A 116,918-nucleotide genomic window follows, 5' to 3' on the forward strand; every position below is an offset into this window, starting at 1 on the left:
AGAAAAGTTTCCTGTGAATTGGTGTAGTTAGTTTGTGCTTCATGCAGGTCAGTGGAAGCTTTTGTCAGAGGCATCAATGTTTGTTTTAAAACCTGTTGTTCAACTCACCTCTCCAACATTTTACAGACTGACTTGATTACTTTGGGGTGAAGATTAAAAAATACAATGCTGGTAGCTGTCCTCACAGTGTACCACCTTAAGGCATGGGTGTCTGGGAAATGAACACCCTTTGCCCTTGCAATAACTGGTAGTGTCTGTTCTAAATACATGACCTAACCTCCGATCAGGAAAACCTAGTGCATACCACAGCCAAGGGCTTTAGTGCAAGTGTTTCTCTGTGGCTTCCCAGCTGGCATTCTTCCATTGCTTTTCACACTTACCCCTCAATGATATACATGTCAGCTTGGCTCCTATTCGGACTGGGGAGAAATCAGACTGGCAATAGATTGTCAAAGCACTCTGTGGAGAGGCTGGAATAAATCGCACCTATGTCTACCACATACCAGTGCTGGCAACGCTTCTCAACTTGTGAAAGGAGCGTTTGCTTAGAGGGATTTTTGTCACTGTTTTTGGCTGAAAATCTAATTTTAGGAGGGCAGTGGAGAAGACTCTCAAAACCTAAATGGGTTTTGTGGTTGAACTCTCCTGTTTAGACAGCTAGACTTTTCTGGTGTGAATGTAGCGTCGTCATTCTATTGCTAGAAGACCAAACTGATCAGACTCTCTTCATAGGCGAAGGTGAATGAAATACAAAAATTAAAAAGATGTGAAACTTCTAATGCCTGTTTTGTTACAGGAGAAACGAGACGACGGTGCTGACAGCATCTCAGACTTAACGAATTTGTGGTCAAGGCTACGGTTTTGGCATAGAGGTCACAGTGTTCACAGGATTTGAATCAAGTCTGTGATGAGCCTTCCTCAACGCACCTCACAGTGGTGGCTTCTGTCCCGGGGGGTGGGCCTGGCTCCTCCCTGGAGGTGTTGCGATGTGGTTGCGGTGCCGCCTAGTTTTGGCATGTCCACTCCTCTGCGGAGGGAAGTGCATGCCAAACCTGAGTGTGCGCTGCCTGCTGACAATGCCAAGAGCAGAGAGCTGGGACCAGTCCCGTAGGACAGGAGCCACCACTGTGAGGTGAGTCTGAGGTATGCCTATTCTCAACACCCCTTTTCCCTCTGCTGTGAAACGCACTAAAAACCGCCCTGCTGAAATCCCAGCCTATGCGTTATTGATGGAAAACAACATCTTGTCTCCTTGCTGGATGCTTAGAGAAACTTCAACTAGGCTAATTCCTGATCAAGCTCTTCAGGACAAGAAGAGCATTCAGCTGGCATGTTGGCTCAGTCAGTCTGTCAGACTTGAGCCGAAGCGTTACTGAGTTGGCACAGCTGCTCCAGCTAGATGCATTGAAATGGGCAACCCGGTCATGCTCTTTCTGCACTAACAGCAGTGATGGAGCATGGAGAGCTCTGAAGGGCCTGGAGGTACCGTTTGTAACCTCCCTGGAGACTTGTGTGGCAGCACAAAAGCTTCATTTTAGTAACCTCAAGAGCTCTGTTCAGTCATCCAAGAGCTCAGTTTTGGACAGAACCTTCCTTTCTGGAAGAGCCGAAGTAGGTCCTAAGAGAAGAGGCCCTGTTAGTTCACAAGGCGGCAACAGGCCTTCAAAAGTCCTGCTCTGAAAGGTTCAGACGTCTACAAAAAAGCAGTGGGGTGTTAAAACGGGAGCCTTCCTCTCTCCAGGCCAGCCGGAATAAGTGCATAGTCGCTTCCCCAAGGAGCAGGCACGTGTGCGGTGTTACTAGAATTAACAGTGGTACCAAGAACATACCTATTTTTGTCGTCGTCTTGCTGGTCTAGTTCGTGAGCACTACAGTATCAAGCCTACTTTGTAAGAAATGGAGAGCATGACCCTATGTTCTCAGCTGTGTTTATCGACTTACCTGAATCAGCTTTCGATAAGTATAAGGAGTGGGACAGTAAATCCTATGGAGTAGACAGGTTTTCAGTCCACTCTAAACGCTCATTACAAGGCCTTGGTCTCTGTCATTTTTAACCACCTCTTGTATGGCACCGATTTTTGTGTGTTCGTTTTGGTACCTTGAGCGATAAGCTGGATTTCCGTGCATGAAATTATGTCCTTGAGATTCCTACTATGTTGGCTGTTCTACCTCTGCTTGTAGAAGGTGCAGGGCCTTGAATGAAGAGTGGTTGTCCTGAAGAGAGGCAGCTGTGTCTGCCTGATACTTGTATTGGCTCAGAAAAAGTTGCTACCTATGTCTGCCTTGTGTGAGTACCAGAATAAACAGCCAGCAGTCCCTGTTGTGCTTCAGGTGGGGTGGTCTGGGAGGGGTCACAACTGCAGTATTGAATTGGAAAGAAATAGCTGGCCCTTGATGGTTTCCACTAACTAGTCCAGGAAGAGGAATGTTACAATATCCCGGCATTTGTTTCCTCCCCACCTTTCAAAGAGAGCCAGAAATGTTCAAGATAAAGACCTGATATTTTTGTTGCTTCTCCCTCCCTGCCTGCTGCTGCCCGTGGCTGAGAATACGAGCAATTTGCCTAATGACTTCTTGCTATAGCATTTACAGCTTATGCCTGTGTCTTTCTCAGCGTGGCTGGTAACTGAGAAATTACCATTGCAGCCTCTCTGGGAAACTTATTTGCATGTTCTCTCGTTAAGGCTGGCTACATAATAATGGATTTAATAATGGACTTTTTGATATGCTTAATCAGAAATGGTTGACGAAATGGCATGCTCTGGTGTTTCTTTAATGTAAATAGGCTTTGGGAGGAGGCTTTAAATGACCTGCATTGGGGAAGCAACAGTGCATCATCGCAGTATAAATAGGTGGCTGCAAACCCCTTTTTCCACCCTTCTTTCCAGTCTTGGCTTAAGCACGGTAGGTATTGTGTGATGAATAGAAATTCAATACTTAGTTGCCTTGGCAGGTAGTAAAGGTAAAATATTTTGTCCTTCCTCCAGTCTCCCAGTCTTCAGTTTGAGGAACTTGTTTGAATAAAGTCATTTAAAAAAAAAAAAAAGCCTTAAACCCGGGATCATTTCATCCAAGACTGAAAGGCAGTGCTATGTACAAGCAATGTAACAGCTGCCCATCTGAGAACTGGTGAGTTTTCTACTAGGACAGTTCTGTCCCTGCATAAACAGAGTTCTCTAGAACAAGTTTAAAAAAAAAAAAAAAAAGCAAACATAATTCTGGGCTGCATTAACGGGAGTGTTGTGAGCAAGACCCGAGAAGTCATTCTTCCGCTCTGCTCTGCGCTAATTAAGCCTCAGTTGGAGGAGTGTGTCTAGCTCTGGGCACCACATTTCAAGAAAGATGAGGAGAAATTGGAGTAGGTTCAGAGAAGAGCAACCAAAATTATTAAAGGTCTAGAAAACATGAAAGACCTGAAAACTGGGCTTGTTCGGTTTGGAAAAAAGACTGAGGGGGGACATGATAGCAATTTTCAAGTACCTAAAAGGATGTTACAAGGAGGAGGGAGGAAAAATGGTTCTCCTTGGCCTCTGAGGATAGGACAAGCAGCAATGGGCTTAAACTGCCGCAAGGGAGGTTTAGGTTGGACATTAGGAAAAACTTTGTCAGGGTGGTTACACACTGGAGCAAATTGCCTGGGGGGTTGTGGAATCTCCATCACTAGAGATATTCAAGAGCAGGTTAGACAGGCATTTATCAGGGATGATCTAGACCAGGGGTTCCCAATCTGGGGTACACGTACCCCCAGGGGTTATGAGAAGCTTGTCAAGGGGATACGGGGAATATTTGGTAAATAACTAGATTATCCTAATAGAAATATTCCAAAAGTAGTAGTGTTAGTGGAAAAAAGTGGATTCTAGAGTCTAGAATTTATTTCCTTTCATACTGAATAGGCGGTACAGGAAGGCTTACTAAAAGTCAAGGTGGTACGGGGACTGAAAAAGGTTGGCAACCCCTCATCTAGACCATGCTTGGTCCTGCCGTGAGGGCAGGGGACTGGACTTGATGACCTCTCAAGGTCCCTTCCAGTTCTAGTGTTCTATGAAGTAAGTAGCATGCCTCAATGCAAGGAACCATATCTCCACCCACCCACTCACTTGAGTAGAGCAGCACAAAAGAAATACCAGAGGTGCTAGTAAATCACTTCTAAAATGCTGTTTTTAGGGTCCAACCTATTGGCAAGAAAAAGGTGACCAAAATGCCAGCTGGACGCAAGTTGGTGCTATTTGAAAAAGCAATGCCATTTTGATATAGTTATGGATCTCGGGTACCCCCACCTATCTTCAGGAGAGTAAAAAGCTGCTCCTTCAGTAAGGGACCTACTAACTCACCTTGTCGTAACTCCTGCTAGGCTCAGTCTGTGTAGTGTTAAAAGATGAAACTATATTCCTGATCTCCAACTGTTCCAAAAGTGCATACCAGCAAAAAAAAGGTGTGGAGATCTGGCTAATTTGCTCTTCTTATACAGATAGAACCAACCATTGGGGATTGCAGTGTGGACGGGGGCTCAGAGGGAGATGGAGAGAGCATCTCTCTCTCCTACCCCCCTCAAAACTAGTGTGACAATACAATGATCCTACCTCTAAATATCTGTAGGATAGCACTTCCCAACTGTTAGCATTGGCTGTAAAATCACATTTTGTGTACTAAAAATCCACAGAAAGCAAATTTCAGAAAACGTTTATTTTGGTTGGTTTTTTTTGTTTTTAATTGGAATTGGCATGAATGTATGGTTCAATAAATATATATATTTTATATACACTTACAACGGAAGTCTTACATTCCATCTTCAAACTGCTGAAATAGAACTTTTTCTTAAATTTTGTTTTTACAAGCCAAAAAAATAAACTGCCATTGCTTCTGTGTTCATGCAAATTGTACTCGTATAAGTTACAGATTTGTTTCCATGATGTAAAAATGTTACTCTTAAGGAAGCATGCTTTGCTGTCTGTGCCCCATATAGCAAAACACGTCCTTAAATAGAGCATTAAGGCCATACCAATTGTATAGATATATACAAATAAATAAATTCACATAGAAAAGACAGGGAAGGTGGATAGGGGAGAACAAAAACTTACGAAAGTATGTGTTTGGGGGGTAGGTTCTGTCTAAACTACTTTGCACTTCTTGGAAAATGCACTCCCTTTCATTGAGTCAATAGTTTTTACAGTCCATATTTTCTGTTTCTCTGGCCTGGTTTTGCTCTGGGGAAGAGTAGTGTGAAAATGAGTTTCTGCTCTTGCTGCATGTTTCCTACCTGACTTCCCACTGTTGGACAGCTGGGTTGTGACCATGTTGCTGCTACAGCTGAGAGGATGGCTTCCAAGGACGGAATGATGTGAGCATGTGGCGCTGCTACGTTCTATTGCAGCAGGATGTTCAAGAACAAACCTGAACTTCCTTTCTAGCGCTGGGAGTAATTGGAGAACAGTTGGTGGCTGCCCAGTTTTCTTTTCCTGCTTATCAGATGTCTTCACTCCAGGGAAGGTTGCTGCTGTGATCGATCTTCCTGAGTTTGATTTAGTGGGTCTAGTAAAGACTCGCTAAATTAGACTTGGAGGGCATCCCTGTTGGCAGCCAGTGCTCCTGCAAGGAATAAGGGAAGCTGGTGGGAGGGTTTGCTCCTGTCGTTCTCCCACTGTGGGGAAATTGGAAACAAGGTACATCGACTCCAGCTGTGTTACTTGTCTTAATTCAACCTTCCCTTCAATGTAAATCCATAGCTGGGAAGATTGAAAATTCTTCCTCTAAACTCTGTCCCCAAATACCTTGCAAGAGACTGACTCTATTTTCTCACCCATGTTGCATCAGCACAGATAGCAGCCCAAATCTTGCCAGGTTGAATGCAAACAACTCTTGTATTTTTCTTTTTTTATTATAAAAAAAAAAGTGGTTTGAATTAAATTGAGACTTATCTGATTAAAATCCCTATACTTAAAATCAATCATTTTTCTGTTTTACAGTAACACCCAAGTCCATTAGAAGGGAAGAGGTTTTAAAAATCTTAGGTACTTTGTCTCTGCTATTGCTTGTTTCAATGCTCCACTCATTAACAATGAAAGCAAATGACTTGACTTCCTCATAGATTCTAGTTTCCTTTCCCTTTTCTAGTAGCACGGTGTTGTCCCAAGCTGAAGAAGCTCACAAAAGTGTTAGGTGAATGTTTACAAGCTGGCTAGAATAATCTGCCACAAAGCTTAAAAAAAGAGAATATAAAGAAGATGGAGGAAGACCAAATGAGGAAGCAGCACCTCTGCTGTGGTGTATAAACAGTACTAAGATCTACTACGGAGCATTGAGAGGCCAAATAAGCTTTTAAAACGAAGATTGCCTTTTCATGCGACTTACAGGAGCGAGAGACAGAAAATATGAGTGCATAGCATTATTTCTAACTTTTCAGGGAGGCATTTTTCACAGGCACAAAATCTTTAAATACCAGTACATCAAACATTAACATACAGTTGATGTTTTTGGGGAGCTCGGAACTGTCCTATTCCAAAGATATTCTAAGCCACCAGCACTCTGTATTGAGCAATTCACTTCTCTACTGTATTCGTTCCTACTGTGTGTGGCTTCTCCCCTCCAGAATAAAACCACACGTACCTTATTTGTGCTAAATACAAATCCTAAGTAATTTGGAGAGTTTTTGTGCCGAAAGATAGGCCTATTCTTTGAGTTCATGTGTGTTTAGTTAGAGGGGAGAAGTCTCTGCTAGTTTGATTTGTTTGGCCACTTGTGTAATACGCTTTGCAATACTCCCGCTTGAACACGTGAAATGTGATACCTTGTGGTAGAAAGTGAGGAGACAAGCAACTGCCCAGGAGATGTCACCCTCCACAACAATACTGTTCCTCTGTCTGGAGGTTGTTTGGTCTAAGGTGGAGGACTACAAGCAGCTGCTAAGACAGGTACCACCCGTTTCTCCGGTGTCAGGAGTCAGTCTACTTCCAGCACAGTACTGGTTGACGGTAGGTAGATGATGCGCTGTGGTGGAACAGAACCTGTGCCCTTTGTGCATGTTCGTCCTTCCAGGGCCGGGGCCCTTTGCTTTGTCCTTTCAAGCTCTCTCACTTTGCCTGGGTGTTGCTGCATTTCAACCCCACGTGTTGACTGTATTTCACAAGTGCCTGCAAATTCAGTTCCACCGTGAGGCCCGCTTATGTTTTGCCCAGTGAGTTCATGAACGAGGGGAGTTCTAGCCCCGGTGGGAGAGGTCAGGAATATCACAACCAGGCCCAGTACCTGCCCACAGCTGGGCTGTGTGTTGGTGTGTGTTCACAGCTGTATTCAGTTTCACAGAACAGGAGGCTCCCGGCTTGGACACGCTGCACTGACAAGCCGGGAATGCACGTGAATAAAGCCATTTGGCCTTCCCCTTTGGGCCCTCTGCCAACGTTTTCGGCCTGCTCCAAGTTCCCACAACTGGCCGGCGGTTCATGTCTTACCACTTGTGCATCAGTTCCGGTGGTGCTGGCCTGCAATGAGGCTGGTAGAGGCTTCAGCAAGCAGAAGGACGGTGCTGCCTCTAGATACACCTTGCTCCTCGTTCATCCCTGTTACCCTCCTGCCCTGAAATTGCTCCCAAGGCCTGAAATTGAGGATGTTTCCAAACCTGATGGGCTCCCTGATTAACCTGCCTTCAATTCAGCTAGTTGGGAGTTGAGATTTACTAGGCAGTGACTTAGCTGGGGCCGGTACCCGGCTGGATCTCAGTGGGAGAAAGCCAGGAGATTCCTCTTCCACTGGCCCTAATACCTGCCATGGCTTGGGCGTGGCAGCTTCTAGAAGCAAGACCAGCCTGCTAGGGGTAGAGGGCAACAACGTTTTCAGTAGGTGACACTTTCAAATTATTTTTCTAGTACAGACTCATTGAGGCGCTTGTCAGCCTGAGGGGTGTCCTCGTTAACCTGCCTGCTATCTCCTATGGCATCCCTGGAGCTGAACAGTAGTGGAGCTGCCTGGCTCCAGCAGAGGGCACTGAGTCTCAAGGTGCATGTTCTGGGTTGTTTGTGTTTTCCATCCAAAACTGGGGCGGATTCCCTGTTCTGGTCATTCCCCCTGGAGCACCTGGCAGGAGAGCAGGGCTAGAAGGTAGAAGGACCTTTGGTTTGACCCAGCATGGCTGTTCTTATATATAATATTGGAGATTTCCTATCTCCTAGAACTGGAAGGGACCTTGAAAGGTTGTTGAATCCAGTCCCCTGCCCTCACAGCAGGACCAAGTACCACCCCTGACAAATTTTTGCCCCAAATCCCTAAATGGCCTCCGCAAGGATTGAACTCTCAACCCTGGGTTTAGCAATCCAATGCTCAAACCACTGAGCTATCCCCCCCCCTTATGTTTTTGCAAGTCCCCCCCCCCCCCCCGAAGTCAGCAGCTCAAACTCCGCTCTGGTTTAAACGGGCCCAGCTCCGGCCCTGGGAACGAGCTCAGGTGTGCTTCAACCAGGGCAGCATTTGGCACACGGGGAGTTAAGCAGCCTGGGCGGGGGGATGTGAAGAGCTTTCCCAGGACTGGCAAGGACTCCGTTACTCCGTGCCCTGCTGAGGTCAGTGTGGGGGGATTTGAAAAAGAAAGTTAACCTGCTTCCTCGTAGACAAGAAACCCCGCGCTGCCTGATGCTACTACTCCTGCAGTGGCAGAAGCCGAATGAAAATGAGGAAGGGTCCTGCAATGATATGTAGCGGGAAGGGAAGGGGTTAGCAGCTTTACTGGTTTTTCCTTTGGCTCCAGGCCCGGAGGCGCTGAAGAATTGGATTCCCCAGGCACAGCTGTGGAACCTCTACGCCGCAGGCTGGTTGCCCATCTTCCCCACCACGTACAGGGGGAGATGTTCATCCCTGCCCATATCTCTCCAGCAGTCATGTTGACAGGCTTGCTTTCCTGCTCTATGCCTATTGCCTTTCATCAGTGCATGCATGCGGTGCAAGAGGGGGGGTCTGAGATGCTGCCCTGGGTCTCAAAGCTTTCTCTTCCCTTCTGCTCGCATTTCCTGCTTCACCGTCCTGCAGCCTCTCCGGTAAGGGAAGAACGAAGCCCTATCGTCCGTCTCCCCCCGGGAGACCACGCCAGTGTTTCAGTCCTGGGCTTGGTTGGTTGTGGCCATAGCAGACTGGTTTAGGGCTAGTGCATCTTCCTGCTGCTCCTTTCTGCCCGTCCCTGTCCGCTGCCGTGGCAGGGAATTGAGACAGAGGCATCCTCCAGTCCACCCTGCCATGCAGAGTTGACTGCAGGGCGCTGGTCCAGCAGGAATGATCAATAACAACACACCCACGTCTGGTGAGGGCTGGCTGCCAAATGCAGGATCAGCCTCCACCCCCAGGGCTGATCCTTTGGTGGTTCTCTTCCCCCTCCCCCCCATTGCAGGTACGCCAGGAGGGATGGGTCCTTTTAAAATGATTTAAGTGCATAGGTGGGAGAGGGAGGGGTCCAATGCATCCCCCTTGCCAAACCCTCTGCTCTTGCATAGCTTTCGGGCAGTGAGGCTCTGCTTGCGTGATAATGGATGTAGCATGATGCCGGCCTCTGTGTATTAGTCCAATGTAACCCCAGGAACTCGATGGCATTAGAGAAATGCACAACGGGTGCAAAAGAGATCAGAACCAGCTCTCCCCCGCATACGGTGGCAGGGTCTGTCTTCACTGCAGAATCAAGTGCCGCTTTTACTGGGGCAGGGCCCTTATTCCGGTTCCAGGCCGCACAAAAAAATCAGGGAAAAGTTCCGAGGGTGCGGAGCAAAGTTTTCAGCCCATAGAACATTTTATATATGACTGCATTCTACCTGCCAATTTGGGGCACAGGAGTACCAACGACGGCTCTCAGGGACCTATGAAATGTGTGGAGAGGAGAACCAAATTTTTTTTGGGGGGGGGTGAACTGCCCCCTTTTCCCTATAGTAAATGATGCCCTTAGCTAAAATCACACACCCGAGGTTGGTGCTTTCAGCCCCACCAAGCTGGCTCTTCTGTGGTGGGTGGCTAAAGTCTGAGAGCTACTTGCCTCCGGCCTGGTAACTTGCCCACTTTGCAGTGAGGTTGCAGGCTAAGCCACTCATGGGCTGATAGTCCTCCACTGTCTTCCCACAATCCCCCTGTCCCCATGCGCACAGGTTCAGAGGAGGAGCTGTGTTAGTCTGTAGCTGCAAAACAATGAGAAGTCCTGTGGCACCTAACCGATGTATTTGCCTAAGGCCGGAATAAAGGTTTAAATCGGTTAACCCACTACAAAGGCACTTTCCCCATCTCTTGATAGTCACATCCGCCTGTCAGGTCCTGTGAACGAGCTACATCCACCCTGGCTTGATTAGCCTCATTAACACTCGTCCTACACTTGATAAGTTACTTCTTTCTGTTATTGTACTTTATATATATATATATAGACACACACACACATACACACACCCCTGCCTCTGTAATTTCCGCTCCAATTCATCTGATGAAGCGGGTTTTACACACGAAAACTTCCACCCTAATAAATGGGTTAGTCTCTAAGGTGACACAGAACTCTGTGTTGTTTTTACAGACAGGCTTGTTTGCCCCCACATCACGGAGAGAGACACACAGGTGTCAAGAAACGAGAACGAAACTGCACTGAGAGAACAAAAAGCTCTCTGCCACTGTGGACGTTTCGCACACTAAGGCTACGTCTACACTGGCATGATTTTCCGGAAATGCTTTTAACGGAAAAGTTTTCCGTTAAAAGCATTTTCGGAAAAGAGCGTCTAGATTGGCAGAACGCTTTTCCGCAAAAGCACTTTTTGTGGAAAGCGTCCGTGCCAATCTAGACGCGCTTTTGTGCAAAAAAGCCCCGATCGCCATTTTCGTGATCGGGGCTTTTTTTGCGGAAAAGAAATCTGAGCTGCCTACACTGGCCCTTTTGCGCAAAAGTCTTTCGGAAAAAGACTTTTGCCCGAACGGGAGCAGCACAGTATTTCCGCAAAAGCACTGACAATCTTACATGAGATCGTCAGTGCTTTTGCGGAAATTCAAGCGGCCAGTGTAGACAGCTGGCAAGTTTTTCCGCAAAAGCAGCTGATTTTGCGGAAAAACTTGCCAGTCTAGACACAGCCACAAGGCCAAAGTTCTGTCTTTACTTGCACTATGGTGCCCGAGCAGCCCATTATGGGCTCCCCTCCCAGCTCCAGAAACAACTACAAATGTTCCTTAACGAAAAAGGGGGGGGGAGTTTAAATACTTCGATACACCAGGCGGGGTTGATAGATTTAGTCAGCGTTAGCGTTCCAGATGATATTCATAGTCCAAATGCACTGGTGTATTTTGGGAGCCTCGTGTAGCACACATCTCCTTTTACCTTGCTAGATCTCCCCCATTGCTAGATGACCCCTGGTCACAACCAACAGACCCCATGTAGGCAACAGAGGATATTTGTGATGTACCGACCCACAGTGTGGAGGTAAGGAACAAGCCGAGGAGAAATGCACAAGCACTGGCTGTGATCATGGCAAAAGCCTATGCTAGGTGAGCTGTTTGGTGATTTTGGGACCGTACGCAAAGGACCCAATCAACCCCCCCCCCCACCCTATGCCCTGCCAGATGACATTACCATGACAAATGAAAGAAGTCACTCTTAAAGTCGGAAGACTCAAACGCACGTGTGTGTATACAATACACATGGGTGCACATGCTGATAGGCTACGTCTAGACTGGCATGATTTTCCGGAAATGCTTTTAACGGAAAAGTTTTCCGTTAAAAGCATTTTCGGAAAAGAGCGTCTAGATTGGCACGGATGCTTTTCCGCAAAAGCACTTTTTGTAGAAAAGCGTCCGTGGCCAATCTAGACGCGCTTTTGTGCAAAAAAGCCCCGACCGCCATTTTCGTGGTCGGGGCTTTTTTGCACAAAACAAATCTCAGCTGTCTACGCTGGCCCTTTTGCCCGAACGGGAGCAGCACAGTATTTCCGCAAGAAGCACTGATTTCTTACAGTAGGAAGTCAGTGCTTTTGCGGAAATTCAAGCGGCCAGTGTAGACAGCTGGCAAGTTTTTCCGGAAAAGTGGCTGATTTTCCTGAAAAACTGGACAGTCTAGACACAGCCATAGTGTAACTACACATGAATGGCAAATGGTCAGCCCAGTGTGGTTTTTTCCAGGGCTGAGCCAAAGTCCCCGGGAGCCAGTTTTACAACGGAAATGCCAACAGCCCTGACCTCCGTCCTGTCCTACCCATTCCAGTGGGTGGTCGGATTGAAAGCCCCAAGGGAGTTGCGCTCTTTGCAAGAGGAGAGCAACCAGCACCAGGCACTTCACAGACCCAGAGGCGCAGAGCGTGTGTGAAGGGGCACTTGAGAATGTTCCCTCTCATCTTTTCCATCCATGGATTGATTTTTTCCCACCCACGTGCAGAATAATTTTATGTGCACCGACACGTGCGAATGTGCACCACCCGCGGCAACAAAAAAAACTGTGCTGATCAGCTGGGTAGTGTTGGAATCTCTCGTGAGCACAAGCACACAGCTTACAGGAAACACGGGTGCTTGGGCATAGATGTGTCTCCTCCAGCCCGTCACACGCTTCAATCGGAGGCATCATAGCAATGCACATTCAGGAAGAAATCTTTCCTCGACCAATTAGAGGGAACGTGTTCCTCAACCTTGCAGCTAAAGGAAGCCCATTTAGTTCAGAGTCCCTGGGCAGGTGTTATGGAGGTGAAATATTAGGGTGGTATAAATGAATGGCTAATTATCAGAGGGAGCCAGGGGGCCAGACATTGAAGGAGAGAGAAGTTTGGCCTTACAGGTCTCTCGGCAGGCAAGGCCCAGGATCAGATTCAAGCTCCTTCCCCACTGTGCTTGACCCGAACCCACTGCAACGCCACCTGAGTGCAGGAGCTTTTTACCCAGCATGCCTTCTGGGCTGGCCCTTTAAATTGGGCAGAGCCAGGCAGCTGCAGGCCTAAGGAGGTGGTTTTCAGAGCCTGCTGTAGCTTGCTGCTGCTCTTCTAGCTGCTGGTCGGCCGCACCGAAGGGGAGAGAAATAGCAGCAGGAGAAATGAAATTCCTCTGCAGGTTTCCTGATGCCAAGGTATTTTCTAACTGGGAGTAGGGTTGCCAGGTGTCCGGTTTTGAATCGGACAGTCAAGTTGAGCTTTTTGCTTGGGAAGCACATTGAGAAAATAGAACTGTCCGGTGTTTTCTAACTAAGACGTCATGTAGATTGTGGTGTCATGCCAAGAGTGTCCGGTATGTTTGTTGAAACCATCTGGCGGCCCTACCTGGGAGGGGGCCCTCCCTGGACCTGCTGGGGAGATGGGCGACTCGGTCCGTCTCTGCCAGGGGTGGGGAAATGGGAAGGGGGGGGCTCGGTGTTTTGGGAGGGGGAAATGGGAAGGGGTGCTGGGCGTTTCAGGGGGAGGAATGGGAAGGGGGGGCTGGGTGTTTCGGGGGGGAAAAGGGGGCTGGGCGTTTCGGGTGAGGAATGGGAAGGGGGGCTGGGCGTTTCAGGTCGGGAATGGGAAGGGGGGCTGGGCATTTTGAGGGGAATGGGGAAGGGGGGGCTGGGCGTTTTGGGGGGAATGGGGAAGGGGGGGCTGGGCGTTTTCAGTGGCTGAGTAGATTTGAACAGTGGAAAGTGAACTGATGCCCTGGCCGGGGGCTCTTCCTCATGGCATGGGCGTGGCCGTAATGGAGATGGTTTGGGGGTGTGTGTGCAGCTGCTTCCCAGGGGGTCACTCAGGCCAAGCTGCCGTGTAACCCTGCAGGGTCAGTCAGGGCACATCCAGGGGCCACTGGGGAGGGGGAATCTGGGGAGCTACCGTCCATGTGACCCCCCCCTGCAGCCTGTGGAAGGGCCGGGGCACCCCCCTTCTGCCCTAGGCCCTGCCTCTCCCTGCCCCCTCCCTCCCTGCCCTTGCTCCATCTGCACCCCCCTAGTTCCCCCAACCTCTGCGGCCCAGAGGACTAGCAGGACCAGGCTGGCAGTGGAGATCTGGCCCCCCACAGTCCCCAGCAGCGGCGGGGGAAACAAAGTGACATGGTCCCAGCTCGCTCTGCTCCCCCCCCCCGGGTGAGCGCAGGGGTCAGCCCTGCTGTCCTCCCCGATGTGCTGGGAGTGGAGCGAGCTGGGGCCACTTTGCTCTGCTTCCCCCGCCGCAGCTGGCCAATGTGGGGGGCCAGCCCCCTGCTGCAGTCATTTTTGGTGGGGCTTTATCTTTTTGGCTGACTTTGGGCCCTGGTTGAGCTGAGAGAAATTTTAGATTGGAGGGAGGGTGGGGGAACGAGAATATGGGAAAATTGCAGCTGTGATACAGCCCTTTGCAGCCCCCGCCAGGAATAAGTTGCAGCCTCCTGGAATGGATGAGTGTGAGAAAATGAGATGCATAAAACTGAGCAATGAAGGTGATACTGATCATTAGTGAAAGGGGAGGAAAGAGAGAGAGGTAATGGCCTTGCTTGGGATTAGGGGAAGCCTTAATGATTCTAAAATTATTGCATGCTAATTTCCTCTTTGGCGCTAATCTTAATGCCCTCAAGAATGATCAAGCACCTTAATTATCTCTTTAGCTAATGAAGTGGCTCTATAAAAAAAATCTATTCAGAAAGAAGAGCAGCGTTAGAGCTTCTTTCCGCCAACAAGATTCCTCTCAGCGACTGTTTAATGCTCCCTGTAGGGCACAAGAGTCGAATCCATCTCCTAGTGAACTGCGTGGGTGTTCTGCAGTGGGCTGTAATGGGAGTAGGACTGGGCCCTCAAAACCAAAGGGCTTGCTTTCCTAAAGGCCCCATGGAAACACAAAACTCCCAACGAACTAGGAGTGCTTTCGGAAGTGGCTCTGTGGCCGTTAACCGGCGTTTCCTGGGAATAGGTGCTATTCTGCAGATGGACAGATCGTATCCCATCGTTGCCTGCTGCGGGGGTTTTTTGCACTTTCCTCTGAAGCCTTTGGCCCTGGCTGCTGGCAGGTTCAGCATACGGCGCTCGATAGACCACTGGGCTGATCCTCGTGGGTCAATCCTGACATTTTAGTCAAGCCGATTCAGGAATGGCAGAAATACAATTTTATAAAATGAGGAAAAAGTCAGGTTTTTAACCTGATGAATTCTTTTCTCCTAACCGTTCTTTTTAAAAAATTTAATGTTGAAGCCCTTGACATTTTTGCCACCAATTTTAAGACCGTGCAGGCTCCTGGGGGCTCTAAAGAAGACACAGCACAATGATCATTCGGATTTGAATCACCCTGGTTTTATTTTGAAATTGACAAAGCTTACGCAGCACCGGCCGCAGCCTTGCTCTGTGTGGAGGGACAGGGGCGTTTGAAAGGTAAATTGCTTTCTTTCTGCTGGCAGAAGAACTTTTAAAGTTCTCCGTGGACTCAGGCTTCAATCCTGCCGGGAGCTGGACATGCTGGCCCCGATTCAGCAAAGCATTCGAACACTTAAAGCATAGGAGTCCTGCCATTGAGCTCAATGGATCTGCATCTGGCAGGATTAAGCGCTTTGACTGAATCACTCAGCATCTTACAGCAGCAACCCCCAGGGCTGTGGGGTCAAGCCCCGAAACTGACTTTGATTGTGAATGACCACTTAAAAAAAAACTAGTAAGGGCAAATGGAAGTCTGTATTACCACCACTATCTTGTATTACTAGTATTTTTGCCCTTCCATGGTCATATTTACACGTGAGACATTCCTGATCATATGATTATACTGTTTTGGCCACATGTTGGGAAGCATCAATAGGTAACAAGAAGGAGTAAAAAATTTCAGGTGCGCTTTAGTGATTTAGTGGTTTAAGTTCCATTTTCAAAAGGGATTCAGGTGCCTAAGTCTTATCTGGGAATTTTACCCCATTCGCTATTTGTTTTCCTTGCCATTAAATGTTGTGATTTGCCCTTAAAAACACCTTCTGTGCCTATTTTCCATAAAGGGCTAACTGCTACAGAGATGATATAATTAAGTTATGGCAGGAGCCAACAGTGCGGATCGAAAAACCGGTAGGTTGTTGCTAATAAATATTTATTGCTGGCAATAATAAAGCTGTATGCTTTGGAGAGCACGCAGATTGTAAATGTAGTTTTCTTTTAGTTTATATGGGATAATAAGGAGAAACGTCCTGTGAAACCTTCCGTGGTTGCCAGTGTTTAGATGCTACAAAGATGAGTACTGTAGAAAAGAAACTAAGGGGTTTTCTCTATGGGGGACGTGGCTTGCAGAAATATATTCAGTGGTATGATTATATTGCTGTATTTCTGCTGGTCCGTTTCTTGTGTTTCATGCCCTTAGACTAAGATATCACCTAAATATTAACTGGCTATTTGACTGTAGTGCTACAGCATTGGGTTGCCAAACTCCCCCACTTTGGCTCTGGCCCTACAAGGTGCTCCATGCGAGCGGATCTATATGGGTCAGTCTTTCCTGTAAACTGACCACTTGGGTGGTCACTCAGGTGTCAGGTAATTAGTAGAGCACCCTCAACTGCCTGCAGCTGGTAGCATGTGTTGCTACTGGTGGTGCACACCTGCACTGGCCTTGGTGCGTGTAACAAAATGTATTCTGCACATAGATGGAAACAATCAGTGGGAACATTGACATGGAGACCTGTTGCAGTTGGTGAGGCTCCATGCAGGTGCGGCCATCTGCCTGCCTGCAGGATGTTTCGGGATCGGGACACACGTCTCCTATTCTCTTGCTACATTCCCAACTAGACCAGACGGGAGATGGCACCTATTTGGCCACGGGGGTTCAGCTCTGGATCAGAACTTCCCAAAAATTTCAGGCTTGTTTGAGCTCAGGGCCCCTCTCGAAGCTGGATCATGATGCAATTGTTCAGAAATCTGTTTGCCTGACTCTTCTCAGACCTGGGTGCCCTCTTTCCCCCAACCCCAATCATGCCCTGTGCAGGGGATGAAGTGAAAAAAAGCAAAGTGGGATGTAACGAAAGGTGTAGCAAAGTAGGCTCAGGATTCCTTAGTGTTGGTTAATCATCTTGGCCACTACTCATAACAGCTCAGCTGTCCCAACAGGTCAGGAGAAAGAAATCTGCCTGTGGGAGGCTAATACATCCCCGCTGCTGTAGTTCCCTTGAAACCAGTAGAGAGTTGCAGCTACCTAGCCCAGACGAGGGATGTGACTGGAATTTGGAAGGGGCAGGTATAAATCATTATTTCATGGCCAGGATCCGTTTCCCCCAAGTCCCTCGAAGGGAGGAAGTGGAGACAGGGCGGGAGTGAGCTCCAGAGCCTGCCCTGGTGTCAGACAGGTAGGAAATTCCCTCAATCGGCTCCTTCGCTTCAGGTCCGCTCCTGACAAGCTGTGGAGAGCGATTCCCCCACACAGACTATTGGCCTCGCAGCGGGGTCAGTCATTCCACAAGCGCACAAACAGCAGGCTGGATCCCCAGCCAAGACTCAGAGTCATCTTCCGCGTCAACCATCGGCTCTGCCTGACGGCTTTGTAATTCAGTGGCGTCTCCCTTCCTGGGAACGCTCCGTTACCCGGCAACAGAAGAACGAAATCCTCCCCGGACAAGGGAGGAGACTGGAAGGGGGCTGCGCTGTGGGTCTGTCGCTCCCCCCGCCCGCCCCAGAAGGGACACCGCGGTCCTGAAGCGAAGTTAGAAAGTACTGCCTTTGGCCCGGGTCTGTGCAACGGAGGCTCCCTTTTCGGCCTTCTCCTGCTTTTCAATAAAGTGCATTTAGTGCTGGTGAAAGGGGCCGGCCTGGCGGACAGGTGTCTGTCCACAGAACGGGCAGCCTGGGGCAGCTTTTCCCCACTGTTGTCCCTCTCTTCCCCCTGCCAACAAGCGCCTGGCCTATGGCCAGCGAAGCGTTGTCTCTGTCGTTGACTCTCTGCTCTAAAGCTGGCAGCCGTGACGGGGTGAACAGAGGCCACCCTTCCCTTTCACCTCTCTGCCCTCAGATGGCCGGCTGCGACTGACCTGGGTCCGAGCGGAGCTGGCGTCCGAGGAGGCAGGCTCTCTATTCCAGCCCCCGTCTAACAGACCTGAATGAGAGGAGTGGGCGTTTTGCTCGGAGGGGCCTTGTACCGCATGGAGGAGACACAAGCCCTGAGAGCCAATGCCTGCCTCCGTCGTGCATCGAGGCGGCTCCGTCCTGCCCCAGTTCAGTTGTGCCCAGCGGCTGAAAGGCAAATCCTGAGCGTGCGCGTCGGACGTTTCCCGAGGTGCCTTGGCTGGGGTTCCCTTCGGGCAGCGTCCCGGTCTGCATGACGCGAGGCAGAACCAGGCCGTGTGCTTCCGTGCCAACCGATTGTCGCTTCCTTTGCTGCGTCTCTCGGCCCCGTCTCACTAAAGTGCGCAAAAAATTACCACCACAAAATCCAGCCATGACCAATCGGTGGCCTGGCTCCTAGATCAAAGAAAGCCCTGAAGAAGCGGGGAAGACAGCACCTCGTAGAACCCTGTCTTTGAGATGCCAGCAACGGAGCGGTATAAGATGCCTGACCTCATGCCTGAAGGGTCACCCCTCTGCCCTTCCCCGCCTCCCACAAGTGCCCTCCTCTTCTCATGTAAACGTTAATGTGCCCTTCTCCTCGTCTGCTTGGCTTCCTCGGGGCAGGGACTGGCTCCTCCCACCAGCTGCCAAACGAGAGAGGGAAAAGAAGGCGAACCGCCAAAGCGAAATGCAGCACTAAAAAAAAGTTACAAAAATAGAGCGGGGCCATCACCCCGGCTTCAATAGTATCACCGCTATGCAATGCCAGAAAATAACGACCATACTCTCTGTACAGCGACCACATTACTCCCACCCCCCACCCCAGCCTTACCGATATACGTCGATTGCACTTATTTCTCTATTTTCTTCCTCCCTGCCAGGTGTGCAGCATGAGAGTGCATTGCTGCTCTTGTAAAGCTCGACCGAGACACAATTGCTCTTCGTGTTTCCCGATATCCCCCCACTCCCGTTCCAAACAAATAGGGCACAAAAGAGTTGAAACACAAGTGCTGCATTCCTAGTGCCATGGGCCATATCATGCCTCTTGAGATCGGTCCTTTTAGTTTGCCTAAAAGGGCAGTGTTTACGCACGCCTCATGTTTTCAGATTTCTCATTGGCCAGCCTCGGAAAGGGATGGGAACTCCGTTGGCTTGAACGAAGAGACACAACATATTTGCGTTTCAAATCCTTGGCCAATAGGATGACCCACAACCTCTTAAAGTGGCCCCAATCCACCCTGACTTGAATACACAGGGACCAAACCTAGAGAAGCATGAATAACTTTTGTATGTATGGAGGGGGGGGGGGATTTTTTTTTGCGTGCTTGGCTGGACACTGGTATGGCCTTTTTTATAGCAAAAGTCAGATTTAAGCATAATTGCAATCTCTTCTGCACATGGAATCACGAATCATTCCAGTGCCTTTAGAATTTAAGCTGTTAATAGGCTAAAAAAAGTTGTTGTTTTTTTTTTTGCATTATAATTAAGCATGAATATATATTTAATATATTACACTGCTTGGACTGCTGCAGTAGCAATCCGCCCCTTCCTATGCTGTAAAACACCGAGCTCCCTGCAATCCCCCAATTCAAGTTTTGGAAAACTTCCTTCCCCCGCCCCTGGTAATCCTCAGTTTGTATATTTAAAAGTCCCTCCCCCGCCCCCTGTTTATTTTAAAGTAGATATTGCCACATTCTTAAATTCATGCATCGCTGCATTGCTATTGCACATGTGTATCGAGGATCGCTTTCTCCCCTCTCCTCCCGTGTGGCTTTCCTCGCCGCACAGCCCCGCTCACTTATTGTGCACGTCTTCCCTGCGGACAATCTTGTAGATAATCCAGTAGAAAATGTTGAAGATGAGGAAAGCCATGGGGAAGCCGATACGGGAGATCTTGTCGATCTTCTTGGCACGCTGGATGAAGAGCTTGCGCATCTCATCGGGAGACCTGCACTGGACCGGCACCGGGTTGGCCGTGTTGTTGTTGTTGGCTCCTTTGACCGAGAGGCCGTCCTTGGCTTGCAGGCAGGCAGGGCCCATCCCATAGGCAGAGAAGTTGAACCGGCCTTCTCCGGCTTCGTCCTCCTGAAACAGATTGATCATAGGGGTCTACTTAAAATAAGATAGAGACAATGCACCCTTGCTATAAGGCTTTCCATGGGTGGCCTTCTACTCCACTGGTGGACACCACTCCCTTGGTATTGGACAAACCTGTGCCTAACAAGAACAGCCTTATAGAGGGGTGCTAGCTGTATCAAGCGCAGAGGCAAATCAGGGGATCCTATTGCCGTTGGAAAGCGGGATTGACTTCTCTTTCCTTATGGCTAGTCATTGGTTTTGCCATGTGCCTCCCCCCCCTGCCACATCCCCTGTTTTGCTTCTGGCCTCCTCCCCCCCCCCATCCATACCTTCTTTTTCAGCTTGCCCAGAAGGAGCGGGTTCCATGTAACTCGTTTGGTAAAAGCCACTGCATGAGAATTCCTAGGGAGTTACATGGACTTCCTGACAGCGTCAAAGGCCGCCCATGAAAAGAGCTCTGCAGGTGGGGCGGAGTGAGCAAGGACCCATCTTCCCCGTCTTGATCTGGTCACAGAAGCCTCATTGTGGCCCCGATTCCCCCTCTTTCTCAGGAAACACGTCAGCATGGTTTCCTCTCCTCCGCACTGAAGGCAATAGCCACCCTACCTGTTTCTGCCTGCCCTTCAGTAGTGCGCTGATACGTAGTGCTAAGGGACCTGCTCGCTCACGAGTCTGGCTGCACAGTCCAATACCTAAATAATAGGACTGTGTCCTTATGCATCAGTCCTTTGATCTGAGCATCTCGGAGTGCTTTACATGGGAAGGTGCTGGTCCCATTTCACAGACAGAGAAACTGAGGCACAGAGCAGCGCCGTGACTTGCCTAAGGTGATACAGCAAATAGGTTGCTGAGTCAGCATCAGAAATCCAGGCCTCTTGGCTCCTAGTTATGTGTACTAACCACTAAGCCGTACTGCTCATGAAGAGCAATGATGCTCAAAAATCCAGCAGTCCGCCTGCAAGTCCATGCGCATCTCTGATCAAACACAGCCACTCCCTGTGGCGTGTTAGGGGGGTTTCATCTATAAAAGTGCCATGATGTGGCACTAACTCCCCCCTGGCCTTTCTAAAATGGTTTCCCCTTCCTGCCCCATCGGGCCTTCTAAAATTTTTTTTTTGCAGAGTCTTTTATGGATGGCCCCTCACTTAGCATGTAGCTGCAAGGCAGGGGTGAATTATGCTCTCCTAGCAGGGTAACTACAAAGTGGAGCCAAGAGCACGTCAGCAAATCTGAGCAAAAAAAAAAAAAAAAAAAAAGAAACAAAGCCTTGCTCTTGTGTTTCAGACACGCTTAGCATGCGGGGGAGGTGTCCGGCTTACGGACGAGATGTACCGACTCCCTGTCTCTAGCAAGGTTACTTCTGTAGGCCCTCGCCAACATCTCTTCCTCCCTTCCCGGGTGCGTTACTGTATAGGTAGTATCTGACAGTCTCACGCCTCGTTATCACCCATATTTTACAGATGGGAAACTGAGGCACACGGTAGCTTGCCTCGCGCTGGGAATTCACCCGAGGCTAGCACTGTAACCAGTGGCCCATCCTTCCTCTTCTCTATCAGGGCCGTGTTCTCTGCAGCACCCCTTGATACTCAACATCAAGAGGCCTTGATACTCTGCGTCGGAGTGGGGAAGCTTTTTGGGTCGGGGGCCGCTGACCTACGGAGAAATCAGTCGGGGGCCGCACGCAAGCAAGAAGCAAAAAAACCAACCAACCAGCAAACCCTCCCTCAGTGATGAGGCTGCTGACTGAGAAGAACGACTCTCCCCATGTTCCCCTCGTGCAGCCATGAGGACCCAGGCTAGTAGGTTTTGTGGGCTCTAGCCCTGCAGAGGGATGGTGGGGGAGCTGGAGCACCAGCACAGGCTCCTCGATGCTGGGGGGAGCCCCAAGCCTCGGGGGTCGGATCCAGGCAAGCTGGGAGCTGTATCTGGCTCCCCGGGCCTTAGGTTCCCCACCCCTGGTCTATGACATGCCATCCCAATGGCCCCCTCTCGGTCTCCGTACTGCTTTCTGCCATGGTAGTAGATATCTCCCATAGATCCCAAAACTCTTGAACATCCAGCACAGAGAGGAGCTAAGAAACCCCCTCCGTCCACGTTCCCAGGCTGAAGAATGAGATGGAAGAAACTTTCCCAATGCCTGCCCCCTGATGTTGATTCAAAGGAGCCTGCACTTACATTGTTCAGGAGTAGGGGAAGGGTCCTGGAAGAACAGCATAGGGCAGGCACCTAGAATCAGAGAAATATTGGGCTGGAAGGACCCGAGAGGTTGTCTAGTTCAGCCTCTGGCACCAAGGCACGAGCAAGTAATTTAGGCCACCTCTGACAGGTGTTTGTCCCACCTGTTCTTAGAAACCACCAATGATGGGGATTTCACAACCTCCCTTGGAAGCCTGCTCCAGAGCTTAACAACTCTTTAAGCCATTCTTATGCAGCACACTCTTATGCACTCTTAATAGGTAGCAGGTTTAAAACAAACAAAAGAAAGGATTTCTTCATGCAACACACAGTCAACCTGTGGAACTCCTTGCCAGAGGATGTTGTGAAGACCAGGACTTTAACAGGGTTCAAACAAGAACTGGATAAATTCATGGAGAATAGGGTCCATCAATGGCTACAAGCCAAGATGGGCAGGAATGGTGTCCCTAGTCTCTGTTTGTCAGAGGCTGGAAGTGGATGACAGGGGAGGGATCACTTGATGATTCCTTGTTTCTGTTCACTCCCTCTGGGGCATCTGACATTGGCCATTGTCAAAAGACAGAACACTGCACTAGATGAGCCTTTGATCTGACCTAGACTAGCTGTTCTTAAGTTCACATCTTCACTGGCTGTGCTGGAGATAGATCTTCTGGCAGTTGATTTAGCGGGTCTAGTTAAGACCCACTAAATCGAATGCTGAGGGCTCTGTTAGGCGCCAGTACTCCTTGCAGTTGCGAGGAGTAAGGGAAGCCGACGGGAGGGCCTCCCTCTGTGAAGATGGCGCCAAGCTCGGCTTAAGATAAGTCAATTCCAGCTACGTATTTTATCCAGTGTCCCTTGCTGCAGGGTAAACCCTTGGCAGCTGATGCTGAAATCCGTGGATGTGAACAGGCATGCTTGGCAGGGGTCTAAGAATGCAGCCGGGTTTCAGGGCCTCATTTTTTGAGGTTTACGCGGCTTTTCGACAAAGGGGGGGAGGGTTCGCCAGAAAAGCTGCGTCTAAAGTACTTTCACTTTTTAAAGCAGATGTGCAAATATTTTGACTGTTCCCTGTAGTCTAGATAAGCCCTTAGGTTCCAATGGGTCAAACTTCTTCCTCAAGGGACTGAATAAGGATCGACCTTAATGCAAATCAGCTCAGGTACACAGAATGGTCAACCAAATAACGGATCCAACGGTTCTGTTTAAACTCAGCCTTCGATTTCAGTTGGGACGGTTTGCTTGAGCGCTGGGACTTTTGCTTGTGGATACACCACAGGCCAAATTCTCCTTCCACTTAGCCCAGTGTAAATCAAGAGAAGCCACACCGGAGCGGGTAGAGGTACACAACTGTGACGCTGGAGCAAGATCTGAATTGGGTGTTGAGTAAGAATAGCAGGATCTGGCTCCTTTTTATTTGTATTAATACCTAGAGGCCCTCGCTGATATCAAAGTAGCATTGTGCCACGTGCTGTACATGCCCACTGTAGGGTTGCCAGGTGTCCGGTTTTCACCCGGACTGTCCATTATCCGGGTCCCCCATCTGGTAAAAAAACCAGAAAATATCGGACATGTGAAATGTCTGGTATTTCCTGTTTCCCTCAGAAGCCTAGTAGAGTGAGGAACATGGGACCATTTAAAGGCATAGCGCCTTTTTTTTTCTTTTGCTTAACAACTTTGGTCTTCCCTCTTTTTTTTTTCTCAACAGAATTTTTTCCCAGTGGTTTCTTTTTTTGGGGGGGGGGGGGGGGAGGAGAGGATTTTTTCCCAGTGGTTTCTTTTTGGGGGAGGGGAGAGGAGGTGTACGGTATTTTTTGTTAAACCATCTGGCAACCCTAGCCCACTGTGAAATATTCTTTCCTAAGATCAAGCATGCGCTGTGTTTGCTTTGTGACGTTATGATGACACCTTCAAAGAAAGGGATTCCTGTATCCGCGAGGTGCCTCTAGTGGCCCCCATCTGTCCCTCCATGAGGTGCAGGGAGAGATGGCGAGAGGAAGTGAAGAGCAGAATCAGCATGATATGCAAAGCAGAAACATGAGGAAGGAATGAACCTGGGAGACAGGGAGCTGCGTAAGCCTGCCTGAGGCAGAACTCTTGCACGGATAATCCTTTGTGAAACAGAGTCCCCACTATCTGCAGAGCCCTTTAAAATCTCCGTCTGCCACCCCACTCGGGCTTTGCCATGCCTGCGTAGCACTGGTCTTTGTTAGAGAAAAGGAAATTAATAGTTCCTACAATTATTATTTCTACCATTTTAGTACCAAAAGAAAATCCAATTTGTGTACTAGGCAGATTTTGATTACGGGGACACAGGGAAGCGTGCTTTATCAGCCAGTAAGTGGATTCTGGTATTTGAATCTACGTGGGATACGAGGCAGCAGCAAGTGGCGTTAGCAGAAACAGGAATGACTGACTCTGACATTGGGGGGCCACTTTTAACCTCTCCATCACCTAGCGCCTCTGACTTCTCAGAGCTTCGCTGAGTGTTCTCTTCTGCAGCAGACGGGCAACTCATTCCTACTGTCACCAGCAGGTGTCAGGGAACCAAAGCAAGAAGCCAGGGCTGCCCATTGGCACGTCTTGGGATGGGCTAGAAGTGCAGGTGAGCAATGGGTGTGTAGGCCTCTCCCTACATCATGAAGTGGAAAGCTCAATACACTATGGAATACGTACACACACACACACACACACACACACACACTATTCACTACAAATTTAACATCCTTTTTCTCTCTCTCACACACACACACACACACACTTCACTACAAATTTAACACCCTTACACACACGCACAATTCACTACAAATTTAACAGTCTTTTTCTCACACACACACACACACACACACACACACACACACACAATTCACTACAAATTTAACATCCTTTTTCACACACACACACACACACTTCACTACAAATTTAACATCCTTTTTCACACACACACACACACACACACACACACACTTCACTACAAATTTAACATCCTTTTTCTCACACACACACACACACACACACACAATTCACTACAAATTTAACATCCTTTTTCTCACACACACACACACACACACTTCACTACAAATTTAACATCCTTTTTCACACACACACACACACACACACACACACACACAATTCACTACAAATTTAACATCCTTTTTCTCACACACACACACACACACTTCACTACAAATTTAACACCCTCTTTCTCTCTCTCTCACTCACACACACACACACACACACACTATGCACTACAAATTTAACACCCCTTTCTCACGTACACTAACTATTCACTTCAAATTTAACACCCTTGTTCTCTCACACACACACTATTCACTACAAATTTAACACCCTTTTTTACACACACACACACGCACACAAACACTAACTATTCACTAAAAATTTAACACCCTTTTTTTCTCTATGTATCTTTCATAGGCCAGTCTTGGTTGTGAATTTATTCTTTAGGCATGAGGGCCTTATCTCTCAGTCCAACTCAACCAATCGCGCCTTTTGAACGCACTAAAATGACTTTAACTGAGTGAGAATGGCAACAGGGAGAATAGATCCCACCCAGGGACCAAGGGGCATTAGTCATCTCTGTTTCCAGCCCAGCTTCAAAGGCAAAGGAGCTGCTCCGTGAGGCCGGAATATCTAGAGACCTTGACGAGACAGGAACCACGCATGGTCATCACCGTGTTTAAAGCTGCGCACACTGTAGTGCGTATTTATCGAAGGGGGCTTGCACGATCGGTCTATGGCAGTGGCCCCAACATTTTCAGGCTCATGCTGCACCCGCCTTCCCCCCTCCCCTGGTTTTCCCCTTCAGAGCCAGGGCTGGGAGTGGGAGCAGAGATAAGGGGGCTGCAACTGGGAGTGGGTCTGGGGCCGGGAATGGAATCGCAGACAGGGCCTCTGGTGAGGATGGGGTTGAAGCTGAGGGCAGTGCTGGGACCAGGGCCGGGTACAGAGTGGCTTTTGGACCGCCGACAGGGACCCAAGGGCTCCGGGCAGTGTTGCCGTAAGCGGGGTGCTTGTGCAGCCACTCAGGAGAGATTCACATGCCACCCAGCTGATCAGCAGAGTGCCCCCAGATGGGTTTTTTTTGTTTCTACTGGTGGTGCACATTCACACATGCCTGGGTGCACATAAAATTTATTCCACACATGGATGGAAAAAACTCTCACATGGATGGAAAAGATTAGAGGAAACATTGGCTCAGGGCAGGACTGGAGCAGAGCTGGGAACAGACTGGGGCTGGGTAGCTCTCCCTTCTCTTCTCCTATGGGGATTTACCTGGGGCCTGCTGGATTCGTTGCCTAAATGTTCCCCCCGTCCTCCCAATGTGGGGAACTCTGACCAATGGGGTGTTTGAGTTGTTGCCTTTGGCTGGCTGCTGCTCATTATTTGTAGCGTGATATTGTTTCTGCTCCCTGGTTGACCATTAAAAAAAAACCAGTATCAGAAATAGCAAATAATGAATAAGAAACATTGTGAATTCCCAGATGAAGAATCAATTGTCACCTGCAGTCCTGAGCAAAGGATACTATGGATCCATGGAGGAGAGCCGTGGCAGTCTGTTAATTCACAATTCTATCTGTCGCTTTGTTTTCTCTGGATTTGACCAGTGCTAGTGTGTGCATCCTCTCTCTCTCTCTCTCTCTCTCTCTCACGCACTGAATTTCACAAAGAGCCTCCCTCTGTAAATTGTGAAATTGCACATGGAACCTGTCCTTTGTACATTGATTAAGCCAACTTCTCTGCCTGCTGGTGGTCGTGCTTTACACCTGCCATCGCTTATGCGGTTGGAAACATGCCTCTATCCAGTCTGCACAGGTTCTTGGGGGAGTGCAGTGCTCGACAACCTGATTGGCATGCCAAGATGTTTTTTGCAGGTTCATAACAATGGACGAGGCATTTTTCATGACTGAATGTCCAAACTGAAAACTTGGGCCATTTATTCATTATGGCTATGTCTAGACTGGCATGATTTTCCGCAAATGCTTTTAACAGAAAAGTTTTCTGTTGAAAGCATTTTTGGAAAAGAGCGTCTAGATTGGCACAGACACTTTTACGAGAAAGCACTTTTTACGGAAAAACGTCCCTGGCCAATCTAGACGTGCTTTTCCGCAAAAAAGCCCCAATCGCTATTTTCGCGATCAGGGCTTTTTTGTGCAAAACAAATCTCAGCTGTCTACACTGGCCCTTTTGCGCAAAAGTTTTGCGCAAAAGGGACTTTTGCCCGAACGGGAGCAGCATAGTATTTCCTCAAGAACACTGACTTCCTACTGTAAGAAATCAGTGTTCTTGCGGAAATTCAAGCGGCCAGTGTAGACAGCTGGCAAGTTTTTCCGGAAAAGTGGCTGATTTTCCGGAAAAACTGGCCAGTCTAGACACAGCCTACATGTATATTTTATCTGACCCATTATGAGGTCAATTGTACCTTTTGGTTCCCGCACCAGGATTCTGACGTGTAAGGTATAAGGGAGGTAAAAACCTTCAAGCAGCTTTACGGGACAAATTGAGCCTCTCACACTTGTGAGTGCATGTACATGTTATGAATTTAGGGCTGCAAACAAAATCTGGAAAGAATTTTTTTTATGGGCAAGTGCCGGTGTAGATGGGGAAGTCTAGCCAAGTTTCCTCTGCGGCTAAGTAAAATGAAAATCAAAATGAGTAGAATATGGCCTGTGTATCTAGATTCACCTATGTTAATGCATCACTGAAGCACCGCGGAGCATGTTGTCACATTGTGATGGGCGTAAGGAGATAGAGGGGAGGCCAGGAGGTAGCAAATTTTGACAGGTACAGCCGTAGTGGGCTGGAGTCCCCATTGGCCAATCTGATTGCTCCTTCAGTGTTGCCTGTTTTAACATGTTATTTCCTTCAGTCTGATGTCTCAGTGTTTAGAACAGGGAGATCAGAACATTTCAAGGCACCGGGATACAGCAATCATGTTCTCCAGCCTCTTCTGTACAATGTGATTTGAATGTAGGACACCCTGGTGATTTGTGGAATCGCTGTTAGTGGTTCTGTGTATTTGCAGAGGTCTCCTACCCCAGCCTGGAAGGGGAAGGCAGCAGCTGGGAGCCATGAGGCTCCCGGTGCCTGTGGTGAATTCCCCATTCCTGCCTGGAATTGCAGTGAATTCCCCATGGCAAGTTCTTGTGGCTCCCAGCCACCACGGTGAATTCTGGAGCCACCAGGGTTTATGAATTTTGCCATTTGCAATGGATGTGGGAACGCATCCACCACGAATGGTGAGGATGTCATGAGCATGCAATCCTCGCTTACTGGGAGTGTTTTTTTTTTTTATCATTTGTGCCAATTAAAGTTGCTGGGAGATTATGCAGGGGATTGCAAGAGCAGCCTGGTCTTGGGTTGACTATCCCTGGCAAACGGATCTTTTACAATGATCTCACTAGAGTTTTTATTAGAAGTTTGTCAACCATACAAACAGATCCCGCTCCCTCCGAACCAAAAGGTGCTAGTTGTGTCTAAATGACATGTCCAGATTGTGCACAAAGCTAGGGGGTGCGTTGCGGGTGGTTTCCATGGCTCTTGTCTTTGAGCATTTATTCGCTAGTCTTCCTCCAGAGATCTGAAAGCGCCCTGCAAAAGCGGGCAAGTATTATCACCCATTTTGCAGATGGGGAAACTGAAGGACAGGGAGGGAAGTGGCTTGTCTGGATGTTACTGAGCTGTGAACAAAACTCTGGTTTCCTGAAATCTTGTCTACTAGCGCAGCAATGGGCAACTAGGGGAATCTGACACCCCTGTGCCTGGGCTACGGTAAACAAACCGTCTTGCGGGCAACCTGACGGGCTGCATGTGGCCTGCAGGCTGCCAGCCACGGCCCTAATTCGCGCTGCCTCTTGAAACGGACAATCTCTCTGGCCTGTGTGGAACCCTTGTGCCTCTTGCAGCCTGGTTTCTCGCGGTTTGATCGTCGCCTTTTCTAGAGTTCGGGGATGGTTCTTTGTAACAAACCAACTCGCTTTGCTCTGAGCCAGTGATTTTTCGGTATGGTGCTGAAAATCTGCTGCTGCTTAGTTGAGGACCTTGGTTAATTAAGGTTGCAGTGTGGCTGTAGCCATCGTGGTCCCAGAGCCCGAGAGAGACAAAAGAAGTGAGATCCTAGCTTTTAGTAGACCGAGGACAAACGACGCAGAGCCACAACTGAAGCCGAGCTCTGCGGTGCTCAAAAGTTTGCCCCCACGCCTGACTTCGTGGCACCCATTACATTCATGTCACCGGTCTGGGGAGCCCCCGACGGAAATGCACATGGCTCAGTGTCACTGGCTGGTCCCTACATTCGTGTCTGTGTCTTTTAAATGTGGTTACAGTTCTTGAGAGAGTGACATGGCCGCTCATCTAATAGCCCATCTCCCTCTGCTGTAAGGGACAGGCCAGCTGGCGAGGGGGTGTAAGATAACCTCCAGAGAAGTGCTTGGGAGAGGAGCGGTTTAGCCAAGTGCTAAATATTCCCGTGTAGACATAGCAAGCCCCCTGGGTAGAAAGCAGGGCGCCCCTGAGCTGGACTGGCACCGCAGTCTGAAGCAGCCATCAGCCCCACTAGCAAGCCAGGCTGATAAGGCAGAAAACAAATTGATCCCATGCCTTAGGGCAGGGGTGGGGAACCTCAGGCTTTGGGCACTAGGGAGCCTGTGCTGATGCTCCTACCAGCCACCGGCAAGGCTGGAGCACACAAAATCTACTAGCCTGGCCCCCCTAGGCTCTGGGGTGTGAGGGGAATGTGGGGAGGGTCTTCCTCCTTAGTCAGGGGCTTCTCATTTGTGTGCAGCCCCCAACTTCAGATCAGATCTCTGGTCCCCGCTCTTTCCGCTTTGCACAGTGGGAATGTCCTGGGGGCAGGTGGGAATTCCCTTTTTAGAGGGGAATCCCGGGGTGATGTCAGCGCCACATAGCCAGCGGCCCTATGCCCTGCCCCGAGCTGTCCCGTGAGTGCAGAGGATGCTGCCTCTGCAGATCTTGGGTAGGCTGAATGGCCTCTAGGGAGCTTGTCTCAGGCAAAACAAACCACAGCAGCCCCGAGCGAAAGCAGCCTCCAGCACAGGGGAGATGGAAAGCGGTGGAAAGGCAGCTTTGCCTTGCTCCTGCCTAGCAGCTGTGCAAAATCCCAACTGTTCTAGACTAGGAATTCCTGTCTGTGAAATGTAACAGCTGTACTGCAGTTATACACCCATAGCAAGCCACTAGCCACCCACCCTGAGAGCAGAAACATCTGCCCTGCCCCGAATGTTCCTGTTGCAAACGGAAGGGGAACGCTGTTGTGCTAACTGCGAGGGGTGATGCAGGGAACGGGGAGGTAGGTAAAGTTCCCTGATTTATTTCCTGCATAAGATGCGGCAACAAGAGCAGAACGGCCCCTGTTCACTTCTCATGCACTTGCAAAGTTCATTGCCATGAAATACTACAAGTTACACGAATGCGTGGGTCCGGGCAGGGAGTGGTGCTAGCCTGGTGGACACTGTTTGCTTATTAGTGACCATAGCGAGTCAACCAACCCATTATTAGAGTCCATACTGTTCCATCAGTGGAACTTCTGTTCCCAACACTGAGGGTATGTCTACACTACCCCGCTAGTTCGAACTAGCGGGGTAATGTATGCATACCGCACTTGCTAATGAAGCCCAGGATTTGAATTTCCCGGGCTTCATTAGCATAAAGCCAGCTCCGCCATTTTTAAAAGCCAGCTAGTGCGAACCCCGTGCCGCGCGGCTACACGCAGCACGGGCTAGATAGTTCGAACTACGTAGGCGTACAGATAGATCGGAATAACTACGTAGTTCGAACTATCTAGCCCGTGCCGCGTGTAGCCGCGCGGCACGGGGTTCGCACTAGTCGGCTTTTAAAAATGGCGGAGCCGGCTTTATGCTAATGAAGCCCAGGAAATTCAAATCCCAGGCTTCATTAGCAAGTTCGGTATGCATACATTACCCCGCTAGTTCGAACTAGCGGGGTAGTGTAGACATACCCTGACTGAGTTGATTGAGTCAGAGGTGAGATCTAGTTTGGTTTTTGACTCTCCTATTTGCACACCTGCAATCAAGGATCGCCTCCAGAAATAATTACTCACGCCCTCTCTAGGTCCTTATCGCCTGCTCTTGAGTTGCTCTCAAGAATGACCAGGCCATGGAGGAGATGACTTTAATCTGCTTATGGAGCTCAACTTCTCTTGTAGTTATTCACCTCCAGGGCCAGCCTGAAATAACTATTTATATTGTTCTGCCTCGACTTGTATTTACTCTTAGGGTGTAACTGCTGTTATTCTGAAATAACAATGCGAGCGGCAATGCAGCAATTCCGTTATTTCGAAATAACGGGCGGCTCATTCCGACTTCTGTAGACCTCATTCCACGAGGAATAACGCCTCTTCCAAAATAGCTATTTCAAAATAGCTGTAGTGTGGATGCTCCATGGGTGCTATTTCGAAATAGCTTCTCCCCAGAGCCATTCAGACTAATTACTCCCCAATGCTTCCTGGGGCGCTCAATTGAGGTAATGCGTCCACATTAGGGGAGCCGGCCTCAGACTCATTTTGAGGCTTCCCTGCAGTGTAGACGAAATAAGCTATTTCAGAGTATTTCTTCGGGAATAGCTTATTTCGAAATAAGTGTGCAGTGTGGACGTACCCTTCTAGTTCTCTGCCTAGTGACCTCTGTGGTGTCGCGTCTCTGCTGTGGGCACACTGCAAAAGGGTCCAAACCTACCCGTGTGCAGGGTGCAGATTTCTACCCCACACATGCATGCTCCGGTTGATTTCAGTCCTGGGGAACGTGCATAGAGCTTGGCTAGGGCCATTATAAGGTGTTATTAAAAGAGGATTTTAGAGGGGCATATCACAGTAAATGCGAGCAGCAGATGCTTCTGGATGTAGCGGTATTTGGCAAGGTGGCAGGTACAAAAACGTGTCACTTACCTCCAGGTTAGGCTCAGCTGCCTCACTCCGTTATGCCTTTCCAGGATAGACCCTCCCCCCACCCTCCCAAGCATTGGAAACAAGCAGTCCCGGTGGGGAGAATTGTAGATTTTGGCCATCCATCCATGAACAGGCATCATAAAAAGTAGGAGTTGGTCCCCGCAGGGAGGAAGCCGAATATGGGAGGAGAAACCAGAAGCAGCTGAGGTGTCCATGTGTTCTGATACTTGCCCCTCCGTGCCGTCTCAAGGCACGTAAAGGACTTCACGGAGCCCCACTTGCTAGCTCCAGCTGGCCACGTGGGTGACCCACTGGGGTTCTAGGGGGGTGGAGACGTGGGTCTGGCTGTGCTCTGCATGGCTGGTGTTTTACCTTGTGGTGCCTCCTCCGCCTTCTGAATCTGAGCAGCTCCTTGTGCTGCCGGGACACGAAGTTGACAGCGGCATACTCCAGAAGCGCTGAGAACACGAAGAGCAAACACACCGCCATCCAGATGTCTATGGCCTTAACGTAGGACACCTGTGGGGCAGAAAGGGCGACGGTGAGACCTTGCTCCTGCGCTTGCCTTCCTTCTCGCTGTTCCCCCGCAGTCTGGGGAAAGTGAGGAGGAAACAAACGAGGCATTCCTGATGTGCTCAGCAAGAGCTCTGAGACATTCAATCCCATCTTACCGAGGGACGGGATATGGTCCTCAGCCTGGATGTTAATCCTTGTTCTCCTTGAAAAGCAACCCTGCATGAGACGTTCTCCAGCACAGAGAAGGGACGGGTTTTACGGGGGAAAGACCGCACGTACAGAATAGGACACGTTCTCTATGTCCACGGAACGTAGGATAAGGAGGAATGGGTGGGATCACCAGTAAGGGAGATTCAGGTGAGCTACCCGGAAAACCTTTCTAACGATTCGGTGCGTTAGAGTCTGGAATAGGGTTCCAGGGGAGGCCAGGAAATTCCATCACTGGCAGTTCTTAAGGACAGGTTGGACAAAACCCTGTCAGGGGTGGTCTAAGTGTACTTGGTCCTGCCTCTGCACGGGGGGGCAGAACGGATGACCTCTGAGGTACCTTCCAGTCCTACATTTCTGCAATTCTGTGACTGTATCTTATGGGCCGACTGAGTATTAATATTGACTGTCCAGGTCAGGCCTGCCAGCGGGGAGGAGAGGCAGGGAAGGGGGCAGTTGCCCTGGGCCTGGCAATTCTAAAAGGCCTGCGGCGCCCGGTTTCTGCTACTACTGTTGTAGTGGTGGTGGCGCCCGGAGCCGCAGGCTCTTTAAATCACCGCTGGAGCACCACACCACGCGCTCTGGGCCGCTCTGAGGGCGGGGGGAGGGACATGCGTTGTGCTCCCGTTGGCATTAAGCGCTGGGGGGAGGGGCTGGTGTGATGTGTTTTCTGCCCCAGCCCTGCCTCTTCCACTGAGGCTCCGCCCCTTCCAGGAGCATGGAGCCAGACTGCCCCCCATGTTGTCCAGGGGCCCCGCACGGCTGCTGGCTCCCTTGTAGGAGATACAGTGATTCTATGAACTACTATAGGGTGAAGCTCTCTAGTCCGGCACCCTCAGGACCTGACCGGTGCCGAAGCAGAGAATTTGCTGAACCATGGGAGGTCAATATTGTCTAGCAGCATTATCAACATGGCCCCAGCCTACTGGGCTTTTAGAGAACATTTAAGGTGCGTCTAGACTACAGAGTTTTTTTGAAAAAAGTGGCCTTTTTTCAAAAAAACCAAAAAAACCCATCACCTTCCTCTGGACTGCCGTTGCGTTCTTTCAAAATTAAATTGAAAGAACACAGCGGCTTTTTCCATATTGGTAAACCTACTTTTACAAGGAAGAACGCCTTTTTTCAAAAGAGCTCTTTCGAAAAAAGGCATTCTTGAATGCAAACAGGGCTTTTTCGAAAGAGAGCGAGATTGCCTGGGGTTTTTCAAAAGCCTTTTGGCTGTCTAGATGATCTCTTTCAAAAGAGGCTTGTAGTCTAGACGTACCCTTAGGGATAAATTAGCATTAAATTATAGCACAAAACACTGAGGGTGTGTCTAGACTACATGCCTCCGTCGACGGAGGCATGTAGATTAGCCAGATCGGCAGAGGGAAATGAAGCCGCGATTAAAATAATCGCGGCTTCATTTAAATTTAAATGGCTGCCCCGCTCTGCCGATCAGCTGTTTGTCGGCAGATCGGGGCAGTCTGGACGCGACGTGCCGACAAAGAAGCCTTTCTTGATCGGCACAGGTAAACCTGGTTTCACGAGGCATACCTGTGCCGATCAAGAAAGGCTTCTTTGTCGGCGCGTCGCGTCCAGACTGCCCTGATCTGCCGACAAACAGCTGATCGGCAGAGCGGGGCAGCCATTTAAATTTAAATGAAGCCGCGATTATTTTAATCGCGGCTTCATTTCCCTCTGCCGATCTGGCTAATCTACATGCCTCCGTCGACGGAGGCATGTAGTTTAGATGTACCCTGAGAGCCAGGACTGCGGGCTGTAAACAAACTTTATGGGACCATGGGAAACTTGGTCACACCCATAGAAGTGGGCATCCGGCTCACTAAAATCATGCCAGACCACAGATATTGTCGGACCAGAGAGTGCCGGAGCAGAGAGGTTCAACTTGTATAACAGGCATGCTAAGAATGGATAGGCATGTGGAGCATGACCGGAGAGCCCTGCTCTCTCGCTTCCAATGCTGCCCTCTCGGGGATGGTTACTGCTAGTGAAACTTAGGGCAGCTCAGCTTATGTTGAAGCCAGGGCTGGCCCGTGGCTGCCCACTGAACTGGGAGCCTCCTAAGGTAGGGAGTTTGTGGGCTGGAATTCTGGACACGGTTGAAGCTCTGTCCCTGTCTGATACACGGGCGCGAAGGAATTTCTCCCAAGCAACCGGGGGCGCTCCGTACCTTGGGCAATGACGCTCGGGAGCCAGAGCTCTGGGTGGTCATAGTGAGCACCGTGGTGATGCCCAGGCCGACCCGGGCGGGCGCAGCGTCCATGTTGATCCAGAAGGAGATCCAAGAGAGGATGACGATCAGAAGGCTGGGGATGTACATCTGGATCAGGTAGTAGCCCATCTGTCGCTCCAGGTGGAAACGCGCTTCTATGCAGGTGAACTTGCCTGAGAATGACGGGGGTTAAAGTAGACGGTTACTGGCAGGGGCGTGAGCATCTCCTGGCATCCAGCCTCCATGAACAATGGCTGCCGGCAGCTCCCACTCTCTGGCTCAGAGTTGGTCAGTCGGGGGAACGGGATAGGGCAGCGTTTCTTAAACTGTGTTCTGTGGCACACCGGTGTGCCGCGAGGTGTGCCGCGGAGATATGGTGACCATATGTCCCTTTTTTTCCGGGACAGTCCCGGATTTAAAGACACCCAGTGCTAATGCAGGGCAGCAGCAATTCCCCGCCTCCACCCAGCACATAAGCAGCTCCCTTGGTGCTTTGTGTGGGCAGCCAGGGCTGCTGCCGGTGGCGCGTAGTGTCCAGAGCTCCGTGCTCCCATGCAGCACACGCCACTGTCCGGCAAGCCCCTTCTCACCATGTGGCCCGTCCCACTGTGGAACCGCCTCCGCCGTGCGCTGCCAGCCCGGCCTCCTCCATCCACAGCCAGCCACCACTGCTCCCGAAGAGGGAGGGGCGCTGGTTGGAGCCAGTGAGCCGCTCCTGGGAGCTGCCACCAGAGTCCCAGCAGAGATTGCGCAGAGCCCGGTTAGAGCACTTCAGAGTGGGGAACGTTCGGGGTCTGCTGGTGCGCTCTGAGCACGGCCCTTCCTCCCCCCGCCCCTTCTGATGATGCTGGGGGAGCGGCAGTGCACGGACCCACTCACTCTGCCATGCTCCGCAAGCCAGATCTGGGAGGGGGGGGGCTTCCCGCCCTCCCTGCCCCGTGCTCCTCCTAATGGGAGCCAAAGCTGGGACTGGAATGCAGCACTATCATTAGCACCATGGGCGGCCCAGCTCCAAGCCCAGCAAGTGGTCTTGCCTTGGAAGCAGCTGGGGCCAGGGCTGTGGGGATTTCTGGGGCCCGACCACAGACTCCAGCCCTGCAAACTGGAAGGCAAAAGCTGAGGGAGGGGCTCAGAGAGAACTAGGGGGAAGGAGGGTGGGCATGAGGAAGGCAGGGATGGAGCAAGTCGTGTGAGGGCACGGAGAGGCATGAGAGGAACTGGAGCAGAAGGTGGTGAGGGGATGGGCATCAGGGAGAAAGAGGGCAGGGGCAGTGAGGGAAGGAGGAAGCACCAGGAGGATGCAGGGGTAAGGGAAGGTGCAGATGCCAGGGGATTTTGGGGGTGAAGCAGAAGGGCAGACACCTGCAGGGGAGGGACCAGCACCAGAGGAGAGAGGGTTCGGTGGGGGCCAAACTCATCCCCTATGGGTAGGAGGATGGTGGGAAAGGTTCTTCGAGGGGGTTACTTTTACTTCTGGTCACGTGTCCATCTTGACCCGGAGAGTCAGGGGCATAGTAAACAGAGGTCAGGGGGTGTAGGTAATGTGTCCCTAATTTTGGTTCAGAAAATATGGTCACCATATGCGAAGAGAACAGAGTTCAAATGGCCGTCCTTAAAAGGGGCAAGCTTCCTTTTTTTTTTCCCGCTCATCAAAAATCCTTAGTGTTCCCCATTAAAAAATAATTGGTTGGTGTTCCTCAGTCTTAAAACGTTTAAGAAACACTGGGACGGGATGGCTGAGTATCGCTGGTGCGCAGGGGGGCTGACAGAACGACAGGCCTCTCTGCAAGCTGGGGGAGCCTCAGATGGAAGAGGCAGGGCTGGGGACTAGTCTCCCCATCCCAGCCCTTCAGTGCAGCTCAGGCCTCTGGCAATGCTCCTGGAAGGGGCGGGGCCTCGGATGGAAGGGGCGGGGCCTCAGATGGAAGAGGCGGGGCTGGGGACTAGCCTCCCCGTTCCAGCCCTTCAGTGCAGCCCAGGCCTCTGGCAATGCTCCTGGAAGGGGGCGGGGCCTCGGATGGAAGGGGCGGGGCCTCGGATGGAAGGGGGCGGGGCTGGAGGCTAACCTCTCCATGCCAGGCCTTTTTTCTCAACTAAGTGGAAGCGTGCTAGAGGAGCCGTCTGGTAGCTCCCCATCGGGGTCTAGAATACACAGCATGGAACGGAGCTTGGGGAAAGGGCCCACATTAAACACCCCAGCAGATGCAGAGACCTCTGACGGGCACAGAGGTACACAGGGGATGGTCGTTTTGGGTGCCTTCGCTTCTTCCTGGCAATACATTTGTGTGAAGAGAACCTCGCTCTCCGGCGTCCAGTTGTTGGATAATGCCATGCGCACGCCACAGACGGTGTGTGGCAAACACACAGGGCCAAATCCCCACTGCAAGGAGACGGAAGGCAAAGGGCCCGAGGCTGGGAGACGGGCGCGTATGCCCTGTCACTGACCTGTGTTGTAATGCTTGGTGCAATAGCGCAAATCTTTTTCTTCCTTCAGGATAAACTGAGGCAAGGTTAGCCCGTCAGCCACCTGCACAGCTCCTTTCTCTTGCCATTCAAATATCAGGTCGTTCATTGTGTAGCCAACTGTGGAGAACATGGAACAAATAGGCCACGTGAGCCAGAAAGCAAAGGGAAGGACGCCCCCTGGGGTGATGTTACGGAGAAAGGAGAGGAGGCAGGAAGTTGGCCTGACTCTTCCATGCTGGGGGGGTTTGTGGCTCTCCATTGGACTGCACAGCAAGTTTTCTGCGGCATACCCGGTGCTGAAAACTTCTATCAATGGTACGGGGGCATGGGCCGTGATGGTTAGAGAGTTGCACTTTATCGGTCCCAGTGGATTGCGGTACAATACAGCAGATTTTCTGCTGACTTGGGCTATTCTTTTACCCTTTTAGCTGGGCTTAGCTTTCCAGCCCCAGCCTCTTCCTCTGCATTAAGTTAATCCTGGGATGTAAAATCCTGTTTAATCAGTCAAGCGGTGAAACGTTACGTTTACACAGTTAACCGCTTAAACGGCAGGGGCTGGAGCAGCCCTTTTCCCCGGGGCCGCCAGTTAATCGGTGACATCCCTACGTTAATGATGGGTGTTCTTTCCTTTTAATTAAGGAAGCACATAGGGGACCCCACTTGCAGCTTGGAGAACCGTCAAAGCAAGAGGCCAATGCAAATGCAGATAACCTAGAGCGCCCCCTGTAGGAAAACAGTAACGCCTCGCTTAATCATCCCAGGTAACATTGTGTCGTTCTTGGGTTGCTGGCCCCAGAGAACATATTCTAACATTGTGCAATGTTCCTTTATAAGGTTGCTTGGCCCGCCCAGCACTCCAGCCAGGGAGCGGAGTTGGGGTACCAGGGCTTACCCCATTCTGCCCATCTGGCATTCCAGACGAGGAACGGGCAAGCCCCTGAACCTACTCCCAAAGCAGGACGAGTCCCTATGTCCCGACCCCACTACGCCCAGGCCTTGACGAAGCTTCACAATGATCATGGGTGAGCACAGTGGTCAGTTGTTTGCTTAAAGTTATTTAAAACGTATACTGTCCCTGTGTATGTTGCAGAAACTACGAGGACTCCTGTGGCACCTTACAGTCTTGCAGATTTATTTGGGCATCAGCTTTCATAGATAAAATCCACTTTGTCAGTTGCCTCTGGCAAAGCGCTTTTTACCACAAGTTCATGCCCAAATAAATCTGTTCATCTTTAAAGGTACCGCAGGACTCCTCATTGTTTCTGTAGATACAGACCAACCCAGCGACCCATCTGAGACGGGTATATACTGTCTTTTGTCTGGCAAAAGAATTCTCCCATTTACATGAATCTTATGGGGAAATGGATCTGCTTAACATCACTTCACTTAAAGTTGGATTTTTCAGCGCCATAGCTCCAATGTTAAGGGGGAAGCGACTGTACAGTTACTGTGTGAACCTGGCCCCAGCTAAGAGATGTCAGGTAGTTCCAAGAGAAACCAAGAGCTGCTCCCTGAGGGTATGTCTAGCCCACACCTCTCTGTTGACAGAGAGATGTAGATTAGGCACATTGAAATTGCAAATGAAGCAGGGATTTAAATATCCCACGCTTCATTAGCATAAACGTGGCCACTGCTTTTATTCGACACAGAGCTTTTAAAAAAAAAAAAAAAAAAAAAAAAAGGCAGTCTATCATAGAATCATAGAATACTAGGACTGGAAGGGATCTCGAGAGGTCATCAAGTCCAGTTCCCTGCCCTCATGGCAGGACCAAATACTCTATAGACATTTATCTAACCTACTCTTAAATATCTCCAGAGATGGGGATTCCACAACCTCTCTGGGCAATTTATTCCAGTGTTTGACTACCCTGACAGGTAGGAACTTTTTCCTAATGTCCAACCTAAACCTCCCTTGCTGCAGTTTAAGCCCATTGCTTCTTGTTCTATCCTCAGAGGCCAAGATGAACAAGTTTTCTTCCTCCTCCTTATGACCCTTTTAGATACCTGAAAACGGCTATCATGTCCCCCTTCAGTCTTCTCTTTTCTAAATTAAACAAACCTAATTCCTTCAGCCTTCCCTCATAGGCCATGCTCTCTAGATCTTTAATCATTCTTGTTGCTTTTCTCTGCACCCTCTCCAATTTTTCTGCATCTTTCTTGAAATGTGGTGCCCAGAACTGGACACAATACTCCAGTTGAGGCCTAACCAGCACAGAGTAGAGCGGAAGAATGACTTCTCCTGTCTTGCTCACAACACACCTGTTAATACATCCCAGAATCATGTTTGCTTTTTTTGCAACAGCATCACATTGCTGACTCATATTCAGCTTGTGGTCCACTATAACCCCTAGATCCCTTTCTGCCGTACTCCTTCCCAGACTGTTGCTTCCCGTTCTGTATGTGTGAAACTGATTGTTCCTTCCTAAGTGGAGCACTTTGCATTTGTCTTTATTAAACTTCATCCTATTTATCTCTGACCATTTCTCCAATTTGTCCAGATCATTTTGAATTATGACCCTATCCTCCAGATTAGTCGCAACCCCTCCCAGCTTGGTATCATCTGCAAACTTAATAAGCGTACTTTCTATACCAATATCTAAATCGTTGATGAAGATATTGAACAGAGCCAGTCCCAAAACAGACCCCTGCAGAACCCCACTTGTTATGCCTTTCCAGCAGGATTGTGAACCATTAATAACTTCTCTCTGAGTACAGTTATCCAATCAGTTATACACCCACCTTATAGTAGCCCCATCTAAGTTGTATTTACCTAGTTTATTGATAAGAATATCATGCGAGACCGTATCAAATGCCTTACTAAAGTCTAGGTATACCACATCCACCACTTCTCCCTTATCCACAAGACTCGTTATCCTATTAAAAAAAGCTATCAGATTGGTTTGACATGATTTGTTCTTTACAAATCCATGCTGGCTGTTCCCTATCACCTTGCCACTTTCCAAGGCTGTGTCTAGACTGGCCAGTTTTTCCGGAAAATCAGCCGCTTTTCTGGAAAAACTTGCCAGCTGTCTACACTGGCCGCTTGAATTTCCACAAAAGCACTGACTTCCTACTGTAAGAAATCAGTGCTTTTTGTGGAAATCCTATGCTGCTCCGTTCGGGCAAAAGTCCCTTTTGTGCAAAACTTTTGCACAAAAGGGCCAGTGTAGACAGCTGAGATTTGTCTGCTGCAAAAAAGCTCTGATCGCGAAAATGGCGATCGGGGCTTTTTTGCGGAAAAGCGCGTCTAGATTGGCCAGGGATGTTTTTCCGCAAAAAGTGCTTTTGTGGAAAAGCGTCCATGCCAATTTAGACGCTCTGTTCCGAAAATGTTTTTAACGGAAAACTTTTCCGTTAAAAGCATTTGCGGAAAATCATGCCAGTCTAGACGTAGCCCAAGTGTTTACAGATGATTTCCTTAATTACTTGCTCCATTATCTTTCCTGGCACGGAAGTTAAACTAACTGGTCTGTAGTTTCCTGGGTTGTTCTTATTTCCCTTTTTATAGATGGGCACTATATTTGCCCTTTTCCAGTCCTTGGGAATCTCTCCTGTCTCCCATGATATTCCAAAGATGATAGCTAGAGGCTCAGATACCTCCTCTATCAGCTCCTTGAGTATTCAGGGCCTGATGCAATGCATCCTAGGTGACTTGCAGGCATCTAACTTTTCTAGGTGATTTTTGACTTGTTCTTTTTTTATTTTACCTTCTAAAATTACCCCCTTTCCACTAGCTTTCACTATGTTAGGCATTCCTACAGACTTCTCGGTGAAGACTGAAACAAAGAAGTCATTGAGCCTCTCTGCCATTTCCAAGTTTCCTGTTACTGTTGCTCCCTCCTCACTGACCAGTGGGCCTACCCTCTCCTTGGTCTTCCTCTTACTTCTAATGTATTTATAAAATGTTTTCTTGTTTCCCTTTATTCCCATAGCTAGTTTGAGCTCATTCTGTGCCTTTGCCTTTCTAATCTTGCCCCTGCATTCCTGTGCTGTTTGCCTATATTCATCCTTTGTAATTTGTCCAACTTTCCATTTTTTATATGACTCCTTTTTAATTTTTAGATCATTCAAGATCTCCTGGTTAAGCCAAGGCGGTCTTTTGCCATATTTTCTATCTTTCTGACACATCGGAATAGCTTGCTTTTGAGCCCTTAACAATGTTGCTTTGAAAAACTGCCAACTCTCCTCAGTTGTTTTTCCTCTCAGTCTCAATTCCCATGGGACCTGACCTATCAGCTCTCTGAGCTTACCAAAATCCGCCTTCCTGAAATCCATTGTCTCTATTTTGCTGTTCTTCCTTCTACCTTTCCTTAGAATTGTGAACTCTATGATTTCATGATCACTTTCACCCAACCTGCCTTCCACTTTCAAATTCTCAACCTGTTCCTCCCTATTTGTTAGGATCAAATCTAGAACAGCTTTCTCCCTGGTAGGTTTTTCAACCTTCTAAAATAAAAAGTTGTCTCCAATGCAGTCCAAGAACTTATTGGATAGTCTGTGCCCCGCAGTGTTATTTTCCCAACATTTATCTGGATAGTTGAAGTCCCCCATCACCACCAAATCTTGGGCTTTGGATGATTTTGTTAGTTGTTTAAAAAAAGCCTCATCCACTTCTTCCACCTGGTTAGGTGGCCTGTAGTAGATTCCTAGCATGACATCACCTTTGTTTTTAATCCCTTTTAGCCTAACCCAGAGACTCTCAACACTTCCGTCTGCTATGCCCACCTCCACCTCGCTCTAAGGCTATGTCTAGACTGCAGGCTTCTTTCGAAAGAGGCTCTTTCGAAAGCATCTTTCGAAAGAGCCTCTTTCGAAAGATCGCGTCTAGACTGCAGGCGGATCTTTCGAAAGAGCAATCCGCTTTTTCGAAAGAGAGCACCCAGCGAGTCTGGATGCTCTCTTTCGAGGAAGCCCTATTTACATTAAGAACGCCTTCTTTCGAAAGAGGAACTTTCGAAAGAAGGCGTTCTTCCTCGTGAAATGAGGTTTACCGCCATCGAAAGAAAAGCCGCGTTCTTTCGAAATAATTTCGAAAGAACGCGGCTTGAGTCTGGACGCAGGGGAAGTTTTTTCGGGAAAAGGCTACTTTTCCCGAAAAAACCCCTGAGTCTGGACACAGCCCTAGTGTGTTCATTTTTAATGTATAAGGCAACACCTCCTCCCTTTTTTCCCTGTCTATCCTTCCTGAGCAAGCTGTACCCTTCTATACAAACATTCCAATCGTGTATTATCCCATCAAGTTTCTGTGATGCCAACAATGTCATAATTGTACTTATTTATTAGCACTTCCAGTTCTTCCTGCTTATTTCCCATACTTCTCGCATTTGTATATAGGCATCTAAGATCCTGATTTGACCTTGCCTCCCAATTTAGACGTGAATCTGTTGAAAATAAACCCTTTTTGACAGATCCCATAAACCTTATTTTTTGAGGAATACAGGATCTATCGAAAAAGGGTTTATTTTCGACAGATCCGCGTCTAGACTGCCTTTTTTTCCCCCGAAAAAGCTCTGTGAGGAAAAAAAGGTGGCGGCCATGTTTATGCTAATGAAGCGCAGGATATTTAAATCCCTGCTTCACTTGCAATTTCGACGTGCTTGATTTGCATCCCTCTGGCGACAGAGAGATGCAATCTAGACGTAGCCTTGGTGAGTTCTGGCCACAGGAAGGAAAACGACACCAGCCCAACAGACAGGATTACAGGGCCCACAGTGACTGACCGGCTCGCGTGTGGACAAGGATGCAAGTGTGGACCCCTAATTTGGCCTCTGATCCCTGTTTTAAGAGCAGCTCCAAATGCCCTTTGCCGTGGGTTTCATTCCTTCGCCACAGGCACAAGAAACAGCTGCTGGAGAACCTAGCACTGGGCAGACCTGTGTGTCTGTGTGTGTGTGTGTGTGTGGGGGGGGGGGGGCCTGAAGGGGGGCTGAAGACATGCACATGCCAGGCAGCCTGGCTTTTATCCCCTTTAGTCATAATCAGAACCAGCTGGGAGTTGGAGAGGGACAGAGGAAGCACGGTGGTTATCTTTAGAGGGGAACCCCCCCAGATACTCACAGCTCTCCAGCTGCATGATGCACGTTTGCACATCCATGGGGAAGTTCTTCAGATCCATGGGACAAGCCAGCGTGAGTGTAATCCTGGGAGGAGAAGACAGACAGGGGGACTCCAGCCTCCTTTTGAACATTGTCAAGTAGTTACATTACATCTGGGCACCCGCTGTTGCATACAGAGAGGCTAGTTGGGTACCTGCGCAGTGTCCCCCTTAATCTCTTGGGGAGCATTGCCTGGATTATTTGCATCCCCATGAATGTAATTTCAAGTGTGACATAGCAGTGGATCAAAACACCAAGTGCTTGATATACTGTGATGCAATTCCCAGCTGCCTTTTGCAGGCAACACATTGTGACAGTACTTCTTGAGTGGGGTAGGACACAAGAATCCAACACCAAACTGTCCTGCTGCTTCTCTCTTTGTCATGCCCCAGGCTTGTAACCATCTGGACTAGGCTGATTCAAGGGATCCACCCAGCAGGAAAACAATACCAGCAAAACAAAGGCTATTTCTAAAGGCTAGCACCGGTTGAGACGCTTCAAACAAAACATTTTCCAGTTGGAAAGTGAGGCTTTGTCTATATTGTAATTTTCTGGAGGGAAACGGATAGGTCTCAGCCACATTTTCTGTTGGGAAAAATTGAAACAAAAGATTTGGGGTTGGTAAAGGCAGTGTCAATCTTTGGGTATGTCTAGACTGCATCCCTCTGTCGGCAGAGGGATGCAGATTAGGCAGGTCGACATTGCAAACGAAGTGGGGATTTAAATATCCCGTGCTTAAGTTGCATTAAAAATGGCGGCCGCTTTTGCTGACTCAGCACTTTGTCAGCAAAAAGCAGCAATCTAGAGGGGGATCTGTGGAGAAAGAAAGCCTTTTTCGACCAATCCCTTATGCCTCCTGTAAGGAGGTTTACAGGATCTGTCGAAAAAGGCTTTCTTTCTCGACAGATCCCCCTCTAGACTGCTGCTTTTTGCCGACAAGGTGCTGAGTCAGCATAAACAGCGGCTACGTCTACACTGGCATGATTTTGCGCAAATGCTTTTAACGGAAAAGTGTTTCTGTTGAAAGCATTTGCGCAAGAGTGCCTAGATTGGCACGGATGCTTTTGTGCAAAAACTGCTTTTGCGCAAAAGCATCTGTGGCCAGTCTAGACGCGATTTTGCGCAAGAAAGCCCCGAACGCCATTTTCGCCATCGGGGCTTTTTTTGCGCAAAATAGTTCTTCCCTGTCTACACTAGCCCTCTTGCACAAAAACATTTGTGCAAGAGGACTTATCCCTGAGTGGGAGCATCATAATATTTGCGCAAGAACACTGACAATCTTACCTTAGATCGTCAGTGTTCTTGCACAAATTCAAGCGGCCAGTGTAGACAGCTGGCAAGTTTTTGCACAAAAGCGAATGCTTTTGCGCAAAATCTTGCCATTCTAGATGCATCCTTTGTGTCTACCTGAGCCTCTGCCGTGCCTCATGGGAGTTGTAGTTCTAGGTCCCCTGTGTCTCATTCTCTCCAGACTCCTGTGATGCTATGCTGTGTTTCTCTGCAATATGCTCCATGCTCATAAGAATGGACCCAGTATGATTCCAAAGGTCCATCTAGCCCAGTCTCCTGACTGCTGACAGTGGCCAATGGCAGGTGCCCCAGAAGGAGTGAACAGAACAGGGAAGCATCAAAAGATCCACCCTCTGTCACTCATTGTGAGGTTGAGTGATCCGGCATTGGTGGTGGAATACAAATCCACAATACGAAGGAGGCAAAATGCGATGTCTTTTTGGCTCCTTTCCCCACTAACCTTTTTAATAAAACTGCTTGTTCTTCTTAAATGTATTGCTTTTTTTATAAAAAGGGAGAGTGAGGGAATGGAGGTTTTCTCAAGACCAATTAGTGCAAGTCATACAGTTCTACAGCCGTGTCCTGGACTCCTACGGAAAATGAGGGGATTTGAGGAAGAATTCTGTGGGGGAGACTATTGTAGGAAAATAGCCTCTGAATTATCCTCCCAGCTCTCCTGCGTGAAAACCGCACAAGAGAATGAAACAAAGAGGTTAGGAAACAAGGTGATACCCAAAGCAATGTGAGTTGAGAGGTTTCAATATAAACTCTTAACTCACACTGGGTTTCTTGGGGTATGTCTACACTACCGCCCTAGTTCGAACTAGGGTGGTTAATGTAGGCAACCGAAGTTGCAAATGAAGCCCGGGATTTAAATTTCCCGGGCTTCATTTGCATCTTGCTGGGCGCCGCCATTTTTAAATCCCCGCTAGTTCGGACTCCGTGCCCGCGGCTACACGCGGCACGGAGTAGGTAGTTCGGATTAGGCTTCCTATTCCGAACTACCGGTACACCTCGTTCCTAAAAGAGGATGCTTTTTTAGGAGCATCACCACTGTAGATCATGTCCGCTTGGTTTACAGCAGCAGCAGTGAGGACTGAACCATCTCCATTAGGCCAACACATTTCTTGGCCTAATGGAGAATCTCCTTTTTCTGTTAGGGATGGAAGGCCTATGACACACAGTTGAGCACGTTTTATGTTCTCCAGTAGAAGGCCCGTCCTAGCAATTTTGCTAGTGCCACGTGACTGTAAACTGAATCTTGTCTATACTATCTGTGGTAAAAAGTGAAACACCCGTGTTTGCTGCTCTCCTGTGGCATTGCAGGGCCGCCATCTTGGATTTTACCTCAGAATTGTGAGCATGGAATCAACTCAGTAGGCTGGGGTTAAAACCCATGATGCTCAGTGGTTTCAAGTCCACCACCTAATGCTCTGTTTATTTGCCAGCTTCTCAGCTCAGCCTCCTGCATGCTCAGGCCCTTAATCCCACTGGTTCCCCTCTCCCACTGACCATTCTCTTTAGCCGCCTCACCTGATACTGTAGAGGACGTTGCCATTTCTGGAAATACGCAAAAGTTTGTTGTCTGTGGTGATCTCGTGAAAATGGGCCCCCTTCTCATTGGCAAAGAACAAGTCAGGCTTCCAGATGGAGTCCAGCATAGAGGGGTCCAAATCCAGAGAGTCGTCAGGGTACTCGTTGTATGCCAGCCGAGGGTCATTCCACTGCTGCCGCAAGAAGATGTTCACCCGATAATCCTGCAGGGAGGGCACAAGAGTTAGTGGTGGGCATGAAGTTAACAGTGCCCAGAAGACACTAGAAGCGCTCAGTGCGGAAGAAAGGGACATTGAAGCCAGCTGGGTTGAAATAAGCAAACAATGTGTTTGGCATGACTGAGCTCACGCTCTTAATCTATGACATTCTCTACCGGCATGACTCCTCGAGCCTTTTATTTTTAGCTCTGTAGCCAAGAGACACATTGATGGGCAAACAGCTGCCGTCCATGACACCTGCTATTTCAGCAATCCCCAAATCTAGAGCATGTCAGACTTCCCAATGCTATAGTTTTCAATCTTTTTTTTTCCTTTGCAGACCCCTAAAATTTTTCAAATAGAGCCCTTTGGAAATCTTAGACCTAGTCCGTGCAACCCCAGGTATTTGTGGACCACAGGTTGAAAAGTTCTGCTATTGTGCATTTAGCTTGAAAAGAAAAAAAATCCACTCAAATATCTGCTACTGAGCCTACACTCACACCAAGTCCCTAGGTCTCATAAAATAGTATTCATTAACTGAGGCCAGGTCTACACTAAAAGGGAAAGTCGAATCAAGACATGAATTATGTAGCTGGAGTTGACATACCTAGTTTCAAGTTTCTCTGCCATCCCCACAGTTGGAGGCCAACGGGAGCAAACACTCCTATTGGCTTCCCTTACTCCTCGCAGAAACAGGAGTATCAGCTGCTGGTAGGGGTGCCTTCTGAGTTTGAGTTAGTGAGTCTTAACTAGACTCGCTAAATCAAACTCCGGGAGATTGATCATGGCAGCGTCGATCTTCTGTTTAGTGAAGACATGGCCTTAGTGTGTGAAGGGCTGAAATTAAGGGGATGGCACAGAAAGCAATTGTATTCAATCTTCCGCCTCCTGGTAATCTGTAGGGATGCTACCTCAAATTCATCCCACATTTTTCCCGTTTTTACTTCATCATCACCATCCTTGTAGCTCCTGCTCCATGGCATCCCTTCTTTTGACCAGAGTTTACCACCACTCCGCATTGCTTGTGAATGGAGGAAAGGATCATGTAGGAACACTGGGTGTCCACCCCATCTGTAGGGCTGAGTGTCTATTTACCGTCCCATTTTTACATAGGTTCTTTGTCGATATTACTCATTATATAATGAAGTAGCATGGCTATATAGGCTTGCTGATGGGTGAGGGGGCAAAGGGAGCAGTTGCCCCGAGGCCCAGTGATTTAAAAGGGCCTGGGATGTTGGGATACCGTTACCATGGCAACCGGAGCGCCTGGTCCTTTAAATTGCGGCCAGAGCCCTGCGTGGTACTGAGGCTGAGTGGGGGAGGTCTGGGAGGCATTGAGAACTGTCTGTCCCTAGCTATGCCCCTTCAACCTGAGGGTCCACCCCTTCCCAGTGCCAACCCCCCCCCCCCCCAACACTGTCCAGGGCTCTGTGGCTGTATCAAGTGATCTGTGCTAAAGCAGCACTAATTGTGACTGGAGCCCCCTCTGTGCCAGGCACCACATGCATCGTAAGAAATCGCTCTTCAGGGCGGGACGTTCAATCGAAATAGGCGGGCTGGCTGAAGGAAGCCCTATTGAGGCTGAGTGAGATGAGTCACTTGTTCAAGATCCCCCAGGAAATCTGCACGACAGGGCTAGGACTTGAACTCTCATCTCCTGAGTCTCGGTCTAGTTCCTTAACTATCCTTCCTCTGGATGCTAGCTAGAGCTCAGTCAGGGTGTGTCTAAACTACATGGCTCCATCGATGGAGCCATGTAGATGAGGCTGATCGGCAAAGGGAAATGAAGCCGCGATTTAAATAATTGCGGCTTCATTTAAATTTAAATGGCTGCCACGCTCTGCCAATCACTGTTTGTCGGCAGATCGGGGCAGTCTGGACGCTCCCGTGCCAACCTGAAAGCCCTTTATCGACCTCCCCGTTATGTCTTGTAGGATAAGGTTTACCGGGGAGGTCGATAAAGGGCTTTCAGGTTGGCACGGGAGCGTCCAGACTGCCCCGATCTGCTGACAAACAGTGATTGGCAGAGCGGGGCAGCCATTTAAATTTAAATGAAGCCGTGATTATTTAAATCGCAGCTTCATTTCCCTTTGCCGAACAAACAAATCTACATGGCTCCGTCGATGGAACCATGTAGTTTAGACGCACCCTAAGTGTGGACGGCTTATAGGAGGATGGTGGTGGTAAGGAGGGGCTGTCTGTTGCAGTTTGTCCATGGGATCACCGAGGCAGCTAATTCCATCTCCCACAGGACAATTAAAAGATGAAAAAAAATGAACCAAGATGCTAGCAAGAGCGAGTGAGGATGAAAGGGGCTGGTCCATATTTACATATTCATAAATATTAATACCTCTGGTACCAGCCAGTCTCAGCTGATCTCCTTCCAAACCTTTTGCTCTGAAACTTTCTCCAGTTGGGTGGGTGGAGGGGCAGTATGGGGTGATGTCATTAGCGACCTGTCTCTCACTCCTGTTTGGGCCTCTTTTCCAATCATCCCGCATGACAAAGGATGTCGATTTTATAGGCTTGGTCTGCAGTTTCGTTGTGCTGCGTCCCACCAGCACTATAGAAAATGTCATTTGTGTCATTAGCCTCATGTCTTACAGCTCTCCCCAGACCAAACTGGGTGTTGATTTCCAGTTCACATTCATCATGACCCGTTCTCCTGGACAATAATGGGGCAACTTTTGTTCTCCCAATGGCTTCTCGGTGCCCATCTGTCCCTTTCCCTGACTTTCACACAGGAAAGGAAGCAGACAGATGAAAAGGAGAGAGAGAAAACAGACTCTCAGGTGGGCCATAAATGCTTCAAGTATCTTGGCAGTTGGAGCTGGAGGAGTGGCACGACACAGACCAATTTCACTGCTACTGGCCAAACTAATTGTTAGTATCCAGGTTATGGTTTTATTTAACGACTTTCTTACTTGAAGTAGCCGGAGGCATTTTACAAAGCTGGGAGTCAGCTAGCAATTAAGTGACTGTGTGTGCAGTAAACCAGTATAGGAAGAGGAGTGTTTAATGCACATCTTGAATATTTGAAGCAATTTTTTTTTGTAAGGCAGTGTTTGCCAGGGCTGCAGTTACTGTGAAGAACTCAGGGATCTTCAGTTACAGATCATTATCTGGAGGAGCCGATCCCTGACAACGCCTCAGCCCAACTGGAAGTGTTATGCCCAAGGCAGAGAACGGATCAGAAATTTGAACCTATATAATCTCTTCCCCCAGGAAGAAAATGTTACCAAAAGAGCTGACTCAGCATAATGAATCAGCTCCAATACTCCCTATAAGCCATGTGCTTGTGTGGAGATTCCAATGCCACCCAGCTGATTAGGAGAGCACCATAGCTAGGTTTGTGTTTCTATTGGTGGTCCACATTTGCACATGCCTCAGCGCACATAACAAAATTTATTCTGCACATGGCTGGGGAAAAAATCTGCACATGGATGGAAAAGATTAGAGGGAACATTGATCAGCTCCTATTATTGTGTAAACATGACTTGCAGTCTGGTTACAGTGGGGCAAGATTAGAAGATGACGTAGTGGGTGCATCTTACAGGTTTGATTGGGATAGTCAATTATGAAAGCTCTTCTAAAAATCAGTTTTAAGACGTTGCTTGATACACATCCATGGGGCACAGAAACTACTAATGACCTTATGATTTTACCAACAGCACCTACGCCAATGTCTTGATTAAGTTACAGGAAATACATTTCTGAACATGAATACAATTCAATTCTTTGCCCTTTTGCTGAGAGCCAGGATGTCAGTTTTACAAAGTCTGGTGGGTCTTTCGCACTTAATTATCCAGTTCCTTCTCCCCAAGATAATGTCTCTCTAGAAAAATGGTGAATAGCTGTGGTCAGCTAATGGTGAAGTGCCTTGTATAGAACTAACAATCATGTAAATCCAAAGAAAGGAAAGAGAGAGGAAAAGGAGAAACGGGTAGAAAAGAGCTCTGAATTCATTGCACACAGCAGCTACCTGAACAAGTTGCATACATTGATTTCCCCCTTTCTGTTTGTAAAGATCAGTGGTGGTTGCAGTCAGGGGAAAATCAATGTAATTGGTCTAATAGGCAGAAAGCAAAAGGCTGTTTTGCTTATTCAGCTGCAAACCAGCGGAATGCTAGCAGGTCAGCTCCATTTCGGCATCTATTTCATGTACAACATGAATCAAATCCATGTTTGGAAGGAATGTCGGCAGCAGCTGCCCGGAGTGTGCTCAGCCATGTGGAAAATGACCCAAACCCAACCACAAGGCCTTGTGTTACTCAGCGTTAGTGCTATTGGGCTAAATTCATAGCTGCCGCTGCAAAAGTCTCCAGGAAGAAAGGAAGCAAAACAAAGAACAGCTTCACACAGACTGTCCAATGGATGCTACAGGATGGGAGAAGGCTGGAAGCGGTTGGATCTAATTCATCTGCAAATTTGATACTGTTTCCCTGGGCATGAACAAAGACATTAACTGGATGTTGCATTATAAAGCTTGCCTTTCCTGGATTTAACTCCTCATTTTACATCAAAAGCCAAATACGGGACACTTCCAGCTGACTTCGTTAGCCTGATTAGCATCAGTCCTACAATTCACAGGTACTTTTTTTTTCTGTTATAAATTCTGGGTTCCTGTTATCCCTCTCTAGCACATCTGAGGAAGTGGGTTTTGCCTACGAAAGCTCATGATGCTATATATGGGCATGTCTATACTACATCCCTCTTTTGAAAGAGGGATGTAAATTAGGCAGATCAAAAGTGCAAATGAAGTGGGGATTTAAATTTTTTGAGGAGTACAGGATCTTTCAAAAAAGGATTTTCTTTTTCCCCGAAAGAACCGTGTCTAGACAGCGGTTTCACTTTCGAAATACTCTTTTTTGAAAAAACGCTGTGACGTGATTATGCAAATGAAACGCAAGATATTTAAATCCCCTCTTCATTTGCACTTTCGATCTGCCTAATTTACATCCCTCTTTCGAAAGAGGGATATAGTTTAGACATAGCCTTAATGTTTTTGTTAGTCTCTAAGATGCCACAGGACTACTTGTTGTTCTCCAGATGACGGGGAGAGCATGTTGTAGGCAAACTCGTCCATGAGCCAAATGAAAATGCATTTCCTTTCATGGAGCATAGTCTGGATAGGACAGGACTTGGCAGTGGAATGGAGAAGCCTCAGCTGAGAACAAAACATTCCATGATGCCCTAGTTCTCTTCTGGATGGGTTCTTATGCCACGCTCATCACCGTACGTTGTGTAATGCATTAAGTGACCTTGCCGACATCTGTTTCCTGTCACTTCTCATTGGCAGCACCCACCCAGAAAAGACACAGCTTTCTGTCATGGTTCCGCACCATCTCTCTCATTTCAGCAGTGTGGAACGCTGCAGAGATATCCAGGGGGATGAGAAGGGATATTTGCCCCCTATCTATTGACAGCAAGAGATCCCATATCAGTGCCACAAAAGCTGTAATGTCCCCGTGTCCTGAACTTACACCAGATTATGATGAGTCTAGGGACTGGCTTAAATTAAACTTGTAGTGAGCCTTTGGCTAGCTTCTCTCTGAGCATGCTCAGGAAAGGGAGGTTTGACACTGGGTGCTAGTTGGCTGGAACGGATGTATCTAGGGTGGAAAATAACCAATAGCAACCAGCTGGCTAAAGCTTCCAACCAATGACTGTGGCTCTACAGGTGCAGGCAGCCTTATTTAAATACATCGGTCTGCCCTCAATGAGACCTGTGCTGTGTGACTGGCTCTGTGGTCATTTCCGGATTCCAGGGACCTGTCGGGGTTTGAAACCAGACAGGAAAGTGGTCCAGAACTGACGAGAAGGCTCAGTGGGGACTCATTCAACTATTTAGCCCTGCTGATATGGATCAATGGAGGGAAAGGAAAGGAGTAGCCAGCATGGAAGGTTGGATTCAACTCAGGGAGACGTGTTGCTGTCCTGCTTGGACTGCAGAGGAGGGAGGGTCAATTATTTTGGGCCATGCTTATATCCCCCCCCCCAAGTAACGTGCCAAAGCTGCTTTTGGTTTGGGAATGGGCTCTTTGCACCACTGGACAGGGGTTGCAGTGCTCAGATTGCTCCAAAAGCTGTGCATTACCCATGTCTCTTACTAGGTACTGTGACTGGGGAGGGTTTCTTTTTAATTCTGAATATTCATGCGAGGCTGCAAAATTCAGTCCAAGGAAGTGATGGAAGCCAGTGGCTAAGGAATGGTTAACAAGTAGGGTTGCCAGATACTTTTGCCAAAAATACTGTACATGGCGGGGAAAAAATTGGTTGAGCAAAAAGAAAAAAACCAACAACCGGACCAAAAAAAAAAAAAAAAGGGTCGCTATGCCTTTAAATTCCCTGCTTCCCCTGCCAGACGTGGCAGGGGAAGAATGTACCGATCGGCCTTCCGTCTGAGAAAAATAGAAAATACCGGACATGTAAAATATTTCTGTTTTTTTTTTTTACCGGACAGAGGCCGCAAATACCAGACTGTCCTGGCAACCCTATAGAGTTTATAAAATTATGAAGGCTAGAAAGGAACAGTAACCAGAGAAAGATGCTGAGCTCGAGTTACACCCAAATATCAGGCATGTTTAAGCCAAAATATTAGACATTAGCTTGTAAAGTTAGTGATTTTTGCTGGGGTGGGGGCATGTGGTTTTAGTCTCTCACCCCCGCCTCCTTACTGCTAAGTGGAAACACTGTTTTCCAGAGCTTAGCATCGGAGGCTGGGGATTCAGGACATTCCATCCTGAGCCTGGAGAGGGGGCAGAGAGGCGGATCCAGACCTCAGAATAGCCAAGGGTGAGGGCTCCAGCTGGAACGTAGAGACCCAAGTTCAAGTTCCTGCTTGAAAGGGAGTGCCTTGCCCCCAGGCTATAGAGTCAGAGTTATATAATATGGAACTGCTCCAGCTGGGGAGTGTGTGTGTGTGTGTGTGTGTGTGTGTGTGTGTGTGTGTGTGTGTGTGTGTGAGAGAGAGACACACACACACACAGACAGACATACATCTTATGGCCCAGTTGTGAGCATGCTTGCCTAGGAATCCGACACAGCTAGGTCTCCTACATCCCAGGTTTGCTCCTGTTGACTTGCTTACCCCTAAACCTTTTAGAGGAGCATTTTGTATTGAAGCTGGTCCATCGCCAGCCACAAACCTGTTCGGTTTTGACAAAACAGAGTTTTTCAGGGAAAACATATTGATTTTCCCCCCTCCCACCAGTTTTACTCTCTACCCACGTCTGCGGCTCGTTGGCTGGCTGAGTGTGGGCACCTCACATATCTTTTTCTATGTGCACTTTCCTATCTGTAACATGGCTAACCAGTCCCTTCCTCTCAGCGCTCATCTGAGGTTTAATATTGGCAACCAGCGTACGGATCTTCAGATGAACAACAGCATCAGCTGCATGCACAAAAAGCTGGGTGCATCACGCCAAGCATCAGCAAATAACCCCATGCAAACCAATGTGTGTGTGTAACACAGGGACCCTATGCCTGTGGTCTCTTGCGCTAAATGCCTGTGCGGTGTCACAATTATTTGCAGCTACTAATTCCATCAAATAGACTCCTAGGTATCCAGACTGGAAGGGATCGCAATAGGTCATCCAGGACTAAATAGGAAGTAGACTGTTCCTGGCAGGAGTTGTCTAACCTGTTCTTAAAAACCTCCAGTGATGGAGATTCCACAGAGAACAACAGAACATAAGAATGGCCAGACTGGGTCAGACCAAAGGCCCATCTAGCCCAGCGTCCTGTCTGCTGACAGTGGCCAATGCCAGGTGCCCCAGAGGGAGTTAACAGAATAGGGAAGCATCAAGTGATCCCTCTCTTGTCACTCATTCTCAGATTTTGGCAAACAGAGGCTAGGGACACCCCCCCCCCCCATCCTGGCTAATAGCCATTGTTGGACCTTGCCTTCATGAATGTATCTAGTTCTTTTGGAACCCTGTTAAAGTCCCGGCCCTCACAACATCCTCTGGCAAGGAGTTCCACAGCTGACTGTGTTTTGCATGAAGAAATCCTTTCTTTTGTTTGTTTTAAACCTGCTACCTATTAATTTCATTTGGTGACCCCTAGTTCTTATTCTGTTAGGGGAAGAAGTAAATAGCAAGTAAATAACTCTTGCTAATTTCCTTTCTCCACACCATTCATGATTTTATAGACCTCTATCATATCCCCCCTTAGTCTCCTCTTTTCTAAGCTGAAAAGTCCGAGTTTTATTAATCTCTCCTCATATGGCAGTCTTTCCAAACCCTTCGTCATTCTGTTGCCCTTTTCTGAACTTTTCCCAATGCCAAGGTATCTTTTTTAAGATGGGACGACCACACCTGCATACAACCATAGCCTCCCTCCCCTCAAAAAGGTGCAAAGGCAAGCGAGAACCCTGCATTGCACCAGCCATTTCCTGTAGAAGCTGAAGGAAAAATAAAATGTCGAGCTGGCTGCTGTTATTTGGATCTCATAAAAGAGCAGTAATGACACATTTGTCTGACTTCAAGTATACTGGGACCTATTAGAGCGAAGTAATCTACAGAAACCCGCAAATCTGCTTCACTACATGATACAAGGCTGCTTATACTTGGAATACAGTGGTGATGTAGCTGTGTCTGTCCCCACATATTAGGGTATGTCTAAACTACATGGCTCCGTCGACGAAGCCATGTGGATTTGTTTGTTTGGCAAAGGGAAATGAAGCCGCGATTTAAATAATCGCGGCTTCATTTAAATTTAAATGGCTGCCGCGCTGAGCCGACAAACAACTGCTCAGCTGTTTGTCGGCTCAGCACGCTAGTCTGGACGCTCCCCTGCTGACATGAAAGCCCTTTATCGACCTCCCCGGTAAACCTCATCCTACGAGGCATAACGGGGAGGTCAATAAAGGGCTTTCAGATTGGCGCGGCTTAATCGCGGTTTAAATTGTGGCTTCATTTCCCTTTGCTGATCAGCCTAATCTACATGGCTTCATCGATGGAGCCATGTAGTTTAGACACACCCTTAGAGAGACAAGCTTTTTGCCCATACACCACGCTCTCCACAGACGTGAAGAAGAGCTCTGTGCATGCTCAATAGCTTGTCTCTCTCACCGACAGAAGTTGGTCCAGTAAAAGATATTACCTCATCCACCTTGCCTGTCTCCGGACAGGTCTACATTGGTGGAGAAAATTGATGCAAGATACGCAACTACAGCTACAAGGATTGCGTAGCTGGAGTTGACGTCTTTTGCATTGATTTTCTGAGGTAGCTCCACTGTGGGAGGTTGACAGGAGGAACTTGCCTGTTGACTTCTCTTACTCCTCATGATTGTGAGGTGTTCTGGAATCGATGGGGGGGTGCCCTCAGCAATCAATTTAGCGGGTCCTTACTAGACCCGCTAAATCAAATGCCAGAAGGTAGATCTCCAAAGAGCCAATCTTCCCACAAATGTAGATGTGGCCTCTAACTGGAATGGCCCTTTCCACTGAAGCAGCTCAGGGCTTTCATGATAATCTGACTTCAAAGAGAGTATTACTGTATCTAGATTCACCGGGTTCTCTAATATTGGCTTTGGATCCCTTTCCTGTGACTGTCAAGAAATGTGACCCCTCTTAACAATACCCTGAACCTATCAGCACTGCATTGTTCTCCATCAACCACCTCAGTGTCCCTACTGTAAGCTATTGTTGTCCTCTATTGTTGTAGTGTTTTTTTCTCAATATCTGGAAGAGCCAGATATTGAGCCAAACAGGTGCTCTCAGCGTGGCAAACCCAACCCCTTCTTCCTGTGGGCATGGAGAAGTCTGTGCCTGTGGTGGAACAGGTACAAAAAGACCTGCATGAGAGGAAAAAGGATGGAGGGGATATGTTTGCAGCAGACAAAAGGAAAGTCTAGTTCTGACTGGTCTCTCTCTGTGGCAATGCAGAAGTGGAGTTAGTGCATTCACCTCTAGGCGAAGGTCTACACGCTACTCTTTATGCAAAACAAGCATGTGGGAGCCCCAGGAGTGGTCTTCATGGATTTCTCACCCAGTCACTCTGGCTAGGAGGTAGGGGCATGGTGTATACCTGAAAGCACGTGTCTCACTCCTAACCTCTGGGGTACCTGGCATTGGCCACTGTTGGAATGCAGGAGACTGGGCTAGATGGACCCAGTATGGCTGTTCTTACATAACTGAAATGGTCTTTGGCCTGGTCTACACTATAGTGGAAGTTCGACTTATTATATGCAACTCCAGCTACGTTAATTATATAGCTGGAGTCAACGTATCTTAAATTGCATTTCTGTGCCATCCACACAGCGAGAGATCGACAGGAACAAACACTTCTGTCGGCTTCCTTTACTCTTTGGGAGGAGGAGGAATACTGGTGCCAACGGGGGCGCCTTCTGAGTTTGATTTAGCAGGTCTTCACTAGACCCGCTAAATCGAACCCCAGGAGATAGATCACAGCAGCATCGATCTTCTGCATAGTATAGACCTGGCTTGGTGTAAAATGCAGAGGCTTTATTTGAAAGACCTCTGTGCACTGGTACTTCACTGTGACTCCAAACTATTAATCTCAGAGTAAAAAGTATTCAAGCAAAACTTCAATGGTGGCTTTTGCATTTGTTTGTTTTTTTCATATACATAAACTGGTTTACGGAAAAAAACCTTTTGAGATTTCACCATTCGCACCCTGGTTCGTCAGAAACGATCCTATTTTCAAATGGACCCCCACGATGGTTTTTGACCTTTTGAGCGTCAGCATTAGAAATCTTGTTTTGGGAGGGCCTAACGCTTTTGCAGTTTTTGAACGGCCACATGTTTTGAGTAAAAAGTTCCATTTTCAGAGATGTTTTGAAAAATAAAAATGTCGCCCACATGAAACCGAGAAATGACCCCAAATGACCTTCACTGCTGTTTGCCGCTGAGTCCAGTTCTCTCTGTAGATATTCATAACTCTTGTTGATCTCCAAGACTATAGAACTGAGCTCAGAGCATGGACCCTGGCTCAGTAGTTTCTTCCTGTGTGCTGCATTGAGGCTGGTGAAGTTGTAGAGGCTTATTTAAACCCCCGTACGGAAATGATTCATTATCTGATTGGCAAAGTTCTTGTACAGATGACTCCAAATGACTGTATTACAATTGGATGGTTGTAGCCTGCAGTGTCTTGTGCCCTTATTAGCTACTTATTTAGTGGATGTCATGGAGCTGTGACTGGCTACGAGGTTCTATTTAGTTTGCCCTTTTCAAATGGGGTGAACACTTTGTGCAATTCCTTTAAACAACTGGAAAAAAGATATATGCAAAGGGCGCTGCTGAAATTTAAGAATCCCAAATGTCAGCGCATCTTTCCCTCGAACTCTCATTCCAACTCACTGCTAAACTTGGCCCACTTCACTGGAAGACTCAGTTCATGAGGAGTTTGGTTACTCATTTTGAATGAGATATTTGCTCTTGTATTTAGATTCCTCTACCTGCAAATGTGGCAACCCCCCCCCCCCCAAACACCACATTCAGGAATAAAAATGAGCTGGAGGAAAGGATGCATTTCCTTGTTTGTTCAACGCAGAACTCCACGGCAGTGTTCCAGAGAAGAAGGAGACCATCTAGATCCATCCATTCTTCTTTGTCTGGCTGCTGTGCTCTGCTATGCTTTTGCTCCTCAAAGTGCTTGCTTAGTTCTCAGTGTTCCCAATTGCTGGTTGTTTTGTCCTTTGTCTGGATCTTGATGGAGCTGTGATCCAAAGGCCAAGCTGCACACTATGACCGTGTTCCATCAGTCACAGGTCATTGCATATGGTTACTTAGTCTTTCTGTGTTTGTGTCTATATTTAATTGGGGACCTTCTGCATGGTGCTGAGAGCCCTCATTGACTACTGACCTTGAAGGATCATGCCCTTAATCTTGGTTCTGCCTTTGGGAGTCCATTCCACATGTTAATTTCCTTCTACGCTTTCTTCTAACCTCCCCGAACATTTCACCTCTCCACTTCTTGCCTTTTGCATTCTTTGAATCCCCTTTAAGAGAGTTCATAGAGAGTTGATGGCTGTTGAAATGCTCTGTATCTTTGTTACCTTCCTTTTTGCCACCCACTTTTCTAATAAATGGAAACTTGGGTTTGAGAACTTCTTTATGTGGGCACATCTACACAGCAGTGTTATTTCAGAATAACGTCAGTCTGCGTCTATGCTATAAGCAGTTATTTTGACATAATGTCAAAATAATGGCGAGCTGGAAGACTTCCTGTAACGCTTGTCTTACAAGGAGTAAGGAAAGTCGGAGAGAGAATGCTTTTTCTTGGATGTCCTGTTGTGTCAATAGAGCCAAAAGCTGAAATAATATTTTGACTTCAGCTATGCAATTGACGTAGCTGAAGTTGTGTAGCTTATTTTGGCTTTAGCCCTGCTGTGTAGACATGCCCTCTTCTCTTCCTTGTTACTCGTTTCCATGTATCTCTTCTTCTCCTCCCTTTGCTCCTCCTGCTTTGGTGCCCTAATCGGTGAACTTGTGATCTCATTAGCCACATGCATGTTGACAATAATAATCTCCACAGATTTGTGTGCTACAGAGTTCGTCGCTAGCATCTTTAAATGTCAACAGCAATGGCTTATGTGTGAACGAAAAGTCCCAAAACATGTTTTAGAGATCTCTGTAATTAAGTGAACTGATAAATCTCTGTGGTTGTGCCTTCCCTGGGTACCAGCAATATGCTTACTTCTTACAACATGCTATAGTCGTTCAGCCATCCAGGAGACATTAGGGAGAGTGTCTTTTGAGCACTGAATTTCTTGTTTCATTTGGGCAGTGATTCTGCAATGTTGCTTGTAACCAGGCCAGGGTGAGTTAACAGTGAGATTTGAACCTGTGACCTTCAGGGCTAAAAGCTTGAATCTCCACTACTCCAGCAAAAGAATTGAGTTTCTTACCTGAGAGCTGGATCCAGAGCTAGTCAACTCATTTTCATTGAAAAATGGGGTGAAATCAAAAATAGAATATTGTTTCCATGAAAAACACCTACCAAATGTTCGGGTTTTGAAAAAAAAAATCAAAATAAAAATGTTGAATTTTTAAAATATATTTTTTGTTTTAACACAGTGAAGGGAATTCTTGTTTATGTATTTTTTTCCCTTCTGGAAAAGTTATTTTTAAAAAAACCTCATAATCGATACTTTCTTCCATTTTTGAACTCCCCTCCCTCCCTCAGCATCTTTGCCTGTCTGCACACGTTTCTCGTGTGAAAAAGGGATTAAAAAGAAATGGGAAGAAATTTTCAATTTTCTCTTTCAGTGGTGAAAGTGAACAATTTTGAATGAAATGAAAATGATTTTCTTTGGCACTTTTTCATGGAAAAAATGCTAATCCACCGTAGCCATGCTGTCCTTGAGTCATTTACATTGTCCCTTTAGAAGGGTGCTGGGCCTTGAGTTGCAAGTCTGCGGAAAGCTCTCCTACACTCATGGGGCAGCCATCTTAGAGTTACCCCAGTGACAAGCAGTTCTCTGTAGTTGTTTTGAGTAGGGCTGGCTGGAGAAATTTGGTTGGAACCACACTCTGCTGGAATATGCAGTTCTGTCAGAACTTAAAGGCTTCACCATCGGGTTCATTTTGACAGAATTTAGTTGAAGAAGAAAATCAGGAAGCAATAACTACAGCTAGTGTCCAAAATGTCCCGTTTCAACATCTTCAGACCAAAACATTCTGATTTTTGTGTTTTGAAGCCACTTTGCTTTCCAGAGGGTTATTTTGGTGTTCTGGATTATATTACACAGAGGGCTGAAAGAATGCATTTTGGCTGGTGTAAAATGAAACACGCCGGCTGTCCAGAAGCGAAAGTTTGAGTGGCGTTTTCCTTTGCGGCGACCTTTGGACTGTTCTGCTTTGGTTCTGATTCCGAATGAAGCTGTGTTTTGACATCTCAAAATCCACCGCTCCGGTTTGGAGACAATGCCATTCGTGCAACCTCGCTAATCTCTGCGACATTAAAAAAAAAATAGCTGGAGGAGTGCGGGTAGAGGGGGGATTCTAATGGCTGATTTCCCGGGCTACAATTCTGTTTCGTGATGCCTGCTTGAGAAGAATCAGCAAACCTATGTTTTCCAAGTGATTATTTTTTTCTTCAGAGGAATGGATTCCAAAATGGTGGACACTACAGAACAGAGCAGATCCCTGCAGTGTATTCGCGAGATCTGCAATGTGTTTCTCTTTGTCAGGCTAGGCTTACAACGCACCCATTTTACAGCATATCCATGGAGAGCAATAAATAACAGGTATATGATGAAAGCCGGCTGTATTGCATGATGTCTTTCTGTGTATTGCACAGAGAAGTACACCGTAAGCTTGCCACATCTCCCACGCCAGTCAACAGTTCGGCTCCGTTGAATTTTATGGAGGAACGGTCCGTCCTGATTTGCTTATTGTTCATCCCGCCCAATGAAGTTATCCAATAAAATGGCAACACTAGTCACAGTTCCATTCTCCAAGTCATGAACAAATTGAAGAATCTCGGTATTTGTAATTTATTTATGCAAATTAATCTGCAAACAAAGGTGGTGAGTTTAGACCCACTGCACTGTCATGGGGTTGAAATATTATTGACAAGTGCTGCCCTTCATCTAAGGATTTTATTTCTTTAAGAATTTAGTCCAAATATACTCAATGCCAGTGTGTGCCTGTTAATAGAGTTAAATATGCATTGCGTTAAAAGAATACTGAGCTTTCAATTCTGCTGTATTGTAACTAAGCATAGAGATAGCACCTGATTCGCCTCCAATTTCTGGTGTAAATCTAGAGTAACTCCCATAGAAAGCAATGGAAGTCACACCCGTGTAAAATGCTGTGTGTAAAACCCAGAACATCCTGTTCTAAATGCATAGGACAATTGGAAGGGGGGAGTTTTACATACTTCAATCAACATCTTTCTACAAAGAGAGACTTACAAAAAGTAATTGAACATCATATTTCTGAATTATCTTTAATTAATACGGGAGGACGGCATTGTACCTCCAGAGCTTTGGTTCGCTGTTCACTGATTATGTCGCAGCTGATCTTTAATTGCTCCATCTCAAGACCATTATCTCCTTTCCTCATGATTGTCTCCTTCTAGCGCCTTACAAATTGGATACTGCTATTAGCAATGTTCGTTAATTCCCCCTGAAGATGGTCTGAGCTTGCAAAATCTTGCTAATGTTGGTTTTTGATTAAATGAATTTTAAGGCTGTGGGTTGTTTTTTTTTTTTTTTTAAATGCAGACACTGGCTCCAAAGCAGTGAAAACCCTCTCCAATTCTGGAGAATCTGAGAAAGACTGGATCTAGATTTGAGTTGCTGCCCCTTCACTCTATACTGGGCTAATTCAAAATCCCAGATCTAAATGCTCTTGAACTTTGGGAAATGTTGGGTGTCTCTCAAAACTCTGGTCATCTGAAGAAGTGGGCTGTGCCCACGAAAGCTCATGAAACGTCACAAAGAGAAAACAGTTTCTTGCCACTTTAACCAGAAAGGACACTCTCTCAATGACTTAACCACCTGCATTCTGCTACAAAGACCTTTTACATCTGCACTTGAAAGGGAATCCTCTGAACTGTCATTCATGTTAAAATTCGACACTTTCCAAAAAGGACTCAACAAACATTTGAACTATCTCACCCATTACCAAGATAGTTTCCCCAATTATCACCTCTAATACCATTAACTCACAAACATCCCACTCTCCCTACCTCTAATATCATCAATTCACAGACACTTACCTTCCTCCCCCCCCCCTTGCATCCTCCTCCTGTTCTGCAATGTGATTTGTCCTTTTCATATTTGTTCATTTTTTTTAATTGTATCCTTTGGTATATATGGTTGTGACTACTTTCTTCCACTATTTGATCTGAGGAAGTGGGTCTGGCCCACGAAAGCTCATCATCTAATAAACCATCTTGTTAGTCTTTAAAGTGCTACATTGTCCTGCATTTTGCTTCAGCTACCCCAGACTAACACGGCTACATCTCTATCACTAAACGGCACAAGATCTTTGGACAGTGAAATGCTACAAGTCTTGTACACTCAAGCCGTTAATTTAGCCACCCCTCAAATATAACCCAGTTGCAACAGTCTCCTTGAGCAGAAGAGCAGCAAACATCCCATTGGAAACCTGCCACATGCACTGGAAGCAGAATGTGACCGAACAAGTTGAATAGCTAGCCTTAATGTTACTTACCATTGTCGTTTCCGCAATAGAACCAAAGCTGTTGATGAAAATGTTGCAGCTGACGTTCACTGCAGGGCCTGTGCAACAAATTAAGAGCAGATCAGTAAACTACCGTGAGCTCATCGGCAAACATATCTCCACATTGTTGGGCTAAATCCTATTGGCTCGGCAGTTTAGCATTGTACATGGCACCATAACCTTTACTCTGCCCCATGTACTGTATGTTCGAAAATTTAAGTGGGTCATACATGTAGCCCCTTAGTCATATTCCACACACTTCCATGTTGTGCAGGGCCAAATCCTATCCCTCCCCCTCACTCTTATTTTGACTGGACCTTCCATTCCGGACCCAAGAAACCTCTCTGGTAGCAGTTTCACTGGAATGGGAACGTTCCCACCAAAACTTTTGATTTTAGGTAGGGGTGTTAAAGATTAAATGGTTAACCCGTTACCTGGTAAACATGTGCCTTACCAACATGCTTAATGGGCAACCAGTTAATCAGAGAGTCTGGCCAGGAGAACCAGCCCCCCCCACCTTTAACTGGTTAACTCTTCTGGGTGTTTTTTAATCCCTAGTTTCAGCAAAAAAATCACAAAAAGTTCACTGACCACTTCAAGTCCCACTTCCGGTCAGTATTTGTCATCTCTCTTTGGCCAGACTCTTGATAATAGAGCAGAGCATGGCCCCTCGTTTAGTGCAGCCTAACCGAATCCCATCCCTTTCCAACTTGAGGCTTTGACCCTCCCAGCCTTTGGGTAACAGCCTTGGAATTGCAGGCTGGAAAGTTGAGCCTGCCCCTTTAAAATACGGGGGACTGGTCACTTTGCAGGGGGCAGAGGAAGGCGTTGTCAAACGGGAAAGAGGGATTAGAGGTGGAACCCAGAATATCGAATGCACCACTGAAGTTGTCCGGAATTTGCCATGCAAAGCACATTTCCTCTTTGTTTTATCTTTGAGAGATTAAATAAATCAGCCAACTAATTTCAAATACATTTCTGTGCCTGGCAATTGCAAATAGGGATCAGATATATCCCGGACCAAGCTATGGCTGAAGCAGCTTGTGTTTGAAGAGTGGAGAGGGCGAGAGTTCTTCCTCTAGTACTCCCCTGTGCAGAGGACAGCCAGAAAAGTCTGCCAGAGCTCCGCTCACTGAGCATTGGGCTGGGGACAACATCTGGCCAGCTGTACTTGCTGGAGCTTGGGAAATTCATTGGTGCTGCCGGGTTATGAGAGCCGTTTCGATTTGGACAAAATTGATTCTCTGATTCTCTGCCCTGGACTCTGCTTCCAGTGGCAGGTCTTGTTGGTATGCATCACCCAACTCTCTACCTTCCCATAATACACTGAGAGGGACAGCTCCCTTCCTGACCCCTGCAGGTTGACCAGAGAACACCCTGAAGCATGCGCTTTCAGTAACATTAGACAAACTGGGAGTGAGCCCAGCGCTGTTGAGGCCTGTCCCCCACCATCCCAAACACCCTGGTCTTTGTGAGCAAAGACGTGTGTTGTGAGCAAGGTGTGTTGTGAGCAAGACACGAGAAGTCATTCTTCCGCTCTACTCTGCACTGTTTAGGCCTCAATTGGAGTATTGTGTCCAGTTCTGGGCACCACACTTCAAGAAGGATGTGGAGAAATTGGAGACGGTCCAGAGAAGAGCAACAAGAATGATTAAAGGTCTAGAGAACATGAGCTATGAGGGAAGGCTGAAGGAATTGGGTTTGTTTAGTTTAGAAAAGAGAAGACTGAGGGGGGACATGATAGCCGTTTTCAGGTATCTAAAAGGGTGTCATAAGGAGGAGGGAGAAAACTTGTTCATCTTGGCCTTTGAGGATAGGACAAGAAGCAATGGGCTTAAACTGCAGCAAGGGAGGTTTAGGTTGGACATTAGGAAAAAGTTCCTAACTGACAGGGTGGTCAGACACTGGAATAAATTGCCCAGGGAGGTTGTGGAATCCCCATCTGTGGAGATATTTAAGAGTAGGTTGGATAAATGTCTATCAGGGATGGTCTAGATAGTACTGGGTCCTGCCACGAGGGCAGGGGACTGGACTCGATGACCTCTCGAGGTCCCTTTCAGTCCTAGTTTTCTGAGATTTGGTCAAATCACTTCTCTGTGCCCTGACAGTACATACAATAAATCATTCACAGACATCTTACAGATGCATTTGTGGTTTAACTTGAGCTTATTTTCAGTCTCCGCTGTAACTGCTTCATGGGGGACAGTCTTCAAAAACAAACCAAAACAACAGAAAAGAAGAAAGAAAATGACATATGGTGGTTCTGGGTTTTTAAAATATCCCTATTGGTTACCCAGCTCATGCATCAGCATTGCAGATGGTATCTGACGGTTTATACTTGATGATAAGGCAAGGAGACGTGAAGCATCAGAAGCCACATCTGCAATCTAAACAGCCTCTAAAAAGATGAAACGCTTCTTTTTGGCCCACTGATTTTAACAAGATGCTTGCGGTCTGTAATCAATGTCAGCTTCCTCCTGTGCAGAAATTAATGGCATTTCCTGATCACTGAGCCTTTGCTTTCTGTCCTGTCCCCTTTGTAAGCTCAGTACCTGTTACCAAGAGACGATAGTTTTGCGGAGACATGACAACCTTCCTGTGCACCAGCGCGGTACAGCATCGGGTGGAGTTTCTTTGTACGAATTCCCAGAAACCTGAATGGTTGGCTTGCCAGCTTCCCGACATCTCCCTGTCAACGCCACAGTAACTCTCACTCTGCACAGCTCCCTGTCCAGACTGGTTAATTCAAGTACAGGCTAGACTATCACCTGCAAAAATGTATCTTTTTCTGGTTATTGTCCTTCCTAACCAATAGAAAAACAGCTGGCATCCCAGGCTGTGTCTAAACTGCAGGGTTTTTTTTTGAAAAAAGCAGCCTTTTTTCGAAAAAACTTCACCTGCGTCTAGACTACAGCCGTGTTCTTTCGAAATTAAATCAAAAGAACGCGGCTTTTCTTTCGACAGCGGTACTCCTCATTTCACGAGGAAGAACACCTTTTTTTGAAAGTGCTCTTTTGAAAAAAGGCATTCTTGAATGCAAACAGGGCTTTTTCAAAAGAGAGCATCCAGACTGTCTGGGTGCTCTCTTTCGAAAAAGCGGCTTGCTTTTTCGAAAGTACTGCTTGCAGTCTAGACGCTCTCTTTCGAAAGAGGCTTGCAGTCTAGACATAGCCCCAGGGTTTGAATGAGCCCATGTGAAATCGACCTGGAGCAAATCAACACTGTGGACTGTAGAGGTTGGGTGAACTCACTAATGCAAAATGCAGTTTTAGGATATTCCTTTTGCTGCTTGTTCCCTCTGTAATGCTCTGTTTGGGTTGGGAAGTGAGTGAAATATCTTGACTTTAGCAAAGCTTTTGATACGGTCTCCCACAGTATTCTTGCCAGCAAGTTAAGGATGGATGGGTTGGATAAATGAACTGTCAGGTGGACAGAAAGCTGGCTAGATTGTCAGGATCAATGGGTAGTGATCAACAGCTCGATGTCTGGCTGGTGGTCAGTTTCAAGTGGAGTGTCCCAAGTGTTGGTTCTAGGACCGGTTTTGTTCAACATCTTTGTTAATTACTTGGATGAGGCGATGGATTGCACCCTCAGCAAGTTGGCAGATGACACTAAGCTAAGGGGAGAGGTAGACATGCTGGAGGGTGGGGATAGGATCCAGAGTGACTTGGACAAATTGGAGGATTGGGCCAAAAGAAATCTGACAAGGTTCAACAAGGGTGAGAGCAGAGTCCTGCACTTGAGACAGAACAGTCCCAAGCACTGTTATAGGCTGGGGACCAACGGGCTAAGCAGCAGTTCAGCAGAAAAAGACTGAGGGATTACAGTGGATGAGAAGCTGCATATGAGTCAACAGTGTGCCCTTGTAGTCAAGAAAGTTAACGGCATATTAGGGTGCATTACGAGGAGCATTGCCAGCAGATCTAGAGAAGTGATTAGTCTCCTTTATTTGGCACTGGTGAGGCCACATCTGGCACATTGTGTCCAACTCTGGGCCCCCTCTTACAGTAAGGATGTGGAGTCATTGGCAAGAGTCCAGTGGAGGGCAATAAAAATGATGAGGGGGTTGGAGCACATGACCTACGAGGAGGGGCTGAGGGATTTGGGCTTATTTCATCTGCAGAAGAGAAGAGTGAGGGGGGATTTCAACTACCTGAAAGAGGGTTCCAATGAGGATGGAGCCAGGCTGTTCTCAGTGGTGACAGATGGCAGAACGAGGAGCGATGTTCTCAAGTTACAGTGGGGGAGGTCTAGGTTGCATGTTAGGAAAAACTATTTCCCTAGGGAGGGAGTGGAATCTCCATCCCTAGGGGTTTTTAAATCCCGGCTTGACAAAGTCCTGGCTGGGATGATTGAGTTGGGCTTGGTCCTGTTTTGGTCAGGGGGCTGGACTCAATAACATCCTGAGGTCTCTTCCAACCCTAGGATTCTATGATTAGTTTCCCTGAATCAAACTCAAGGGCAACTGTACAAGAGCAAAGTGTGTGTGTGTGTGTGTGTGTGTGTACATAGTATTTTGTCTGTGCAAGAAGCCTTTCATCCCAATGGACCATGCACGAAATGTTAAACTAACATGATAAACTATTGTAGCGGTAACATTCTCTTCTGCTGTACATGAAAGATTTCTGCTGTGCTCTTTTATCCTTGCCAAGCCATGTGGAACTCCTCGCTGCCACCTATGTTAGTACAGGCAACGTCTACCCCACGGATCTGAGAGAAGACTTTTGCTTTCTATGGGTTTGATTGTTAGACGTGCTAAGCACCTGCCACTCCAGCTGGAGTGAATGGGAACTATGAGTACACAGCACTTCTGACAACCAAGACCTATGTGGATACCTGGGAATTGCCTCACTTGCCACTAAAATGCAGTCACCTCTGGGGTGGAACACAGCTGTGCAGGAGTCCAGACCTAGAACAGCAAGGAAAAGTACAGGCAGTCCCCGGGTTACGTACAAGATAGGGACTGTAGGTTTGTTCTTAAGTTGAATTTGTATATAAGTCAGAACTGGTACATATTGTAGGGGAAACTCTAGCCAAACATTTCTCCAGAGCTCAGTTTTATTCTCCCACACCTCACTTCCCTCAGTCCTTTATTCCCAAGCTGAGGTGTCTGCTGAGAAAAGCCGCTCCGCGTCTCCCTGGTCTTCTGGGGGGGGCACTAGCTTCGCGTCTCCCTGGTCTGCTGGAGGGAAGCAGCTAGTGCGGGGTTGCCTCACCCCGTTTGTAAGTAGGGATCCGATGTAAGTCAGATCCATGTAACCCGGGGACTGCCTGTACTGCAGTTCATGACAGAGTCAAGGCTGTGGGGAAGGGTGTGAGGGATGTGGAAATGTCCACAGCTCTTCTCAGGATCTAACTAGCTCTGTCAGATTCAAACCTTCCTGGGTACTAACTGTGCTCCCCAAACTCAAACAAAACTCAGATGCTATTTCCTATTCTTGAGAATAGAAGGATGTGTGACTTCAAGGAGCAGTCCAAGCTCTTCCATAATCTCCCTCCCTTTTAATCTTAGCCTCCCCCAAAATCGATCTGGCACAATCTTGGCCTTATTTTCAATCAAAGCCATTAAAGTGCCTTTATGAGTTGCTGCCAGTTAATTTAAGTGACGTGCTCTGAGAGCTACAACCCCACGCTCTGCAAAGCTGCGGCCGTGACTCCCATATAAATTGGATGCTGATTTATGTGTGGGAGACTAAGCCAGTCAACTGCCCCCATGGGGAAGGGGAAGTTCATTGAAATAAATCTAAAATTAAATTATCCTGAATAAAATTACAATACAGCGGCCATCAGCAGCAGGATAATGTATACATTTCATTAAATATTAAAGTTTAATTTCTTTTGTGTGTGTGCGTGTGCACCATGGGGGTAAAAAGTGCCAGTGATGCATTTTTTAACCCTGAGTTGCTGCACTGGCATTACAGATAGTTGCCTTTCGCTCATCTCCCCAGGTATGCTCTTAATGTGAGCGTCTGCATGGGAAAACCTGGGACAGAACCTAGTCCTTGCATCTGGACTGCAGGTGTTAATGCAATGATTAATGGCTTGTAGGTGTTTTGCATGATCATAGACCAATTATTCCTGGAGAGGGAAAAAAGACCTGACAGTAAGAAACAAAAACAAGCCACAGAAATTAGAATCTCACAACAGTGGCTTTGTGATTGTGGGTCCTGGTTTATCTTGGGGAGCAGTCAAGGACAAAGCGCTTGGAAAGGAGAGTTTAGGAATGAAAAATAGCGACTGTCTGAGCTACATGGGGAGTTATTCAGGAATATTCATTGTGATGAGCAAATACAGGTTGAACCTCTCTGGTCCGGCAACATCCGTGGTCTGGCATGATTTTAGTTAGCTGGATGTCCATTTATCATGGGTGTGGCCAAGTTTCGTGTGGTCCTGGAAAGTTTGTTAGAGCCACCAGTCCTGGCTATCAGGACATGTCTACACTGGGGAGTTATTTTGAAACAACTCCCCTTATTTTGAAATAACAGGGCAAGTGTCCACACTACCAAGCCCGTTGTTTTGAAATAAAGGGCCTGTTTCGAAATAACTCCAGCTGGTGAAGAGGAATAGCTTATTTCAAAATAGTTATTCTGGGAATTATTATTTCCAAATAACTTATTTCGAAATAAGTCCCTAGTGTAGACATAGCCTCATTGTTCAGTGCTGTTATTTAGCTCTGATTTACCCCCTAAATATCTTCTGAGAGCCCAGCAAGCAGTGGAAGTGCTGGTAATGTTGCTAAGCGTAAGCATGGTTTTGATGCTTTCTCTACTTATTTCCTTGTGCCAATACAGTAAAATCCTGTAACAACACTTCCACTTGTGTTGAAGAGAGTCAATAAGCCTTGACTAGGCGTAGGCATATAGGGTATGTCTAGACTACATGGCTCTGTCGATGGAGCCATGTAAACTAGTTTACCCGGCATAGTCAAAGAAGCGGGGATTTAAATAATCCCTGCTTCATTAAAATAAACATGGCTGCCATGCTGTGCCGACGATCAGCTGATCCGGCATAGTGCAGCAGTCTAGACGCGGATCGGTCGGCCGAGGAAGCCTTTGCTGACCGATCGATCCCTTATGCCTTGTGAAACAAGGTTTACAGGATCGGTCGGCAACGTACCCCGCTTAGGAAGGAACAATCAGTTTCACACAGACAGAATGGGAAGCGACTGTCTAGGAATCATAGAATCCTAAAACTGGAAGGGACCTCACAAGTCATCGAGTCCAGTCTCCTGCCCTCACGGCAGGACCAAGCACCATCTAGATCATGCCTGATAGATGTCTGTCCAACCTGCTCTTCAATATCTCCAGTCAGGAGCGGCCCGAGGCCGGCTGCAGTAGCTGGCGCCCTAGGCGGGGCAGTGCAATCGGCACCCCTGCCTGCATGGCCGTCAATGGCCGTGACGTCATCATTGTGCGCCCGGGCCAGCGACGCCCTAGGTAGCTGCCTAACTCGCCTAGGCTCACGGGCCGCTCCTGTCTCCAGTGATGAAGATTCCTCCATCTCCCTAGGTAATTTATTCCAGTGTTTCACCACCCTGACAGTTGGGAAGTTTTGCCTAATTTCCAACCTAAACCTCTCTGGCTGAAATTTAAGCCCATTGCTTCTTGTCCTATCCTTAGAAATTAAAGAGAACACGTTTTCCCCTCCTTGTAACACGTAACACCCTTTTAGGTACTTGAAAGCTGTTATCATGTCTCCTTTTTTCCAGATTAATTATAGATTGTAAAATATTATTTTTTTACAGACGCCTTTGTTTTCTTCTAATCTAAGCGCTGTTCCCGATAAGGTGCACACCTACTAAACCAGATTGTTTTTTAAATCTGTAAGGCCTTTTCCCTCAATTGTGGCTTTTTTGAGCATCTTGTAAGGTGTTCTTAAATGTTTCCCAATTATCATTCTTTCTTTTTCTGATTAAATTCTTTTTCACAGCTCATTTGATTCATAATTGGCTTTGTGAAATTGGACCTATTAAAGCCCCTAGTGCAGATATATTATTGGTCTGCACTTTATTCTGCTTGCACATTATACATGTGATCAAGTCATGTTCACTTGTAGCTAAGCTACCGTTAATTTGAGTACTATCAGGCTTTATGTGGTGGGAGAAGCCCTTATAAAGAATTCCCTTGAGTTGGCAGTAACACTTTTTGACAGCACAACTCGGCTGGCATCTGGAGAGGCATAATTTGTGTGGCTTGATGCACAGAAAGTTTAAGGGATCAGGGTGCAATATACCACTGATCCCCCTCGATAAGGTTGCGAGGTTATGTGGAAACAAGATCTTCTCTGTTTAACAGTTCAGGCCTGATTCTGACTTGCATGAAGGTCCCTTTACACTGGTTGCACAGTATAAATTGCGTTTACCTTTGCACTGCCAGAGCAGAGTAAAAGGGGCCTTTGTTTAAATGAGAATCAAGCCCTTAATTTACTCCATCTGCTGCTTCTCCACTTGACATCACGGCACTCTGCCCATGCCATGGCAATGCATTGCCACAGCCATAATGTCTCAGCCAGAGCAGTGTGAGTCCAGGTGAGCTGGGAGAAAGGGAGCATATAAAACCAACCTCACAGGCAGACGTGGTATTAAGTCAAATGCAGCTTGATTGCTTCAGCCTCTCCAAGGGAATCCCTGTCCTGCATTTACCAGCCGTGAATCTCAGTGATTATCCCAAGAGTAGGGCAGTGGTTCCCAACCGTTTTGATAGCAGGGACTGGCAAACCCATTCAGAAACTTTTGGTGGACTGGTAACGGTTTAGTTGCACATTTGCATATTCAGTATGCAAATACTGTGTATGCAAATAAAATGTTGCTGGTCTGCTAAAAGCTCCGGCCTCCAGAGTCCCCCAGTGCCTGCCCTAACCCCTAGAGCCCCGCACTCCTCCACTACCCCCCAGTGCCAGCCACTGGTCCCAGAGTCCCCTGCATCCAACCCCCCCAGTGCCAGCCTTCTGCCCTCAGAGCCCCACAGAACCCCCAGAGTCTGCCCCACCCCCTCACCTAGCCCTGCGCTGCCTCCCAGCCACCAGCTGAGCGCATCTGCTCCAGTCACGGCTGCTCTAAGGCTGGAGGAGGGGCGGATATCATGGACCCCCAGTGCGGTTCCCCGGGGCCTCTAACCTGATCCTCAGTAATACCGATAAACGCCGGGACGCTCATAGCCACGAAGGCTCTACTCCCTGGTCCTGAACACACCGCCCGTAACAGAAAGGACACGGGGCAGCTGCCCGCCACGCAGCCCCACCGGCAGGGCCACGTGGCCACCGGCGGAGTGGGAACCAGGGCTGTGGTGAGGCTGTCTCATTAGGGCAGCCTGCAGTGCCACTCACCATGGGCGAGTGGGAGGAGAATTTTTAGTGTGTGCGCAGGTGCACACCTTATAGGGAACGGCGCTCCCCAGTGGGCGTGGCTAATTAGCAGTTGTGGGCGTGGCAGGGCCAGAGTGCCACAGCCCGGCAGGCAGGGGTTCATGGCCCGCCACCGGTCCGCAAACCAGTGGTTGGGAACCCCTACAGTAGGTGGTGCCCCTCCCTGTGGTTTAGTACTGCACCGATAGCTGGGTATGCACTGGACCCAATAGCCTCACCAGGCCTAGCATAAAGTGGGAGGTGGCCCAGAAGGGGTGGGGCCTCAGGCAGAATGGGCGGGGCTGGGGTTAACCTCCCTGAGGCGGCCTCGTCGCTCTCCGGAGCACATTGCCCTCAGCGCTGCTTGGATTGTGCTAGGTGGCGCTCCGGTGCCATTTAAAGGGCCTGCGGCTCTGCCCACGGCCACGGCCACAGTAGCAGTCATGACTAGGAGCACTGGGCCCTTTTCAGAACCATCCTTAGGATTTATGGGGCCCCTATGCCCGATGGCAGCTGGTGGGGAAGGCGACGTTTTAGCCACGTGCTGTTATAATCTTCAGCCACACGCTGAGGAAATATTTTAAAGCAAATATTAAGCCAAGGTCGCGTTCACCCACAGAGTCAATTCAGCAACTGGCAGGCTAGACTAGGGTTGGCAACTGCCTGTTAAGTGGCTTCCTCACCACTCGAACGGCTCTTTCCCAGGTTCGGTGCCTGCGAAGAGCTCTGGCCGGCATTGTCACTTTTGAGTTAACTAGATTCTCTCTGGAGAAAGCTGAGCCACAGAGCAGGGATAGGAAGAGGTGGGTGGGTGGGTGGACATTAAGACCCAGGGGGCCCCCACATTTTCAGGTGTCCTACGCAGCTCTGTATTCTGCAGACACGTAAGGATGGCTCTGGCCATTTTGAATCACTGGGCCATGCAGAAATTGTCCCTTTTGCACCCTGTCAGCGGGCCTGGACTGAGGGCTTATTAGGAAGGTGCAGCTACGCTGCTGGTGCCATCTTGTAGATCAGCTGAGTGACGAAGGTCCTGACTGCTCTGTGCCATTGGGGAAGTCCATGGCACCATTCACAGTAGCATGTGCACACTTCACCATGCCTTTGTAATGCCTCCCTCCCCCCATCGAACCTGTCTCTCAGCCCCACAGTGCACATGGGGAGCTAAGATGGCCACCCATGTGATAAACAATGTGAGTCCTGTGGTCAGTCTATATTGTCCTGCTCCTTTTGCTGCTCCACTTCTCTGCCCGCTAACCCGTCTGTGTTGGGATTTCACAGAACTATAGGACTGGAAGGGGCCTCCAGAGGTCATCAGTTCGAGTCCTCTGCCCTCACGGCAGGACCAAGCACCATTTAGTCCACCCCTGACAATTTTAGTGTAATTTGCCAAGCCCCTGTGTATCTTCCAAAAGCTCTTTTAAAAAAATCATCTGCTGACGTAATCTACGTCACTTCAGCTATATAAATAGCGTAGCAGAAGTCGACATACTTACTGGGGTGTCTTGCATGTGGTAAGGTCAGTGGGGACTGCTCTCTCATCAATGCCAACTACTCTTCTTGTTCTGGTGGAGTACTGGCATTAATGGGAGAGTGCTCAGGGATTGATTTATTGTGTCTAAGCAGACATGATAAATGGACCGCTGGTGGATCGATTACTGCAGTGTCGATCCTCGGTGGAATGGAGACAAACCCAGAGGCAGCTTTTCTTATTTCCCTGATGTGGAATTTCTCCCTTCCTCACCAAAACAATAAGTGCCTCACCCCAGGTGGCTGAGGCCTAGGAGAGGAGAGATGAAGCTTTACGTCACTGATGTCTTTTCTCTTTATAAAAACATTGTGACTTTAGTGGCTGCAATTGTGTATGCTACAGATCTAGAAACGTTGACTTTATCCCCTTGGAAAGGGAGCTTCCCTATGGACCCAGCTGTCACTCCTTGCCCTAGAAAACCCCAGGCTGTTGGGTTTTCAAGCTGCCATGTTGTCATGTGTAGAAAACGATTTGAAGTCCTTTTTAGACATATTTAGGGCTCCCTCGGAGTCTTGTTCAGACAGACGCTCTGGGCATGTCTGCACCACAAAAAACACCCACAGCAGCGCCGTGTCTCAGAGCTTAGGTCAATTAACTCAGTCTGGAGGAGCATGTGCAACGGGGCTAAAACTGTAGCATAGACATTCCTGTTCAGGCTGGACAGACACCCACCCGCCTTGCTGGATTTCAGCACCTGGGCTCTGCAGCAAGCTCGAATGTCAACCCTGAAAGCCTCACGAGCCTGAGTCAGTTGACCTGAGCTCTGAGATTCGTGATGGGGGGGTATTTCTGGAGCCTAGTCCTGTCCTCTGTAACCAAGGCCCCTGGCTTCACAAGAGGTGGAATGTGAAAAAAATAATCCCAGTGAATGTTTTTAAAGATCTATAATATTTTTGTAATGTGACAGATCTGACATGGGTGATGCTTGACATGAATAAGGAAGAAGTGGGGACTAAAGACTTCTGTCAGGACTTATTTGGGACAACCAATGTCACTCTCTTATGGCTTCCCCACCGTTTATGAAATACTATGGTCATTTCATTCCCATTCACCATATATATTCCAACACCACAGTTTACAACCTTTGTATAAAGAGACACCGTTCTGTTCCAGGATCCCCTGCTTCCATCAGTTTGGCATCCAGACAGGTCCCCTTTCTTGTTTCATAATATGGGGATGGGCAGTTTGGTTATAATCCCACGAGCCAAAGTATTAATATTTTGCTCCCCGAGACCATCTTTGCAATTTCAATGGGATGTTATTTTCACCTTTGTGCGCTACCTTTACTGTGTTTCTGGTTGTACGGTCATTATATTTCACCCCAGAAACAATTGCATTTCAGTTGCAAATGAACTGTTTCCAATATAACGGTGTGATAACAAATGAGTAAAGAACGTTTGGAAGGTCCCAAAGGATGGAAGATGTTGTACACTGTAACAGGGTCAGGCCAGAGGGGTCCAAGAGAGTGAGAAGGGAGGTATGTTAGCCTTAGATTGAGTAAATTTCTGTTCCCAGTATAAACGGGCAGGGGCTAGTCCAGAACCAGTGGGAACTTGCTGGAATCAATCAGGGCAATTAAGTACCTGGAGCTAATTAAATGGGCTTCCAGAGTCAAGTGAGCTAAGGCTAGTTGGAACACCTGGGGCCAATTAAAGAACCAGTTCAGATGGGTTAAAAAGAGCTTCCCTGTAGTTAGTTAGCACGTGGGGAGCTGAGAGGACAGAGGGAGCTCTGCAGAGGACCTAGGAGGAGCAAGTACAAGCAGGTACCAGGAGGAAGAGCCAGAGGTTAGGAAGGTGCTGGGGAAGGTGTGGGGAAGTAGCCCAGGGTTTTGTAGCTGTCTCGCAACTCGTGTTGGAGACATTTACTGACAGCTGCTTTTACAGGACTCTGAACTGGAACCCAGAGTAGATGGGCATGGGTCCCGCCCGCCAGGCGCTCCCCATTTTCCACTCAGGGAAAAGACTGGCTGGGGAAAAGAAAGGGGTTTATCCAGTGCTGTGTCATCTGGGATGGGGGTCCACTAGGACTGTGGAGTTTGGTTTCCCTCTGTACCTCATGCTGCCCAATGACAAGAGCAGTTCGACAAATAGCAAGCTGATGCCCTAGGTGTGGTACCTAAATTGAGGGCTATTGTGAGCCTCTGAGGCAAGCAATCTGCCTGAAAGTGCAGAACCCACCAAGTTTGAGTGGGAGCGTTGTCACGATACATATGAAGTCCGTGTAGTTCCTTTCCAACCAGGAAGACATTCACGGGGTGGCATGTAAACAGTGTCCCGAAGCAAACAAAATAAAATAGCTGGCTGGTGCCTACCTTTAAAATTTGGTCTGATTCTGGCATCGTAGCCTGAGGTTCTGCCCATCAACTTATCCAGGAAATCCGATGGGGACATGGGCTTCGGAGCAGACCGAGCTGCCGCTTCAGCTTCTTTGGATGCCGCCAGGCTGCGTGATTGAAAAGAAAGGAAAGGTTTAATTTGTAGCTGTTGTAGAGACTGTATCCCATGCGGTGCAGGGCTGGGGATCTGAAGGTAGAGCAGCCAGCGCCTTGTTTCCATTGCTAGAGGGGCTAGGTAGCTCTGTGGGTTCTTAATGAGACTGGTCTCTGCTAATTTGTTTGCCAAGCCCAAACATCTCAGAATATAGAATCCCAAGTACCAGTGAGATGACGAATGAACTAAATCCGTTTGCTAATATCGGTACAGACCCCTGGCGTCTGACTAAATCAGAAGTGTGAACTGCAGCACCAAACCCCAGTGGGAAAACACACTCGGAGATTAGCCTAGATTTATTACAGGCCACCAATTACCACGTACGTACATCGCAAATAGCAAAGGAGCACGTACAGAGCTCTGACTTTCTCCTTTTCAAAGTGGGGGGGGGGGAGATTGGAACTGCACAGGTCTCATTGGCTTTAATGGTGTCACATGGCTTCATAGTTCATGCAGCACTCTGGGGGAAGGCATTGTGTTTTCTTCCATACTTTCTGGCCAATGCAGATGAAGTTATCTGCAATGCAGGGTTCTGAGTTGGGAGACAGCCTCAGGGTCTTTGTGGCCGGGAGCACAGCAGAGTGCAACCATAGAATGATACTCCTCGCAAGATAGGGCTGGCTCTGAGGGTGGGAGAGGCAAGGATATCAGTCATCTTGGCATCTAAGGCCAGGTCTATATTTAAGGAGACAGTCGACTTAAGACACACAATGCCAGCTACAAGAATAGCTGTTCCTTATGTTGAATTGATGTTCCTTATGTTGAATTTCCATTGTGGGAAGTTGATGGGAGAAACTCTTTTGTTTTCTCCCCTTACTCCTTGAGCCTTTGTGGAGTACTGGAGTTGACGGGGGCGCCATCAGCAGTTGATTGACTGGGTCCTTACTAGACCTGCTAAATCAAACCCCAGAAGATTGAACTCCAGAGCATTGATCTCCAGGTAAGAATAGACAAGGGCCAAGTGGCTTGAAGGCTTAAGTAGAGTTATCTGGTGTGTAGACCTTGGGTGAAGCCACTGACAGACACCTTGGCGACTTCCTGGGTGGAGTAAGCAAAGTGATCGGTTGTCCCATAAGGTGTGAAATTTACCCCTGAAAAGATCATCCAGGCCTAGGCACCAGCTAACTCCACTTCAGCCTTCAAGAGCTGTAAACCACTGAAATCTCACTGAAGCCTACAGAGTAGGGCTTACATGAGGCCTAGCCCTGGTTATTGCCATTCATGCAGGGACGAATTTCACCTAGAGAGACTAAACCTTTGAATCTCCATTTTCAGTTTTGCAATAAGATGTAATTTCCAAGCCAGAAATGAGCTAATATTTCATCCTAGATGCTGCCATAATGGGCCCTGCATTGCCATGCACAGTACAGCTTTGAGTTCTGCCTTTTGATGTCTGTTTTCATGGCAGTGGGGAGGGAATGCAGTGCGCCCGGCTGGCCCTGATGTGGGAAGTGCTGCAAGTACATCAGAGAATCCTGCTTCCCTAGCTTGTGGAACCTATTGCTTTCTAAAGGAGACAAGACACAGAGCAGGAGCCGTGTTAGTCTGCATCTGCAAAAATAACGCATTGTCCTGTGGCACCTTAGAGACTAACAGATTTACTTGGACATCAGCATATATGGGTAAAAAACCCCACTCTGCCAGATGGTTTCACAAAAGCTTGTACCCAGAACAATTTGTCCATCTTTAAGATGCCGCAGGACTCCTCGTTGTACCAACATGCAACTGCAATGCACCCAAGTACAGCTCTGGGTCTGGTTTTTGTGCTGACCCTTTGCCCAGAGCTGAATGGGACCCCTTAGCCGTGCTTTTTCTGTGCCGGTACGCACCAGTACGGCGTACCGGCACCTTTTTTTTGGAACACTTGCGCTGCATCGTTTTCCCTCGGCACAGCCCCCAGCCTGACTGACTCCTTCTGCGGGAACAGCGAGATGAAACTCAATGTAGGATGTTTTCATAGATTAATTCTTTAAAATCAAAGTAATAAACGGCCTATACAAATGTCTTATTTTGATTTTTTATTTCAACAATTTTTATTTATTGCAACATGATGATAAAAGTTTATCACAAATTCAGTAGAAAAGGGTTTAGGGGACGCAGTAAGAAGACGGGTGGGAGAGGCGTTTTTCAAATTTACTTTCCTGAAGAAATGAGTACTGGCACTTTTTTTTTTTTTTTTATAAACACTAAAAAGCACTGCCCCTTAATAAGAACAATGGGGAGGTAAAGCACTTCCCACTTACTGGATTGTTCCAGAGAGAGGTACCCTGAGCGGGAGGCCATTACTACTGGTCTGATGGGGGTAAAAGATTGTGCTAGTAGCAGTGTCCTGTGCTAATCTGTCTGTTTTCCAAGGGCAGGCCATAGACAGGCGTTGGGAGCTGCTGACATTTTTTAGTTTATTATTTTGTTTATAGGAGGAGCATGATTTTTCTCGATACTCAGGAGGCCTCCTCCACATTTACTCAAACGGAGTGAGGGTAATTCACCCGTGAAACAATCAAGGGCGGAGTTTCAGGAGGGCAGGGGGCAGCAGCCATGTGTGCCGGGCCGTGGTTTGCTTTTCACCCCGTTCCCTAGACTATTAGGGAGCGAGGGGAAAGTGCTTGCATTCCGTGATTTACCCCTCTGCCCCTCCCTTCACTAGCCAGGTGTGAGAGGCACGCACAAAATGCAAGTACTTTCCCCTCGCTCCCTGACAGTCCGGGGAATGGGATGAAAAGCTAGTCGTGGCCCGGTGGGCGTGGCTGGCGCCCTTCCTCCCACCCTTCCAAAACTCCTTGGAAACAATTGACCACGGGTCACGGTAGGTTCCACATCACAGGTAATTTTGAAATCAAGTTGGGACGTTTTTCGGAAAGGTCTGCTGTAGTTCAAACAGAATGAAATCGGGGATGTGCGAACGCCCGTGTCCTTGCAGGAGGGCACACGACACTAGAGCAGGGGTTCCCGACCTCTTGAAGCACAAGGTCTCTTTTTGAATTTAAGTGCAATCCAGGATCTACCTCAAACCCAAATCCCCTGGCCCAGCCTCCTTCCTGCCCCTTCTCCGAGGCCCTGGCCCTGCTCACTCCATCCTCCCTCCTTCCCCCATTCTCCCTGCCTTTCACTACGCAGGGGCTGAGGGTTGGGGTGCAGGCTCTGGTCTTGGGCCAAGGGATTTGGAGGGTGAGGGGCTCTGAGCTGAGCGTGGGTTAGGGGCTTGGGGTGTAGGAGGGGTTTCATGACTGGAGCAGGGGTTAGGAGCTGGCTCCTGCTGGACACTGCTGACCTCAGATGGCTCATAGGTGGTGGTGCAGTGGGGCTAAGGCGCCCTGGCCCTGCACCGCTCCCAAAAGCAGCTGGCAAACTCCTTCCATCCCAAGCCCTGTTGTGCTCCCCCCACTCTGCTCTGTGGAGACAGGCTACAGGGGTTGGAGAGGGAGCACCCTGACATCAGCACCCTCCTCTCCTTCCCCTGCCCTGCACGGAAAGCAGGAGGCTCCTTGGGAGGGGCAGCTCTAAGGCAAAGGGCAGGAGAAGTGCAGCAGTGGGAGGAAGGGCAGCTGAAATACTGGCACCTAACAGCCTCGTGGCCAAACCCGTCAGGATCCCGTCAGAGGTGCCAAGATCGACCCGTAGATCCCGATCGACTGGTTGGTGACCACTGCCCTAGAAGATCACAATGGTCCCTCCTGGCCCTAGACTCTCCGAAGTACTAGACGGGGCTTTTATTCTGATCTTTGATTGCCACTTGGAATGATGCCTAGGCGATTCAGTGGACATCAAGTCTCCCATTTCCTCCTGCTCGGTCATTGACATTAGCAGATGCTAATACTGATGATATGTTGGCTGCTGTCTTTGGTCTTACACTGGGGATTAGACCCAGGGCTTCTCCGATACTGCAGCTTGAATTAATGAGCCAAGTGCTGTTGATGGGAGCTGTCATAGACTCGGATCCTCTGAGGAGCAGTGGTGAAATGGTTACCACAAACACAAGCTGTGGACCGTTAGCTCCAAAACAGAAATGCTTAGACTGGCATGGTACCAGGTTAATATACTATCACTAGCCAATAGCCCGTCATAAGACGGGATTTTCAGGTCTCTCCTCCACGTCCGTCTCTCTCTCTCTCTCTCTCTCCTTTGCCTACTGCCTGCCCCTCCCCTCTCTCTCAGCTCTCACTTGGGGGACTGCGGAGCCCAAATGTCCGCTTGCTCCTGCGAGGCGGCCCGGCTGAGTGGCACAGAAGTCAGCCAAGCGCCACGGCGGGAGGCGAAGGGGGCGGGGCAGTAATGTTCATGGCCAAGAGGTGAGTCCTGGAGCCACTGTCACACCGCACTTCACTTCCCGGCATCCCCATGCTGCATGGGGAGCGTGGACCCCAAACAGCCGCTTGTGCTGCTTGCTCCCGTGCGGCGGCCCGGCTGAGTGGTGCAGAAGTCAGCCGAGATCCACAGCGGGAGGCAACAGCACTGCCCAGAGGGAACAGCCAGCATTTCAGCGTTACAGAGTCACAGACATTGGGCTACTATAGATGGGTATGTCTACACTACCACCCTAGTTCGAACGAGGGTGGTTAATGTAGTTATACGAACTTGCAAATGAAGCCACGAGGAGTACAGGTAGTTCGGAATAGGAAGCCTAATCTGAACTACGTAGTTCGTGCCGCGTGTAGCCGCGGGCACGGAGTCCGAACTAGCGGACATTTAAAAATGGTGGCGCCCGGCAACATGCAAATGAAGCCCGGGAAATTCAAATCCCGGGCTTCATTTGCAAGTTCGTATGACTACATTAACCACCCTAGTTCGAACTAGGGTGGTAGTGTAGACATACCCTAAATGATTACCCAGAAAAAATGAGGTTTACTAGCATCTAAAACAATGTGATATAGATCCTGACGGGTCAGAGGTCGCTGGTGATTTAAGATGCACGTCATATGTCTGTGTATAGGGGGAGATAGCATAGCAAAGATTAACATCTCTAATAGCTGGCAAATAATTAAGAGCAGTGTTTCAGTTTCTAGGCCCTTAACCTTCCTAAACACAATGTCTGATCTCCCTAAGGTTATGAATGGAATAATTTTCTGCAAATTGCGATGGCAGGGTTTTTTTCCCCCCTTAAATTTGTTTTTGTTCTATTTCAGCAGTAAAGATGCTAGTTTGCCAATGCGGGAGAGGATTTATGACCAGAAATGATCTGGAATATGAAATTAGGAGTTGTTTACCCACTGTGTTCCTTTACAGCTTCTATATATTAAGCCTCTCTCAATCTAAATCTAACCCGGGCTAATCTGCACCCACACATTTTACAATAGACTGTCTAGTTTTTATATATTTCAGACTAAATTGTCTGATTTGGGTTCCCATGTTGGAGCTAGAAAATTGTCCGACCCCAGACCAACGTGTCCGATAATGGGATGGTTGGCTTTAAAAACCCCTGTACCCTTGATTTGCAAACTCAGTAGAAAACGTTTGTTTGGAGCGGGTGATCAATTCTGGCTAATACATCTGCATTCAAAGAGAGCCTCGGCATGGAAATTAGTCTGGAGAAAAAAAATTTCAATTAAGCAGCAAATGGGTTGGTAACGAAAGAATCCTGCCTTTTCAGCACAGAGGTGCCAGCTAGTGCAATAAACTGATTTCTTCTCATTAACTGTGGGCTTTGGGGAGAATACAGGGAGAAAAATGCAATACAAATCTAATAGGGTTTTTTAAGTATAAAAAGATTATTAAAAAAAACCCCTTCTAGTTCCATTGGAATTTACTTGGAAAAATGAGAGGCTGGAGCAGAGAGATTGTACATACAGGAAAACCCAGTGCTTCTAAAACAGCCTTGGTTGCGTGTATGTACAGAAGAAGGCTTTAATCTTGCAAAGGAATGACTGCCCTAGCTTTTAAGTGTTGCAGTTATTCAGATCCATTTGCTGTAAGCCACAAATGAAACAAGTTGTCTGGTCTCAGCTCACAATGCAAAATATATTTTCTACCACTCATTGTAATCAGTCATGTTCAAAATCGAATAACAGTTTGCTGAATCTAATAAGGATTCTGAGAAATCACTTAATTTGGCTAGAAACCTCGCTGGCCTTGATTCCCCTAATATCTGAGCACCTTCCTCCTGGTGCACTTTTCAAACATTAATTCATACAGTGGGCAGGGAGGGGACATGCAAATAGACTTGTTATGGATGAGATAACGTGGGGGAGATAATATCTTTTATTGGACCAATTTCTGCTGGTGAGACACAAGCTTTTGAGCTACACAGAGCCTTTCTATGCCTCCTTCCTTTGCAAGCAATATCACGGCTGGTATTTGAAAGGGAATTTAAGGCTGTTAAGTCCATTGAATTTCAATGGGATTTGGACATCTAGCTTCCTTAGGCTCCTTTTAAACTACCCCCAGCCTCTCAAGATAAGGAAATTGAAGCAGAGGGCACTCTAATGATTTGACCGAGGTCAAAGAGTGAGTCACTGGCAGAGGTGGGAAGAGAACCCAGAAACCTTTCTCAGTCCCTTGATCTAGCCACTGGGAAATGGGCGTTCTTGTTTAATACATGTTGAAATGGATGACTTTGCATAAGATCTAAAATATACACTGTGGCCTGATGAATTTGAAATGCATGTACAGATCCATGTCAGGAACCAAAATGATTTGCTTCTGCAGAAGAAAGAGGCATAAGGATGAAAATGACATAACGGTCTTCTGTGTTGTAACTACTGATGGTGCTTTGTGGTAAAGAGGGAGTCTAGAAAGGAGTCTAGATAAGATCCCGGGCCCAAGCAACGGAGGATAAATCTTGCTTGGCTTCCAGCTACCTGAACAGTAAACACAATGGTGTGAGTTGGTGTGTGGCTAGACAAGTGTGGAGCAATCAGGTAGATGGAGGCCGGTGCATCTCAGTGGGAGAGGTTCTACACATCCGATCTAACCATGCATCCTGAGAACATCAGAGTGGAGAGAAAGGATAAGGGAGCATATTCTCAGCTGCTGTAAATTGGGAGGGAGCCATTGACTTCAGTTGTGGTTCCGGCTCTGTATTTTTAAAGCTTGCTATACCTAGAAGGCAGGTTGGCAAAAGAGAGAAGGCAGGTGTGTGTGTATGAGCCCTTTAGCTGTTCCTACCCCGCTGGAGTTTTAGTGTGTCTCTTGAAAAGTAGCTTCTCTCTGTCCCATTGGGCACATGTCAAAATTGCTCGTGGCATTTTGTGCAAGCTGTTAGCCACCAAAGGAAACTTCCTAGCCTCTCTGTGTTTGCTGGATGTGATATTCAGGAGGTTCAGGAGCACTTGAGCGGGCTACTGAGTGTTGTCATGCAACCAATGGGCTACTGTACGCACCATTGCTAGCACATGCTATGCCAACAGCTGCTACATATAGGCTTGCCATGGTCAAATGCTGTGTTGGGGACTCGGATAACCAATTGGACTAGTGGGTGGTTGTCTTTGTCTTTTCTGAACTCTGCCTGAGCCTCTTGTGGCTACATCTGGAAACCTCTTTAGACAACTGAGGGGTCCCTGTGTCAGTCTGTAACTTTAAAAACAATGAGTGATCCTGTGGCACCGTAGAGACTAACAAAAATATATCTAGTCTCATGCGCTTTCGTGGATAAGACCCACATCATCAGATGAGTTGCAGTGGAAATAACAGAATGCAAGATATGTATAATAGCAGAAGTACATGTCAATTGTAGGACTTGTGCAAATGAAGCTAATTAAGTGCGCTGGGTGTGTTCCTTTCATAGCTGTTGATGTGAACATGCGGATGTCAAAGGCAAGGGAAATTGGCTTTGTAGTGTGTTAAACAGTTAATGTCTTTATTCAAGCCCAGGGTAATGGTGTCAAATTTGGGGATGAATTCCATAGGCTTGAGGAGAGACTTTCTTGAGCGATATCTGGGAATTCTGCCTTCCCTTTGGCCTTGGACATGCTACCCTAAGTGACACTTTCATATGTTGTTTTGGAATCTCCGCTTGGACAACCCTGGGTCCTACAAATACAAGTCAGAGAGAACTGTCCAGTTAATCTCAACTTATTGAAATTCACGAGAGTGAATTTCAGGGCCCACGTGGGTTGTTGGGTTGTCCAAATCAACTCAGCTTACCCCTCACAAATAGAACTATGGCACTGCTTCAGTTTCGTTGGCACCATCACACACAATCTATTCATATTATTTTAATAAATTAAACTAATGACCAGAGGCGCTGCTAACATTGGGCTTACATTGTGTTTCAGAACCCCTAGTAAGACTGGCATGATCCCAAAAAGTTTACAAACCAGACAGGCACAGGAGCTGAGAGAAAGCATCCAGAATCATTGAATCCTAAGGCTAGAATGAAAGCTCAGGAGTCATCAAGGCCAGCCCCCTGCCCAAAGCAGGACCAATCCCAACTCAATCATCCCAGCCAGGGCTTTGTCAAGCCAAGACTTAAACACCTCTAGGGATGGAGATTCCACCCCCTCCCTAGGGAACCCATCCCAGTGCGTCCCCACCCTCCTAGGGAAATTATTTTTCCTAATACCCAACCAAGACCTCCCCCACTGCAACTTGAGACCATTGCTCCTCGTTCCTCATGCTGCAATGCAGCATGCATAATCACAGATGGGTTTGTAGGAAGATAGAATCCTGCTGTGGTTTAGTACCAGGCTCAAGGGGAGAAAGGAATTCTCCTTTTATTGACACTGCTACAAGCCCAGGTCGATCAGGCCCAGACTAGCTGTCAAACGACCCTAACAACCAAAAGGGGGCACACGGAGGGTCAGTGAACCAGCACTATCCCTTGTGAGATTAAATGCCAGCCCACTGGGAGGACACAGGCTCTGAGCCGTCCGAGGTCCAATCAGCAGAATTCATCCGAAGGCGAAAACTGTTGGAAGATGAACTGGGCTGGTGGGGAATTTGATGATAGTCCGTGTGATTTCCTAGGATGGACTCTTCAGGCTTTCAGCGGCACCGGTTTGTGGAACCCCTCGGCCCAGGCTGGCACCGGTGCCCAGCTGGCTGTGTTCCTGGATTAGCTAGCAGAGGGAAGATTTTGACAGCAGGACATGTGGCTTAGGAAGCTCTCCGTCTAGACGGCCCCCGTCCTGCTGCTTTCTGTCCTTTTCATTTATTTGGCCACCGTGATGTATTGTGAGGCTTGTTTGTGGTTGTAGCTGGGGCTGTCCACCCGCTTACGTCCGACCACCCAAAATCCCCAGCCTCGGTGGATAACGTAGGCAGAGAACTCTCAATTCTCTCCTCACCAGGAAGAAAAGCCTAGGACTGCAGTTAGCCGGCTGGCCTGCCGACCCTCCCGCTCCATAGCAGGGAGGTCACTGGTAATCCTTCCCACCAAGAGCACCGGTCATTGGTAATAGCAGCAGCACGCATTCAGTTTTGGGGAGGGACAGGCACAGCTCTGGTAGGACACGTGAGACGAAAGGGGCCGGGATCCTTCTCAGGAATAAATCAGCATCGCTCCCCTCACTTCGCTCGCGCGGCCTTTGATTTTCACCAGCTGGAGCTTGCCCCCAAGATACCGGACAGTTCAGACACAGTGCAACGTGCATCCAATGCGCGCGAGGCGATCATTTCCCACACGTCAGGGCTGCCTGGGAACAACGGCTTCAGTTGCGTTACACAGACCTGCGGAGGGCGTGTCTGTTTGAGAGAGAGACACGCACTGGGGGGCTCCTTTCAACGGAGGCAACTCACATTCCCCCTTTTCTTTAGGCTGTGTTGACAGCAGAGGGAGACCGTCCGCGTCAGGCGCTGGCCTGTGCTTGGGCATGCACAAAGGATGCAGCGGAGTAGGGCGCTGCTAAACGTCGGGCACCGCTGTGCCCCACACTAAGCAGTGCCCTAAGCTGTGCGTGTCTAAGTGTGATGGCCAAGGACAGGGCCGGCTCAAGCAGCCCTGTTCCCCACAACCCCAGCCTGAGCTCCAGCCTCTTGGCCTAGGCAGCCCAATCCCCTGGCCCCCACTCCACCTCCCGGCTCCCGTGGCCCAATCCCCCAGCTCCTTGGCTCTGGCTCTACCCTCTTGGCCCCAAACCCTGATCCCTCCAGTCCCTGGTTCCATCTCCTGGCCCCTGTGGCTAAATCCCGCAGTGCCCCACTGCCCAGTTCAGGTGCTCCAATCCCCTGGCCCCCTACCAGCAAGCCCCAAACCCCACCCCCTGCTCGGCCTCCCGGCCAGCAGCTCTGGTAGGCTACACAGCTCCTCATCACCTGCTCCCCCACCAGCCTCCCTAACATGGGCGGTGGGTGAAGGTAGGGCTGGGAGAGGCAAGCTCCCAACCCCGCCCCTTCTACTGAGGCCCCGCCCCCCGGATCCAAACCGCCTCCCCATCCCGCCCACTACGGAGAGGGCAGGCAGTGCGCGGCTCCAGACTCCCTGGTCCTGGAGCACGAGGAGGGCAACAACACCCTGCCCCAGTTCGCCTGTAGTAGGTATCCTGGGGGCAGAGTGTGGGTGGGACCAGGCTGTCAGTTTGGGAAGGCGAAGCCTTCCCTAGTCTAGGCTACTGGCCACCTGTGCTCCCTGCCCGGTTCCTGTCTCCCCTGCTTCTCCTGCAGAGTTGCTGCCTGTTCCCACAGGCACTTGGGCTGTGTAGGGCAGGGCTTTGGGTCCCAATATTTATTTGCAATCAAAGCTGCACTAGGAAGCAAATCTTGTTCCGTTTGGATCCATGCAAACAGGGGGCCTGGAACGCAGCAAAACCAGGCTGGGCCAAAGGAGCATGCTCACGTGCGCGCGCACACACACACACATAGATGAAAAACTATTTCTCACACACACACACACACACACACACACAGATGAAAAACTATTTCACACACACACACACAGATGAAAAACTATTTCACACACACACACACACACACACACACACACACACACACACACAGATGAAAAACTATTTCACACACACACACGCACACAGATGAAAAACTATTTCACACACACACACACACATAGATGAAAAACTATTTCCATCTATGATCATCAGAATGTAAGGACGGGCACAGTGAGAAACATGTTGCTTGAGATCTTATTGGTGTTTGATTTGAGGATAGTTATTTGGTGTGGTTTTTACGTGTCATGTTGTCACTTTGTGCATCTGTGGTTCTAAAGCTTTAATGCGCTGAAGCTTAATGGCCAATTTCATTACGTAATTGTTGGCTGAAGTCTCTATAATTTCCCGCACTTGAGAAAATATAAAATGGATACAAATAGAAAAAAAAAAAGCCTTCAATATGATCTGTCAAAATTATTAAGCCACAAAAATCAAATTCTGCCAAGCTTGTTTATGATTCACAGTGAGAGGAAACCGCAAATTCCTGCTCTCGGTCACACATGTGCAACCTCAGTTCTGCAATGGACAAGTATTAACCGAGAGCAGAATTTGGCCAATTATCCATGAGAAAATGAACAGAATTCCGATATAGAACACCCCGCTCAGGCTGCCATCCATTGTAAAGTGAGGGTGCAAGTGACGGGGAAGTGTCTAGAGAAATCAGGAGGAATTATTTGGTATCAGAATACTAGTACTGCTCTCATGGCACTAAGACATCCCGGTGTGAAAGCACAGGCTATAGAAGGGTTTCATTGGAACCCGGCCTTAATTAATGTCTAATTTTTTGTAAAGTGCAATTTCAGCCCAAGCTGACTGCACGTACAATGCTGGAGGCTTACTCCCAGGAGCAATTTATTTCGCTGCTTGCTGCAATCCAGAGCTGGCCGGCTGCTAATTTTCTGAAGCGAGAGCGCAAAGGCTGAGTTGGTTCGTTACCCTCTCCACTGTCCCCCGCTCTGGCTGGCTTAGAGGTGTGCGGTGAGGAGGAGGGAATCTTTGTTCTTCCTGATGCTGCTTTTGACTGGGGAGACTGAGAAAGGGACCAAGATTCTACACTTGTTTCATGCAGGCCGGTGAATAGTTATGGAAAGAGCTTCCAGGCACCACCGGCCTCAGCGGGATGCCAACCTATGACCCAGGGCTGCAAGATGTTTTAGCCTACTACACAGCCCTTGAGTCCTCCTCGCTACCCTCGTGCAATAGTCTCCGTGCAGCGGGCTGTACACAGCTCTCCAAAGAGCTGCATTTGCTGTGGTAGGTGTAATAAATAACGGATGAGCCCATTAGCCAGGAAGACCCAGGCTGTTCCTCCCTGTGGGTGTCCGACCACGAAAGACGACAGACACACCATGCGTGTGCCCATCACATGGTGGAACAGGAGCCTGAACCACAGACAGCAGCTCTCCCTGGTGTGCCAGGGCCTGGCTGGGTGAATGAGTGCCGTGCCGTCTCTCGCTTTATGTCCCGCTCCTGTATCTTTCACAACGGAGACAACAACGCCATTTCAGAGGCTTCTTCTGAGCGTCCCCAAGAACACAGGAGACAAGCTGAAGCCAATCTTGATTAACCCATCCCCTGGCTGATGGTCCAAAAAAGCACAGGTGTCTTCCTTGCCCTGCTTTCTTGGGACCCTAGGGAGGATTGCCATGACATGGGGCATTGAAGAATGCTGAAGGAGGAATAAGGTGGAGGAAATGGGAAAATCCAAGCAAACGTCTCCCCCCATATACACACACACTGTCCCAGAACAGAGCAATACGTAGCATGTGAAATCTTAGGGCATGTCTAGACTACATCCCTCTTTCGAAAGAGGGATGTAAAGTAGGCAGATCAAAAGTGCAAATGAAGCAGGGATTTAAATATCCTATGCTTCATTTGCATAATCACGTCACAGCGGTCTTTCAAAAAAGGGTATTTCGAAAGTGAAACCACAGTCTAGACATGGTTCTTTTGGGGGAAAACCCCCTTTTTCAAACGATCCCGTACTCCTCATTTTTTGTGGAGTACGGGATCTTTCAAAAAAGGGTTTTTTCCCCAAAAGAACCACGTCTAGACTGTGGTTTCACTTTCGAAATACCCTTTTTCTAAAAACCTCTGTGATGTGATTATGCAAATGAAGGGCAGGATATTTAAATCCCCGCTTCATTTGCACTTTTGATCTGCCTACTTTACATCCCTCTTTCGAAAGAGGGATGTAGTCTAGACATGCCGTTAGTTACACCATGTTATGACATTTCCAAATAAATCTGGGAGCCAGAACAGGCTGATTAGCTTTAAGTCACAAATAAGATGACAATCAGCAATTCTGGAAGAGGAAGAAAACATCTGCCAGTTAAAGGAGAAAGATGAGGCAGGGAGATCCGTCTAAGTGTTTCTCTAACATGCTGGTGTGTACGTGTTTGGACGATGGAGGCAAACTCTGGTCGATCTTGAATAACCAACCCCAGACTGAGGCTCCAAAAGGCCTCGGTAGGTTCACCACCCAGCCTAGAGATGTTAGCCAAGACAAATATACCTGATTACTCAGCCACCGTAGAACATCTCATTTACCGGAGGGACTTGAAACCTTAGTCAGCCAGCAGGAAAAGAAATTCAACCTGCTGCCTTCACCCCTATGCGGGACACCTATGTGAACCACTGATTGCCTGGAATCCTTCAGAGAGGCCACCAGGACGAGGTGCAGGCAGTTTCTGAAGGAGGGGGCATCTGTGTAAACCCTCTTGATGGGAAAAGCAGCACAGGAAATGGCGTGCTGGGTTTATGAGGGCGCAGGTTGGTGTTTCTGTACTGAGAGGCGGAAGGGCCCTTTGGGGGTTCAAGGCTCCTTCCTGGAGCCCTGCAAGATATGAATCACTGAGCCCTGTTAAGTAACAGGGCCACTGGGTCAAGAAATAAACCGCAGTTTCTTGCCAGCGCCCCTAGGTGTCACCCCTTAACACACTGGACCCTTCTAGGAGGTGTCAATCTAAACAGAGCATTGGTGTCGGGCATAACTTCCTAGGGGCCTGATATTACCTAGGCCAACGGTTTTCAAACGTTTTTTCTCATGACCCAATTGAAGAAAATTGTTGATGCCGCGACCCAATGTCATTGACTAGAGGGCTGCAGGGGGAGGGGTGGGGGTGAGGGGGAGCTTTGGGGTGTAAGAGGGGGCCAGTTTTGGGGGGCAGGGCTGAGGTAGGAGGGGGTTACCTTAAGCGGCTCCTGGTCAGCGGTGCAGCGGGGGGCGGGGGCTAAGGCAGCTTCCTGCCTCTCCTGGCACCGCAGACCAGGCTGCCCCCAGAAGCAGCCGCAGCAGGTTCCCAGCCAACGGGAGGGCGGAGCTAGCGCTCAGGGCAGGGGCAGTGTGGGGAGCCCTGTGCACTCTCCACACACCTAGGAGCCGGGCCTGCTGCCGGCTGCTTCTGGGGTGCAGCGCAGTCTGTGGTGCCAGGCCAGGCACGGAGCTGCCTTAGCGCCCCCTGCTGCTCACCTGATCCCCCTGCAGCCACGAGCCCCAGTGCCCGACATCCCACCCCCCAGCGCTGCGTCATGCCCCCTAGTTGGCAAACCACTGAGCTACACCAATTAGTCCCACCAGAGGCACCCGCCGCAAAAGCGGCACCGAAACGTGACCAACAGGAAAGGCCCCCAGGCCCTCCCGTGGGCCTCCATTTTGTGCGCCTGCCTGCCTGGCCCTTCCCCACCCAGAGGGCATTGAATTATTTCTAAAAGAGGCCACCATGGTCCTGCCATGGCACTCTTCAGGGACCTCCGCGTCTCACTAGGGACTGGACCCTGGCAGGCCGGTATCCTCTTCCCCTCAGGAGAAAGAGCTGTCAGCCAAGAGTTGTGAACCATCTCCCTGGAGCCTTCCTCAGCAGTCTGCATGTCCAGTTCCCTTCCCCTTCAGCGCTGCCTGCCTTCCCTCCTGCTCCCCCACGTCTTTCCTTCCTTCTCCCCTCCCCTCCTGCGGACAATCTCTGACCCGACCCTTCCATGAAATATCTGGTTACTTCTCCCACTTCTGCCGTCTCAACTGCTCCTCAGGCCTTATCTCACTCCTCTACCGCAGCAGTCTGGTCACATTTCCTCCCCTACCTTCTCAACCTTGTGTCCCCAGGTCATTTCTCATCTTCTTCCCTCACGTCTGCTGCACCTGCCGTCCTTCTCCTTCGCACCCAGGACGTCCGCTGGGTCTGCCGATGTCCACTGGGTCTGCCGTCCTCCTTCTTTGCACCCAGGACGTCCACTGGGTCTGCCGTCCTCCTCCTTCGCACCCAGGATGTCCGCTGGGTCTGCCGTCCTTCTCCTTTGCACCCAGGACGTCTGCTGGGTCTGCCGTCCTTCTCCTTCGCACCCAGGACGTCCGCTGGGTCTGCCGTCCTCCTCCTTTGCACCCAGGACATCCGCTGCATCTGCCGTCCTCCTCCTTAGCACCCAGGACGTCCGCTGGGTCTGCCGTCCTCCTCCTTCGCACGCAGGACGTCCGCTGGGTCTGCCGTCCTCCTCCTTCGCACCCAGGACGTCCGCTGGGTCTGCCGTCCTCCTCCTTCGCACCCAGGATGTCCGCTGGGTCTGCCGACGTCCGCTGGGTCTGCCGTCCTCCTCCTTTGCACCCAGGACATCCGCTGCGTCTGCCGTCCTCCTCCTTAGCACCCAGGACGTCCGCTGGGTCTGCCGTCCTCCTCCTTCGCACCCAGGACGTCCGCTGGGTCTGCCGTCCTCCTCCTTCGCACCCAGGACGTCCGCTGGGTCTGCCGTCCTCCTCCTTCGCACCCAGGACGTCCGCTGGGTCTGCCGTCCTCCTCCTTCGCACCCAGGACGTCCGCTGGGTCTGCCGTCCTCCTCCTTCGCACCCAGGACGTCCGCTGGGTCTGCCGTTCTCCTCCTTCGCACCCAGGACGTCCGCTGGGTCTGCCGTCCTCCTCCTTCGCACCCAGGATGTCCGCTGGGTCTGCCGTCCTCCTCCTTCGCACCCAGGACGTCCGCTGGGTCTGCCGTTCTCCTCCTTCGCACCCAGGACGTCTGCTGGGTCTGCCGTCCTCCTCCTTTGCACCCAGGACATCCGCTGGGTCTGCCGTTCTCCTCCTTCGCACCCAGGACGTCTGCTGCGTCTGCCGTCCTCCTCCTTCGCACCCAGGACGTCCGCTGGGTCTGCTGTCCTCCTCCTTCGCACCCAGGACGTCCACTGGGTCTGCCGTCCTCCTCCTTCGCACCCAGGACGTCCGCTGGGTCTGCCGTCCTTCTCCTTCGTACCCAGGACGTCCGCTGGGTCTGCCGTCCTCCTCCTTCGCACCCAGGACGTCCGCTGGGTCTGCCGTCCTTCTCAGCACCCAGAAAGAGGGAGGCCTAGAGTCTGTAGGTGGCTGAGAGATCTTAAATGCTTTGTCAGATCTTCCCTGATTTTCACAGCACATCAGCACTGGATGCTGTGGCAAACCGTCAGACAGACCGCGGCCGGGAAAAGCCCTCCCAACTGGAGGTGCTTGATTAGATGAAATATTTACAGGAAGAGCGCAGTCAATATTGACATGCCACTCACTCAAAAAGAACCACGCTCACTTTCAGCAGGCCTGGCCCTGCGACTCGCCTTGCAGGAGTTGGGGACTCTGATGTTGAGCGGGAGCATCAGAGCGTCTGTCTCTCGCACGTCATGCAGCATCATGTAACGCTTCTTAGCTGACTGTGGCCCATACAGTGCAGTTGGCAGGTGTTGGTTATACTGTATCATGCCGGTAGCAGCTGTGGAGATGATGGGGTTGGGGAATGGACCTGCAAAGCCAAGTTTCGAGAAGCCTCTGGATTTAATAATTTCATTAAAGAGCTGAGTAGGAATCACAGGCATGGGTCTCGAGATCGGAAGGGAGGATAATCAGGCAGAGAAACCCAGGAGGATGTTGGAGGCAATAAGGACTGCAGCAGAGGCTGCTGGGGGCTTGGCGGGCATCTCTTAGCCATGCAGAACAATGTCACACAGTCTCAACTCTGGCCTAAGCTGTTGGGCAGTGTTGCTGCGAGCTGCGTAAGCAGCTTCAATGTTTCGCCCCAGAAGTGGTTGCATTGCCCTGCCTGGCAGAATGTTTAAATCACATTGGGGTTCTCCAAGAGGCAAAGCGATGTCTAAATGTGTTACTGCACATTTGTATGGAGACACTTTGCCAGTTGGCACCAGGCAGTTAACTCTCCCTGGAATGTTGATTTCCCCGAACAACCAAGGACCCAGTACAACAGGCAGAGAAAATTGTTTTCAGGCTGCAGCAGGCAGGCGTCTCTGTGCTTCAGGAGCAAGTTCTTGCAGCCACATCTCTTATTTCTTCCTGCAAAAGGCCTCACCCAGACCTATAAAGGACCCCCACAAAGCTGATTGAAAACCAAAGCGAGCCTGTGGCTGGAACAATCAGAGCAACGTGAGCAACTTGAGAGCAAGGTCCAGCTGGTGAGAGCTGTACGAAAAAGGCAAAAAGAAATCCATGGGCTATAGGCAACTTCACAAGCAAAGAGGCAGACAGACTGTTGCTACCACAATCCCTATTCCCATGATTAATGACGTTGTCCAAGCCGCTTTATATTTACCATTTTCATTCATTGTTTTTCTTTCACTACTGAACACGTGGTAGAATAGTGCAGCCTTCCTTGTGTATTACAGATATACCTTTGTAAGTGTTGTCCTTGTATCGATAGTGCTAGGTTTAGGGTTTATTCTTTCTATTTGAAATGCTTTTCAATATACAGTCGAGAAGCTACAAAGTATCTTACAGCCTGAGGGTATGTCTACACTAGCCCCCTAGTTCAAACTAGGGAGGCTAATGCGGGCGACTGAAATTGCAAATGAAGTGCGGGATTTAAATATCCTGCGCTTCATTAGCATGTTCCTGGGCAGTCTCCATTTTGGAAATTGACTAGCCCAGAAGAACTGCCCGCGTCTACATGCGGCAGAGAAAGACGATTCCAAAATAAGCCCCTTACTTTGAATTACCAGTTAAACCTTATGGTAAACCTAACTGGTAATTCGATCTTCTCTGCCGCATGTAGATGCGGGCAGTTCTTCCAGGCTAGTCAATTTTCAAAAATGGAGACTGCCCGGGAACATGCTAATGAAGCGCGGGATATTTAAATCTCGCACTTCATTTGCAATTTCGGTCGCCCTAATTAGCCTCCCTAGTTCGAACTAGGGTGCTAGTGTAGACATACCCTGATGGATCACATGCACACTTCTCTATTGTCAGTTTATCAGGACAGGGAGAAAAGTCTTTTGGCTGTGCCTTGTTTAGAACCTGAGATACTGCTGTTAACTTTCAGTGGGATTTACAATCCAAACATGCCTGGGCATTTTCGGAAAATCTTTCTCTTTCAAAAAACGAATAATAATTTAGAACTTCACATAGTCTGTGTTTATTTGGCGGTGAATTAGCCAATAAATACACGTGTGTGTGTGTACACACACACATTTTTAAAAGGTTCATGATCACTTCCTAGCAAAGCCTTCAGAGTACATGCTAAAAATCAACAGAACTATTCACATGCTTAAAGTTAGGAATATGCTTAAACATCTTACCCAATCAGGGCTACAATGAATATACTTAAGAATATGCATAAGACTTTGCAAGACAGGGCCTCAGACTCTGTCAGTATATTCTTATTATTTGTGTGCTTTCTGTGCTTGAAATGTATGAATCCATAGAATCCATTTATCTCACAAATAGGGAATGTGGGGCCTTTCTTTTGACTTTAGTGGACTTTGGATCAGACCCTTGATTTCCAACAGTCCTCATTTGCTATCCTGTTTGTATTTCTACAGTTCTAGTCTTGTTTGCACATCCACCGGAACAGCATACGTGGAGCGTTCACTACAGATGCCATTAAAAAATTAAAAAACGCTTTCTGTTTAGGAATGGTATAACATTTGTTAAGACTGGATGAGGCTATTACAAGTGCTGTGCGAGATCAATCACAGATGAAATAAATAGTGCTCCTTTTGCAGAGATACAGCACCCAACACACAAACATCTGTTGTTGTCTTTTATTCTCGGAAATGGCATCGGGAGTATTTTGAAAAGACACCCTGATACCAGCCACGATCTGTGAAATTACGCAATCAGCACTGTAATGCTGGCACACCTGCTGAAAATGACATCGGACATGGGGCGAAATGAGTTGACCGAGAAATACATTCGATTCTCTCAAAAATAGCCCTAGTCATTTAGAGCCCCAGGTGGACGAGCGCGGGTTTGGAAAGCTAGATGAGAGCAAATACCTGCTCTAAAAAGGGGGAACTGAAGGTAAATGTTTCCTCGGCTGTTTCTGACTCCTGGTGTAATTAACCAGGTCAGTCATGCTCTCCAGCGCAATGTAACTTTCAAATGAACGGTGAGGCTGTGGGGCACCTCCAGGAGAGCTCGCCTGCTCCCCACACCGGTTCCCTACATGCACTTCAACTTAGATCTATGCACTTTCCTGCCCCCAAATCATGTTTTCATGCCTGCCAGCACTGCAGGGCCAATGCTGCTGTGCACGGACAAGCTGTATTGGACTCAGCTTCATGTCTAGACAGGGCAATTTCTGGCTAATTTCTAATCCCACAGTCGTAATGGGCGGGGGCGATGGGCTGAGCAGAAAGCATAGGAGCAGCCTTGAGTTTTGGAAGGCAGGCTAAGCTGGTGGGGCTGATGATTCGGGGGGAAGAGGCCTTGTTTTGATGTATTGATTGAGACCATGGGCTTGCGTTAGTGGAGTCAGTCAAGAATGATTGCTCTACTGTTGGCAGGTGCCCTCTCATAGAAGTGGTGGAATTGAATTGAAGCGTGTGCACCGTGTCATTTGCAGAGTCACGATCCTGGCCACGGCCCTGCCAAGTAGACTGTATATTACAGGAAAGAAACCTCGTACCAGGCATCTGACATTGGTGTCCCACTCCCTTTGCAGGATTAACAGACATAAATCAGATATTCAAAGTGGTAACACACAGAAACCTGTCGGGGAACATTTTCACCCGCCCAGGCCCTCATTAATGGATTTAAAGGTGGCGATTCTCTTACAAAGTAATCTCAGGAATCAACTAGAGAGAGAGCATCTGCGGAACTGGCCTTCATCTACAAATCTGACACTATCTCTTATGGCTTGAACAAAGACATGAACTGGATTGGCCGTTATATTCAACACTCAAAGGACTTCAAAAGTGAAGTATGGGGCACTTACAGTATGTCTAGACTGCATCCCTCTGGGTATGTCTACACTACCCTCCTAGTTCTAACTAGCGGGGTAATGTAGGCATACCGCACTTGCAAATGAAGCCCGGGATTTGAATTTCCCGGGCTTCATTTGCATAAGCGGGGAGCCGCCATTTTTAAAACCCCGCTGGTTTGAACCCTGTGCAGCGCGGCTACACGGGGCACGAACTTAGGAACTTCCTAAGCCTAGTTCGAACTACCTAGTTCGTGCCCCGTGTAGCCGCGCTGCACAGGGTTCGAACCAGCGGGGTTTTAAAAATGGCGGCTCCCCGCTTATGCAAATGAAGCCCGGGAAATTCAAATCCCGGGCTTCATTTGCAAGTGCGGTATGCCTACATTACCCTCCTAGTTCGAACTAGGAGGGTAGTGTGGACATACCCTCTGTCGGCAGAGGGATGCAGATTAGGCAGGTCGACATTGCAAATGAGGCAGGGATTTAAATATCCGGTGGCTAATTTGCATAAAAATGGCTGCCACATTTTGCCGACTCTGCACTTTGTCGGCAAAACGAGGCAGTCTAGAGGGAGATCTGTCGAGGAAGAAAGCCTTTTTCAACAGATCCCTTATGCCTCCTGCAAGGAGGTTTACAGGATCTGTTGAAAAAGGCTTTCTTTCTCGACAGAGCCCCCTCTAGACTGCTGCTTTTTGCTGACAAAGTGCTGAGTCGGCAAAATGCAGCAGCCATTTTTATGCAAATCAGGCGTGGGGTATTTAAATCCCTGCCTCGTTTGCAATGTCGACCTGCCTAATCTGCATCCCTCTGCCGACAGAGGGATGCAGTCTAGACATACCGTAAGTGCCCCATACTTCACTTTTGATGTCCTTTGAGTGTTGAATATAACGGTCAATCCAGTTCATGCTGACTGAGGGATGCAGTCTAGACATACCCTTACAGCCTACCCTATTAGTCTCCCGTCCGGCAGTTCTCTCCCTCTTTCCCCTCTTTTCCTGCTTTATATTTGAACCTCTGTGCCTCTTGCTCCACGTTTGTCATCTGAAGAAGTGGGTTCTGCCCACGGAAGCTCTTGACACTCTTTCTATATTTATAGGACCATTGTTGTTTTTTAAGTCCCTCTGCCTCGGTCGTACGTTTCTTTTGTGGGTGCTTCTTTGGCATGGGCTTTTATACATCTCACACTTTGTCTTTTGTACTTACAAGGCCTGATCCCGTGAGGAACAGAGCACCCTGCTAGCGCTGCAGCCAGCTGCCAGTGCCTGTCCCTTTTTATGGTTCCCAAGGGTCTAGTTTTTTCCCCCCACCGTGATGGAATCTGTAGAATGGGCATATTTCAGGGGTTTACCCAGTACCTTCTTACTTAGGGCAGCAGCCAGAAAAATAAAAAAGAGGGGGAGGCAACGGAAGGCATTTCCTCTCTGGTGTAAATTTCTCGCTGTGCTGAGCTTCTTTGCTGAAATGGGCCAATGTCCTAGGCACCCAGATGGCCATTGATTTTTGCTCCAGCCGGGTTCGGTATTTTCAGATCTGCATTGTTAATGAGAACAATTCCTGGGGGCCATTGTCTAGGGAGAAAAAAGATCTTTCATGCTGGTGTCTCTCGGGCGGCTGCTGCCAGCTTCCGTCTGAAGGCAACATGCACAGTGATTGATTGCCCTGCAAGAACCGCTGTTCCACCCATGTCATTCTTCGTCTTGGCAACCCTGGGGTTATTTTTCCCCCCTGCCCACAATGAGGCACTGATAAATACAAGAGAGCCCATTGCAAGCTGTCCGATGAGGCGTTTTATTGATGGGCTCTCCTTTTCCTAGTGAGCAATGAGCCAGGGAGGGAATTGGTTGGGGTGGAGGGGTGGGGGAAGAAAAAGGGTGCATGAATATAGGAGGGTCGCCACGTTGTTCGCTTTGGCTTTTAAATCAAAATTCCTTGTTGGTAAATTAAGGTTTCTCAGGCATTTTGCAACGGGAGGTGGCTCTGATAGAGACGTTTATATGATGCCGGCTCTGTCTACAGACCAATCAGATGTGGTGCAGCCGTGAAATCGATCGCTACCCATGGCGCAATGTATGGAATGAATAATTGTCTGCATTATGGGGGGGAGGGGGAGTTTGCTCAGTACGTATAACTGAAGCGTGTGTCTAGCGAGAGCTGCCTCTGTACTCTGCAGGGTATTTTTATGTGCGCTTTTGCTTCCCCGGTTCCTCAGGAGGTGTTTGTCGGGCCATTGGGGCACTGGGAGAGGTGGAGGAGCTGTTTGTATGTGTGTAATCTGGAGAGGGTGGATCTATGGGAGCAGCACATCAGCTTGTGTCAACCAGCGGAGCTCCACAGAGCTAAGCCGCTTTGCATCACCTAAGGAGCTGGTCCATGAGGTCTCAGAATAAAATACAGGTGTAAATCTTTGCAAGCCTTTCTCCATCCTGAAAATGACCTTTTTGCCCTAAAGGGACATAGATGCCAGTGATTTTTAAGGTTGTATTTGCTAGGGGGAAGGAACCATCGAGCTTGGCAACGCAATATTTTTCCGCGCAAGGTTTGATGGAAGAGTTGCTTTTCTGTCTCTGAAGGCAAGTATAGCAGGCACCGGAGGCTGGGTCTTAGCAAATATGGCAACGGGGGCTCTGCAAACATGCTAGGTAGCGGTTTCTGTCGCGTCTAGCAGGGTGCAGCTGGCCATTTGTCTCTGGCAGAATCGCCTCTTCCGATTCCTCGTGCTTTTTGCTACGCTGCCACAGAATGATGGGGTGAGCAGCTTTTCACAAAGCTGATTTCCCCTCCATCACTTGAGGTGAGTTAGTACAGTCCCGGCTGGTGAGGGACGTCATTGTGAGGATGGGAGAGTGGCTTAGCAACATTAAAAACGAGAAGAGAAAAGCCGTGCTTTCATGGATTGGATAAGAGCCCATGTAACCTGAATATCTAGGTGCAGAATAGACATGTTATGCCCACAGCCAAAGGTTTTCCCTCAGTAGAGGGTGTGAAAGTCAAACTGACTACGGTACCAATAGCAAATTAAAAGGGTAACTACTGCAAATAAAGGTAATTTAGTCTGCCGCTCCGCAATCTATGAGAGCTGGCGCAAACCCATAGCTAAAGATCAAACTCCTTAGCGACTTATCGGTCCTTTTCGTATGAGTTACATGGGGCCTTTAAAGTATGTTTAAAAATGTTCATGAATGAATAACTGAGACCTGGTGTGCGGACATGTTCTGATATAGTCAGATATAGCTACAGGGTGATTTTTGTATGCATTTGTATGCATCTTGCCCACATGCTCAGGGTTCAGCTGATCGCCATATTTGGGGTCGGGAAGGAATTTTCCTCCAGGGTAGATTGGCAGAGACCCTGGAGGTTTTACGCCTTCCTCTGTAGCATGGGGCATGGGTCACTTGTGGGAGGTTTCTCTGCATCTTGGGGTCTTTGAACCATCATTTCAAGGACTTCATTATCTGAGACATAGGTGAGAGGATTATTCTAGCAGTGGGTGGGTGCGATTCTGTGGCCTGCATTGTGCAGGGGGTCAGACTAAATGATCATATTGGTCCCTTCTGACCTTAAAGTCTATGGCTACGTCTACACTGGCACCCTTTTCCGGAAAAGGGATGCAGATGAGACAAGTCAGAATTGCAAATGCAGCGGGGATTTAAATTTTCCCCGCTGCATTTGCATGAACATGGCTGCCGCTTTTTTCCGGCTCGGGGCTTTGCCGGAAAAAAGCGCCAGTCTAGACAGGGATCTTGCGGAAAATAAAGCCTTTTCCGGAAGATCCCTTATTCCTCTTAAAATCAGGAATAAGGGATCTTCCGGAAAAGGCTTTATTTTGTGACTGTTAACAATGGAGTTTGCAGAGCCCTGTTAACCAGCACGCCGGGCAGAAATGAGGTCCAACTTCTCGGCTGGTTTTACGTCTCAGATTAACGATCCTCAGTCAGCGTTAGGATGATAAAGTAATTTCAATCCAGACATTGACTAACATCTAGTTCAGTTGCTGAGGATGCTCATTTTATTCGACCAAAGGAACCCTGTGGCTATGTCTAGACTGGCATGATTTTCCGGAAATGCTTTTAACGGAAAAGTTTTCCGTTAAAAGCATTTTTGGAAAAGAGCTTCTAGATTGGCACAGACGCTTTTGTGCAAAAGCACTTTTTGCGGAAAAGCGTCCGTGGCCAATCTAGACGCGCTTTTGCGCAAAAAAGCCCCTATTGCCATTTTCGCGATTGGGGCTTTTTTGCGCAAAACAAATCTTAGCTGTCTACACTGGCCCTTAAGGGACTTTTGCCCGAACGGGAGCAGCATAGTATTTCCACAAAAAGCACTGATTTCTTACAGTGGGAAGTCAGTGCTTATGCGGAAATTCAAGCGGCCAGTGTAGAAAGCTAGCTAGTTTTTCCGGAAAAGCGGCTGATTTTCCGGAAAAACTGGCCAGTCTAGACACAGCCTGAGAGTCTGGCAATATGAATGTCCTAAGACAACACAGGGGTACAGGAACTGCAGCACTCTGCTTCTTCCAAACACTTCCATGAAGGAATTGAGTCGCTTTGTGGTTAAAGTAATAACCCCCCTTAGTCTCCGGAGGGGCTGTTCAAATCCCGTGCGCTTTTGAAAATGAACCGGAGGGCTGTTCTCCTCTTACGTCTTAGTTGCAACATTAACTCAAATGCAAGACCTTCTCTTGTATAGAAACCTTTCGGGAGTGGAATTGGGAACATCCTGGACACGCGGACTGTGGGGTCACAAAAGATCGCACATGCTCATCACACGTAAGGGCCAGATTCTGCCACTGGGACTCACGATGAGCACTGCTGTATTTTGCACGTAGCCCCGTTGAGGCATCTGAACTTAGTGGTGCATTGATGCCAGCTGGCCTGCTTGCCGAATGGAGAACAATGGTGGCAAAATCTGCCCCTTAGTGGCCCTCACTATACAAACACAGCTTTTTGGGGGGTGCAGGGAGCGGAAGTGGCTTTTCTGCAGCATTTGTCTCAACTAGCTCAGTTCCATCTTCTCCCTGTCCCATTTAGATGGTTAAGAAACCCTGTTTTTTGTTTGGATCTGTTGATTGTTGTCTGCTGTATCATGTGTCTTCCTTGGGATGTCCCAGCTAATCAAGGAGACAACCAATCACCCAAACAGTTGCCACTCTCCGGCAGTGATGCTGGCGATTAGCTGAGAGGCATCGTGACACAGCCTGGTCTATATTGTAAAGCGTTCTGTGTGGGTTTTTTTAAATGACATTTCCTTTCCCCCATCAATATGAATATTAACATTTAATTACAAAAATCTTAATGGGACTACCTGCAAAAATGCCTCATAGCTTCTAACCGGGACAACTCCAATTCAGTCTGTTCTAGTGGAATGATTTGTAGAGGTTTTTGTGGAGGAAATGTGCATATTTTTAAGCTCTGAAGATGTAAGCCTTTTAATGGTCCTTAACAGGGCTATTATAGGTCCAAGACTAAGTCTGTTAAAGAGCCTCTTTACAACCAGTTATTTTATGGCTTTGCTAAATATCCTTCATCAGCAATAAAATAGATAATCTCAGAAGAGGGGCACAACAGGTCTTGATGGAAAATTCTCAGTATATTGGGGTGTTTTGGGTTTTTTTTTAAGTGTGTGGAAATTGCTTCTTAACTAAAGGAAGCAGCAGCTACTCTAGTCTGGCTATGCCTCTAGAAACCATGCTGCATGCCCCAATCGCAGCTTTCACTGCAATGCTACCCGGCATTGCGGAGGTGCGGTGGAAGTTTGGACGTAAACCCACCCCAGCTGTTTTCATGAACCAGACGGGAGCGGCTCAAAGGGCATATTGCTCGTTGAAGTCCATAGAGACAGAGCTGGGAGGAAATGTCGGGTGCTGTGGTGCCTGTGAGGCGAACGGGGATTTCAGATTCAATACGACGACGTCGCACTGTTTAAAAAGACATTGTTTAAAGCAGGGGCGGGGAACCTTTTTAGGGCCAGGGGCCGCTGACTCACAGGAAAATCAGGCGGGGGCTGCACACAAGTGAAAAGAAAAATATCCCACACTGATGTGACCCCTTACTGAGAGAGATGCTCTCCACATTCCCTGTGCACACCAGGCCCAGACTAGTCGATTCTGTGTGTTCCAGCCCCGTGGGGAGATGGTAGGGGGGTGGAGTGCCAGCACAGGCTCCCCAATTCTGGGGAGGAGCCCTGAGCCTCGGGGGCCAGATCCAGCCCCCAGACCTTAGGTTCCCCATCCCTGGAATAAAAGAATGTTGATACTTTCAGATGAGTAGGATGTGCAGATAGGGACATATTGGATAAGGCTGTCCAGCAATTTTTTCACATGGGCAGCAATTTTCAGCATGTATCCCACTCCGAACAGTAATCTCATATCATTCCTGTTAGGGCAAAGGACTCTCTGTTCAGGCCATCTAACAGAACTATCCTCTTAAGGATAATGGTCAGGAATATTTACAAATATATTATCCCTAAAACTACAGTACCCTTTCGGTTGAAGCGATACAGTCACAATCAGGTACATAGTGAACAGCATTATATATTAATGTATATTAACACCTGGAGCCTGGTTTTCAGAGGTACTGCACACCCCGAAGTCCTGTTATAATCAACAGGGCCTAAATCAGATCTTGTATACATTAGTGTAATTCTGTGGACTTTGCTGGAGTTAATCCTGATGTACAGCAGTATAAGGCCATGTCTATACTACATGGAAGATTGACACCGCTGTGGTCAATCTCCTGGGGTTTGATTTAGCGGGTCTAGTGAAGACCCACTAAATCAAACTCAGAGGGCGCCCCTGTCAGAGGGCGCCGCATGAGGAGTAAAGGAAGCCGACAGGAGCCTTTGCTCCTGTCAGCCTCTTGCTGTGTGGACAGCATGGAAACTTGATTTAAGATACTTCAATTCCGGCTACATAAGTAATGTAGTTGCATCTCTTAATTCAACCTCCTGCTGTAGTGTAGACCAGGCCTCAGTGAGATAAGAATCGGGGGCTCATGTTACTTTAGTGGATCATTTCAGAGCAGTGTCCATCTCTGTAAAAATATATCCCAAGTTACCCTTATTTTCTCTCCCATCTTAATGTAGACGAGGTGCATGCACGCTCTTTATTAACATCTAGAGTGATGTTTCTGCATCACTAGGTTCAGTGCAGTGGTACATTAGGCAGGAAATTCAGGCATGACCATGATGGGTCAAATCTGAAACTATAGCCTCTACATTTGTACGCTGGAATTTGCAGGTTGTGTGCATGCAGATTAGACAGTTTGGTGCCTAAACATATTGTTTTAATATGGCCGCATAAAGGAATGCACAGATGTAGAGGGTGTGTTTGATAACGTGGCCCTATCTATTATCAGCTCAAGAAATATGATTTCCCCTGACGGAATTCAGTTTAGAGAAGTGTTAGAAAAGAATCCCAACAATTTGTCAGATACAAACACCACTCCGTTCTCTCTTCCCTAGAGACACCGTAATTGTCTTAGTCACAGTAAAGTGACCGCAGGCTGTAAAGGCAGGTAGAAAAATAAAACATCCTCTTCCATAAAAAGCTACTTCGGATTAAGCTTCTGATGGCAAATCTTACTAAAACACCTCAACTGTAACCAAAACAAATATTATATTGGCAATATCTTAATGTTTGCAATCAGACACCAGATGTTACTTTTCCTCGCAGAATTTTTTTTTTGGTAAGACTGGCAGCGGCCTTATGGCTAAACAGCCGATTTAATTTTATTTTCTGTATCTGCAGTGTTGATTCCCCGCATCTGCCTTTATTGGTTTTTTCGTTATTGTTATTTTGCGGTGGCTGTGCTGACGCATTAAAGATATTTTTGACAGGCTGGCACTGAAGGTGGGCACACCATATAATTTTTTTGTAATGCATACTTCTATTTGGAATGATTGGATTACCAAATTGCTTTTTGTTGGATTACACTATGCATGACTTCTGGGTGGGAAGTTGGCATATTAACTTTGTAAATGGCGGTTAATGGAAGTTGTCTTATGAAACCTATTCATCTTAAGTTCTCTCATTAAAGCGGAAATAGCAAAGCTATTCTTGCCTTCAAGATGTAGTGGATTTTAGTGTGTGTGTGTGTGGGGGGGGGGAATGAAAAATAAATGCAGCACTTAGTCTGTACAGGGACTGTTGTTTTGCTTCTTTGCAAAATAATTGCAGGTGATAGTTTAGTTCAATTCAAATACTTTCTGTGTTAAGGATAATTGTCAGGAACATTTTAAATTTTTCTATATTACCCTTAAAAACTAAAGTACCCTTTCTGTATGAGTGACGCAGACACATTTAGGTACATAATGCACAGCATTATATATTAATATATATTAACACCAGGAGCCTGGTTTTAAGAGGTACTGCATACCCAGAAGTCCAGCTGTGGCCAACAGGATATGCAGATATTCAGTACGTCCTACTAGATCCCCCCGACACAGAATTTGTTTTAGAATAAGATAGGCAAGAGGATACAAATATGTCTCTTCTGAACCTCAGGTGGCTCAGAGAAGCAGCTGTCATTGTCCATGATGTTAGGACCATATCAAACTTCAGTGTAGGTGTTTTCTCCTGTTCTTGCTGCCTAGTCTCTCCCACCCCACAAGACAAGAGGACCCAGCCTTCCAGAAAGTTGAGGGCAAAGTAGGAAGATGGGTTGATGTTTACGTAATCTCCTCTTTCATCTTTCTGCTCCAATGTTGCCTCCTGCTTCCACAGTGAAGGATTTAATTGGCCCACAAATGCTACCTCGTTGCTCATGCTTTGCAGTGCTGCCACATGCTAGCTGCAGAGCCGCATCTTAAAGTACAGAAGGGTGGGTTGCTTTGGAGTCCCTGAGAAGTTGTTTCCCAAGTCCTTTCCCCTTGATCTGTGTACTAAGCACCCCCTTGTTAAGCACTCTGCCCATAGGTTGCAAAACTGCTGTCCATTTTCTGCATCATATCAGCAGGTGAGCTGTAGTTCCTTCTCTTTCATTCTGATGGTGGAGGCATTGAGAAAGGGTGCAAGTTTTAGGTTGGGAACCCATTCCTAGGGATTCACAGCTAGCTAGCAAAATCTGGTAGCTAATAATTATCCCACTGCTACTGTCAGTAACATAATTAACAATGCCTCTGGCAATACACATTATACCTGTAGAGAAATCCTAGTCACTGTTCCTTCTGACAATACAAGACTGGGCCTGAGTATGCGTAAAACGGAGAGGTTGCCACATGAGAGTCATGCAATTCAAATGAAGTGTTAAGACGGATGACTCCTGCAGGTTATAAAAGAAGAGTGATTTTCCAGATGCATGTATGTGACATCTATCCTTCCCGGCACAACCCATTGCCTTATCCAGGAGGGCTGTTCTGTGCCAATATTTCCCTTGACGTGTTAAATAACAAATTTGTAATAGAGAGGGTCAGTCTTTTCGGATAGCTAACGAGTTCATTCTCCTACCTTATTCTTTAAACAAGAAATACATTCAAAACATAACTGGTCAAAATCAAGATTGCAAGTGCATCCTATTGCAAAGTGACCTCAGCCAGCACTTGGTGGTGGTTGTTTTTTCTGTCTGTTAGGATTTTTAAACCAAGTGCTTAATAGAAAGTTTAGGAAAAGAAAAGATGGTACTCCTGTATGTTGAGGAGGTGTATGAATTCCGGAGGAGGTGGGGGGAATTAATTCCATAACTCCACCACTGCGAAAGCTAACGTGACAATCGAACATTGCAACAGATCTCAGGCAAACGTGCAATTTGAGGAAGAAAATGAACTATTGGGTCCAACTGCAAGTCGCCCCGCCGCCACTAGCTGTCGCTTCCCTACCAGTCTGGGGACAGGAGGTTTTCAGCACTGCGGTTGGAGAGCGAGCGAATGCAGTGCTCATAAAACGGAGTCACTCACACAGCTCCCTAAAGTGAGCAGCTTTGGGAATGTTAAATAGTTAGACCCAGGGAATAATCAGAAAGGAAAAGGGAGGGGAGGGCTGGCGAATTACCCCCCCCCCCCCAGGAAACATAAGCCCCCCCATCCATGCCAACTCCGAAGCACCCATCCGAGCTAAGAGGGAGCAGAAAACAACCTACCTGAAGAATACTAGAGTTTCCCAGACGTAGACTCCAAATGCATTGACGTTACACATGGTTCTAGATCGGGTGATTTGTAGTCCACGAGGTTTGGTTTTAAATCCAGCCAATGAGTAAATCCCCACTTCCAAATAGCAGCAGCAGCAGCAGCGATCCAACCCAAATGCCAAAGCAGCCGGAGTAAAGTGCTGGAACTTCCTGCTTTGTAAATTTCACCCACGCCTGCCAGCCGCTCGTCGCGGGGGGGAAGCGGGGTAGGAAGGCGGGGAATTCAGGACCCTGGACAGAGACCCCGGTGGCAGCACCTTGGAGCGAGCCTCGCTGTTTAAACTCCACCGCGGTTTCTCGCCCCCTCCACACTGCGGTGCGGCTTTGGGGTTTGGACCAGCAGCGTGGAGCCCAGAAATCGCCGGTCGGTTCAGGGGGAGCCCGGCTTGCTGGAGCAGGCAAGAGGCGAGGAGAGTATATTTGCCATGGGGGCGGGAGGAAAAGGGGGGAACCCCCAAAAAACCCCAACCCCCCAGAAAAACACCCCACCAGCCACCCCCCCGCTCTAATTGCCGCCGCTCGCTGCCGAGTCCTCGCGAGTTACATCCACCGGGATGGATCAGCGCTGGGCACTGCCCGGCCGGTCTGCCTCGCCTGCCCCACGCGTGGCTGCCGTAGGCTCCTGCTGGCCGGGACAGTGGCCCCCACGCGAGTTGTGGTTGCTGCGGGGAAGGTGTCCCATTGCGCGCGGCTCCCGCGGCGAGGAAGCGGGGGGTAAGTTTCAGGGCTCCGGGACCCCCCCGGGGCTCAGGGAGAAAGAGAAGTCCTGCCCTGGCCGCCTAAGCCCTCGCATGGTCCTCCCGGCCCGATCGCCGCCGGGCAGAGCGCGCCAGGTCTCGGGACTTTCTTGCTGCATTAATTTACTAAACAAAACAAACAAACCCCGGGGAGGGGGAGAAACGGGGGGAAACCCAGCCTCCCAAGCCCCGCCCACTGGCTGCGCCCATTGGCCGGCCTGCGGGGCCGTGGTTGGCTCCCACGTCTGTTGTTCAGCGGAGGGGGTTAACCCGTGGGGCGCCGGACTGGTGTGGGGAGGGGGGGGGGTAGTACCGCCCGGGAAAGGCGCCTCGGAGATGCTCCCGGGTCGGGATGCAGGCAGGTCAGTGTCAAGCCTCAGCCCGGTTGCGCGCAGCGCGTAAGGCCGGCGGTGGGGAGCGGGGGGGGGGCTGCCGGGCCCCTCGGCTCGGCTCTCTGGGGAGGGAAACCTCCAACGCGGCGGAGTGAAGGGAGCCGGTGCATGGTCCGGGAGCTCTGCGCCAGGGCTGGGGTCTCGAACTCCCTGGCCTGCGGCCCTCCCCGCTCAACGCAGACCTTTCCCCGGACCGCGGGCTGGGGGTGGGAGTCTGGCCGGGAGGGAAGGGGCAGGAGCGGGCTGGGGTGGGAGTCAGGCTAGGAGGTAGGGGGCAGGAGCGGGCTGGGGGTGGGAGTCAGGCTAGGAGGTAGGGGGCAGGAGCGGGCTGGGGGTGGGAGTCAGGCTAGGAGGTAGGGAGCAGGAGCAGGATGGGGTGGGAGTCAGGCTAGGAGGTAGGGGGCAGGAGCGGGCTGGGGGTGGGAATCAGGCTAGGAGGTAGGGGGCAGGAGCGGGCTGGGGGTGGGAGTCAGGCTAGGAGGTAGGGGCAGGAGTGGGATGGGGGTGGGAGTCAGGCTAGGAGGTAGGGGGCAGGAGCGGGATGGGGGTGGGAGTCAGGCTCAGGAGGTAGGGGGCAGGAGCGGGATGGGGGTGGGAGTCAGGCCAGGAGGTAGGGGGCAGGAGCGGGCTGGGGGTGGGAGTCATGCTAGGAGGTAGGGGGCAGGAACGGGATGGGGGTGGGAGTCAGGCCAGGAGGTAGGGGGCAGGAGCGGGCTGGGGGTGGGAGTCAGGCTAGGAGGTAGGGGGCAGGAGCGGGCTGGGGTGGGAGTCAGGCTATGAGGTAGGGGGCAGGAGCGGGCTGGGGGTGGGAGTCAGGCTAGGAGGTAGGGGCAGGAGCGGGATGGGGGTGGGAGTCAGGCTAGGAGGTAGGGGGCAGGAGCAGGCTGGGGGTGGGAGTCAGGCTAGGAGGTAGGGGGCAGGAGCGGGCTGGGGGTGGGAGTCAGGCTAGGTGGTAGGGGGCAGGAGCGGGCTGGGGTGGGAGTCAGGCCAGGAGGTAGGGGGCAGGAGCAGGCTGGGGTGGGAGTCAGGCCAGGAGGTAGGGGGCAGGAGCGGGCTGGGGGTGGGAGTCAGGCTAGGAGGTAGGGGGCAGGAGCGGGCTGGGGGTGGGAGTCAGGCCAGGAGGTAGGGGGCAGGAGCGGGCTGGGGGTGGGAGTCAGGCCAGGAGGTAGGGGGCAGGAGCGGGCTGGGGGTGGGAGTCAGACCAGGAGGTAGGGGGCAGGAGCGGGCTGGGGTGGGAGTCAGGCCAGGAGGTAGGGGGCAGGAGCGGGCTGGGGTGGGAGTCAGGCCAGGAGGTAGGGGGCAGGAGCGGGCTGGGGTGGGAGTCAGGCCAGGAGGTAGGGGGCAGGAGCGGGCTGGGGGTGGGAGTCAGGCCAGGAGGTAGGGGGCAGGAGCGGGCTGGGGGTGGGAGTCAGGCTAGGAGGTAGGGGGCAGGAGCGGGCTGGGGGTGGGAGTCAGGCCAGGAGGTAGGGGGCAGGAGCGGGCTGGGGGTGGGAGTCAGGCTAGGAGGTAGGGGGCAGGAGCGGGCTGGGGGTGGGAGTCAGGCTAGGAGGTAGGGGCAGGAGCGGGCTGGGGGTGGGAGTCAGGCTAGGAGGTAGGGGCAGGAGCGGGCTGGGGGTGGGAGTCAGGCTAGGAGGTAGGGGGCAGGAGCGGGCTGGGGGTGGGAGTCAGGCCAGGAGGTAGGGGGCAGGAGCGGGCTGGGGGTGGGAGTCAGGCTAGGAGGTAGGGGGCAGGAGCGGGATGGGGGTGGGAGTCAGGCCAGGAGGTAGGGGGCAGGAGTGGGATGGGGGTGGGAGTCAGGCTAGGAGGTAGGGGGCAGGAGCGGGCTGGGGTGGGAGTCAGGCTAGGAGGTAGGGGGCAGGAGCGGGCTGGGGTGGGAGTCAGGCTAGGAGGTAGGGGGCAGGAGCGGGATGGGGGTGGGAGTCAGGCTAGGAGGTAGGGGCAGGAGCGGGATGGGGGTGGGAGTCAGGCTAGGAGGTAGGGGGCAGGAGCAGGCTGGGGGTGGGAGTCAGGCTAGGAGGTAGGGGGCAGGAGCGGGCTGGGGGTGGGAGTCAGGCTAGGTGGTAGGGGGCAGGAGCGGGCTGGGGTGGGAGTCAGGCCAGGAGGTAGGGGGCAGGAGCAGGCTGGGGTGGGAGTCAGGCCAGGAGGTAGGGGGCAGGAGCGGGCTGGGGGTGGGAGTCAGGCTAGGAGGTAGGGGGCAGGAGCAGGCTGGGGGTGGGAGTCAGGCCAGGAGGTAGGGGGCAGGAGCGGGCTGGGGGTGGGAGTCAGGCTAGGAGGTAGGGGGCAGGAGCGGGCTGGGGGTGGGAGTCAGGCCAGGAGGTAGGGGGCAGGAGCGGGCTGGGGGTGGGAGTCAGGCTAGGAGGTAGGGGGCAGGAGCAGGCTGGGGGTGGGAGTCAGGCTAGGAGGTAGGGGGCAGGAGCAGGCTGGGGGTGGGAGTCAGGCCAGGAGGTAGGGGGCAGGAGCAGGCTGGGGGTGGGAGTCAGGCTAGGAGGTAGGGGGCAGGAGCAGGCTGGGGGTGGGAGTCAGGCTAGGAGGTAGGGGCAGGAGCAGGCTGGGGTGGGAGTCTGGCCGGGAGGTAGGGGGCAGGAGCGGGCTGGGGTGGGAGTCAGGCCAGGAGGTAGGGGGCAGGAGCAGGCTGGGGGTGGGAGTCAGGCTAGGAGGTAGGGGCAGGAGCGGGCTGGGGGTGGGAGTCAGGCCAGGAGGTAGGGGGCAGGAGCAGGCTGGGGTGGGAGTCTGGCCGGGAGGTAGGGGGCAGGAGCAGGCTGGGGGTGGGAGTCTGGCCGGGAGGTAGGGGGCAGGAGCAGGCTGGGGGTGGGAGTCAGGCCAGGAGGTAGGGGGCAGGAGCGGGCTGGGGGTGGGAGTCAGGCCAGGAGGTAGGGAGCAGGAGCAGGCTGGGGGTGGGAGTCAGGCTAGGAGGTAGGGGGCAGGAGCAGGCTGGGGGTGGGAGTCAGGCTAGGAGGTAGGGGGCAGGAGCGGGATAGGGGTGGGAGTCAGGCTAGGAGGTAGGGGGCAGGAGCGGGATGGGGGTGGGAGTCAGGCTAGGAGGTAGGGGGCAGGAGCGGGATGGGGGTGGGAGTCAGGCTAGGAGGTAGGGGCAGGAGCAGGCTGGGGTAGGAGTCTGGCCGGGAGGTAGGGGGCAGGAGCAGGCTGGAGTGGGAGTCTGTCCGGGAGGTAGGGGGCAGGAGCAGGCTGGGGTGGGAGTCTGTCCGGGAGGTAGGGGGCAGGAGCAGGCTGGGGTGGGAGTCTGGCTAGGAGGTAGGGGGCAGGAGCAGGCTGGGGTGGGAGTCTGGCCGGGAGGTAGGGGGCAGGAGCAGGCTGGGGGTGGGAGTCAGGCCAGGAGGTAGGGGGCAGGAGCGGGATGGGGGTGGGAGTCAGGCTAGGAGGTAGGGGGCAGGAGCAGGCTGGGGTGGGAGTCTGGCCGGGAGGTAGGGGGCAGGAGCAGGCTGGGGGTGGGAGTCAGGCCAGGAGGTAGGGGGCAGGAGCGGGCTGGGGGTGGGAGTCAGGCCAGGAGGTAGGGGGCAGGAGCAGGCTGGGGTGGGAGTCTGGCCGGGAGGTAGGGGGCAGGAGCGGGCTGGGGGTGGGAGTCAGGCCAGGAGGTAGGGGGCAGGAGCAGGCTGGGGTAGGAGTCTGGCTAGGAGGTAGGGGGCAGGAGCGGGCTGGGCATGAGGGTCTGGCCAGGAAGCAGGGTGCAGGGCGGAGTGGAGGGTGGCGCATTCTGGGTGGGAGAGAGGGTGCAGGAATGGGGTGGCGGGATGGGATCAGGGAGGAAGGGTGCAGGAGCATGTTAGGGGTGCAGTGTCTTGGCAGGACAGGGATGCTGGAGGAAGATGGGGTGCAAGCAGGGTCTGGGCATGAGGGAAATGGGGGGGGCGCTAACCTGGCTCTCTGTGTCCTGCCACTCCCAGGCACTGACCCCCACTGCTCCCATTGGTCATGATTCCGACCAATGGGAGCAGCAGGGAAAGCCTCCAGGTGAGCAGTTTCCTGTTCTGCATTTCCCCAGCCGGGGGGAGGGAGAATGGCAGCGCTCGGAGCCACTTTCTTCCCCCACAAACTGGACCTGGCCCACAAGACTCTTCCCCCTCCCCCCCACAGCAGGAAGCCAGAACTGATGCTCCAACCAACTGGAGCACTGGCACAGTGACAGGGGAGGGGGAGGCGGGATTTCTGATCCCACAGGCCACGTGCAAGACAGTTGCAGACGACCAGTGGTCCACAGACTGTACTTGGAGACCCACTGGTCTAGTGTAACACACGTTGTGCTCAGGATGTGCCTTCTCTTCCTCCCCTCTGCTATGCACAGCAGCAAAGGCAGATACTTGCCTCCAATTTCCAACACCTGAGTTGGTCGGGTTTCTCCAGGTGGTACCGTCCTCCCTTTGGAGTGGCTAGCCCCTGCTGTTGCCCACAGAAATGAGGATGAGAGACTCGGCTAAACTGTCTTTCCAGTCGATGAAATAAGCAAGCCCCTTCCTCTCTCTCAATGGGGAAGATCCCTTTATAGGGTGCTCTCTCTCTCTCTCTCTGGAGGCATCATTTCCAAAATGACCTGCCCTGGAAGCATTCCACCCGGGATTTCTAAAGAGGGATGTGCTTCTTTAGACAAGGCCAGGATCCAAACACCCCGTTGAACATGCGCATGGCATTCAAAATAGTAAACGTTGGTAGGGATTCTAGTAGCTGTAGGGGGGAAGATAGTTGGTCTGATTGACTCTGGCTATTGGCTTTCAGTTGCTGGCGTTCATTAATAACCTGCTCTGATTTGAACTGCCAGTGACTCCTGGAGGTGTAATGTTGTACAGGAGCATAGGGCATGCTGCTTGCTGACTCACCAATGTGCCTTTTCTCCTTCTGGGGTGGGCTGGCCAGTGTCAGGAAGCAAACTTTCCCCTTTTATCCCGGAGTAATCGGAAGGTCCTTAGATCTGCCCCATGCATCCAAAGCCACCATTTCCCCCTCTGTCTTTGTTTCGCCTTTGCAGTCGCCAAACACCAGCATCCATATGATTTATGGGGTGGTGCTCCAGGCAGTGAATGTTAATAAATCACCCATGAACGGTTAAATCATATGGATGCTGGGTTTTGGTGTTGGCAAAGGAGCAACAAAGGCAGAGGAGAACATGGTGGCTTTGGATGTATGGGGCAGATCCAAGGACCAGCGAATTCCCGTGACGCTCGCAGAGATCTGCCTCCTGAGTAGGACGGCGTTTCTCTTGGGATTTCTCTCAGTGTCCATGGACCCACAGGGATCCTCCCTAGCCTCATAAGCGAGGATCTGACCTCCTGCCTAAGGCAGGTTCCTAAAACGTCAGTGAATTAATTCCCCTTTGAACTTGGAAAAAACAACAACAACCCTGACTGTGATTTAAAATGGAAGATCCAGGCCAAGCTGTGAATCCGGGGTGGTGTTGGGAGTAGAATCAGGGGGACACATTCACTAGTGCGGTCTCAGACTGGTGTCAAGGGCCCCTCTGTTCAGTAACAAGGCCCTCGGCAACCCAGAAAGGTAGGGCCTTCACCCCAAGAGAGTGCTGGTGGAAAGTGCCACCACTGTCCGTCCTGAGGTGTCCCACCTTGGGTGGCTGAGGAGGGAAGGTGGCTTCAGTTTAGGCTCCATAGGAGCCCAGCTGGTGAAGGTTGTTAAGGGGTTGCCTTTTATCAGTGTTTTCTTTACTTGCCCTTAATTGACCAGAGCTGCCCACTTTTTGGACTGTTTATCTTCCTTGTTGCAAGGGAGATTTCTGCCTCTTCATATCACTGCAGCCTTCTCCATCCTCCACTCGATGGCTTTCCATTTCAGGGCCCTCTGCCAGACTTTTCTCCCGTATAAACTAGTTTAGTCATGGGTGAATTTGGCCCCAGGCCTCACGACTTCCAGTCCTGTGCTTTAACACAGACACATCTCCAGTGATTCTGAAAAGAGCTTCAGGGGAAAAGGGAAGCGCTCATAATGCAATTATCCCAATGGTCTTTGGACACTGTGTTTTGTTTTTGTTGTTCTCTCCTGGAAAGGGAGAGCAGGGAGACGGGAGACCATCTTCAGAACAACGGTTGGGAGAAAATCGAATCCCGACTGCACGCCAGTTCTTCTAACCTTAGAGTAAGTTACCTTTGCCGTTCTGGCACGAATCTTGCCCTTTGTTACGCCTCAAAATGTGTTTAGAATGATGCCCCATTTGTGTGTGATCATTTCACCATTTGGAGAGATTCAGTTGTCATGTTTTTCTAGTAAATGCAGTTGCTCAGAATGTTTTTGAAAAACATTTTATAAAACCCAGGGAAGCTGTAAAGGGCAAGAAATATACATAAGAACTTAAAAACTGACATACTGAGTCAAGTTAATGGTCCACTTAGCCCAGCATTCTGTCTTCTGACACTGGCCAATGCCAGATACTTCAGAGGGAATGAACAGAACAGGGCATTTTCAAGTGATTTATCAAGTGGTTTTTAGTCTCAGCTTCTGGTAGCTGAAAGTTTAGGGACACCCAGCTCATAGTATTACCTCCCTGACAAGCTTGGTTAGTAGCTGTTGGTGGATCTATTTTCTATAAACTTATCTCATTCTGTTTTGAACCCCATTATACTTTTGACCTTCACAACATCCCCTGGCAAGGAGTTCCACAGGTTGACTACAGGTTGTGTGAAGAAGTACGTCCAGGTGCATGTTTTAAGTATGTGAAAACTGAAAAGTTCACATCAAAGGCAAAAGAAATGACACATATAAGTCATGATTTTTATAACCCTCTGTCATAACTCTTAACCATCTCTTTTCCAAGCTGAAAAGTCCCAGTCTTATTAATCTTTCCTCGTGTGGCAGTCATTCCATATCCCTAACCATTTTTTGGCCTTCTCTGACCTTTTCCAATTCTAATATTTTTTTCAGATGAGGTGACCCCATCTGCACATGGTGTTCGAGATGTGGGTGTACCATGGATTTATACAGATGCAATATGATATTTTCTGTCTTATCCTATTGTTTTAATACCAATGTTTTGCACTTTGGCTATTTGTCGGGGAATTTTTGTCATCCTTTGGGAATAAAAATAAATATGATTTTGGATGAAGGGTTTGGTAAGACTTTACACTTATCTAGGGTCTTTCATGGAAGAATTTCAAAGAGTTTTACCAACTCCCTTGACCTTAGTACTATTATTCCCATATCACGGGGGCGAAGGGGAGGGGGGAGCAAAATGGAAAGCAAAGTGATTTGTCTAAAATCACAAAATGAATCTGCAGAAGAACCAGGGATAAAACCTGGAAAGCTCTGATGGAGCTCGTTCTCAGTTCCATGTGTAACGTTATCAGACTCCAGTGTCTGCAGCTAGAATTGAACCTGGAACCTCTGGGGCTTAGAACACGAGGCTCTCCGGCATGTGTTAAAAGCCAGCTGGCTATTAGCTGAAACTGTAGCACAGACTCGTTATTTTCTCTGTGAGCGGTTTCAGTTCCATGAGATGGGCCAGGACACCGTGCCCAGCAGGCATGTGGGTTACACCTACTCAACCAGGAACCTTCCCTTCCTACAGAATAAAGGTGAAGTGACAGGTATATTGGAGAAAATGGCAGAGCAGAGAAGAGGAGAGCAATAGAAATGATATAAGCTTTAGGAAACTCGGCAGTGGAGGAGAGGGTGGAAGAATTGCCACATTTAGTCTTGAGAAAAGAAGACTAGGAATTGTCTTCAAGTATGTTAAGGGCTGTTACAAAGAGGGTAGTGATCTGTTGTTCTCCCTGGGTGTGTCTAGACTACAGGGTTTTTTTTAAAAAAAAAGTGGCCTTTTTTCAAAAAAACTTCCCCTGTGTCTAGACTGCTGCCACGTTCTTTCGACAGTAAATCGAAAGAATACAGCAGCTTTTTCGATGTGGAAACCTTGATTTATGAGGAAGAATGCCTTTTTTCAAAAGTGCTCTTTTGAAAAAAGGTGCTATGTAATGCAAACCGTGCTTTTTCGAACGGGAGCCTCCAGACTGCCTGGGTGCTCTTTTTCGAAAAAGCGGCTTGCTTTTTCAAAAGTACTGGCTGCAGTCTAGACACTCTTTTTCGAAAGAGGCTTTTTTGAAAGTATCTTTCGAAAAAGCCTCTTTCGAAAGAGGCTTGCTGTCTAGACGTCGCCCCTGTGCGGCAGGTAGAACAAGAAGTAATGGGATGAATCTCCAGCAAGGCCAATTTAGGTTAGATATTAGGAAAAGACGAACTAGCACTGGAACAGGCTTCCTAGGGAGGTTACGAAGCCCCCCTCACTGGAGGAGTTTTAGATCAGGTTGGCCGTTGGTCAGAGATGATCAGTCTCTCCAGGTTTCTTCCAGCCCGACATGTCTGTGATGCTACAGGAGGAGCGAGCGGCGCTGGGAGGAAGCAGGAGAACAAAGACAAGTGATTATAATGAAGGTAGAGAGACAGCGTGAGAGGATGAGGAAGGCAGTGAAGGGGAGGACTGCAGCCAGTGATTATCTATGATCTGGTCTCCTGTGTGGCACCATTCCAGTGTTAAGCCACTTCTCATGATGACGTTCAGAGGGGGAGAGAGGAGTGCCCGGTGCCTAGGCGGTGATTTGGCAGGTTTCAGTAGTGATTCTTTGTAAAGAGAGATGGACATCAGAAGCATCGTTGGAGGGACGGTGTGACCAGCCCAGTTGTTACGAAGCATTCTGATTGGTGTGAAGGTATCAGAGGCTCGCCTAAGAGCACCTCTGCGGTGCTGCAGTGGGAGATCAGTCTGGGCTTTCTCATAGTATGAGGACGGCTTCCTTGCTTTGTCAAAGGTATTTGTTACTTTGCGAAGCCGCCTAATAGCGCCCAGAGGAGGAGGTGTGTGGTGACCTGGCAGGGGTAAGGTGTATGGAGTTTGGCCAGGATTTGTACATTCGGTAATTTAAAGATTAGCAGAAGAGGTGAAATTATGAACAGGATTGGAAGGGGTGTTGTCTCGTTGTCTGGGTGGCTAGGACTAGATTTCTTTCTTCCATTTCCTTTTACAGCCAGGATGGGCAACCTGCGGCCCATCGGGGTTCTGTGTGTCGCCCACGAGACATTTTGTTCACTGTTACCCAGGTGCAAGCGTGCCAGATTCTGCTGGTTTCTATCCACATAGATGTTTCCCACTGGTGTTATTGAAGTGACCCGCATGTAAAACCAGGGTACATGAAGTGAGGGGCGTGTTGATTGCACACAACACTGCGAGAGCCAGGCGCTCCCTCTGCGTCCCATCAAAGCACTGCTGTGGTTCAATTCCCCCTACCCCGAACTCTAAGGATGCAAGCGCAGTCAGTAAAATGACCCTCTCTCGGGAGAATGTTTGGATTGTGACAAACCTGCGCCCGCTGCGATGAAGGCGGCCACTCACTAGCCTAGGTTGCCCATCGCTATTTTACAGCTAAGGCTGACTTTATTTCCGAACAATGGAAAATCAGCTCATAGTTGCCTTGTGCATTCCCTCTCTACCTCCCGAAAACACCCACGCTTGTTCCCACGTTAACAATCTCAGCCATGCAGAATTAAGGGCCTGGTGCAAAGCCCATTGGGATAGTACTAGGA

The 116,918-nt window shown here is 49.1% G+C and overlaps 1 protein-coding gene across 1 annotated transcript; it reads right to left on the reverse strand.

Annotated features, from left to right (window-relative positions):
• Window positions 1–19,598: 19,598 nt before the first annotated feature.
• On the reverse strand, window positions 19,599–106,716 carry GLRA1 (glycine receptor alpha 1). The gene is made up of 9 exons (XM_014581165.3): window positions 106,211–106,716; window positions 75,987–76,117; window positions 62,791–62,858; window positions 46,422–46,645; window positions 43,561–43,643; window positions 37,483–37,620; window positions 34,996–35,210; window positions 32,472–32,618; window positions 19,599–20,014 (listed from the first exon to the last, which is right to left on the reverse strand). Exons 1-9 carry the CDS (start codon window positions 106,264–106,266, stop codon window positions 19,700–19,702), a joined length of 1,377 nt encoding a protein of 458 aa, XP_014436651.2. The 5' UTR covers window positions 106,267–106,716; the 3' UTR covers window positions 19,599–19,699.
• Window positions 106,717–116,918: the final 10,202 nt, after the last annotated feature.

The sequence above is a fragment of the Pelodiscus sinensis genome, chromosome 17 (assembly GCF_049634645.1).
Source record: "Pelodiscus sinensis isolate JC-2024 chromosome 17, ASM4963464v1, whole genome shotgun sequence".
NCBI lineage: Eukaryota > Metazoa > Chordata > Testudines > Trionychidae > Pelodiscus > Pelodiscus sinensis.

Coding starts and splice junctions, on each gene's coding strand:
- GLRA1 (XM_014581165.3), bottom strand. CDS start 106,266: ATGTGTAACGTCAATGCATTTGGAGTCTACGTCTGGGAAACTCTAGTA. Junction 46,646..62,790: donor CTATTGCGGAAACGACAATG/GTAAGTAACATT, acceptor CCCTCCCTGCAG/GATTATCGGGTGAACATCTT. Junction 32,619..34,995: donor CCCGAGCGTCATTGCCCAAG/GTACGGAGCGCC, acceptor TCTGCCCCACAG/GTGTCCTACGTTAAGGCCAT.